Source organism: Biomphalaria glabrata, chromosome 11 (genome assembly GCF_947242115.1).
Source record: "Biomphalaria glabrata chromosome 11, xgBioGlab47.1, whole genome shotgun sequence".
In the NCBI taxonomy this organism is placed as follows: Eukaryota; Metazoa; Mollusca; class Gastropoda; family Planorbidae; genus Biomphalaria; species Biomphalaria glabrata.
In genome coordinates this window covers 36,728,891-36,844,926 of record NC_074721.1, presented here as the reverse complement: position 1 = coordinate 36,844,926, position 116,036 = coordinate 36,728,891, and the positions used below count along the sequence as shown (strand labels likewise).

General features: G+C 36.4%; 7 protein-coding genes across 8 annotated transcripts; 4 read left to right on the top strand and 3 right to left on the bottom strand.

The window, feature by feature from the left end:
• Positions 1 to 3,490: 3,490 nt before the first annotated feature.
• LOC129921825 (perlucin-like) lies at positions 3,491 to 10,182 on the bottom strand. Its single transcript, XM_056004889.1, has 2 exons — positions 9,963 to 10,182; positions 3,491 to 6,568 (listed from the first exon to the last, which is right to left on the bottom strand). Exons 1-2 carry the CDS (start codon positions 10,018 to 10,020, stop codon positions 5,991 to 5,993), a joined length of 636 nt encoding a protein of 211 aa, XP_055860864.1. The 5' UTR covers positions 10,021 to 10,182; the 3' UTR covers positions 3,491 to 5,990.
• Positions 10,183 to 24,157: 13,975 nt separating this feature from the next.
• On the top strand, positions 24,158 to 26,621 carry LOC106064722 (uncharacterized). Its single transcript, XM_013223332.2, has 2 exons — positions 24,158 to 24,259; positions 25,878 to 26,621. Exons 1-2 carry the CDS (start codon positions 24,205 to 24,207, stop codon positions 26,444 to 26,446), a joined length of 624 nt encoding a protein of 207 aa, XP_013078786.2. The 5' UTR covers positions 24,158 to 24,204; the 3' UTR covers positions 26,447 to 26,621.
• Positions 26,622 to 30,403: 3,782 nt separating this feature from the next.
• On the bottom strand, positions 30,404 to 36,184 carry LOC106064721 (perlucin-like protein). The gene is made up of 2 exons (XM_056004374.1): positions 36,106 to 36,184; positions 30,404 to 31,090 (listed from the first exon to the last, which is right to left on the bottom strand). The coding sequence occupies exons 1-2, from the start codon at positions 36,167 to 36,169 to the stop codon at positions 30,522 to 30,524; spliced, it is 633 nt and encodes a 210-aa protein (XP_055860349.1). The 5' UTR covers positions 36,170 to 36,184; the 3' UTR covers positions 30,404 to 30,521.
• Positions 36,185 to 42,849: 6,665 nt separating this feature from the next.
• Positions 42,850 to 93,440, top strand: LOC106054916 (transient receptor potential cation channel subfamily M member 8-like). 2 transcript variants are annotated; one of them, XM_056004890.1, is made up of 33 exons: positions 42,850 to 43,126; positions 43,547 to 43,634; positions 43,730 to 43,760; positions 48,702 to 48,806; positions 50,183 to 50,269; positions 52,129 to 52,234; positions 56,788 to 56,942; positions 58,166 to 58,271; positions 59,058 to 59,227; positions 59,926 to 59,984; positions 60,786 to 60,857; positions 63,423 to 63,562; positions 64,765 to 64,883; positions 65,487 to 65,624; positions 67,153 to 67,309; positions 68,451 to 68,533; positions 68,664 to 68,764; positions 69,750 to 69,993; positions 72,426 to 72,463; positions 72,823 to 72,898; positions 74,491 to 74,622; positions 77,035 to 77,292; positions 77,706 to 77,880; positions 78,876 to 79,032; positions 81,149 to 81,312; positions 81,899 to 81,992; positions 83,069 to 83,109; positions 83,239 to 83,295; positions 85,057 to 85,125; positions 87,962 to 88,016; positions 89,509 to 89,570; positions 89,880 to 89,917; positions 92,203 to 93,440. In XM_056004890.1, the coding sequence occupies exons 2-33, from the start codon at positions 43,603 to 43,605 to the stop codon at positions 92,224 to 92,226; spliced, it is 3,345 nt and encodes a 1,114-aa protein (XP_055860865.1). In that variant the 5' UTR covers positions 42,850 to 43,126; positions 43,547 to 43,602; the 3' UTR covers positions 92,227 to 93,440. The 2 variants fall into 2 exon arrangements, with proteins under 2 accessions (XP_055860865.1, XP_055860866.1); XM_056004891.1 differs by lacking the exon at positions 85,057 to 85,125.
• Positions 93,441 to 95,908: 2,468 nt separating this feature from the next.
• LOC129921696 (perlucin-like protein) lies at positions 95,909 to 98,692 on the top strand. The gene is made up of 2 exons (XM_056004155.1): positions 95,909 to 96,108; positions 98,173 to 98,692. The coding sequence occupies exons 1-2, from the start codon at positions 96,048 to 96,050 to the stop codon at positions 98,592 to 98,594; spliced, it is 483 nt and encodes a 160-aa protein (XP_055860130.1). The 5' UTR covers positions 95,909 to 96,047; the 3' UTR covers positions 98,595 to 98,692.
• A 3,521-nt stretch (positions 98,693 to 102,213) lies between these two features.
• Positions 102,214 to 105,309, top strand: LOC106054915 (perlucin-like protein). Its single transcript, XM_013211003.2, has 2 exons — positions 102,214 to 102,389; positions 103,992 to 105,309. Exons 1-2 carry the CDS (start codon positions 102,329 to 102,331, stop codon positions 104,411 to 104,413), a joined length of 483 nt encoding a protein of 160 aa, XP_013066457.1. The 5' UTR covers positions 102,214 to 102,328; the 3' UTR covers positions 104,414 to 105,309.
• A 2,332-nt stretch (positions 105,310 to 107,641) lies between these two features.
• LOC106064172 (uncharacterized) lies at positions 107,642 to 112,736 on the bottom strand. The gene is made up of 2 exons (XM_056045730.1): positions 112,307 to 112,736; positions 107,642 to 108,675 (listed from the first exon to the last, which is right to left on the bottom strand). The coding sequence occupies exons 1-2, from the start codon at positions 112,697 to 112,699 to the stop codon at positions 107,896 to 107,898; spliced, it is 1,173 nt and encodes a 390-aa protein (XP_055901705.1). The 5' UTR covers positions 112,700 to 112,736; the 3' UTR covers positions 107,642 to 107,895.
• Positions 112,737 to 116,036: the final 3,300 nt, after the last annotated feature.

The window sequence follows — 116,036 nt, the reverse complement described above, 5'->3', positions numbered from 1 at the left end:
TTTTTGGTCTTCTTCTACGCCTTGTTCCCTGGGGATTCAACTTTAAAGCCTGTTTAGCTCTGTTGTTGGTATCTTTTCTAAGGGTGTGACCAATCCATCTCCACTTCCTCCTTAAGATCTGCACCGCTATATCTCATTTTCTGCCTCATTGATGCTCACATTAAACAACAGCAGACGTTCCTTTTTATTCTAGGCGACTCACGTTAGATTTTTAACACTAAAACACGTGTGGTGGTTTAGCGTCTTAACATCAGAATTTTAATTCCATTTGTACGCACTCATTGTAAAACAGCTCAGCACTTTAAGGGTTAAGAGTAAATTTAATAGTAAAATATCAAACCAAAACATTGAAAGCTTTCCAGTAAACATTTGTATTTAGTTTCCACAAAATGGCCGCAGTAAATTTTTTATTATAAAAAATAATATACACTACACTATAACCACTATATATGAGTGTGACCCACACGTTTGAACCCTTCTTCTACTTTGATATCCAACTGCTGTGACAGAATTGATTTTTTGATTTGTAACATATGGACATCTTAATTAAAAATCTCTATTGCGACAAACACGTAATTACACAATGAAAGGGTGAATCTCTTTTTAGAAGCCCCAGGAAAGAGGAAACGCCGGTAATCTTTTTTTTTTTTTTGTGGTCTCTATCCGTCTGACAGTCCGTCCGTCGGGCTCGTTTAGATGCCAAAAACTAGAAAAGATATTAAAAATCCGACATCATTGAATATCATTAAACCTCATAAAATATGATGCAAATTTGACTAATGATACTATGTCTGAATTAGATTAATATTTTTGTTTTGACATTGAAACTTTGGCATAGGAATTCTCAAAAAGTTTATTTTGAAGAGAGAAAAAAATGTGTACTTCAACGTAAAGGAGCAATGAATGAAAGTTCTCAGCAGTTCTTCATGGATTTCAATAAGTCACTTAACCAATACCCCATTGTTGCTTACATTAGGTAAAGGTTCGTGTGAAACAGTTTTATAAGCTTCTTCAAAATCTAACCCTAACCAAATCAAAACTGTTATCTGTAATCGTAGGCCAGTAGACAATAACAAACCGTTTCTTGTCTATTTTAATGCTGGTTTATTCATGTTAGATCGTCTCTAAATATAGGCATAACAGGAATTCAATTATCCCCGACCTCTATCTGTTAATTAGCACATTCTTTTGACATGTCAGCAATGAGGGTTAGTGGCTTACAATAACGAGACGGGCTTGACAAAACAATAACATTTACAATCACATTATCTTCTTCTTCCTTGTTCTTATTATTATGTTGGAGCGCTCATTAAGCTAGACCAATATATGAGATGAACTGTTGGAGCGTTCAGATGACTAGACCAAGCTACGAGATGAACTGTTTCAGCGTTCAGATGACTAGACCAAGCTACGAGATGAACTGTTTCAGTGTTCAGATGACTAGACCAAGCTACGAGATGAACTGTTTCAGCGTTCAGATGACTAGACCAAGCTACGAGATTAACTGTTTCAGCGTTCAGATGACTAGACCAAGCTACGAGATGAACTGTTTCAGCGTTCAGATGATTAGAACAAGCTACGAGATGAACAGTTTCAGTGTTCAGATGACTAGACCAAGCTACGAGATGAACTGTTGGAGCGTTCAGATGACTAGACCAAGCTACGAGATGAACTGTTGGAGCGTTCAGATTACTAGACCAATAAAAGATGAACTGTTTTTGCGTTCAGATGACTAGACCAAGCTACGAGATGAACAGTTTCAGTGTTCAGAGGACTAGACCAATATAAAAGATGAACTGTTTCAGTGTTCAGAGGACTAGACCAAGCTACAAGATGAACTGTTTCAGTGTTCAGAGGACTAGACCAAGCTACGAGATGAACAGTTTCAGTGTTCAGAGGACTAGACCAAGCTACGAGATGAACTGTTTCAGTGTTCAGATGACTAGACCAAGCTACGAGATGAACTGTTTCAGCGTTCAGAGGACTAGACCAAGCTACGAGATAAACTGTTTCAGTGTTTACATGACTAGACCAAGCTACGAGATGAACTGTTTCAGCGTTCAAATGACAAGACCAATATAAAAGATGAACTGTTTCAGTGTTCAGATGACTAGACCAAGCTACGAGATGAACTGTTTCAGTGTTCAGATGACTAGACCAAGCTACGAGATGAACTGTTTCAGTGTTCAGAGGACTAGACCAAGCTACGAGATGAACAGTTTCAGTGTTCAGAAGACTAGACCAAGCTACGAGATGAACTGTTGGAGCGTTCAGATGATTAGACCAAGCTACGAGATGAACTGTTGGAGCGTTCAGATGACTAGACCAATATAAAAGATGAACTGTTTTAGCGTTCAGATGACTAGACCAAGCTACGAGATGAACTGTTGGAGCGTTCAGATGACTAGACCAAGCTACGAGATGAACTGTTGGAGCGTTCAGATGACTAGACCATTATAAAAGATGAACTGTTTTAGCGTTAAGATGATTAGACCAATATATAAGATGAACTGCTGGAGCGTTCAGATGATTAGACCAATATATAAGATGAACTGCTGGAGCGTTCAGATGACTAGACCAATATAAAAGATGAACTGTTTCAGCGTTCAGATGACTAGACCAAGCTATGAGATGAACTGTTTTTGTGTTCAGATGACTAGACCAAGCTACGAGATGAACTGTTTCAGCGTTAAGATGACTAGACCAAGGTATGAGATGAACTGTTGGAGCTTTCAGATGACTAGACCAATATATGAGATGAACTGTTGTAGCGTTAAGATGACTAGACCAAGCTACGAGATGAACTGTTTCAGCATTAAGATGACTAGACCAAGCTACGAGATGAACTGTTGGAGCGTTCAGATGACTAGACCAATACTTGAGCTGTACTGTTGGAGTGTTCAGATGACTAGACCATGCTACGAGATGAACTGGGTTTTTTAGCGTTCAGATGACTGGACCAAAATATGAGATGAACTGTTGTAGCGTTCAGCTTACTAGACCAATATATAAGATGAAGAGATTTTGCGTTCAGATGACTAGACTAAGCTACGAGATGAACTGCGCAGTGGTTTTCCAATCAAGCAGAGTTCGATAACAAGAGATAATATACGACGTTCACTGATCATTCGTCTCTCTTTGTGATGTCCAAGTGGGTATAAGTTTACGTGACTAGAAACGCTAAATCAGGTTTCTCTAATATTTTAAAATATGCAGAAAAAAATGCAGATTACAAATATGTAATTTGATTTCCTCGGAGATAAATAGTTTTTAAAATATATATTTTTAAGATGTATTTCTTATTACCATATATTGTCATTGGAAATACGCCATTTTGGTTTTAAGGCTTAATACTAGACTATCTCCCTTGAATTACTTGCCAACATTTTTCTGTTGCTGTTTTGTCTTTCCTTCTAGCAGCTATTAGATCTAATATTAAAATTCATTTAAAATGATAGCATAAGAACAAAAAAATTCTTTTAGAAAAAAGTTATTGAAAAAAAGAAGAAACAACTTCATCAATTTATTATTAACATTTTTTTAGACCTTCATTTCAGTAAATACACTTAAAAATTCATAAGTTGACAGCATAAGAACAAAAATCTCTTTTAAAAAAGTTTAATATAGATAAGGGAGATAAATAAGCTTAAAAACAACATGGTGGTCAGTAAAGGTATCTGGGTATCTAAACTATTACCATCAATTATAATCGTTGACCACTGTGAGTCTATTTTGAACTTTATCTTTAAGAGTTTGAAACTATTTCAAATCTTTATCTATTTTATCGGTGGCATTGTTTCAATTGATATTCCTTCTTAGATGGTTTCATTGCGCCAGTGCTTAAATCTTTGTTGCATAAAAGGAACATGGGCAATAGCATGTTTCTTAAGGAACATGGGCAATAGCATGTTTCTTAAGGAACATGGGCAATAGCTTGCACGATAAGGAACATGTTCAATAAGTTGTGTCATAATGACTATGGGCATTAGCTTGTTCTTTAAGGGACATGGGCAATTGCTTGTTCCATAAGAACATGGGCAATAGCTTGTTCCATAATGAACATGGGAAACACATTGTTCTATAAGGAATATGGGCGATAGCTTGTTCCATAAGGGATATGGGCGATAGCTTTATCCATAAGGGATATGGGCAATAGCTTGTTCCATAAGAAACATGGGCAATAGCTTGTTCCATAAGGGATATGGGCGATAGCTTTATCCATAAGGGATATGGGCAATAGCTTATTCCATAATTAACATGGGCAATAGCTTGTTCCATAAGGGATATGGGCGATAGCTTTATCCATAAGGGATATGGGCAATAGCTTGTTCCATAAGAAACATGGGCAATAGCTTGTTCCATAAGGGATATGGGCGATAGCTTTATCCATAAGGGATATGGGCAATAGCTTATTCCATAATTAACATGGGCAATAGCTTGTTCCATAAGGGATATGGGCAATAGCTTGTTCCATAAGAAACATGAACAATAGCTAGTTCCATAAGAAACATGTACAAAAACAAGTACAAAATGGCACGCTTGTATGATTGTTATGGAGTGTGTGTGTGTGTGTGTGTGTGTGTGTTTATATGGTGATGGTGGGAAGAGGTTAGCAATTGGTTTTGAATGATGCAACAGAGGAGGTATTGTCGTCACTTGGTCTTAGTTAGGACGACTACAGAACGACAGATTGAAAGGTTGTGTTATTGTTGTGAGTTAGATTTTGTTAAAGACTAATACTACTTAAGTCTACTACATTTATTGGATGACAGATCTCATATTAACCTAATTTTGTCTACACTGTAAATAAAATGTTATTTAGTGTTGTCACAAAGTTAATTAAAGTTATTTGAAGTTTTTACAGTCAAGATACATTAGACCTACAACGGTTTAGTTGTCTACCAGCAGTTTGGTGCTACAAGTTGACGACCTGTAATGAGTTAATTTATTAAAGAACCTTTGAGGGAAATATAATTTAAGGTTTTAACCTGTTTAGATGAGTTCCATTTTTATTAAACTCCATTTACGTCCCAGAATTTCTGAAGCAATAAGGTAGATCACCCATTTTGCCTATTTTTTTTTTTTAACCAGATATTTAAACATTCTATCTCCTAGACTACTTCACTCTAAAGTCAATGTAAGCCAACAATCACTAAGAGAAGTTTCCCAATCAATGAGCATCAGGAAACACAGGCAGAGCTAAGTACAAAGAAATGACCAGGCCAACCGAACTGGACAATATTAATTTCCTGCCTCGCAAAGAGCAAGCTACAATCTTCCAAGAACAGGACATGTCACTATAAATTACCACCGTAACAAAATAAATGCTACACACATAACCCTTGAAGACACAGTTCTCACTCTTATGAAACTTGAACCACACCTTCCTTAAATGCCCCATGTTAATCCACCTTAGGCAGACCCTAGTACCACTGCAGCCCAACATAACTACAACACAACATGGTGGGGCTGAACAATTGAAAACAACACTATTTTTTTCTCTAAACAGTCAGCAAAAGAGCTTACAGCTCAGAAGCAAAAAGCTGGCTAGATGAAGACTAAGCATATCCCAGGTGCTGTCCTTGCACCCTATCTAAGGCTGGCACTAAAGTATCAGTGCGCCGAAGTTTCCAAGTTCCTTCTTGCATAGCGTGAGATCTATCAATCGCACAATGTCAACATCGGAGATATTAGAAACATACGGTATATGGACTCAATTATGGAAACTCGGTTATAATATACTTTTTATAGGTAGACAAAAGATCTATAATTAATTGCATATAAAATTCATACATAATTGTAAGAATTGTAAATACTTTTGCTATGAATACTTTATTTATCATATAGCTTATAAAAACTTTAAAGTTTTAAATCACATTTTGATGCTACAATTATTTTAAGCGTTTGTACTTCCATAAGTACGTTACGTTATAATTTTTAACAAAAAGTAAACAAATGAAAAGAAACATTTTGGTGTCAGGAATGATCAGTTAGTACAATTTAGGTAGCTCACACATAAACCTGTCATCAGAACTCCTGAAACCACACGGCAGGTCATTCATTTTACCGCCATATCTTTTCCACAAATTCAAGCAATCTTCATCTCCCAAATTATCTGGCTGTCCTGGGCACCAATCTAAAATTGGTACTAGTTCACCAGTTCTCTGAAACCTCCAGGTTCCTTCTGTTATGGCGTCAGACCCAGCGATGAGCACAATGTCTACTGCTGGTGTATTTAGAACAAAATTTTGCAAGGCCGTGTACTCGTTATTGTCATTGACTTCTGCCAAGTATCCGCCAAAAGCTGTGCAGTATGTCATGGCTTCTTCAGAACTTTGGTAAGGAAACTTGGAGATGACGTACTTCCTGTTGTCGTAGATCAGTGGAGCGTGGAACAGAAGAGGGAGGATGGCTTCAATTTGAGCTTTTAGTGCCTCAAGCAGATCGTCAGATCCATTAGTTAGACATCGATATCTGCAGAGTTCTCTCTGTTGCTGTAGGAGTGTGTCCACGATGTACTTCAGGTCAAACACTGGACAGCTGCTTGCACTCTGATCAGCTTCATTGTCTGAAACAAATGGACCAACAAGAAAATTTAATTTAAGTGCTATCTAAGCTATGTTTATATATATTCGCTGCATGCCATTCATTTATTCATCTATACATCTAAAACAGCCTTAATGATTATCGTGAAATTTTACAAACATGTTATTTATATATCTTTGTGCTCGCTAAGAAGCTGTCTGGATCAATTCGCAATATGAGCGCAAGCTTTCTTTTAAAACTTTGTATTTTATTTTCGGTATTTTCCCAAAATAGTCTCAGTTTACATAAAAAGCTTTAATACAAACATTCCGTCTTTTTTTAAGCCAATTTTTTTCTGTTTTCCCCAATAACATTAAACTTAGGTTTACCTCAAGGAACAGTGTTAAGCCCGCGACTCTTTCGGATATACACCAAATGACTTACCATATTTCATTAGCTCAGGAACAAAAGATAATGTTGTAGATAAAATTATTAACTTTATATACCCTTTAGGTACATTGGTGCATTTAGTGAATACAGAGCGTAAAAGTGTAACTAGGGAACACAAGCTAGGCATGACCGAAAGTAAAGTCATATGAGAGATGGAGAGATTATTTAACTAAGTTTCTAGTCAGTTGATATATTAAGTTATTTTCTGGTCAATGTTGACAATAAGTTAGTCACGTGACAAATTAAGTCTTTTAATGAGTAGTAAGTAAGTATATATAGTTGTTAATAAGAATTATCTGTGTGCATTATATTCATTAATTATCTTCATGGAAGTTGGATTTATTTAATATAAATACACAACATTCTATATCGTGTTCGCTAATATCTTATCTTATCTTATATAATACAGACGTTACTTCAAAAAAGAAGATGATTACGTCCTACGCGTCATGCATTTAGTCATGCATATTAACCAATGACTTAAATTCTGCTAAGTCACTGGTTTTCCTGGCTAGCTCAGGCAACCCATTCCATGCTCTAATAGCACTAGGGAAGAAGGAGTATTTGTACAAATTTGTCCTAGCATATGGGACGAGGAATGTGCCTTTATCTTTGTGTCTTTCAGAGTATTTTATTAAATTTTGTTTTTGTATTTGAAGATTATGGTTCAGTGTTTTATGTATGATTGCTACTTTACTTTTGAGCCTTCTGTCCTGAAGGCTTTCTAAATTTAGTGATTTTACTAAAGGTGTTACTCTAGTCAAATGTGAATATTCGTTTGTTATGAATCTCACTGCTCTATTTTGTGTCTGTTCCAGTTTCTTAATGTTTTCTTGAGTTGAGGGGTCCCAAACGGAGGATGCATATTCTATTATTGGCCTAACCAAGGTTAAGTAACATTTTAGTTTTATGTTCTTATTTGATTTATAGAAATTTCTTTTAATAAATCCTAATGCTTTGTTTGATTTTTTTGTAGTTTCATCAATATGTGGATTCCATGATAGTTTTTCATTTATTATAACACCTAGGTATTTTGCGTTTTTAGTCTGTGATACTGGTTTGCCATGAATAAGATAAGTGGAATTAATTTGTTTTAGTTTTTTTGTTACTCTTAACAACTGACATTTTTCTGGGTGGAAAGACATGCTCCAATTTGATTCCCATTTCTGTAATTCATCTAATTCTCTTTGTAAAATATCTGTGTCTTGGGTTGTTTTTATTGTTCTATATATTATGCAATCGTCTGCAAATAATCTGACTTTTGTTCCTGAACTAATGCAATTTGGTAAATCATTTATGTAAATTAAAAATAGTAGTGGACCCAAGACTGTACCTTGAGGTACACCTGAGTTTACTGTTATCGGTGTTGATTTAGAGCCATTTATTATTACAGTTTGTTCTCTCCCTATCAGAAAGTCTTTAATCCACTGATGCAGTGGACCATTAATGCCGAAATATTTTAATTTTTTTAAGCAAACTATGGTGGTGAACTTTGTCAAAAGCCTTAGAAAAATCTAGTAAGATAGCATCTATTTGTTCACTATTATCTAAACCTTTTGAAAAATCATCAATTAGTCCTATTAGTTGTGTTTCACATGATCTATATTTCCTAAAGCCATGTTGGTATGGTGTGAGGACATTATGTTTGTCTAAGTGGTTTATTATGTTGCTACATATTATGTGTTCTAGGATTTTACATGTGATGCTGGTAAGTGATACTGGTCTGTAGTTCCCTTGGTCAGATTTTTCTCCTTTTTTAAATAGGGGGGTGACATTAGCTTCTTTCCAGTCCTTTGGTACTCTGCCCTGGTTAAGTGAAGCCTGAAAGAGTATTTTGAACACTGGGGCTAGCTCATTACTTTGTTCCTGTCCAGTCTCTGGACTTTAAAGCTGCCTACAAAAGTTATGTCTGCAAGCATCCAACAAATTAATAAATTATATCATTGACAAATTATTTGCAAAAAAATATAAAGTAATGTAATTTTCCCCTTTTGGACCATCGGTTTTTGGGTTAACAGTAAATGTGCAGGGTTTTATGTGGCCAGCACAACGACCAAATGCCTTTACGTTTCCCAACTAAAGTCATGTACCCATTAGAGTTGGATGGTTTGAGGGCGCCCTTAAAATCCCGAACTTCAAATTCCCAGTCTTCTCCGAGATTCGATCCCAGGACTCCAGGTTCGGAAGCCAAACGCTTAACCACCTCGTCCCTATATTTGCAGATGATTACTTAATTTAGTCGTGTTGCCAACGAGATTTTCCTAATTGTTGGCCAGACGTCATAACTTTTAAATTGTTAACAATCATAAGTAATCCAGAAACTGAAATGGTTCACTGTGATCCTGGCCTAATATTAACTTGCTGTGGATTGCCCTACCTACAACAGGTCTTTAAGTGGACAGTTTCTCAATCATTGCATCTGGATGAAGTTTTTCCTTTCCGATAAGTGGTCCTTAACACTCGATGTAGGTCGAATGACCACAGATAGACGGGAAGACACAGTAATCTACACTTCTAATGAAGTTTGGCGTATGAAAAAAATAATGCGTTCAGACATTCTGTCTTTTCTTAAAACAGACAAAATAATCGTATTGTGCAGAACTTTGCGTATATGAAACATGATACGATTTAGAATTTATAAAAATATCTTTAATAACAGTATTAAGGGAAGTATTAATTGTGTGCATAAATGTTTTAAAAATATACAAATTAAAAAAAATCTCCCTTATACAATATATCTCTTTCTCTCTATTTTTTTTTAGATTAGTAGAAACTAGTTTTTATTAATTGATTTTAAGTAAGAAATGTTAACATTTCAACAAATCCAACAAGCTGCAGAATATCCTGAAATGGGAATTTCAAAATATGAGATCTTAATTTGACTGACAGATGTGGGACGGACGGACAGACCGCCAGAAAGCACTAAATAACTATCTACTTTTCCCTATTCGGGCACTTTTTACAATAAAAGAATCGACGAAGCTTACCATAACTGCAGCTTGCAAGTTGCAGGGCGTAGACAATAATTATCAACGTTGAGAGCATTTTCTTTCGTCTGCTGCCAGAGCGTGCAGACGTCAGCGCGTTAAAAACGTTTTGAGATTTGTGAGTTTACGAGTTGAAGCTTTTTATAGTTTTATCTCTAGTAAATCGTGGTTTACCCAATTAGCTAGCAGGTGGCGGGAATAGGATGAGTTAGGGACTCATACCTTCATCTTTATCACACTGTGTAATGAGGAGACTAACACAAGTACATACGTGCGTGTATCCGTGATGAGTTAGCCAACAACAAGGCTTTAAGGGGAGGGCGGGGGTTGGGGAATTTAAAACCTAGAAAACTACCAAACGATAAACAACATATGTGGTTGCAATGTCAGAGAGACTTTGGTATAAAAGTCATTGCTTACACGTGGACATGAAACAGAATAGCGGGATAAATAATGTTCTACAATTTTTATTTAACAGAGAAAAAATAATCGCTAATTAAAAGAGGGATTGTGGAAGTGAGGAAGATGGTAAAATTGTTGTGATATGAATAGGTGTGCGTTATCTGCATGAAATGGGTCTGGCCTTTTGTTGCTGTACCTTTTGGCGTGGAGATTATTTGTCTAGTTTAAGGATTGAAAAAGTTGTACACAAAATGAGAGCGCCGCTTTCTCCTACGCAGATGTTAAAAAAGCGCGCCGCTTACTTCTAGGTGCTATCTCGTAACTTGTTCTGACGTCGTCGGGGTTTGTTGTTAGTTGTATAATTTTTTTTCATTGTTGCTGCGTTATGATTGCTTGTGAAGTCGACGTATCTATTCGCCGTATTGAGCTTATTACAAGAAGCCTTGTTTGGGGTCCGGAAAAATGGGTTTATAAGCTAGAAGGACAGCCATAGCCTTATACGCTGGACCTATTCTTTGGTATAACTCAGTGTTGCCCAAATACGGCCCGCGGGCCAGATCCGGCCCTCGACGTGGTTCCATCCGGCCTCCAGAAACGTCAGCACAAAGTATAGAAACTTCCCACCTCAAGAAAATATTTGAAAAATGTATTTACTTATGTTAAGGACCTCACGTTTTCTCTGATGGATAGGTACCATGACCCAGGGCCGGTCTTAGGCCACTGCAACCTATGCGGTCGCAGTGGGCCCCGCGCTTTCATAGGCCCGCGCTAAATCTATGTTTAATTATTAAATAGCAGAATATTTACGAAAATGTCATGGAAATCTCCAGAATTTATTAAAATTTCCTGAAAACTCTTAAAAATCTCCTGAAAAATAGTCAAAATTGTCATTTGTGGGTGTCATTGCGGAAAACGCCAATCCTACGCGCGATAAAAGAAAAAAGGCATTGTCAGCTTTCATGTAATAAAATGTAATAATCGTGATAATTTTCACCTTAATCGGAAGTTACAATTCTTTATTTACTTTTATAGTCACTGGCATATAAATATGCCATAAGTTGCAAGGTTCGTAAATTAAAGTTAATTTTATCGCAATTTTGTTCTTAGTAAAGAATAAATAAAATTCAAAGTCGAATTTTTTTTCTAATACAAAATCTTAATTTTCATTTATTACCCTTATTCCCACCCAGACTAGGCCCCGCGCAATCAGTTTCGCATAGGGCCACGCAACTGTTAGGACCGGCCCTGCCATGACTTTTGTGTGTTTGTGATCTGGGACTATAGAATCTACTAGGAAAAGTGAACGGATCTTTATTTTTGTGTAGAACATAAGCCACTATGTTTGTTTTATAAAGAAAGTGTGGTTATTTTGAAAAAAAAAAGGAAAATATAAACGGTATTATATAAACGGTATTATATAAACGGTATTATATAAACGGTATTATATAAACGGTATTATATAAACGGTATTATATAAACGGTATTATATAAACGGTATTATATAAAAGGTATTATATAAAGGGTATTATATAAACGGTATTATATAAACGGTATTATATAAACGGTATTATATAAACGGTATTATATAAACGGTATTATATAAACGGTATTATATAAACGGTATTATATAAACGGTATTATATAAACGGTATTATATAAACGGTATTATATAAACGGTATTATATAAAGGGTATTATATAAAGGGTATTATATAAACGGTATTATATAAAGGGTATTATATAAACGGTATTATATAAACGGTATTATATAAACGGTATTATATAAACGGTATTATATAAACGGTATTATCAAACAAATCTGTCGGCATTATTGATTTGAGTGGAGAAACAAAACATTAAACTACACCTAGAGATTTGAGGATCGCTGGAAATATTTGTTAAAAAAGAGACAAGAAAATAAGTTGGTGTAAAGCTAACTACAATGCTGCTCACATTTTAAGCCAGGGGTTCTCAGCCTGTGGGCCGCGACCCCCTTGGGGGTCGATTGACGATTTGCCAGGGGTCGCCAATGACCATCGAAAAAATGGATTGTTTTGTCTATTCTTCTATTGCTGTGTATGTGAGCAGGAGGGGGGGGGGGGTCGCGGCAGAGTGGGGGATTGTAAAAAGAGGTCGCCGAGCTTAAAAGATTGAGAACCGCTGTTTAAGCAGATAAATGAAGCCATTTTCAACGCTTAAAAAAAAGATAAACCTAAATATCCCATTAATTAATGTAAATACTGGATGCATGGGTATCCAATAAAATAGTTTGAGGTAAAAATAAAATTTCGTTTTTGTTCCTTTTTGGTGGTATGGTCCGCGACACGAGTGTGGAAAATTAAACTGGCCCGCAGACCGAATTAGTTTGGGCATCACTGGTAGAACTCCTTGACCTCTGTTTAGGGTTTTCAGTGTTGGGTAACTCCTGTTTGTTAGTGTTAGTAAACCTTGTGGTGTTGATGCTCTCATTATCAGTAGTGGTGTCGCATTACTGATTCGGGACTATCGGTCACTAACATTGCCAGCGTCAGCTTTCAGAAGTGTAAACGTCAGTCCTGGGTTGCTATTATCAGTTTTGATATTTAATTGCCGATGTTACTTTAGTGTAATGACAAAAATTGTCCTTGCCCATCAAAGAAGCATGTGTCTTTGTTGACAAGTTTTTAATATTAAAAAGATATCCTTATAGTTTAGGCTATTTTATTTAGAACTATTTTTAAATTTTTAGATTCTTTCCGAATTAATTAATTTAATTATTAATTAGCTCTTATATCTGGATATATATTGTTACTTCGTAACAGCTGGGGATGCGCAGCCACGGGAAACACTGCATTCCTCACTAATCTTCGGACTCGAAGATAAGCCTTATATATATATTGTTACTTCAGTGTTATTACTCATTATTCTTACCTTTAGTATTGTCTTTATTTCCTAATATTGAACTTATTATTTTTTATGTTAAATCATTATCTGCATAGTTTATTACTTTGTGTATGTCTGTGCTTGCATGATGCGTCTGTCAGATTAAACCTAGACTAGATTTAAACTACAACATATACATATTTGTAATAATTCTCTTTTAAGAAATGCAATATAATTATTAAAATGTAATTGATACTCAAAACATATACATATTACTATGTAACCGTATCGTACCATTTTAAACCATGACATCTAACAATGTTCCTTGTCAATCTGCAATGTATTTTTTTACCTGTCTCTTCAAACACATTTGAGACAGTGAGTATCTAGCTTCTGGCTTTTATTTTTTAAGTTGTCTTATTTTGCGAATGTGTATTTTTCCCTCGGTGTCACTCACTTTTGCGGCCTGCACCCCCTAGTGACGCCTCTGACTTGGCATTCATGTAGAAAATAATATTATATATGGAAAGAACGAAATCATAAAAATGCCATAATTAAAATCGAATCTCATATCTATATATCTCATATATATATATATATATATATATATATATATATATATATATATATATATGTATAATTCTCTTCATGGCTCAACAGTTTGGACACCAAGAAGTAATGGAAAGATCACTCTTTTATTTATGCTAGTCGGACTAGAGTTACCCCACATAATTTTAGAGGCGAAAAAAAAAAGAGGGGGGGGGGGTAACAAGTAGTATTCACCCGTCACTAAATTGCAGGGCCAGACTTAACCATTGTGAAACGGATTTCGCGGGGCTTAATTTGGGTAGGGATACGGGTAATAAGGTAAAAAAGACATGTTCTCTTCCTGTGCAGTGTGTTACGAACACCAGAAGTCCCAGCAAAAGGAGCCATTGTTACCACATGATACTCCTGTACTTCCTTGGGATAAAATTGGAGCTGATATTTTTGAGTATCTTGGTAAGAACTATTTACTTCTTGTAGATTACTTTAGTAAATTCTTTGAGATAAATCTAATCACAACACTAAAAGCTTCAGAAGTGATCATACATATGAAATCACAATTTGTTCGATTTGTTTCTCAAGGGAAGTAACTAGTAACAATGGACTCTCGTTTGCTTGTGAAAAAATTCTCAAATTCTCTAAAAGCTGGGGATTTTAGCACATTACGTCTAGCCCCAGATTTCCACAATCTACCTCAAATCCCAGACAAAAAAGAAAATGCTTGGAAAACAAGAAAAAGTAATCAAGCAAAATATTACAACAAAACAGTGAGACGCACCGAGCGACCACACATTCAGCCTGGGAGCAAAGTGTGGATGCAAAAGAAACCTGGCGATTTATGGGAACCAGCAGTGGTCATCTCAGAAGCGGAGACCCCGAGATCCTACTGGGTAAAAGAATCGAATAGGGTAATATACCGAAGTAATAGAAGAATGTTAAGAGACACATGTACAAGATCAAGGGTCATGTCTGATATTTTTGAAATGGAGACCACAGAGACAGTCATTAATAGTTTACCTACACAGCCAGAGAAAGTAAGCGGTACAAACATGCAACAGGAACAGACTACTACTACCAATCCGGCGCCAGTGATAACTCGATATGGAAGGATAGTTCGGCCACCTAAACGTAATCTTGACGCAGTTAATTAGATAAATTCATGTCTTTTTATTGTTGTGCAGCTTTGATATAATTAATGTTTCTATTTGTAAACCTAAACTCACGTTTTTTTTAGTAAAAAAATGTATGGTTTATGCTGTTGCTATTGATAATATTATCAATTAAACGTTCTGTTGTGTTTAACATGTAAACTAACTTATGTTTATAGAGAAACAGAGAATGTCTGAATGCTTTCAAGGAGAGAGATGTGATAAAAAGTGTATGTGTTTTGAGGGGCTAGTAGAGCACTGTGTGTGTGCCTGTGTATGAAATGACCAGTTGACCTTCATTGTACATGGCTGGACGAACAGCAAAGAAAGTGTGTAAGTCAGGACTGTGTGTAAAAGTGGGTCAGATTCATAACAAGAGGCTGGAGTAAAGAAAAAAGAATAGAAAACTAATAACATCAATGTGTTAGTTGAGACTCTTGTTCTTTTAGTATGTCTATAACAGAAGCCAAGCGCTTTATCACTCAGCCACCAACTTGATCAAATAACTCTGGAATCCATGAAACAACACAATATATCTCCACCCTGGGATCAAAGCTATCGTCCTACTATAAGAGACCTTAAAAATTGAAAATATATCCAAAAGTCAAATTCGTTACCCTAACAATCAGTGGATCATATTTTACACGGATGGTTTATCTTATAAAGCCATCACAAATGCAAGAGCTGTTATACTCATCAAATGGCCAGATGGAGAAAAACTAGAAAAATCCATTGCAACTGGAGGGCTCTCTGACAGCCACAAAGCAGAAGCCACAAAGCAGAAAGGGAGAACTAGAACTAGCAGCTGCCATGCTAGCAAATCATGCAAGTACCCCACATAGTCAGATTGTCTTTCTAATCGATGCGAAAACAGCCCTCCAAATCTTGGAAAACTCTGAATCCTCCTATATGAAACGACTTAGGACAGCACTTATAAAGCTCACCAACAACAGCAAAGAATCAATGGATGCCAGCACATATTGAACTAGAAAAAAATGAGAAGTCTGACACACTGGCCAAGAGTGGGAGAACAAACACACAATAAAACATTGCACTCCATCCAGAAGAAATGAAGAAACTAATAGTAAATAAAATAAATGAGAAATGGACAGGCTCTCATCTGAATCACAAGAAAGACGACGCCTATTATAGGCTATCCCGACACGATCAACGTCTATTCTTTCGCCTCAGAATCGGACACAACAGAATGAGACAACATATGTTCCGGGAGCTCAAAATTGGAACCAGTGTATCTGCCCATGTGGAGTGTCACGAGAGAATTCTATCCATGTCCTTCAAAACTGCATTCTTACCAAGAGGCCCGAACAAGACACTTGCCCAGAAACATCCCAATAGAAAGTAAACTATATGGAGAGCTCCCTGATTTGGAAACCACTGCGCAGTTCATCTCAAATATTGATAAAGTTATCTGAACGCTTCAACATAATAATGAGAACGAGGAAGAAGAAGAAGAAGACCGTGCCAAAAACAAAATGTTCAAATCCCTATGTATCATCATCAAATTCCTTTGTACCATCTCCAAATTTTTTTCTACCATCTCTACATCCCTATGAAACATTTCTTAATACTATGCATAATACTCGAATTCACTATGTACCATCTTCATAATACGCTGAAGCAGAAAATTTGCTAAACTCTAAATAGATGGGTATCTTTGTCAATTCATTGTGTGTTTTCTTTTTAAATGTTATCTAGCTTGGAACTCAATATAATTTTACCTTTTAATTGATCACAATGAGACACTCATAATATTATTAAAGAAATGACAAGATATACGGCTTAAAATTACAAGCTATTGTTAACTACACCATGTACACAAATGTATTACAAGCTATTGTTAACTTCACCATGTACACAAATGTATTACAAGCTATTGTTAACTACACCATGTACACAAATGTATTACAAGCTATTGTTAACTACACCATGTACACAAATGTATTACAAGCTATTGTTAACTACACCATGTACACAAATGTATTACAAGCTATTGTTAACTACACCATGTACACAAATGTATTACAAGCTATTGTTAACTACACCATGTACACAAATGTATTACAAGCTATTGTTAACTTCACCATGTACACAAATGTATTACAAGCTATTGTTAACTACACCATGTACACAAATGTATTACAAGCTATTGTTAACTACACCATGTACACAAATGTATTACAAGCTATTGTTAACTACACCATGTACACAAATGTATTACAAGCTATTGTTAACTTCACCATGTACACAAATGTATTACAAGCTATTGTTAACTACACCATGTACACAAATGTATTACAAGCTATTGTTAACTACACCATGTACACAAATGTATTACAAGCTATTGTTAACTACACCATGTACACAAATGTATTACAAGCTATTGTTAACTACACCATGTACACAAATGTATTACAAGCTATTGTTAACTACACCATGTACACAAATGTATTACAAGCTATTGTTAACTACACCATGTACACAAATGTATTACAAGCTATTGTTAACTTCACCATGTACACAAATGTATTACAAGCTATTGTTAACTTCACCATGTACACAAATGTATTACAAGCTATTGTTAACTACACCATGTACACAAATGTATTACAAGCTATTGTTAACTACACCATGTACACAAATGTATTACAAGCTATTGTTAACTACACCATGTACACAAATGTATTACAAGCTATTGTTAACTACACCATGTACACAAATGTATTACAAGCTATTGTTAACTACACCATGTACACAAATGTATTACAAGCTATTGTTAACTACACCATGTACACAAATGTATTACAAGCTATTGTTAACTACACCATGTACACAAATGTATTACAAGCTATTGTTAACTTCACCATGTACACAAATGTATTACAAGCTATTGTTAACTACACCATGTACACAAATGTATTACAAGCTATTGTTAACTACACCATGTACACAAATGTATTACAAGCTATTGTTAACTACACCATGTACACAAATGTATTACAAGCTATTGTTAACTACACCATGTACACAAATGTATTACAAGCTATTGTTAACTACACCATGTACACAAATGTATGAGAATGTTGTATTTAACCACTAAAAGCACAACGCGGAACCCATGTATTTGCTTCGCGTTTAATAGTACTTCAATTAGTATAAGCCAGTGATGCCCAAAATGCGGCCCGAGGGCCAGATCCGGCCCGTGACGTGGTTCTATCCGGCCCGCCGAAACGTCGGCACAAAATGTAAAAAATCCCCATTCCAACAGAAAAAAAAAAAAGAAGAAAAAAAAAAGGTTAAAGATGTATTTTTACTTACGTTAAGGCCCTCACTATTTCTCTGATGGATTGGTATCACGATCTTTAACATTAGTGCGTTTATGACATTGGTTCTCTGAATGTAGAACCTACCAGAAAAAGTGAGCGTAAGTTACTTATTTTTGTGGAACATGATAATAAACCAACTCATTTGTTTTAGAAATAAACTGTGGTTGTTTAATAAAACAACAACATATAAACGTTATTATACAATAAATATGGCGGCACTCTTGGTTTGAGCCGCGAATAAAAGATTGTCGATGGCTAGCTAGCTACACTGATGCTCACATAAACTCACATTTTAAGTAGAAAAATGAAGTTATTTTTGACGTTTAAAAAAAAATATAATCGTCAAATATCCCCATTAATAAATGTAGTACTAAATCCACGGGTTTCTAATAAAATAGTTTCAGAACAATTTCTTTTCGTTTTTTTTTATAAATTTTCGGTCACGTGGCCCGCTAGAAGAGTATGAGAAATTAAAATGACCCGCAGGTTGAATTAGGTTGGGCATTACTGGTATAAGTTAATGTAGAACGAATATTGCAATGCAAGTTAGAGGAAATAGATGCAGAGTACACATGGCAGGGCAGACAGGAAAACCAGCAGACGTGAGATCCAAACTGAATTCATGTTCGTGATCTGGGTGAGAAAGAAACTAACAGCTCAACAGACTATGTGATCAAGTGTCTCCAATAGTTGAACATTTTATAGCATTTATAGAATTTCACTTGGGTCTCACTAATTGTTTTTAAATTGCATTAAATTTTAGATTCTATTAATGTACTTGTTACAAACAGTTACAGAAGTGCATGTCCTAACATGGAGTAAATATTTTAAATTAGCTTGTGCACACAGGGTCATACTTTCTAACAATAGCCTCACTGAGGAGGGGGGGGGTATTAAACCGGTTGGAACATAATTTAAAAAAAAAATCTTTTTGCTAAAGAAGACATTTAACAAAATAAGCAGGTGACTATGGCTAAATATTCCAGCATGTTTAATCACGTGTAATATATGTGTGTTGTTGTTGTATGTACTCTGCATTTTATGATATGTCGCGTAAGGGATTAGAATTCGGTTGTAATTAAACTTAATCCATATTTGAATAGCATATTAATAAATAATAATAAAAATAAAGGATGCTGAATGATGTGAATAGCCAAACATTAGAAAAAGATGGCACATTTAGGGTCAAACATTACATGAAATTTTCACCAGTCAGACAGACAAACATACAGATAGAGTGAGTTAATACGATAATTCAAATATATCAGACAACTATTGTTAAACTGTTACAATGAACAATGATGTAGAATATAATCTACGCTATTTTACAGTTGTGTAACAATCAATGTCAGTTACTAGCTTATTGTTTAAAAAATAACAAAACATTTTTGGAGTTAACTGGACCGCGGACACAGAAACTAATGACAGGACTGCGTTTTAATGTTCGCACTTCAACATCTGCAATGTCTTAATTGTCGGGATGAGGTCAAGGCTATACCAAAAAAAAAATTAGCATAGTCAATACTGCGCCTTTTGAAGTGTAGAAAATAATTGCATAAGGAAAATATGATGTAACACATGTTTTTGTTCTATATGAGCGAACAGAATTAAGGGGTCGTAACTGGATATAAAACTAACCACCAGAGTGTGATCAGGATATTCTCCCTTTCATATCTACCAGACGACTGTAATCGAAGCGATCCATTTCGTCTCTCCCACTAGTTTTGGTGCTGCTATGGCCTGTTATATAATCAAGTAGTTTTAAGAAATTAGTTTAGGTCTTGCTTTTTTGTGGCCTTCATAATGGTCACAATCACTATTATCTTTGTGCAGTTTGTTTGTGCCCTGTACCATTTGGATCTCGAAAAGTTTGAAATGCTATTGTAAATATTGTTCCAGTATACATTGTCACTTGTTGTATTAGGGGCGAATTTATTATGCAAGCTTTTTTTTAAATAACTATATTCAGGTCACTATTTTGTGGTACCTGTGTGGGTGAACAGCTGATCTTAAAAACGGCTCTAACGATTTTCCTAGAAATTTAACAGTTGATGTATATCGCCGAGAAAAGAATTACTAGCTCGTTGGCCACACGGGGAAAATTCTAGTTCACCGTTATAACTTTTCAATTTAGAAAATAAATAAATAAAAATGTGGCTGGAGATTATACCTTTGCCTAAAGCCAACATCGCGTAATCAGCCATATTACCGTAAACGTGATAACTATAGGCCTAATCTTGAAATAAAAAAAAATATATATATATAAAACCTAATAAAATACTCAGAAAGATACAAGGATAAAGGTACATTCCTTGTTCCATATGCTTTTAGAGCATAGAATGGATTGCTTGAATCAGCCAGAAAAATCAATGACTTGGCAGAGCTGACATTGATTAACAAAATTAACTAGATTGACCAAGAGACACGCATAGATCGTTATCATCTTCGTCTTTAAAGTAACGTCTGTATTTGATAAGATAAGATAAGAATGCCCACATAACGTCATAAGCCATATAGTGTTGATTCGCCACTGTGTATGTTCAACAATTGAAATTACGAAAATATTTGCCTATTACTTTCATGCAAAATAATATCTATGAGCGACGTGCATTAATAATGACATGGGAGGATTATGGAAAATATATTCACGAGCTCGCCATAAACGATCGCCTTTTAGCACCAACTGTTACAGGCTTACTGCGCAGCTGTCAAACAATACATTTTGCTTCTAGTGGAGATTTTCCCGATCAACTAGCGTCACGGACGCTCAATTTCAGCTTAAATGCTGCCAACTGAAAGTTTTAAAAATTGTCTACAAGCGAGATTAGAAAATTTGATTCTTTAATGTTAAAAAGTGTACATATATTAACATTTAATTACGTTATATCTTTAATTTAAAAAAGCATGTATCAATATTTTCTTTGTTCTGTAAACCGAATACACCAAAAATCAAGCTATTTATATATTTTCCCGCCATTAATGGACATCTCTTATACATTGGTATAAAAGAGAACAATTTATTTAAAGTCAAGTTTTGCTTACCGTGACCACGTTACGAAATCGCTTGCCAGAAACTTGAAGAACCAGTTCGAGATTTATTATGCAATCTTCTGGGGTCCTCAAATTATGGCATAGTGCAATACTGAATATTTATAGAAGACTGTTGTAGATTTGCCCCAGTATATGTTAAGCAATTAAAATGACAAAACAATTGCCCATTACTTTTGATGCAAATTTCTTTCTTTCGAGCCATTTGCGCTTGTAATGGTATTAGAGATTTTGAACTCAAAACTAATGTATTCACAAGCTTCCTGAATAATGCTTTTCTTACCAAACGGTTTAAATAGAATTACAGCGCCCTGTTACAAGTGCTTCAAAAACTGTGATATCTTATCTTATCTTATAAAATACAGACGTTACTCAGAAAAAAAGATGATTTACGTCCTACGCGTCATGCATTCAGTCATGCATGTCAACCGATGACTTACATTTTTCCAAGTCACTGGTTTTCCTGGCTGGCTCAGGCAACCCATTCCATTCTCTAAAACTGTTGTCTAAAATAACAATATACCCTGTTGTTATATCAACCGAGGGGACTCACAAATATCTTCAAGTCCCTTAACAATCCTAAAAAGATTATCGTTGCCTGTCAGAGGGTGGTACTGCTACAGACCTGCCACATCACCAGAAAATTCCACAGTGGACACTGATAAAGAGTCTACATTGAATTTTGGTTTTCTTTAACGAAAGTCGACACTGGCAGCGCCAGACAATGAATACTCATTCGTTTCTAACATAATTATAATAACTGACCTCACAGACACCTTCAGGAATAATAATAATAATACAACACAAAACGTTATAAAAATGTTCGACTCATACAGTGGGAAATGTACTTATCAGATGTGTTCCTATGGTTAATATCTATAAACGTTCACTGAATAAGAAAATGTTTTCCTTTCTGGTAGTTCTGGTGTCTGCTCTGCAGGTTGTGATTTGCATTGGTAAGTATGACTTTTTAAATATTCATTGTAAAGTATACATCAATTGAATCATCGTTAATATACTTAAAAATGTGTCTTTTTATTTGTGCATTAAAATAATGTGTCTTATTTGTTCAATAATTTAAAAAATGTTTCTAATTATTTGTGCATTACACCAAACAAAACATATTTACTATAGAAAGTGAAAACCCTCACATTGGATACACGTATGCATTCCATGAATATATCTATAGATCGTCCATCGTGGTTCTATGATGACCACTTTGTCATCCAGGGGGCTGAGGGCTTTGCACTGGGGTTCAATGCCTCCTCATGTGGCAGGTCGATTCATTATCAATCGTTCCGTTTCTGGAGAGTGTGCTGCCAAGATATATGAATCTGCCCACTGCGTTTATATCATGTCCATCCATTGATGCTTGGATCCGAGTAGGCTTTCCCAGGAGCAGGTAAAGACTTCAGTCTTGTTTGTGTTAATGGTAAGGCCCAAGTCTGAGCATGCTCTTGAGAAGTCACTGACGAAGCTCTGCAGATCACTTTCAGAGCAGGCATTTAGGGCACAGTCATCAGTAAATAGCAAGTCCCTAATTACTGCTGAATAATAAGGTTAAATTTAACATCCAGATTTGATGGTGGCCTATTCAACTCGAGACATTTCATGTAAAATGTAGGTATCAGATGAAGGAATTGTTTTTAAAGATTTGGTTTTGCAATTTTATACATTTCTAATATGTTTTTACCTTTTTTTTTGTTTAAACAATAAAGAAATAACTCGAACCTAAAAAAAGACAAGAAAAATATAAATACATATTTATTTAAAAAAAAAAAATCAAAGAGACAATGCGGAAAGTATACCGAACTTATTAAATTTGAGAAACACTGTCTCTCTGCTATTTACATATTAGCATGAACAAAAATGTACAAACTTTTGGTACGAAGAACGGCATAAGAAAGAGACCGCCTCAAACTTGAAAGACAACTATGAGTCTTTATTTTCTAGTCTTTTTTTGGTGAGCCAATAGGTGGCCGACGTAACAGAGGCGTCCCACGGAAACGCTTCAAAGACCAGCTTAGGCGCCAACTTGCCTTATCTGACATAGAAGAGTACACCTGGTTGCATGCGGCGTCAGAACGAGACATCTGAATGTCTATGGCTGAGCGGTAAAGCGCGTGGCTTTCGAAACGGGGTAATGGGGTTCAAAACCTGGTGAAGACTGGGATTTTTAATTTCGGGATCCTCTGGCGCCTCTGAGTCCACCCAACTCTAATGGGTACCGGATATAAGTTGGGGAAAAGTAAAGGCGGTTGGTCGTTGTGCTGGCCACATGACACCCTTGTAAACCATAGGCCACAGAAACAGATAACCTTTACATCATCTGCCCTATAGACTACAAGGTCTGAAAGGGGAACTTTTTTTTACTTACAGATGGGGCTGCGCAACCACGAGAAATACTGCATTCCTCACTAATCTTCGGACTCAAAGACAAGCCTTATTAGTATTTATTTTACATGCACCATTCAATTGCAAAGCTAACAGCTTAACACACTTACGATGTAATTAACTTAAAAAAAAAAAGCCTGTAATTCATAAAATAGTATAAGAATATAAGAAGATATGACTCCATTAAACTAAAACAGACACAACCACCTTTGTCCGGGGGAAGGAATAAACGGGGACATTCTCACTGACTAGCTTGAAAACAAAATTTTGCTACAAAACAAATTTATGTAAATTTCAAATCCTTTCATACAGAATTATCATTGTAATCAAAGCAAGCGTTAAAAACTGGTTTTGCATTTTCCCATTTGAAAACTTTTTTAACGTTCTCTTAAGAAAAACAACCCGAAACATTATAAAAGCTCGATATATAGAGTGGGAGATGTAATTATCAGATGTATTCCTATAGCTGATATCTATAAGCCTTTCACTGAATAAGAAAATGTTTTCCTTTCTTGTAGTTCTGATGTCTGCTCTGCAGGTTGTGATTTGTATTGGTAAGTATGGCTTTTTAAATGTTCATTGTAACCTATACATAAATTTTTCTGAGACCTATGAACATTGTTTGAAACAGTGGCGTAGCTAGGGTAGGGGGAGTGGGATAAAAATCCCCTTGGGCCCCCACTTGAGCGGGGCCTCAAATGAGTGATTTTTACATTAAAAATTAAATATTACGCAAAATGCAGCGGCCCCCAAAAGCTCAAACCCCCGGCCACCAAACGATGGAAAATTCCATTAATAAGTTAATTTATTAGTACTAATTGATGAATTAATTGGTTAATTTATTAGTGTATTGTCATGGACTGTGAATAATAATGCAAAAATGGTAGAGAAAATATGTTCAAACTTTTAAGCAGACAGACAGACAGACAGAGTAAGTTGATATAAGCATTGTAAACAAAGATAATTACGTTCTAGTCGCGTTCCTAGGTCTTGTAATGAATGTTAATCAATGACTTAAATTCTGCCAAGTCACTGGTTTTTCTGGCTGACTCAGGCAACCCATTCCATGCTCTAAAAGCGCTAGGGAAGAAAGAGCATTTGTACAAATTAGTCCTTGCATATGGAACGAGGAATGTGCTATTATCTTTGTGTTTTTCTGAGTATTTTATTAAATTTTGATTTTGTATTTGAAGATTATGGTTCAGTGTTTTATATATAATGGCCAATTGTAAAAAAGAGGAAGCCGGGAGGAGACTGACAGGATGAGAGATGAAAGGTTCATGTTTACGTAACTTGTTATAATATTAAAGTATATCTAGAGTAAAACCTGAGAGTGTCTTATGATTTTGAAGGGTCTTGTGTCGTAAAAGTAGGCTTTAGCCTCAAGTTTGACTTGAAGTCGTAGGCCTAGAACTTTTCTTAAGAATGCATTAAAAAAGCGATCACGGCACCATTCACATCGATAGCCCCTCTATCCCAAACTCATTTTCCCTACTGGTCCAGACAAGTGATAAGATCATAGCGCATAAGAAACCTAAGAGCTAGAAATTGCGCTAAATAAAAACACATGCTAAAAATATTTATAATATCTAATTTATTATTTTAGTAGAGATCTATTACAAATTTAATTACATGACTGATCCAAACTAACTGATACAGTTACACTACGTAGGAGGTTTTTACATTTTTGTTTTTTTTTCTGTTTATTTCAAATATTTGTCTTGAGCTCTTTACATCGCTTTCTCTTTCTTACTGAATTGTATTGCTTTCAAAGTGTAGGCCTACACGGGATGTTGAAGTCAAAGCATGACGAAAGAGTACAATACTGTGATTCAGTTTTAGTGTGGACATCCACAATGGGCCTCATTTACCAATCGTAAACAAACAATATTTAGTCACGTGATCTTATTGCTAAAACAATGGAAAAAACTGTCACGTGACAACCATCATGAATTAAACGTGAGATCGTAAATTATATAGAAGAGATAAAGCACCGCCTGGCTAAATGTTGTTTGTTTACGATTTGTGAGATCCATTATCACTTTTATATGTAGCTTTTTAGTTGTTTTTTTTTACATAAGAGTTAAAATCGTTTCAGCTGTATGGAGTTGTGCTGTTTCTTGTTTGTTAATCTCCTGGCACATTCAATGTTTCCTTGTTTTTTTCCCCCAGATGACTCACTTCTACAGTGTAACAGCAGCTGTGCGGTGTATGACTTCAAATATTTCGTTGACAAACTCCTGCAGCAAGAAAGAGAGCTCAGCACCTATCAGAGTTTAACCAATTGCTCTGCTGTGGCACTACAAGCTCAAATAGAAGCCATCAGGGCGGAATTATTTTACCCCCCTTTGAACTACGGCGGAATGAAGTACATTATATCTAAAGTTCCTTTTTACAATGCTGATCATGCCATAACTCGTTGCGGGGCTTTTGGTGGCTACCTGGCGGAAATTGACGACACGGATGAGTACACCGCGCTGAAGAACTATCTAGACATCACACCAAACGTAAACATTGTAATGATCGCTGGATCTGATGCTGTAACAAGAGGAACCTGGTTGTTTCAGCGTACTGGTCAACCTGTGCCTGTTTTAGCTTGGGCTCCTAAGCAACCTACCCTCAAGGGCCAGGAAAATTGCTTAAATTTAAGGAAAGATTTCGGCGGTCTAATGATGGACGTGGAATGTGATTATGTAAACTTCGATTCCAGTTTCATGTGTGAGCTGCCCAGTGTGTCCTGATGCACTGGACTTTGACGCGGGGGCAAAATATTTCCGTATTTTTCTCTTAAACTTTTTCTCTTGTTATGAATTCTTAGAACATCTTGACGAAAAATTGTTAGGAATTTTTTTTTTAATTAAAACTTATTTTCATATTTGAACATGTAAAAAAATAAAATACATATATTTGTATTAAACTGTTATAAGTTAAACCTATCGCTACAGTTTTGTTTTTAAATTCGTCCAGAATTATTTACCAGTAATTAATATTTTGATATGTGGGGATATTTTTTAAAAATATAAATAAAAGTTTATGCAGTTAAAATTTAAAAAAATGAATCTTAAGTGTAGAAGTTCAACAAGCAAAATTAAAAAAAAATGAATCATAAGTGTAGAAGTTCAACAAGCAAAATTAAAAAAAAAAATGAATCATAAGTGTAGAAGTTCAACAAGCAAAATTTAAAAAAAAATCTTTAAAAAAAACAAAACAAAGCTTAACTAAAGGGAAAGAACTTCGTCCTTTATATCTAACAATAATGTGCAAGTTATTTCCCTTATTCGATATCAAACAAAAGAATTAATTGCCAATAATTATTTGATGTCAAAGTTCTTGTCTTCTTAATGTACGTATGTATATTTCAATGCTGACACCAAATGTAACCAAGTCATCAAGATAAATGTGAAGACAAATATAAAGACAGAATGTAGTTTCAGAATTCGGATTCACGGACATATAATTTGTTTATTTGAAATTTAAACAAAATACAAACACAGTTATTATTATAGCTTTTATATAGCGCTACTTTCATGCTTATAGCATGCTCAGAGCGCCTTGGTCCAATCTCATTTGTGGACCAGTGGGGGGATGGGGTATCTAGGAGTTGGTTTTCCGTGCTGCCTTTAGGCGCTCAGTAAACACAACTCTGCCCGAGTCAGTCGGGTGTCGTACCTCGAGCCCCCTTATAGGTAGCCAAGACAAGCCAAGTTCAAGCGCACTTAGCCTCTCGACCACGCTTCCCACAGTTCTGGCAAATGAAATATCCAGTATCAATTAATATATAAAAGTTCAATATTCCATAAACTTACTAACAACTACATAGAGTCTCTACTTCAATTTTATAAATGAATTCCAACTGTCCTGGATTTGGAAAAATAACCACACTGTTTTACTATAAGTTACATTCCATTCAAAAAAAAATCTCATAAAGTAAAACCAACCAAAACTAAAACAATCTTGAAGTCAACAACCTGAATGCCCCCCAGGCTGACCATCCATGACAATTGACTTAATTAAGTTATTTTGTTTTTTTTTACTTCGTGTTATGTCTGGAACAATACACAATGTTTTAAAGTATCAACTTGATCGGAGAATGCGTAAGGGAGAAATAGCGCTAACAATCAATTAAGGGGACTAAACCCAACAAGTTTAGCCATATCTCTGAATACTGAAGCATTAGCTTCCCTTGTTACAGTGCTACACCCTGGCAGGGTACTATATCAGCACCTGCAGTTCCCATGGATACATCAGCTGCGTGGAAAATAGAAAACCGATGTGTGGGTGACATCGTTTTGACCATAGTTAATGACTATGCGTTTATCTCATCTCCATGTGATAATCCATAGTCGCTTTGTAACTGAAGAAGGCTACTTTTCTTTTATTTCATTCATATCCTATCTATGTCAAAAATGAATAATTGTGCGAAGTTAGAGATTCTAGAAATAAGGGCGCAATAGAGGTAGAGAATTATGTATACAGATATACATCCGTCATATGGCCTTACCTTTTTACCGGAATAGCCTCCCTATCTGTAAACATATATATATATATATATATATATATATATATATATATATATATATATATATATATATATATATATATATATATATATATATATATATATATATATATCTGTATCTATCTGTTCGCGCTATTTTGACGGGTCATCTATAACAATACATCATTAGTAGACGCCTTGGCTGACTAGGACATACTCTAACAATGCAAGAGATCTACAGGTCGCCAATTTTTAAGATACATTAATGTATGTAAGCACGACATGAAGGTCTTCAAAATCAACACCATGTTATAATGTGTGTGTGTGTGTATGTGTGTGTCTTTCCTAATTGACGGCGAGATGTTTAGTGATTCCTTGGTTACTACGCAGTGTAAAGTGATGAAATATGAGCTGATCTGTTTTAATGCATGTTAAGAACAGGAGACTATCTAGAGGCATGAAAGAGTAAAGACGCGTTTTTGTTGTGAGTTAGATTTTGTTTAAATATTTTATTTCATTACTACTAAATCTATATTTCATTTCAAGCTAAATCTGAAAATCTATACTATAAAGTAGAATGTGAGGTGTATGTATGTTACTTATAGACATCAAAACCGCTTGACCAATCTTGATAAAACTTGGCAGGAATGTTTCTTGGGTACCAACTTAGACCTTTGTGTATGTATCGTAGCCCTAAAACAAACTTAAGACCCTAAAAAAAAATAAAGTTGTCCGACTCTATTACAGCTATAGTATTTTATGGATCTAGGACATGTCTACAATGTTGACATAAGAAAAGATCGAAAGGATTTAGACCTAGATCTAATTTTAAGAAATACACTTTGCGCAGATAATTTTTTACTTTGACACATGAAAATACAAAAGAAGATCCTTTGATTTCATTATATAATAAAATTAACCTTCAATTTTGTATTTCAAAAGCATTTTTTTACATAAATTAGTTCCTGATATCTGTGACTACAGATTTCCTGGCGAACATTCTTTCATTAGACAATACCGTAATGAATCGCTTACTAAAAATTAATTCGTTTAATTGTTTACTTTATAATCCCATCCCTAGATCTAAAACTCTAATTCAACTCTAAGATGATAAAACTTCTCTTCGCACAGATAGTTTTATACTTTAACACATGAACATTTTAATTATAGTCCATTCATTTCATATTTTGATCAAATAAACATTCAAATTTGGTTTTCTAAGAGACTACATTCGTTTACGAAAGCTGCGAAGCCGGGTTGAGATAGGGCTAGATCTATAGTCATTCATGAATCGCGTACTAAAAATTATTTCGTTTAATTGTTCACTTTATAATCCCATTCAATTAACAAAGCTATCTCTCTTTTCGTTTTTAATAGATATGAATGTCTCGGCTTCGGGAAAACCCATTTTCGCAAACCTAATTTTATTTTCGTAGCGAAAGAGAAAATAACTTGAAAGGATCATTAGCTAAGTTTAACATACATCTAAATCCAATCCACTAGATTAGTAAGCACAAACTTAGACCCGCAGGCCGCGGGTAATGTCAGGCTAGTATTGTAATAAAATTTATATTGAGTTTTTATTCAGAAAAGAAGTTTGTGCGTCACAGTTAAGTTATTAAAAATATATTAAGCCTACATCGGTTAAATTGTAATAGCTGTTTTGAGCTTCAAGACAACGACCGCCCAACAACACATAAACAGTCAAAAGAAGCACAGGATAGATCCACAAGGCGGGAAAGCATTTAGAAAGGGTCACGGATCGCAGATCCCCAGAAGCAGGAAAAGGCTGAAAACGCTTCAGTGTCTTGTGACTTCAAATGCATACCCTGTGACCGTATATGTGTATCAGTGATTGGCCTCGTTAGTTTTTAGGAGAGGTTGCAGAGGGAGGTAACTACCCACAACACGATAATAGCTCTTAAGATTCACAAAATTTGAAGTAAAAATACAATCGTAACAAAAAACAACTACAATTTTAAAGCTATACTTAAAAAAAAGACTATATTTGTGTCAATTTCACATCATAGCCAACACATTACCTCACCTAATTAAAATTAATAACAAAAAAAAAACCACCAACAACAACAACAACGAAAAAACAAAAATAAACTTTGTAATTACATTTTGTTTTGTTTTATTAACCATGACCATAGGAAACTATATAATATTGTAATGGTACACACAGAAACTATTGAATTGAATAGTATTTGATGCTACTCGAATTTATAACTTTATTTATTTATACATTTTAAATATAGATTATAAAATATAACAAGGATATAAAATGGATATTTCAGTATCCGTGCAGTGATAAGCTAAAAATCATTCGGCAGCTCACACATGAATCTGTCCTGGTCACTTCTGAAGCCACAAGGAAGGTCCCCCATCTTGCCTCCTTTACTCTTCCAGATGTCCAAACAATCTTCATTTCCCAGATCATCAGGCTGTCCAGGCGCCCAGTCTAAGACCGGCACTAAAGTCCCAGTGCGTGGAAATTTCCAGGTTCCCTCTTGTGCAGCGTCGGTTCCACCTATGAGTACTATGTCCGCACCTGGTGTAATGGAAAGGTAATGCTGGGCCGCCTGGTACTCGTTGTTATCGTTGATCTCGGCCAGGTAGCCGCCAAGAGCTATGCAGTAATTGTTCGCGTCGAAGGAATCTTTGTAAGGGAACTTGGAGATGAGGTACTTCTTGTTGTTGTAGATCAGGGGAGGGTTGAAGAGCTGAGCGGTGATTGCATTCAAATAGTTCTTCAGTGTCGTCGCCTTATTGCTGTCCGTCAAGCATTGAACCAGCTCAGTCTGTTTCTGTAACAGCGATTGCACAATGTTTGGGACATCAAAGAGAAACGGAAGGCCACGTCTACGACGTACGTTCGTTGTCTCTGCAACGAACAAAAAATCAGAAGTCAATCAAAATGATAAAAAGTTGTGACATAAATTTAAAGTATCCAATCAAATACATGTTATAGTAAAAAAAAAAAGTAGTAAAGTTCCCCTTTCAGACCTTGTAATCTTTAGGGCAGATGATGTAAAGGTCATCTGTTTCTGTGGCCTACGGTTAACAAGGGTGTCATGTGTCCAGCACAACAACCAACCGCCTTTACTTGTCCCTAACTAATGTCAGGTACCCATTAGAGCTGGGTGGACTCAGAGGCTCCCGAAGATCCCGAAATTAAAATTCCCAGTTTTAACCACGATTCGAACCTCGGACCGCTCTGTTTGGAAACCAAGTGATTTACCACTCGGCCACCGCGTCACCGTCTTAGAAAATGTAGGCTGTCAATGAAAGAGATCATATTCAAGGCAAAAGACAAAAGACAGAGGAATGGAGAAAGATTGTTGACAGATCATGTGTGGGGCCCTAACGCTACATGTAATAGGCTTTGGTCTTATAGTTGTATGATGACTTTCTGGTTTTCGACAGATTACTCAGAGATGTTTGATTTTCTTGTACGGGCGTTTTGGATGTTGTAAAAAGTTCCAAACTAAAAAGCCTGTATATTGAGACATTGAAAGGACCAAAGTTCAGACCGTTGAATGAAGTGTAATACGTAAAGGTGACAGTCGAGTCTCTGTCCGTAATACGATGTTGTCAGCTAGATGACGACCTAACACCACATATTAATACGTACACAAGCTTAACCCCACTATCCGTGACGTCAGTGGCGTCGTTAGGGAGGAGCGGGGGGATGTGGGCCTCACCGGGTGACACCCAACACAAGAAAAATAATGCGTTTTAGACGCCAGGAGAAAAAGGTTTCTGAAGCTGAAAAATATATGACATGTTTGACGCCCGGTGCTTCGCCCCTGACAACTCTCAGTGAGGCGCCCCCCTTGACATTTGATCTGACCAGCTGAGCGGCGAACGTAACATTTTTGTATTGTGAACTGTTGAGAAACACCTAAATTTATGCCCTTCGCGCACTATTTGATGTATAGGGCTGCAAGCTCTCTCCACAGAAATCAGTCTAAGGCGATTTTCACTGCAACGTCCCCAGTTATTTCCCACGAAATTCAGGACTTCTAAAAAGGCGTGACTTCATGTTAGACGTAGACGGCCTTGCTTTTGCGTTCCTCTTTTCGGATTCTTGTTAAGACTGACTTTGGTAAACGTGTTTCGTCTTGTCTAATTAAACGACTCACAAATGTCAATCGACTTTCAATCGCCACTTCCCTCAGGCGGCGAATGCGCTGCGTGAAAATATTTCTCTGTTGGTAACATTATATCGGTATGTTATTCATAGCCATCACTGCTCTGCTTTTTTGCAGCCTTCCACGTATGGAAGTTGAGGTGGTCGTTGGGACAATGATTCCATTGAGTTGGTTGATTTTAATCTCCTGGCTGATTGATTTATTTGTTCAGATAGGGTTTACTTTTTGAAAGTCGGCTCCTGCATTCCAATCACACATGTTACACCATGATATGCGTCTCAGCATAACACTGCCTAAAATAACTTTAAGGGCGTCTTTATCCGTCATCGAGAAACTAGCGTAGGCAATACATTTAACTGTATTTCAAAGTAATGCTATGTCGTCTACAAAATCCAACTCGGTTTGGTTTACGCCATGGGAACCCGTGTGCAGCCAAATTTTTTTTTTTTAATTTTTATTTCCATGACATGGCTACTAGAAAGAGAAATGGGGGATAAGATACACCTTAATCTCGTATCCGTCTCGATGTTGAAGAATTCCAGCGTCTGTTGTGACAACAGTTTTGATTTGCTTTTGACATGTCGCTGAGTCTGGACCAATTTTTCCGAGATGCATTATTCTCTTGCTATTTTCCAGAGTGATTCCGATGAACACTTTCAAAATTTTTGTTTTTAACTGATCAACATTCTTTGCTGGTACTCCAGGCTTTGCTCGATGATGTTTCGCAGGACTTAAACATGTTCAGTGCTTGATTAGCCTTTTCGGAAGCAGCTGAGAAACACTAGTATCGACTAGTATAATGTAAAAACTTTTCCATAAGGAGCTCTTAAATCTCTAATAAAAAATATGTTCAACTTGATGTTTCTCAATTCAATAATTGTACATTTTTAAAAAAATTTTGATACAATTACAGAAGCAACGACATTTTAAAATAGAATCGAAAACCATTTTCGTGTGTGCCAAATCAATTAATTAGCTTTCTTTTGTATTGTTTATCATAAAGAAACAAAATAAATAAACAATAGTTTGTTGTTTTTCTTTTAAGGGGGAGATTGACACCCAAGCTTCCCGCACCGGGTGACACCGACCCTAGTCACGCTAATGCGTGACGTCACTAAATGTTGCGTTCAAAGTCCGTCATCTATTGTGCGTCTCTAAACTTGCTGAATGCCTAACACACAGTAGACCAGTTAAGTAACCGAACAAACCCTTGGGTTCAAAGATATTATTGAGTCTTTTGTTCAGATCAAAGTATAACGCTTAAAGACTTAAAGATTAGTAGATCTAGACTAACAATAATAAATCTGTGCGATTAGAAATATTTTTACCAATTGTTTTGTTTATCGCAATTTCATACTTTTAGCTTTCTCAATAGGCTATTATCCTATCACTTGTCTGGGGGGTGGGGGATAGAGGAAGAAATAAAGGATACCTGGGTGGATTTTACCGTCAAAATCATTCGAAAAAAAAAGGAAAGACATGATGTCTAACTCGAGAGTCACGTTGGGCTGACATACAAACGACTCTGCTAGTGAGATACTTATGACTGGTGATGATTGTATAGTTATGCCCCCAAATCTGAGAACGCTACACTAGTGCCAAAGGAAAAGTCCAGCGGAAACGGAGACTCATGAAGGAGTCATGGTATAACAAAAAAAAAAACAGAAGAAATTCAGTCCTATGCTGACAGTAAAAATGCATTAAATGTTTTTCAACTCAATGAAAGCTTTTTATGGCCCTCAGCAAAATGGCTCATCCCCCATATTCAGTGCTGATGGAAACAAACTTCTCACAGACAAGGAGGATATAAACTTGTTCGCTGGGCTGAACACTTCAGTACAGTCATTAACTGTCCATCAAGCATTACCGGCGAAGCCATCGACCGCTTGGAACGAGTCCCAATAAACCATTCACTCGCTGACCTCCCCGGCTCATTGAAGTAATGACTGCAATATCCAACCTCTCAACTGGCAAGGCACCGGGACTAGACTCCATCCCCGCTGAAATATACTCAATTGGCAGTTCAGAGCTGACAGCTAAACTAACAGAAATCTACCAGATAATATGGGAACAAAAGCTTTTAGGTTTTTTTTATATAAACATGACGGATAGACAGACTGACAGACAAAACGCACTCAAAATGCGGCTTTAATCCACTTTAAATAAAGTCTATTAGAACTCAGTCAGTGCACCAATATCGTTAAATATCTCATGTTAATGAAAAACAGTTTTTTTGGTACTAGCACATTGTGACGTAATGGATTTTTTTCCCTTTGACACCATATGAATGGATTATTTAAATGTAATACTAAAAACCTCGTTGCACCCTCGAAAAATTGCTTTTATTGATGAAGGCATTTTTTAGTCTAACTAGGCCGCGTGACGTAGTGGATTTTTTTTCCTTTGACGTCATATGGAATTAATTCTTCAAATGAAATGCTATATCAACTTGGTATAGTAATGTTTATTAAACCTCGTTATCTAACCCGTATTTTAAAAAAAGACATAATAGCTAGATTAAGATCTTGTCTAGATTTTTTAAACTAGATCTATATTTATATTCTAATTAAAATCATTCTGGTCTAGTTTAAAATGATATAGACTAAACCAAGATATAGAATTTCCATTTCTAGACTTAAAGTGTAGATTTTGATTTGCAAACGACTAGATCAATATCTCAATGCTATAGCCTAATATACTAAAACTAATCTACTATTTTTAAATTTAATGTCGCATTCAGTCTATTGATAGATTATCTAGGCTTTTTATTTCAGAAATCTAATTACATCTAAATTATTCCAAATTTATACTTTAGATCTTGATCTAGTAGATATAGATCTTAAGAGTGCTAAATCAGAAGTTTAGTTTAGATCTACATCCTCATTCTAGTTCCATTTAAATAAAAATGCCAATAGCTCTGTTGGTAACTGTGCTGAGACATCGGACTACAAGCACGATATCTGTTTTTTCTTCTTTTTTTCAATTACAAATCAATGCTGAAAGATTATCTAAAATCGCTCGTCTGACATAATGTACATATCCGGTAGATGCCAAATATTAATGTGTAATATATCTCTTTATCAATAATAGGCTATTAGTTTGTAACCAGTATGTTATTAAATGAACAGCAATGCCAGGTCGTGCGGTTATCGTGCTGGACTGATTGTCTCGACGTTCACGGGTTCAAACCCTGCCCGCTCCCATCCCCCGTCCTCCAGCGGGAGGTTGTTTGTTGTTTTACATGTTTCGGATGTTCTATCAGAGTTGAAGATAATTACTTCCTAGTCCAAACCTCCCGCAGGACGACGGGGGATGGGAGCGGGCAGGGTTTGAACCCGGGACCATCGATAAATCTGAACGACAGTCCAGCGTTAAAACCGCACGACCAGGCAGCCATCCAAGTTAATTATCTTTAATTTTGAAAGAACTTCCGAAACATGTAAGACAGAATTTTTTTTTTACAACGGCAAATAAATCTTTGAAACATTATTACTTTTGACAATCAAAACAAAATCACGTCTTCAATATTCCTTGCGAATAGACGGATCCGACAGGGATCCGACGTGGGCCGCCTCTGAGTTTGTGAGATAACACAAACACTCTTTGTAATCTTGTTATAAATCATACTGCTCTATTTTGCTTTTGTTCTAGTTTCTTTGTGTTTTCTATTAGTACTGGAATAATTTATGATTTAGTTAATGATTTTAAAACAGAGAGTCTGTTAAATTTCTGGTACAATACCTACCGCAACGTATAAGCTGCAATGCTAAGAAAAACACCAGCAGACGTGGAATATATGTATAGTACATTCTCTCTTTCTGGGTAAAGGTGGGAAAACATATGACAATATTTTAGGAGAAGCTTTTATAGCATTGATCTTTGGGTGGTAAGACTTGTTTTGTTTTTTAATGTCTTTTTTCGCTTTCGGGCAAAAGTATAGAATATATATATATTTTCGCACATTTAAAACGGTCACATATTTTGAACACGATTAAATCTCTGCGTTGCAAGCGACGTGAAAGCTTAATAGACAAGTTAGTATTGTAGTTAGTGATAGGATCAACAGTCAAAGTTGGTAATGTTTGGTTTTGTTTGTTGCTTTTCAACAAAAAAAAAGTTTGAAACATTTGCCTATGTATAGTCCAATCATCGATATAGTTCTATTAGAACAAATATAGATAGAAAGATAGAAAGATAGAAAGATAGATAGACAGATAGACAGACAGTCAGTCAGACAGACTGACTGACTGACTGATAAACAGACATATAGATAGATAGATAGATAGATAGATAGATAGATAGATAGATAGATAGATAGAGAGAGAGAGAGCGAGAGAGAAAGAGAGGCAGACAGACAGACAGACAGAATGACTGACTGACTGATAAACCGACATATAGATAGATAGATAGATAGATAGATAGATAGATAGATAGAGAGAGAGAGAGAGAGAGCGAGAGAGAGACAGACAGACAGACAGACAGACAGAATGACTGACTGACTGATAAACCGACATATAGATAGATAGATAGGTAGATAGATAGATAGATAGATAGATAGATAGATAGATAGATAGATAGATAGATAGATAGATAGATAGATAGATAGATAGAGAGAGAGCGAGAGAGAGACAGACAGACAGACAGACAGACAGAATGACTGACTGACTGATAAACCGACATATAGATAGATAGATAGGTAGATAGATAGATAGATAGATAGATAGACAGACAGATGGACAGACATACAGACAGATAGAATGACTTATTGACTGACTGATAAAAAGACAGACTGACAGACAGGTAAATAGATAGATAGATAGATAGATAGATAGATAGATAGATAGATAGATAGATAGATAGATAGATAGATAGATAGATAGATAGATAGATAGACAGACAGAATGACTTATTGACTGACTGATAAAAAGACAGACTGACAGACAGGTAAATAGATAGATAGATAGATAGATAGATAGATAGATAGATAGATAGATAGATAGATAGATAGATAGATAGATAGATAGATAGATAGATAGATAGATATGCAAACAGATGCAGATAGAAAGACGTATTTATTATTATATATTCTTTGAACCATTCTATTAATTATTCAGTATGTAAACCGAGTGTTGCCGTGTTTCAAAGGGTCTCCACCCAATCTCTCATGAAGACTGGACGTTTATGTCTACATCATGACATTTAGGGGAAAAGTTAGAATACCAAGGGGAAAGTTCATGACAATGTTCAATCCGAACTAGATCTAGATCTAGAACTAGATCTTCGCAGTCTCCAGTCTAGAAAACAGTTAGAACAGTAAAGATGTAGAGCTATTGCACACATCTCAAGGGATGTAGCAGCTCTATCCATATTCTTTCAGGGCTTATTGTTTTTACGTGTACTGCTTGTTAACTCTTTCTCTCCTAACTGACGATACCAGCGTTGATTCCACCAGAATGTTGTAAATAATTACGGAGAGAAAGAGTTAATTAAAAAAAAGGTTGGGGGCACTACGCTCCCGAATTTATTTTCACTCCAGCTTTCTCCGCCAATCAACCAAGACAGCACACGAACTGACACAGTGATTATAAACTGTGTTTAATATTGACCAAGAACAAACCTATGAAGAGCCCGTAAGACAGGGGCGGCTAAATCAAAGATTTTACCTGCTTCAAATTCTAAAAACTATTCAAGCGTACTCTCCCCTTTATATGCTCATTACAACAGTGGTTCTCCAGCTTTTTCCTTAAGGGAACACTTCGTACATTCTGAGTATTTAGCAGAACACTTTGCTTATTTTTTAGAGAGATTAAATCACGGTTTCGCCAGCTAGTTAATTATTCTACTAGCTCGTGGAACACCTATTCAGGCTTTGCGGAACACTAGGGCTCCGCGGAACACAGTTTGGGAAACACTGCATTACAACAAAGCAGGCATACTCCTTTTTGAAGCATTACGCCCCTTGATATATTATACTATCGTTATTGATTGGAATTGGAATCTACACGGATGTTAAATATTTGAAATTCTGTGTAAGTGGATCATTCGATTCTCAAGCTGTTGTAAATCATTACAAAGTTATTTTATGCTGTCATAAGAACTGAAATAAAGTTTAATATAGTGCCTATTCTACGCTTTCAACCATCTGTTGGACCGTTGAGGCAGGGCCGGCCCTATAGATTGCGTGGCCCTATGCGAAACGGATTGCGAGGGGAACAGTATTGGTAGGGATAAGGATAATACGTGAAAATTAAGATTTTGTATTAGAAAATAAATTTGTCTTTGCAGTTTATTCGTTCTTTATTAAGTACAAATCACGATCACATTAACTTTACGAGCCATCTACAGAAGATGGTAGTTTTCCAACAAAAAGCCGATAACATTCTGCCTTTTAGATTTAGGCTACAAACGACTTACAAAATATACTCATTATTTGTTTTTATAAGATCGAGATAGATTTAGATCTATATTTATATGTCAGTGACTATTAAAGTAAAATAAAAGTACTGGAACTGGCTGTCTTGGTGAAAATTCGCCCTATTATTGCATTTTTATTAAATGACAACCAACTATGCCAATTTTTTTTTAATTGTGAGTAGGATTTAATATTAAATGACACCCTAAAATGACAATTTTGTCTATTTTTCAGGAGAAATTTATGAGATTTAAGGAGATTTTCATGACTTTTTTGTGTATTTTGAAATTTCAGAAGATTTCCAGGAGCTCCAGGAAAATCAGAGACCGTGGATAACCTGTAATAATAAGTTAAAATGGATTACTTTAATAATTTACTCGAAGAATTAGCGCGAGCCTTTAAAAGTGCGGGGCGTATGAAAGTGCGGGGCACTATGCGGCCGCATAGGTTTGCAGTGGCTTAAGGCTGGACTTGCGTTTGGGCACCACGCATGAACTGTTGACCATCTTTTTCCATTTCTCTCTATTATTTGCCTTTGATAGAATATCATTCAACACACACACTCTCGTCCATTATTTAATGTTGTCTTCCCATGGCTTTTTCTGTCTTAATTTATTCTTTTCCTGGTTCTGTTCCCTGAAGGAAGGTTTTTGTTAGCCCTGGCGACCTTGTGATATGACCATAGAGTTACAGATTGCGTTGTTTTTGTTTTTTTTTTTATTTTTACAGTAGTTCGCATGTCATCGCTAGTGATCTCTGTACTCCTATATGTTTGTGGAATTTTAACACTAACTCCTGAGGATGAAAGAAGAATCGAAGCCTTTCAGTACAAAAGCTACAGAAACATTGCAGGGTATCAAATTCAAAGGAAAAGAAGACCAATGAGTTTGTACTTTTACAAGTCAACACTCTGGCTGGCAAAAAAGGAGAAACATATTAATACAGTGAAGACAGAAAGAAGCACAAAGAAAGGGTCGTCCAAAGAAAAGCTGGCTGGATAACATAAAAGAATTGTTCGGTCTCTCTCTTTGTATCCTGATAAGAAAAAGCTGCTTACCGGTAAAATGTAAGCGATTTTTTAATGTGAATTATCACAGAGCTCCTAGGACGAAAGTCAAGGGACACAGGATGATTATTGTTTGTCATAATAGACTTTCTGTATCTTTCTGTGACAACCTGAATTATAAAATTTGTGATGTTTGTTATGGAGTTTGTGTGTATATATCTATGGGGACGATGAGAAGTTATTGGCTGGTTGTTTGTTATGGAGTTTGTGTGTATATATATCTATGGGGACGATGAGAAGTTATTGGCTGGTTGTTTGTTATGCAGTGTAAATGCTGCGAGATATGCGGCATTGTCGTTAGCTGTCTCGGATAGGCCAGACTACTCCAGGATGCTACAGTATAAAGACGTTGTTTTTTTTTAGTACGTTAATTTTTATTGTAAATACTATTTTATATTATTATTAAAGTCTATTACATTTATTTCATTTCATCTCAAGTTAAATGTGTCTATATTGTAATAAAAGTTACCTTTAGGTTTGTTTACAGCTTACTTGTTTAAAGTTATTTTAAGTTTGATGAGTTAAGATATAATTCGACTACAGCTGTCAACTAGAAGAGTGGCTCTACACATCAACGACCGTCAACAACTCTGTGGTAATAGGATAAAAACACTCCAAGCAAACACCTACATTGACATTCACTGATAAATTCTGAATGTAATAAAAGTTTCGATTTTCCAAAGGAAGAAAGTACAACTAACCTTCATCAGTCCTTATAGTGTCTTATATAATTTCAGGGAGACATGGTGGCTGAGCGGTAACGCGATTGGATTCTGACCCGGGTTCAAATCCTGGTGAAGAGATCTCTGAGTCCACCCAGCTGTGATGAATACCCGACATTAGTTGGGGCAAAAATAAAGGCGGTTGGTCGTTCTGCTGGGCACATGACAACCTCGTTGAGCGTAGGCCACAGAAACAGATGACCTTTACATCACCTGCCCTACAGATCACAAGGTTTAAAGGGGAACTTTATAATTTTAGCAAAATCGGTATAATTTATACGCAACGTGAGCCTATTAGGATCAAAAACCTAATTGCTAGGTCAACGATATATTGCTCTATTGCTTAATGTTTAGTACAAATCCAATGCAAAGAATAAAGATATTGTCTGTTTTTATCTTCCTACATAACAGTATAGACACTGACATGATAGATAGGTGGCGTAACGTTATCTCAACCAAACATAGTTTTGCTCCTTTGGAAGGAAGTTTAGGAAATTATCTACAAGGCTTTGATAAAGAAAGATTAATTATCCCTGGGATATATATTTAAAAAATCTTTACCAGAATTATACCGCTGAGAATAATCTGTGAAATTGGTTTTGGCGAATTTGAATCACATCCTGGTATATCATGATATTATCCGGCATTGGTAACACATTTACCAGAATTATACCGCTGTGAATAATCTGTGAGATTGGTTTAGAAGAATTTGAATCACATCCTGGTATATCATGATATTGTCCGGCTTTGGTAACATTCAGATTTGGACTTGAAGACCACTTGAATCTACAGTTTTATGTTTTGTCATGAGGCGCGGTGGCCGAGTGTAAAGCGCTTAGTTCCGAACTTGAGGTCCCGGGTTCGAATCCAGGTAAAGACTGGGATTTATCATTTCGGGATCTTTGTCCAACAGGCTCTGATGGCTTTGTGGAAAGCGCAGATTTCTTTAGAGAGTTGAAATATTTCGTATTAATTTCATGTTGTTTCTCAAAGTAGCGTAGACACACTGAAGGAATACCGCGTCTTATATACACTGTTTTGAGTTTTGCGCTTTCAAAGTTAATCACAAGAAATGATTCTACATACAATAATGAAATTAATGACATCAAATAAAATCGCATGTGTATGTAGGGCATTTACGGTAACAACTAATAACACAAACAGTTTTAGTTTTTTTTTTAATCAATTCCTCGTTTATGAAGCTGATGGAACTGCTGTGCGTATCAAGGGGGGAGAGGCCCCAAATGAGTGTCCGAAATGTGTTTTTACACTAAATATTATACCATTATCTCATGTCGATTGTCAAAATGCAGGGGTCCCTAAGGAGGCCGGGCCTCCAGGGCCCCCTACATCCTTAGCTGCGCCCTGGATGGTAATTGAACACAAACATGAAAAAGTAGATAATCTTCCCTGTTTTTAAGCTATTCAATAGCAGAGTGGTTACCGTGTTAGCTTGAGAAGCCTGGGAAGGCTTTAGCCTACGAGTTTAAATTGTCGCTCATTTTTTTTAAAACAAAAATTCATTTAAAAAGCGATCACCCAGACACCCCTTTCTTTCTCCCCCCCAACCATTTCCATCTGGGGATATCTGGATGAGCTTTTACTGTGATCGTTTTTAAAAGCATCTAGTCTCGTCCTATTTTATGTTTGTGTTCATTAAGCCTCAAACGTGAACTAATTTAGCTTATACCACCACGTCAAGCACAATTTCTTTACCTTGTTCCAGATACAAAACAAAATAATTAATTACCAATATTGAATTAATTAATTTTTTTTAAAATTGATTCTTTAGTTGCCATGTAAAAGAAATAATTGGACGAAATTTCAGTTTGACCCGAGATTGGGTGTGGGAGAAATAACGTTTACAAACTTTTCTGCAGACAGACAGACAGAAAAACAGAGTTGAAATAAAGTTTTATAAAACAACATGGACATTTTTGCTGTCATTAGCGTTTCCCTATTAAAAAGTTAGTGTTACGGTTTGAATCCATTACTATAACGCTCAGTGTCATAGTTCAGTAGGGTCTTGGATTAAATGATGAATAATACAAGCCTTATCTCTCTATGTTTGAACCTATGGCCAACTTTACAATGTGAATATATTCCAGTGGCACCATCCCCATTTTTGACATATTGTTTTCATGAAGATTTTACTTCCCTATTTTTTTTAGAATAGCTTTTATATAGCCCACTTTTCATGCATATGGCATGCTCAGAGCCCTATAATCCAATATCTTTTATAGACCAAATGAGGAAGGGGGGTATTTCTGAGAAGGTTCTCCGTGCTGTCTTTAGTCTCCGAAAAAAACAACTAGAGCCGTGTATCGAGCTTCGAGTCCCCTTGATAGGAAGCTAAGCCATGCTCATGCAGCCTTATTCTCTTGGTAGTGGCTTATAAATGTCTACAGCTATATAACAGCATTTCTTGATTCTGAAAGTTGTTGTTGTTTTTTTTGCTTCGTGAAATATACATTCACTTCCAGGAGAGTTACAGCTATTTAAGGTTATCACCTGAATAAGATTTGTGTCTATGAGTCAAAGGATAGAACGCTAGACGCATTAAAAGGTTGGTTAGATAGATAGATAGATAGATAGATAGATAGATAGATAGATAGATAGATAGATAGATAGATAGATAGATAGATAGATAGATAGATAGATAGATAGATAGATAGATAGATAGATAGATAGATAGATAGATAGATAGATAGATAGATAGATAGATAGATAGATAGATAGATAGATAGATAGATAGATAGATAGATAGATAGATAGATAGATAGATAGACAGACAGACAGACAGACAGATAGATAGATAGATAGATAGATAGATAGATAGATAGATAGATAGATAGATAGATAGATAGATAGATAGATAGATAGATAGATAGATAGATAGATAGATAGATAGATAGATAGATAGATTGAATGAGAAATAGGTTTGCAAAAGCTACTAAAAGTTTCGTTTGATCATATTTCTGAGCAGAATAAATAACACTACACAGTATTAGACATTATTTGGTCAGATGTCTCCGATTTCAAATGGCATTCTCGTGTTTTAAAACAAGAAGCAAGTAAGATGCTTATACATTGTCTATTTATAGTATTAATATAAACTAACATTTAAAATGTTAATTTTAGTTTAAAAATATGAATTATTTCTTTGTAGATCACCATCGAAGAATCAAGTAAGCCCAGAGGTAATTGTTACTTCAAAATAACTCCTAAGTGGATTGTATACAAAATTAAATACCTTTTTACAAAGCTTATATCAACTCACTATGCCTGTCAGTCTGGTAAAAAAGTTATGTTCGCATTATTTCTCCCACACCCAATCTCGGATTAAGCTGAAATTTTGTAAAATTATTTCTTTTACCTGACAACACAAGAATTTTTTTGTTTTGTTTTGGTATCTTGAACAAGGGAAAGAGATAGTTCTTGACAGATGTGGTGATACAGATTGTATTAGTCCCCTTGAGGACTCTTCAGCCCTTGAATGAACATTTTTCAAATGTATTTAGTATGTGCATGTATTTTTGTTTGACTGGTTAATAGAGAACGAGACTAGAAAATATATAAAATACTTTTTAAAAATACAACACAAGACAGCTTATATTAGGTGTAGTTGTATCAATTAGTTTGGATCAGTCATGTCATTAAATTTGTAATAGATCAAGACTAACAATAATAAATTTGTGCAATAAAAATATTTGTACTAATTGTTTTTGTTTAGCGCTATTTCATGCTTTTAGCTTTCTAAGTACTGTATGATCCTTTCATGTATCTGGACCAGTTAGGAAAATGGGAGGGGTAAAGGGGAGAGAAAGGTAGCCCTATATAGGGGTGAAGGGGAGAGAAAGGTAGCCCTTTATATGGGTAAAGGGTAGAGAAAGGTAGCCCTATATATGGGTGTAGGGTAGAGAAAGGTAGCCCTATATATGGGTGAAGGGGAGAGAAAGGTAGCCCTATATATGGGTGAAGGGGAGAGAAAGGTAGCCCTATATATGGGTGAAGGGGAGAGAAAGGTAGCCCTATATATGGGTGAAATTTTTACGTATTTGCTTTTAAAAAAAAAAAAAAAAAAAAAAAAAGGGGGGGATGGGGGAACGAACTCATTGCTAAAGCCGACATCCTAACCCCTCTGCTAGTGAGGCGTCTATGAAAATATAAGATTGTATGTCTATCTATTTGTTTGTATGAAGTTTCTTTAAATCGGCGACCTATAAAGTGGACGAATTCATTGATTACAAATAGTTAAATTTAATTAAATGACTGATTAATTTTTTAAAAAAAATTGATTCTTGTGTTGTCACGTAAAAGAAATAAGTGTACAAAATGTCAGCTTGGTCCGAGATTGGTGTGTGAGAAATAGCGTGTACAAACTTTTGAACAGACAGACAGCTTTGTAAAAAGGTGGAATTCTAGCTCCAACTAATGGCACCAACATTTTCCAGCTATCTGACACCAATATCACTTCAAAAAAAATTTCGAGACTTATAGACCTGAGTCCATGTGGCTTCATATATAAGTATTTGCAATTTAGCTTCTAAGCCGGAAGACATAATGCCACGGGTCAAACTATCCCATAATTCTCTACTTCCCCGCATTTCTTATGCAAGTGAGATCCGCCGGAATGCTTAAATGTGGTATTTGTGTGTTATTGGTTTTTAATATTTCACAAACTTTAAAGCTCTGTGGCAAAGCTAAACAGAGGCTCTCGTCTTGGTTAGATACGAAAAGCTCTTAACTAGGTGTAAACAAGTTTATATAAGCCTGTAATATCTATTCTATTGTTGAACAATTCTAAATTTGTCTTTTGACGGGTTCAAAAAAAAACCGGTAAAGACCCCAGTATGTTTAACCTACACTGTCGCACATGTCAGACCAAGATTTGTGGATTCAGCACTTGACCTTTGTAACTATTGGTTAAATAGCTACAACCTTGAAGTTCTTATCTTTCTTGGAAAAAAAATCCCTTTAACAAGGGATCACCTCAGAAAAAAATCTAGCGCTACATTCTTACTACAGGTGATCGATTTATCGAGACGTATTGTTTGACATAACAAAGCAGAGAGGTGGCCAGGGCCTTAGATAAAATGTAAATGTAATATCAATTGTTATTTAATACACTGATCGTTATGAAGATACGGTTTAGAGTGAGGTTGCCCTAATGGCTGTGATTTAATAATCAGATAATAAATAGTGATCTGCAGACAAGGGTATTGCTGAATGGCTAGTCTGTCCTTCCGTTTCGACAGAATACGGTGTTATATTCCAATGTATAGGAGGTCTCTAATACAAAATGCTTATGAATTTATGTTTTTAAATATTTACAATATCTTATGAATAATTATTTCATTTTTTAATTAAAATAAACATAATTGTTAAGTTTAGTTATAAGAAGCCCATGGAACAGCGAAAAACTATTATATTGTTATAAACTTGGTGGTGGCACAGATGGGGGGTAGTGGTGTGTGTGTAGTCAGCCGACGCAAATCGCCCCAGGCCAGCGCTAGACGAGCGGTCAAGCGTGACGAGTTACGACTGTCAGCCGAGTCGAGCGTCAACAGGACAGTTCGGGAAGGATCGCCGACGTGAACAGAGCTCAGGAGCGTCACGAGAGTTATAGTCATCTGACCACCTAGAAACGTCGAGGGGCGTTCTGTCCGGTTCGAGAAAGCCAGTAGGGACCCTATATAAGAGCGGAGGTGTCGCAGTCAAGACGGTCGAGAAAAGGGGCTCAATACAGCAAGGTTCAGAAAGGAGGTTCACGACAAGAGTTCAGAACCTCGGTCGACTACAGCACAGTTCAACGGTGTGGTTCTGTACGGAGCATTACGACGGTTCAGTGCGGAGTACTATCAAGTACAGTTGAGACGAACGGCGTCTTGATCTTGGTCTGTGATCGAGTCCGACACAACGAGCCCAAGTGTGTGAAGTCAGTCCTGAACTGTTGAACCCAGTGCAAGCCCGGAACGAGACGGAGAGGCCAGTGCAAGAGTTGATACGGCGGAACGGTGTTATCGGAGAGATATTTGTACAGTGTACGTGTTGCCAATTGTACAGTATTGGCTGTTATTTATTCAAATATTAAAGTGTTACGTTACTTTGGAGCCCTGAGTTGTCAAGTTCTTTAAGTTGGTGGTGTATGGTGCAGTTTGCAGAGAGCCTGGATAGTGAGATTCGTAACAATATATTATATATATATATTATATATATATTGTTGTAACCCTACTTGCGACGCAATAGGGTTAACTGTGTGTGATCAGCTGACTTATGTGACACAGGCCACTAATACAGTTTAGCGTGCTATATCGAAGGGCAGGGGACATGAACTTTGCACGTGAATAGGACCCGGGTTATGGTCATCTGATCATAAGCCTGCGTGGACCAGAGACACAGTGTGTGTAAGGCAGTGCAGTTTAAGACAGGACAGCGAGTAGACCGGGACTGTTAGTCTGCCGTGAAGTCAGTGTTGGTGGAGTCCTGAAGTGAATGTACGAGTCCAGGAAGAGATAGAGACAGTAGACTTGTAGTGTTTAGTAGGTAGTTCTATTGTGTTAAAGCATTTGAATTTGATGTAGCCAATTATGTTTTATTGGCTTTTCATGTATTTGTCATTAAACTGCCACATTGTTACTTGAAACTATTGTTGTCACGTTCTTGTATTAGATGTTTTGTGTTGTTTAGCAGTGTTTACAGAAGGCCTGATAGAGAAGATCGTAACAATTTATATATATCATTCATTCATTCAATAGAAAAGATTAGAAATGTCATGTATGCGTATACATATTCCCCCCCCCCCAAACCCCAAGGAATAAGTATACGCATACATGACATTTCTAATCTTTTCTAATGAATGAATGAAACGATGAATGGAACATAAAGTACGTCAGGATGTCTAAATTCGCAGATATAAATAACGAATTTATGTTATTCTTTATTCTTTTGAAACAAAATTTAGAAGGTTAATTTTATTAAATAATGAAATGTTTGGACTATATTTTGTATTTTCATGTCTCAAAGTAAAAAAAAACAACTATGCAAAGTGTAGTTCTTAAAATTAGATCTAGATACTTTCGGTCTTGTCTCATGTAAACATGGCATAGATCCATGATATAGTAATATTTTAATAGAGCTAAGCAACATTTTTTTTGAGGGTCTTAAGTTTTTTTTAGGGCTACTATACATAGTTACGAGTCCAGTTAGTACCCAAGGGACATTAATGCAAAGTTTTATCAAGATACGTCAAACGGTTTTGATTTCTATTAGGGACACACACACACACACACACACACACACACACACACACATATACCTACATACATACATACATACATGCGCCTTACTTTCTGCTTTATAGTATAGATTTGTTTTGTAACTTTATTGTAAGAAATATCAATATCTATTCCATATAAAAAAAACACCTCCATTGTTCCTTTTGTTTAGTATGAATATTAAATGATAGTATTTTTTTTTATTAATTAAAAGGTGTTACATATTAGCTTTTAAAAATTTAACGATTTATTTTCAGTACAATACAACGTGTCGGTGGCAAATAAAATATGAAACATCCAAAATCCAAAATATCATGAAATAAGGCGTTCAATATCTTTTTCTAGTTTTTACGAGCTAATTGTGACAGAATAACGGACCACGCAAAGCTAATATCAGATTGTCCCATTACGGGAGTCGCTAATAAATACTTAATGCTGCATGATAAATTTGATTTAACAGTGCAAAAATATTACGTACGCTAGAACCAATCCGTACAAATGCTCTTTCTTCAATAGTGCTATTAGAGCATGTAATGGGTTGCCTGAGCCAGCCAGAAAAACCAGTGATTTGGCAGAGTGTAAATCATTGATTAACTTGCACGACTAGATTGACACATGAAATGCGTAGGACGTAATTATCTCCTTTTTGAAGTAACGTGTGTAAGATATAAGAAGAAAAGGTATACCTTTTAAGTTACATAGCTTGAGAACTCTTCGTATATTCGCGACACCAGACGCACCAAAAAATATCGGATTATAGTTATTTGCCATACATGAAAATGCCCAAAATGGTTATAAAGCTGGTATCTTTGTAAGTAGGCCTATATGAAGCTGTGCACTTAATAATTTATGCTCTTTCAACAGCCGATAGGAAAGAATAGGCCTATCATTAATACAGGCGATGGTAAGAAGTTGGACACATTTTGTCTCAACTATCCAGGGTTTGGTTATAAGATCACGACACACAAGGTATGTATCAACATTAGTTTCTTAACGATAATCTAGATCTTATTTAACCCTTAAAGTGCTGAGCTGTTTTATAGCGATTGCATACAAAATAAAATTACAATTCTGATTTTTAGCGGCTAAACTACGACGCGCGTTTTAGGGTTAATGTATTATTATTATTATAGCTTTTATATAGCGCTACTTTCATGCTTTGGTCCAATCTTATTTGTGGAACAGTGTGGGGGGGGGGGGGGTATCTAGGAGTTGGTTTTCCGTGCTGCCTTTAGGCGCTCAGTAAACGAATCGGGTGTCGAACCTCGAGCCCCCTTCTAGGTAGCCAAGACAAGCCAAGTTCAAGCGCACTTAGCCTCTCGACCACGCTTCCCACCATGTTTGAAGGTTTGAACTCAGGAACATCGGGACGATATCCCGAATAGCATACCACGACAAGGTTGTTAATTCCTTATGTACTCTCACATCGCAAACGGTTCTTACAAAGCTTTTATCAACTCTGTCTGTCTGGTACAGTTTTTGTACATATTATCTCTCTCTCACCCGTTAGCGGATCAAGTTGAAGCTTTACATAATTATTTCTTGTACTTAACTAACTTTTCATCAATGAAATTAAATTAATTGAATTGATTTTTAGGAATTAATTATTTTGTTTGATATAAATTAAATGCTACTGAGAGATCTGGCTGTATATGTAAAGTTTCTTCCCCTATTAAGTTTCGTACACGTTTTTTCTCCCACTTCCAATTCTCGGACCAACTTGAAATTTTGCATAGTTATTCATAGTCAGTCTGGGTAGATTGAATTAATAAAAAAAAGGTTACCAATTTGTAAATCTATTAGTAGTAATTCCTTAATAAGATAAGAGATAAAATAACTTGTATTGATCCAATCAAATGGAAATTCGGTTTGACTACTATTGACAACCTCAGCGTAACAACTGTACAATAGCAATATAGATGCACATACGAACGAAATTCACACACGAAAAACACATACACACTCATAAGCAGCGCTTTATAAATAGACTTCTATGAACTTCTCGATGACGACAGAATGATAATTTTGAATGTTGGTCATCCAGGGTCTATTATTAATGAATGTTTTAATATTCTTCATTGGTACAATCATGTTTTCACAGAACTGGATGTACGAATTAACAGTTGTGGTAAGTTCATCTGTCTGGGCAGTTGTCTACAAACATGTCCCAATCTGTTTGCTCCAGACAACTTTGAAGCTGTAAAACAGCGTAATAGTGTTTCATTTGGACTAAACGAGCTTATTTCTAAAGTATTGAGACATATGGCAGTGATTTCGCGGTTCTTCGTCTTAGATAAGCTTTATTTTTATATTTAAAAAAAATCCTTTCGTTTACATAACAACAGGGATACTTCCTGGAGAGAGATGGCTCGGAACAAGTGATTGATACAGAAAAACTAGCCTCGTTATGGAATCTTCCATCCAATTCAAAGGTATGGTGGTTTTATTTTTATAGTTCGTTAGCTTGCATGGTATTGGCTTAACCAGGGCCGGCATTAGATAATTGGACGACCTGGGCCACGTGAATTTTGAGGCCCCAAATGAAATAAAAATAATAAAATAATAAACAGCGAAAAAAATAAAATTACGCAATTTATTTAAAACCTAGTGACTCCACAAGCATAAAGAAAAGAAAAAAAAGGTAAAGTTCCCTTTCAGACCTTGAGGTCTATAGGGCATATGATGTTTCTGGAGCCTACGGTTAACGAGGGTGTCATGTGGCCGGCACAAGTCCAACTACCTTATATTTTCCCAAACTAATGTCAAGTACCCATTAGACTCAGAGGCCCCCAAAGATCCCGAAATTAAAAATCCCAGTCTTTACCTCTCAGCCACCACTCCACAAGCATACGTTTCATTATTTCTTCTCTAGAAAATTGTTTAGAGCCCTATGCTAGCCCCCCTAATCGGGGGTTATGCCAAAAGCCGGCCTTGTTTAAGATCCAAGTTAACCAAACATAGTTAAATCTTTTTTTAGCTCATGTTTACCAATCGATGTAGGTACGTACCGGTACGTATTTTGCTAGGTCTAAGTTTTACCATCACGCTGAATCGCTTGTCATGTGACCTTCATGTACAAGCCTGACCCATATTTCACGTCTAATCTTTAATGGTCGAACAAATGGCAAAATATCGCGTTAAGCTGATCCCACTTTTAACTTAAAGAAGAGTATACGTCGTAGCCTTGAGCAACAGATTGTTAGGGTTTGGATTTTATCTGAAAGTCATATCAGAATTCAAGTCAAGCGAGCCCATTGACTTAAAAAATGTTTTCTAAAAAATTGTTATGGTCTGAATGTCTTGATTCGCTGCATACAATATGCTGTATCGTAACAGATCTTGAGCTTCATTCTCCTAACTACGAAAGAAAATTACGTTTTTTTTTTAAACTTATGCTTAATTGCCTATGTATAAATCATGTTCCGTTGAAGAAACGTGTGGTGGCTGAGTTGTAAACAAACGCTTCTCTTCCGAAACGTCCCCGGTTGGAATCCTGAATCTTTAGGGCGCCTCTGAGTCTACCCAACTCTGATGGGTACCTGGCGTTAGTTAAAAAAAAGTAAAGGCGGTTGGTCGTTAGGTTGACCTTATTACACCTTCGTTAACCTATAGATTTCATGGTCTGAAAGATGGAACTCTAATGGGTATCTGACATTAGTTTGCGAAAAGTAAAGGCGGTTTGTAGTTGTGCTGGCCACATGACAGCCTTGTTACCGTGGGCCACTTAAATGTATGATCTTGTATCATCAGCCTTATAGACTGCAGGGTGTGCGTGAGATATTTTATTACTTTTACTTCCATATATAAAAGCAGAGTTTCATTATGACTGTTGTGGATTCTTTAGTGAGAATAGCACTTGTTAGGACACGTTCACACCAAGCGGTGTGTCTGAAGCGGATTCACATAAGACTTTCACTGTTAAGCTAAAAACAAAATGAATGTAATATTTGGAGTGTTAGTTCTATTTTTTTTTTCTCTGAAGGTACTTTCCCTTTGGAACTCTAGTGCTAAGCAAGGTCCACTAGATGATTTATTTAAATTCATTTTTAAGTAGCACATCTACTTTTTTTTCTCTAGATTGTCTTCCGTACTTTCTTTTTTTACAACAGGTCACTTTGAACAAAAGTAATTATATTTCTCCATATGAGGTAGCCACAATTTTCTCGATATGGGTGGTTTATAATTTTCTCCAAGAGTCAATCAATCTAAGAAACAAATTTTTAAAGTGTTTTTGTTCTTTTCAAAAAATGCATAAAAAGTAAATAATTAAAGCATGCTTATTAATCTCCAGCTGATGGCCTATCTGATTGGATCCATAGAGAAGGACGTCCACCACAAGACTTCCTATGACATCCGGGAATTTATCGCCCATTTAGCCAAGTTTTTAGTTCGAAACAGTGAGTTGTCTGCCTTAGTTTTCAGTAAAAAGTACACATTACATACGACATATTGTTATTAAGTGTAGTTTGCGTACTGCCAGGGCCCAATTTAAACTTGATAAGCCCCTAAGCCTTTTGAGATATGGGGCCCCTTGTAACCAATGTAAGGCAATTTCTTCATAGCCTGTTTCTCCAAAGTGATTGGAAATATCACTGGAGCCGTCTTTTTTTTTTTTTTTTTTGGGGGGGGGGGCATAAAGGTAAATCCTGCACCGTATTGTATGTTAGCGGAATAGATTCTAATGTAATCGCGTAGACCATTATTTTATAAAAAGGGGTGACCTGAGATGAACTGCGGTTGGGGGTAAGGCAGGTTGTCTAGGCACAGAGTCTGGGAGACAGGAGGGATGGGGGCGGATGTTCCTTCAGAGTTAAAGATAATCTTCTTCCTAGTCCTAATCTCCCGCAGGACGACGGGGGACGGCAGCAGGCAGGGTATGAACCATGGAACATCGAGATAACCGAACGACAGTCCATCACGCGTACCGCACGGCCATGTCTAGTTGAAGTAGCTGGTCTGAAGCTACGAGGCGCGGCGTTCCTCATCGTGGTCGCCCCGTGAACACCCCGCTCTCTTAGGGTGGCCAAGTGTACTGGTTGCTCGCTACTGATGAATGAGTAGTCACTGAGTGTAAAATGACGTCAAAGGGGTTATGTTCAGTCAGCCCCCCCCCCATGGGGCCCCGGGGCAACGGTGAGTAAGAGACCTAAAGGGTTCTCCGAAAAGCGGATAGCACTGGACACCAACTCGAGGGTTGGTCGGGATCTCCTGAGTCCCGGCTGATTTGCGGGTCTCACTTTGGGCAAAGACTGGGACTGACTGGCGCGGTTTTCGCGGGCTGTGTCGGGCGGACCGGTTGTCGTCCAAGAGCTAGGCTCTAAATAGCCGTTCCCTGGTGCGCTAGTGGAGGAATACGCCGAGAAAAATGGTAATTTCAATAATGGCAATATCAACAAACGCGCACCAACCCACTCCTGCCCTGCAGGAAACTATTCTCAGGAGCTAAGGAGGATTCAGCCCCCGTTGCCTCACCGTGGCGCCTCCTTGGAAATGTCTAGTGGTGGAACTAGATAACCCAAGAACTGTAAGCGAACAATACAGGCTACCCAGAATGGAACAAAACCCACTCAAAAAGTCCGCCACACCGTTTCACAAAGGGGTATATCTTAGTTGATAATTTATAATAACTTACATATAAATCTCTAGAAAAATGTTTTAAATGCAATATTGTTCATTTCAGATAAGTCTAAGATATATCTTATCTTATCTTATCTTATATAATACAGACGTTACTTCAAAAAAGAAGATGATTACGTCCTACGCGTCATGCATTTAGTCATGCGTATTAACCAATGACTTAAATTCTGCCAAGTCACTGGTTTTCCTGGCTAGCTCAGGCAACCCATTCCATGCTCTAATAGCACTAGGGAAGAAGGAGTATTTGTACAAATTTGTCCTAGCATATGGGACGAGGAATGTGCCTTTATCTTTGTGTCTTTCAGAGTATTTTATTAAATTTTGTTTTTGTATTTGAAGATTATGGTTCAGTGTTTTATGTATGATTGCTACTTTACTTTTGAGCCTTCTGTCCTGAAGGCTTTCTAAATTTAGTGATTTTACTAAAGGTGTTACTCTAGTCAAATGTGAATATTCGTTTGTTATGAATCTCACTGCTCTATTTTGTGTCTGTTCCAGTTTCTTAATGTTTTCTTGAGTTGAGGGGTCCCAAACGGAGGATGCATATTCTATTATTGGCCTAACCAAGGTTAAGTAACATTTTAGTTTTATGTTCTTATTTGATTTATAGAAATTTCTTTTAATAAATCCTAATGCTTTGTTTGATTTTTTTGTAGTTTCATCAATATGTGGATTCCATGATAGTTTTTCATTTATTATAACACCTAGGTATTTTGCGTTTTTAGTCTGTGATACTGGTTTGCCATGAATAAGATAAGTGGAATTAATTTGTTTTAGTTTTTTTGTTACTCTTAACAACTGACATTTTTCTGGGTGGAAAGACATGCTCCAATTTGATTCCCATTTCTGTAATTCATCTAATTCTCTTTGTAAAATATCTGTGTCTTGTGTTGTTTTTATTGTTCTATATATTATGCAATCGTCTGCAAATAATCTGACTTTTGTTCCTGAACTAATGCAATTTGGTAAATCATTTATGTAAATTAAAAATAGTAGTGGACCCAAGACTGTACCTTGAGGTACACCTGAGTTTACTGTTATCGGTGTTGATTTAGAGCCATTTATTATTACAGTTTGTTCTCTCCCTATCAGAAAGTCTTTAATCCACTGATGCAGTGGACCATTAATGCCGAAATATTTTAATTTTTTAAGCAAACTATGGTGGTGAACTTTGTCAAAAGCCTTAGAAAAATCTAGTAAGATAGCATCTATTTGTTCACTATTATCTAAACCTTTTGAAAAATCATCAATTAGTCCTATTAGTTGTGTTTCACATGATCTATATTTCCTAAAGCCATGTTGGTATGGTGTGAGGACATTATGTTTGTCTAAGTGGTTTATGATGTTGCTACATATTATGTGTTCTAGGATTTTACATGTGATGCTGGTAAGTGATACTGGTCTGTAGTTCCCTGGGTCAGATTTTTCTCCTTTTTTAAATAGGGGGGTGACATTAGCTTCTTTCCAGTCCTTTGGTACTCTGCCCTGGTTAAGTGAAGCCTGAAAGAGTATTTTGAACACTGGGGCTAGCTCATTACTTAGTTCTTTGAGTAATCTAGCTGGAATACCATCAGGTCCAGAAGCTTTATTTGGTTTGGTGTTGGCTAATAGTTTTTGAATTCCATTTTCTTGTACTACTATATCTTCTATGTTGTCTACTTGGTTCAAATTCAGTAATATGTCTTTGTCTCCTGGGGCTGAGAATGCTGATGCAAAGTATTTGTTTAGAATGTTTGCTTTAGTTTCATTATCATTATGTATTATGTTATGTTCATCTTTTAATGGCGCTACGCCTGTTGTTTCCATTTTCTTAGACTTAATGTATGACCATAGGTTTTTGTTGTTATCTTTAGATATTACATTGTTTATGTATTCACTCTGCAGCTGTCTGCTTACTTTTTGTGTTAAGTGTTTAATTTTTATATACTTTTTGTAAACTCTTTCTGCATTAGTTTCTTTAAATTTTCTATATAGGTTTTCCTTCTGTTTACAAAGCTTCTTTAGTCTATTATTAAACCAGCATTTATTTATTTTGTTTGATGTAGTAATATAAATGGAAATTAGAGCTATTATATGTAGCAGAGGAAGCCCTAGGCATAGACAAACTAGGCAGTCTCATAGGGCATCAGATGGTGAGGGTCTTGCACAGGACTCTAAAATATTTTTAGAGAAGAAATTACAAAACCTGTCTTCAATGTTATTGTTAGAGTACACTAAGGTTTTAATAAACTGCTTGATTGTTTTGTTTTTGCTGTTTTTTTTTATTATTCTGTTTCATTTGGGTCACGAAATTTACTTCTCCTAGGGCCTCCAATTATCTAATGCAGGCCCTGTATGTAGCTAAACAACATCAATTGTTGACGCCTTTGTGTGTATGTGTGTGTAAATAATAGAGAAGATCTAATTAGTCTAGATCGTAACATAAGGAAGATAGAAAAAAAAGAAACGAGAGAGAAAGATAGAGAAAGAAAAAAGATAAAAGGAGAAAAGACTAAGACTAAGACTGCTTTATTGATCCTTACGGAAATTTGTTGTGATTACAAGGACTCGTTTCTCATGTAAAGACAACACAACAGAAACATACACATAAATACAACAGACACAACATAAAGAGCTCATTCAGCGACTACACACAGGTATCTTGGTGCTTTTCATGTTCCCTGATCAATGAGTGGCGGTGATAGAGTCTGACCGAGTGAGGTACGAACGAGTTTTGGTATCGCTCTGTTCTTGTTTTGATTGACAGCAGTCGCCCACTTCGCGACTACCTGACGTAGTTCTGATGGAGCGGGTGGCCGTTGTCTTCCAAGATTTTTTCGATTTTCCTTAGACACTTTTGTTCAAAAAGTTCCTTTAAGTGTGGTAATGTGAGTGTAATTTTTGATGCCCTTTTTATGATGGTTTCTAGACGTCGCAACAGTTTAGATGAAGCGTTGCCTTGCCAACAAGTTATTCCGTATGTTAGCAGATTTTGTATAGTCGCGCCGTAAAATAGTATCTAGGATCTTCTTCTTTAGTTTAAAGCTATTGAGTATGTATCGAAAAAAGAGACACTGGGCTGTTTTCTTTGTCAGAGTTCCAAGGTGGTCTTCCCATGAAAGTTTGTTGTTAATGATAACGCCTAGATATTTATATGCCTTCACTTGTTCTATAGATGTTGTGTTTGGGAATGGAAGAATAAAAAGTAAAGAAAAAGAGAGAAACCAACTGAATCAGATATACGCATGTAATCACAGAAATGCGTCTGTAGTAATAGACGACTAAACTGTTATTTAGTAGTTACACTACAATTAAGATTGCTTGTATTTCTCAGATTCTTGGCTGTTAGCTGTGGGAGAAAATGCTTCATTCTTCAAATGTTTGGGTCATATCTTGAAAAACACAATGTTTGAGACATCAGACACCAAGCCAGCCATCGTCGGTGTGTCTCAAAAACCAGATTTAAGTAGATCACTCAGAACGAAAAACGTAAGTAATTGTGTTTTTACAGAGCGTATATCAACTCTGTCTGTCTGTTTGTCTGTCTGGTAAAATGTTTAGACACGTTATTTCTCCCACCCAATCTCGGAACAAATTGAAATTTGGAACAATTATTTATTTTACCTGAAAACTCAAGAATCGATAAACAAAAATAACCAATTAATTCATTAACTATATTGGTAATTAATTAATTTTTTGTGTATCTCGAAAAAGGGAAAGAAAATGTACTTGACTGAAGTGGTGGTATAAGCTGAATTAGTCCCCCTTATAAGTCGTCTTCCGAGGCTTAGTGAACACAAACATAAAATACGACGAGAGTATAGAGGCAATAAATAAATATACAATCTTCCTTCACTGGCAAAGTGGTTACCGTTTTGGTTTAAGAAGCCTGATTGGCCTTTAGCCCACGAGTTCGAATTCAGGTCATTCATCTTTATATATATATATATATACATTTAAAAAGCTATTACCCAGACATTCCTATCTTTCTAAAATGCTAAAAGCTTAAAATCGCTCTAAGAAAATCCATTGGTAAAAATATTTCTTTTTGTTATTCAAGACATATTACAAATTTAATTACTTCACTGATCCAAACTAAATGATATAACTACATTTCATAAAAGCCTTTTTTATAGTTTTTATACACTAATAATAAATTATCGATCTTTTTACAAAGCTTGTATTAACTCTGTCTGTCTGTCTGGTATCAATCTCGAACAGTAAAAGAAAAAATTTGCCTTTTAAACCTTGTGGTCTATAGGGCAGATGATGTAAAGGTCATCTGTTGATTACGGTTAATTTTAAGTATTTTTTTTGTACTTTTTTATTTCGTGTTCCAGGCCATGCTGGTGGTCGTCTGAGAGTTAAGTGGTGGTAGAAAATCTGAAGCGAAAAGAAGGGAAGAACTTCGCACTTACTACTTTATCTCTCAAATAAGTAGAATTTATTTCCCTTTTTTTCAAAATCTTGCGAAATAATTCATAACTATTAATAAATTAACTAACTTAGGCAAAATAAATAAATGTGCTAAATTTCAAGTTGATCCTTGAAGTGGGGGTTGGAGAAAATAAAGTGTTTTAAGTATGTATCAAACAGATAGACAGGCCGGAGTGAGTTAATATGAGCTTCGTAATTCTAGACCAACTTCAGCCTCATAAAGGTTTAAGCTCTTTTTTTAAAAATCTTTTTTTAAATGTGACTTGTTTCTCCAGAGCCTGAGATGGTACAATGTAAGCAAAGAGGAAATGGAAGATTTAGACCAGAATATCAACCATTACATTTTCACTTCTGATATGAACGTTAGTGTTCAACAGTCTGGTATGGAGAAAAAAAAAACAACGAATTAAAATAATTGAATAAAATTAAATTAAAATATTTTGGAATATTAAAAGGTGTAGTAGATCCGGTGGGCCTGGGGGGCTTGACCTCTTTATGGGCCCTTGCATTTCGACATTCGACATCGTGACATGAGATAATGGCATACTATTTAATATTTAATGTAAACAAATTCAAACACTCATTAGCGGGCCTCCCTCAAGTGGTGGCCTGGGGGGGGATTGTAAAATTCTCCGCCCCACCCCCCAACCGTAGCTACGCCACTGACTAGATCTATATATTCGCTTAACCAGGATATTTTTACTCGCGGAGAAGGGTGAAGGGGTTGGCGTTGTTAAAACATGTTTTAAATCTGACATTCGTTAATCTTTAAGAGAAAACAATTGCTCTATAAGTTGTATAAAGGAGGCAGTCCCCCTTTCAGTCCTGTGGTCTATAGGGCAGATGATGTAAAGGTCATCTGTTTCTGTGGCCAACGGTTGACTAGGGTGGTCATGTGGCCAGTATAACAACCAACCGCCTTTACCTTTCCCCAACTAATGTCAGGTACAAATTAGCGCTGGGAGCCTAGAGATCCCGAAATTAAAAATACAAGTCTTCACCTGGATTTGAACCCGGGACCCCCGGTTCGAAATCCAAGCGCTTTACCGCACCTCCCATAAAGAAGTATTGTCTTTTTTAATTTTTTAAAAAAGTTATTTAAAATATTTGCCTTGTTTTCTGTTCTATTGATTGCACTACGGACTAATACATACACTTTTCGTCTAGAGACAAACACTACGACAGATAACCAGAACCAGAAAAACAACGAAAAGGAAAAGAAGAACGAAAAGGCTAAAAATACTTTTGAATGTATTTTTCTTTGCAACGGAACTTCAGATTCTATGCTGGACATTGAGTTCAGTTTGAAAAAACAAAGGGCTATCATAATACTTAAGGTTAGATTTTTTTTTATAGCTAGGCTAATAATGAAATGTTTTGTACTATATACAAATTAATGTGATAATGTAATAGACAAAAAGACATCCATCCATTATGCATTTTAACTGGACCTGTTCGATTTCAAGTAAAATATTTACTAATACCCACTACAAGTGTACACATTTTAATGGACTACATACTCTGTCCTTAGATTGGCAATCACACTTTGGTCTCTGTCCGTCTGTCTGTCTGTCTGTCTGATAAGACGGGTATAACAAAAAGAATGACTTAAAACTTTACACAATTATTCATTAAACCTGACAAGACACGAATCAATCAAAACAATTAAACAATGTTGTTACAATTCGAATGAGGGGAAGGGATTCTATTTAATGACATATGTGGATATATATGGATTTAGTCCCCTTGTTACGTTTTGACACTTTTTTTTTCTTCCACTTCCCTATATCGAATCAAGTTGAAATTTCGCATATTTATTCATAGACTAAAACAATACACGAATCAAACCAAAAAAAAAACAACCCAATTTTTTGATCATTTAGAACTAATTATTTAAAATGTTATATATACCTAAAAGTAACATAAACCCCGTAACTTTCAGATAAATGACAATACTTATCATTTCCTCCCATTAGATAAGCTTTGTTTTTAAAAGGTGTTTTTTTTTCTTTGCTTGTTTTCGTTATTGGAACAGCGATCTGGAGGCGTAGCTGACATTCTATCAGACATCATTGAAATACAGCAAAGAGAAGGGTAATACATGGTTTATTTGGGTTCATAGGATAAGTAGGATTTGAATAAATCCTTTTCATTACCCCTACTTATGGCCTCCTTCAATCGCGAAGCGACTGTGGATCATCTCATAGAAATGATCTGAATGCATCGGCAAAAGGTGTGGTTGGAACGGTGTCACTCTCAAAGCAGCCCTCCCCCTACCCTTCTCTCTTCAGACAGCTGATATATCTAAAGGAACGGCTATTGCCGATACAGTTTGGTATCAGCGGCGTCGACGGCTTTGCCATGGTGTAGCACTAAGAGATGCAAACTGCCAAAGGCCCACCGGCTCCTTATTTTTTCCCCAGGGGTGTTTCCCAGAGCCTTTCCTATGTTTGGACAAAACTCCGAGGCAGAAATTTCAATTCAGAGTTTTCTTTCTCTTAAGTGGGTAGTTAGGAAAGGCAAACGACCCTTCTTGCCGGAAGTTTATTACTTGAGACGCCAGTTACTCGTTGTCCCTTCTGTTAGTGAAAACAGATCCGACGGACATAAAAATCTGAGCCTCATGTGAAGACCAGAAGTTGGGCTGTTTCAGACGCATGCCATCGAAAACATTTTATATGTATTAGAATGACCATAAACTTTTTCAGAAAGAACCTTAGTAATGTAATGTATACGGTAAGATAAGATTTAGAATTAATAATGTGGTTTGATAGTAATTCAAATAAAAATACAATTTTAAAATTAATAATGTGGGTTGATAGTAATTCAAATAAAAACACAATTTTAGAATTAATAATGTGGTTTTCTAAAAATCTACAACTTTTATCGATATAGGGAGTCCAACATGGAGCACACTAAAAATGTGGCTGCAAACAAGATTTTGGAACTAAAACGATTAAGTTCAAGGTTAGTATCATACGCTTTTGAGAAAATAAAAATGTTTACAAATAAAAAAAAACAAATGAACAAAAATGTCAATAAATATGTCTAAATAGTTTCCATCCTAAAAAAGTAAAAATGTGAACTGGAATTTTCAAAATATTTTCTACATTTTTACATGCTTTTAAAAAAATATTTCAACTGCAGGATAGCAGACAGCGAGAAATGTTGTCAGACAATGCTAGACCCCGTCACGCAACTAGGCGGTCATCCACATTGCCAGGCAATATTCCGATCAACCAAATCATTTGTCGGAAGGTTTTCAGCATGACCTAGTAATTTTCTACATGTCCAAGCAGCCTTGGTCAATCAGTTATCCATCTGTAAAGTGGTCTATAGGGCAAATGATGTAAAAGGTCATCTATTTCTGTAGCAAGTTGACAAGGGTGTCATGAGGCCAGCACAACGACCAATCGCCTTTACTTTTCCCCAACTAATGTCAGGTACCCATTAGAGCTGGGTGGAATCAGAGGCGACCGAAGATCCCGATATTACAAATCCCAGTCTTCACCAGGATTCGAACCCCATTCCCCGGTTCGGAAGCCAAGCACTTTAACGCTCAAACACCGCGCCTCAACCTGGCAAAGTATTAATTCACAAGGCCATGCAGACAGTTGCATTTATTTTTTTTTGACCAGGCTTGACCAGGAAGTTATTCACAAGCATAAATTCTAATTCACAAAGACAGACAATCAATGGATAATAAAACTTTGTTGATATATTCAAATCACTTGATCGCTTCATTTCAAATATACAAAAGCGAAAAGAAAAAGCGAAAAATGAAATGAATGAACTCCCTACAAAACCAATGACAGTATATTTTTGTTTCTAGACATCCAGGCTTGTATTTCACAATGTTTATTAGCAAGGAGAAAGCTGTCGAAACTTTAAGGAAATGGTTTGAAAATTTCGCTAACTGCAGATTTACAGTTTTCAGCAGTTTAAAATGGTTATAAAATACAGGTAAAATAAGGTCATGAAAACAGCTACGGGAAAGCTCCAGACCTTCATAAAGAGTTGCCTACGCCAGAGATCGGAAATTAGGTGACCCTAAAACATATCTACTGTCAACTTGTGCAAATAAACCAAGCAAGAACTCATAGCCCAGAATATTAAAATAGCGAACGTGGAGCTGGGTAGGACACACCCCGCGAAAACCAACCACTAATATTTTAAGACAGATTCTTGATTACAATCCGCAAGGAAAGAGGAAAGTGGGCAGGATAAGCTGGAAGAGGTCAGTCATCAGTGAAGCTGAGGATACTGGAATGACATGGGAGCAGATGAGGAAAGCTGCTCAGAAACGAAAATGGTAGAGAGGTGTGGTTCCGATTCCCTTTATTCCCTCCCCTCCTACACGGAGTTCACATGAATAATAGAAATATAGAATACATAGGATTTAATGGAGATTAAAAAAAGGTCAAAATCAGGTATAAAGTAATATGGTAAATCAGGTGTGACATAGTGACCACATAACAAAGCACAGCTGGGAGACAACTAAAACTATTTTTGAAGAGTGATCATTAATAAATGACTGGAATGTCTAATTGTCAGAAAGAAGAATTAAAGAAATAAATTCCTTATGAAAATCTATATTTTGTTTGCGTTGTCGGCAAGCCGTTGAAAAACAGCCACAGGGGGTTTGTTTTACATGTTTCGGATGTTCCTTCAGAGTTGAAGATAATTACTTCCTAGTCCAAACCTCCCGCAGGACAACGGGAGGATGGGAGCGGGCAGGGTTTGAACCCTGGACCATCGATAAATCTGAATGACAGTCCAGCACGCAAACCTCACGACCAGGCAGCCATCCTGGTAAATGGTGTCCGTAGGTGGGTACAACTAATCGAGAAAATTCAATCCGGCATATACAGTCGTTAGGGTGACATGAACATTTAACTGCATTCACAATTTTTTTTTAGGTTGAACCATTTTAAAAATACAAAATAAAAAACGGGCAAATAAGTGTTACCAGAAATCTTCAATAAACTTTAAATAGTTTGTACAATTCTTACAGCAACATAGTAGTATCCCTGTATTTATTGTGTTTGAATGCTAATAAGTTTGAACAATTAGTTAATTAATTGTTGGTGATTAATTATTTTGTTATATTTCTTAAAAGGGGAATAAATGATAAGTGCTACTTAATGAGAGATGATGATATATATATATATATATATATATATATATATATATATATATATATATATATATATATATATCATACTGTATGTCCCATTAATTTCCCATAATACGTTTTGACAAGATATGTCTTCCTCTTCCCATTCTCGGATCAAGTTGAAAATTTGCATAATTATTCACAGTCGATAGCAATAAACAAATAAATCCAAAAATAAACCAATTAGTTAACCATTTAGTACTAATTGATTTAAAATTGTTCTATAAAGGAGGTAAGCCCTGTTAATTTCAGATAGATGGTAGTAATTAGCAGTTATTTCCCCTTAGATAAGTTTTAGTATTTTTTTTTTTCAATTGCTTGTTGTTGTTTTTTGTTTTTTTTTTGTTCGATTACAGCAGTGATTTGGATCAAGGCAAAATAGTTGAAATCATTACAATTATTCTGAAACAAATTGGCAAACAGGTACAAATATTGGACATCAGTAAGAAACTAGAGGAAAAAAACATAACAGAAGTTATATTCAAGGCTGTTGACGGTATGGATTTGTTTCCAAAGTTTAATATTAATGTGTACACATTTGCTTTTTAAATCCATTTCACAATCTTGTACACACTTTCAAAATGTACGTTTTTGTACCTCAGAAAAACAAGTACTAGTTATTTAACACAAAAAATATTATTCCTATTTTATCTTCAAATAACATTGGATAGGATTGGATGTGATCAAATAAGATTGCATTATATCTGAGAGTGTTGGATTGGACTGGATAACACACACACATATATATATATAGTTCGTCCATCGTGGTTCGGTGATGACCATTTTGTCATCCAGGGGGCTGAGGGCCTTGCACTGGGGTTTTTATGCCTCTTCGTGTGGCTGGTGAGACCTATGTGAGCCCGGAATGTTCGGCTGCACACTGGGCAGGTTATTCCAGCTGGAGCTAGTGTCGTTTGCCTTGCTTTTCTTCTCTGGCGTTTTTTCTTCTGCCAGCGTGGTTCTCTTTTCCTCAGATACCTGTGCGCCAGTTTTCACATCGCGACGCCATGATGCTCTGTCATGTGCCTCTGTCTCCCAGCTGTCTGAGTCTAGCGAGCGTTTTCCTTCGCTTAGTTGGCCATACAAGAGTTGTTTAGGGATACTGGATAACATCAGATATAATGGACGATGAAATAAGAATGGCTAGAAAATCACGTTTATTAATTAGTCTATATGACAGATTTCTTGGTATACCATCTAATTATCATTACCATATTGAAAGAAAATATGTATTCTGATCTTGACCATTTCCTTAAACATTAGGCAAACTGGCTGACCGGAGCGTGAAATGAACAGCCATTTCGCGCACTGCCTTGTCAATGTGAAACTATCTATCTATCTATCTATCTATCTATCTATCTATCTATCTATCTATCTATCTATCTATCTATCTATCTATCTATCTATCTATCTATCTATCTATCTATCTATCTATCTATCTGTCTCTCTCTGTCTCTATCTATCTATCTATCTATCTATCTGTCTCTATCTATCTATCTATCTATCTATCTATCTATCTATCTATCTATCTATCTATCTATCTGTCTCTCTCTGTCTCTAGATAGATAGATAGATAGAGATAGATAACCTGGATATTCATATACATAGATAGATAGATAACCTGGATATTCATGTACATACACAATAATTTAAGTCACTTGTATATTTTAATCTCTGGCTTACTCAATCGTTTTTCAGGGGCTGAAAGAGAGGCTAAACGCTTGAATACAGACAGCTACATAATGCTGTGTTTACATCTAGACCAACTTGAGATCGCTGCTGAGATTGGTGGTCTGTGGCAGGTGGTCGAGAACAATGTAAGAGAATACAGTTAGAGATTTTACGTTCACATCTTAAGCCAACGCGACGGGTTCCCCCGCCCGTGCGAGGTCGGAGGCTGAGCCAACGTGGGGGGCCCTTCGTATACCTATAATGTCCAACCGCACCCGTGCGAGGACTATCACAGCTCATATGGCCCCGTTAGCGAACGAAGCGGGTGGGGGTTGGACTAATTCGCGAGCCTTTGTTACATCCCTACCACGTGCAATGTTAATTCGATAGAGCCAACGAGTGGTAGCCCACTGAGAGCTATGTGTGCTACCTTTCTTCTCCTATCCGACTCCCTTGGCGGACGTTTCCACGGAGGCGCCACGCTGAGGCGACGGTAGCTCAAATTTCACCCGCCCGACACTGTTTAGAATCCTGTAACACCCACCTCCCCGCAGTCAACAACAATGTCAACTTTATATGTAGCAGAATATTTGGGTCACTCTTAGGTCTTCCATTTCAAAGACTGAAAGACAATATCCTGACATTGAATAATAATCACATTTACATACAAGTAATATTTTAAACGTTAATTTCATGACTATTGTTATCTACATGAATATTAAGTCTGGTTTCTTCTTTTGCTTCATCAGAATAAAGCATTGTGTAAAGAGATACTACAGACTGCTCTGTCATTAAGACGTTACTCCTTTGTTCGCTACCTGCTAGAGCAGGGCCTTAATCCAAACGATTACATTGATGCAACAGATGTCTCGCCTACATTACAATTGGTAAATATGTTCACGCATAATGATCTGGTGGAGATTTAATTATTGAAGTCTTATGCAAAAGAAGGGAGGCTACATGTCAAGGGATCTCGAGTTCAAAAACCTAGCCAGCAGAGTTGTCTTTGCTGAGCGCATAAAGGCAGCAGGGAAAACCTTCTCCAAGATTAAGATACCTCGTCCCCAACTTGACCACAAAACAGATTGGACCACAGACCACAGCGCACTGAGCATGCTATAAGCAAAAAATATGCACTATATACAAGCAACTCATCTCTGCCTGTGAGTCTGGGGCTTTTGTTTGTTTGTTTTGGCATATTTCGGATGTCCCCTTAGAGTTGAAGACTATTACATTATAGCCCAAACATTTCACAGGGCAGCGTGGAATTACATCAGACAGGGCTGAAACCCGGAATCATGACATGACAAGGCCAGTGGCGTAGCTATGGTAGGGGTAGGAAAATCTGACCCGTGGCCCAACAGGAGGTGGAGGCCAACAAAAGAACTTTTCGAATTTTTCTTTTACATTAAATTTTAAATATTACGCCATTATCTCATATCATGATGTCGATTAACAAAATGCTTTCCTCATAAAACTAAAAAAAAAAGGGGGGGGGCATGGTGGCCGAGTGGTAAAGTGCTTGGCTTCTTAACTGAGGGGTCCTGGGTTCTAAACTCGGTTAAGAATGGGGATTTTTTATTTCGGGGTTTTAAAGGCGTCCCTGGGTCAAATAGGTGGGTACCTGACATTGGAGAAAGTAAAGTGGTTGTTCATGTCCTGGCCACATGAAACCCTCGTTAACTGTCAATCATAGAAACAAATGACCTTTACATCCACTGCCCTATAGATTGCAAGACCTTTATATCCTCTGCCCTATAGATGGCAAGACCCTTACATCCTCTGCCCTATAGATGGCAATATCTTTACATCCTCTGCCCTAAAGATGGCAAGATCTTTACATCCTCTGCCCTATAGATGACAAGATTTTTACATCCTCTGCCCTATATATGGCAAGACCTTTACATCCTTTGCCCTATAGATAACAATATCTTTACATCCTCTGCCCTAAAGATGGCAAGATCTTTACATCCTCTGCCCTATAGATGACAAGATTTTTACATCCTCTGCCCTATATATGGCAAGACCTTTACATCCTTTGCCCTATAGATGGCAAGGTCTGAGAGGGGGGTGCTTTGCTTTTACTTTTTTCGCATGAAATCTCCATATTTTTCTGCCAAGGATTTATAAACAATTTTCGATACATGCCATAGGTCCCATCAACTCAAAAAAAAAAAAAAAAAAGACCTCAAAAGGAGTCGATAACCTGCAGCTAGAGAATGAACTATGAATTGATGTTTCGAGGAGCAAGATTTGGTCCAAGGGCCGTAGTTTTGGAAACACTGCTTATTGATACCGACAAGTTAATGTTAGCAATATCAATATTATCACTATTTTTTTTTTTTGCGAACTTATTTGAGAAATATTTTAAAGTTTGAGGTCATTAGTGGTTTTTTTTTTTATTTTTAAAAAAAGATGATAAATCAAGAAATGTCCAGAAATGACAATGAGATTAGAGACGTCAAGATGACACCGAAACAGAAAAGAACCGCGCTGCTAATTAAAGAATTTTGTGCCGAGGCTACGGATAGGAAGAAAATAGTAGCTGATGACGTCATGGGCGAAACTGAAGGTATTTCTAATCTGTGAGAAATTAATTAGTTCAATCAATTGTTTACCCAATTGTTTACTTTAATGTAATCCAAAAATTCAATCTACTAAATTTAAATCCATATTAGTTTTAGTGCATAAAGAAAACTGAAATAGACCCCCAGGTGGACAACGGCTTTGTCTGCATCAGAGTAGAGAAATATGCAGATCGTAAAAGGGTGTACGTATTCACGTGAAACACTGCCACCAATCCTTAGTCTTCGGAATCAGCCTTGACTTGTTCACCGAAGTATTTACACACCTGCTCGTCAGTCATCAATACTGTTACAAATACTGTTTCATGTTTATATAGATAATAGATCTTAGCACAATATTAAAAATCCTTTAAAAAAACAACAAAGCTTGTCTAAGGGGGAAGAACTCCGTCCTTAAAACTATATCTACCAATAATGTAAAGGTTATTTCCTTTATTCGATATCAAAAAAATATTTAATTACCAATAATTAATTGACTAATTGAGAATTTTTTATTATTGATTGGTGTTTTGTTAAAGTATCAACTTGATCGGAGAATGCGTAAGGGAGAAAAATCGTTAGCATTTAATTAAGGGGACTAAACCCACCAAATTTAGCCATATTTGTGAATACTGAAGGATTAGTTTCCCTTGTTGCTATTAAACAAAATAATGAATTACCAGTAATTAATTGTCTAAACGGTTACTTTTTATCTATTCATGTCTTGTCTATGAAAATGGATAATCGAGCGAAGTATCAACCTGAGCCGAGAATGGGTGTGGGAGAAATAACATGTACACACTTTTTACCAGACAGACAGACAGAGTGCGTTGATATAAGCTTTGTAATAAACAAAAATGACGCCAACAGCCTGACACTAATAGTAATAACGATTGAAATGTCTTTGATTCCGTAGAGAATGGTCAATGCAATGTTTCACAGGACTACGCAAAAAGAAATTACGACATTCATATATTTCCTTACGCAAAGTCGTTGTCCACTGGGAAGGGGGGGGGTCTATTTAAGTTTTCTTTACGTCGTCTGCGCCTCTGTGTGTTTGTGTGTGTGTGTTTAGACTTTATTAGAGCAGTCAGGCAGAAATAAAGTAAATTGTCTCATTGTGAATTTTGTTTACCTTCTTTGGTTAAGCTGCCAAAACAGCCACTTTGTTCAAACTTTCTATAGTGGAAGAAAGAATGGAGTTGGCAAATATCATCTGGCAAAAATTGGATGTGAGTTAAAAACTTTCTTTAAACAAATAAATCATCTTATAATCTTATATTACTTCAATGCTTCTATAAGAAATACATGTTTTCTTACTGATCTTTCGTTTAATAACTGTATGACTATGCCACATTGAAGTCTCCTACAGGAGCTGCCCTCTATGGCTACAAAATACTAAAGGAGCTTCATGATTTGGAGCCACACATTGAACAGCAGTTACAAATCAAAGAATGGATGAAGTAACGTATTAGTTTTTCATTCATTGAGTATCTCTTTAGAATTTAAATATAGCTCTACATAATTTACAACACACAAGACTACATAAAATGTGTATGTTTTTATTATTACATTGCTTTAGAATAAAAACATGAAAACTGTATATTTTTTAAAGTTGACGATACGGGTAATAAGAAAAAATATTTATGCACGTACTTTGAATTGTGAACACATTAAGTACATTAGTACTATCTGTACTTCACTCAACAGAAACATCTGACTTTAAATTAGTTTAAATGATATCCATCAGGTGACGAATTGATAAATGCATAATTAAATATTGTTTTTCTTTAAATTTAAGCCTGATTATTCCCGCTCTGTTTCGTACAAATTCAATGATGATTCTACCCGCTCTGTTTCATATAAATTTAATTATGATTATACTTGCTATGTTTCGTATAAATTTAATTATAATTCTACCCGCTATGTTTCGTATAAATTTAATTATAATTCTACCCGCTATGTTTCGTATAAATTTAATTATAATTCTACCCGCTATGTTTCGTATAAATTTAATTATAATTCTACCCGCTATGTTTCGTATAAATTTAATTATAATTATAACCGCTATGTTTTGTATAAATTTAATTATAATTCTAACCACTATGTTTCGTATAAATTTAATTATAATTCTACCCGCTATGTTTCGTATAAATTTAATTATAATTCTACCCGCTATGTTTCGTATAAATTTAATTATAATTATACCCGCCATGTTTCGTATAAATTTAATTATAATTATACCCGCTATGTTTCGTATAAATTTAATTATAATTATACCCGCTATGTTTCGTATAAATTTAATTATAATTATACCCGCTATGTTTCGTATAAATTTAATTATAATTATACCCGCTATGTTTCGTATAAATTTAATTATAATTATACCCGCTATGTTTCGTATAAATTTAATTATAATTATACCCGCTATGTTTCGTACTTTAACAGACACTTTCAAAACTACGCCATAGAAACCATAAACAGAACCTACAATAAGCAGCCTGGCGAGGCAATCAAATTGCTGGGGCAGAAGATGGAGAACTGGGGTAACACCACTTGCCTCATGTTGGCGCTGACTGGGGGCAACAAGACGTTTTTGTCACAGCTAGCCTGCCGAGAGTTTAACAGCAGGATCTGGTACTTTGGAAGTCTTGTGGGAACTAAAGAAGTCAGTCTGAACCATGAAAGTGAGGTTAGTAGAGTTAATAGTGTGTATACAGTTGACCCAAGTCAGCCATAACGTTGAAGCCGAAAATAGAAAATGTAAACAAAGCCGTCTACCTTGTTAGAAGACCTAACATCTGTGGGCACCAGCTGGAAAGAGGCTGTGGAAGTTGACTATGCCCTATCTAGTAGAGTAGCCATGGAGAACCTAAGTTAATAGAATACTATCAATACTATGTAGGAGGTTCCGTAGAGATAAGTTGTATTTTCGTTAAACAGTTTGTCTACGAGAGATAAAAAAAAAGTACTTATAATAATTTTATACACATTTTTAAACATAATTTTTTTTTAGTCCAATGTGTGCTTAAAACAAAAATCCCAATCATGGCTGCAGTGGCGTAGCTTGGATGGAGAATTTGAAAATCCCCCCCCGCGGGTCCCAACTTCAGGGGGGCCCCCAAATGAGTGTTATTTACATTAAATATTAAATGTTATGCAAATAAGTCAAGCCCCCCGTGCCTCATAATGATGGAAAATTCCTGCCTACGCCCCTCCATGGCTGACAAGGATACTAGAAGTCTTTAAATGAACATAAGACCTTCGTTAATATTTGTTACGTACATACGTCTAGGCCCTCTGATTTGATCAATATGTCCATGAATCTATTTAGTTCATTGACTTTATGTGTCCATGAATCTATTTAGTTCATTGACTTTATGTGTCCATGAATCTATTTAGTTCATTGACTTTATGTGTCCATGAATCTATTTAGTTCATTGACTTTATGTGTCCATGAATCTATTTAGTTCATTGACTTTATGTGTCCATGAATCTATTTAGTTCATTGACTTTATGTGTCCATGAATCTATTTAGTTCATTGACTTTATGTGTCCATGAATCTATTTAGTTCATTGACTTTATGTGTCCATGAATCTATTTAGTTCATTGACTTTATGTGTCCATGAATCTATTTAGTTCATTGACTTTATGTGTCCATGAATCTATTTAGTTCATTGACTTTATGTGTCCATGAATCTATTTAGTTCATTGACTTTATGTGTCCATGAATCTATTTAGTTCATTGACTTTATGTGTCCATGAATCTATTTAGTTCATTGACTTTATGTGTCCATGAATCTATTTAGTTCATTGACTTTATGTGTCCATGAATCTATTTAGTTCATTGACTTTATGTGTCCATGAATCTATTTAGTTCATTGACTTTATGTGTCCATGAATCTATTTAGTTCATTGACTTTATGTGTCCATGAATCTTTTTAGTTCATTTGCGAATATGTCCATGCATCTATTTAATTAATTGGCGAATATGTCCATAAATCTATTTAGTTAATTTGCTAAATGACCTTAAATTTATTTAATTAATTAGCCCATATGTCTATAAATCTATTTAGATAATTGGCCAATATGTCCATGAATCTATTTAGCTAATTGACCAAATGTTCATAAATCTATTTAGTTAATTGGTCAATATATCAATGAATCTACTTAGTTCATTGGCCAATATGTCCATGAATCTATTTAGTTCACTGGTCCTCATATTTATGAATCTATTTAGTTCACTGGTCCTCATATTTATGAATCTATTTGATTCATTGATACATATTTCCATGAATCTATTTAGTACGTTGGCCTATATATACATGTCTTTAGTCCATCGGCTAATAAATATTTCCATACATCTATTTAATTTATTGGTCATTTATTCATGAATCCGTTTAGTTCTTTGGCCCCTATTTCAATTTATTACATGGATTGATTTAGTTTATGGGTCCATTTACTACATGGATATGTGTAGTTTATTAGTGCATTAACTTGATGATGTATTTAGTTTAAAAACTTTTTAGGCCATGGTCTATTTATTTTATGGATATGTGTAGTTTATGGGTCCATTTAATTTATGAGTCGTTTTACTGCATATATTTATTAAGTTCATGGATATATTAAATGTATGGATATATTTAGTGTATGGATATATTTAGTTGTTACAGTTTTCTACTACATCTATATTTCAATATCTCTCTAGAAACTTGCTTTTAGTTTCTCTCCAAGTCTAGGTGTCCCTGGGTTCAGCTGTAGTTACAAAAAAACACACAACAACTCGGTCAAAACACAACCTTTTTTATACTTCATGGCACATATCACAGTCTCTCTCTCTTCTGTCTAAACTAACACAGTTCCGGTCATTCGCGCATACGTTCCAACTGACATATATCTGTACAAATAGATTATACACACATTCACCCGTGACAATAGTGTATGGATATATTTAGTTTTTGGATATATTTAGTGTATGGATATATTTTGTGTATGTATATATATTTAGTGTATGGATATATTAAGCGTATGGATATATTTAGTGTATGGATAACATAACTAGACCATTTAGGCCTAGATAGTTTTTGAACTCTATAAATGCTTTCAAACATTTTTTTTTTCAGACGGACAATATTTCTGAAGGTTTCTCTGAATCTAAATGGTAAATATACTGAATGTTGTCTTTTTTTTTTTAAATTCAGTTTTGTTAAAAACATTTTATAAGTAATTTTTAAGTTATTCATGACTTGATTGACCTGGGGACAAGCGTTGGGCGCAATCATCTTCATTTGTTTAAAGCATCGTCTGTATTTTAGAAGCTAATATAAGTTAATTACAATATTATAAGCTAAGCACAGATCAAAATTTGAGATTAATAAATTTTTTAAGGCATTGATTCCTTACAGACAGGCAGACAGACTGAGTGAGTTAAAATAGGCCTGTAACAATACAGATTATATTAGTATTCTCAATATCTTAATATCTTTATTATAAACGAAACTTTTTTTAAAATTCCTATAGCTGTACTTTGAGGGAAGACATCAAAGATTCTATGCGATATTTCTTTGCGCCATCAGTGTTATGCTATTTTCGATTCGTAAGTATTTATTTAGCAAAAAAAATGATTTCTTAAAAATTTAGAGAGGTCTAAGGCAGTGGTGTTGATATGGCAAATCGAGGGTTTTGACCAGGGCCGGCTTTAAATAATTGGAGGCCCAGTGGGAGGTTAATTTGGTAGCCCCAAATAAAAAAAAAACAAATTAAAAAAACACAGAGAAATAAACCTATTAAAACCTAGCGTACTCCAACAAGAACTTGTCAAATATTTGACATGTTTCGGATGTTCCTTCAGAGTTGAAGATAGTTTACTTTGTAGTCCAAACCTCCCGCAGAACGACGGGGGATGGGAGCGGGCAGGGTTTGAGCCCGAGACCATCGATAAATACGAACAACAGTCCACCACGCACACCGCATGACCAGGCAGCTATCCAAAATTCGCTCATTCTTCTCTAAAAAAAAAAAAAAAAAAATTGTTCCGAGTTCTATGCGAGGACCCCCCCCCCACACACACACACACACACGCAGCAATCAGAGGCGCTAGGCAGCTGCCTAGTTTGCATATGCCTAAGGCCGGCCTTGCTGCAACCCACATTGGATGACTCCTATTAGGATGTAACAACGTTAAGGGAAACAAAGTTTTTTTCTTTCTTTCAAGTGTAGACTTATTTATTATTCTTATAAGAATTGACAATAGCGTCTTAATGTTTAATACGGATTAAATTTATTCTGATTAACACATGGATACGTGCAAACGTAATGATTTTATCTTGTAAAGGAACATCTTTAATACATACGATAACTTATAACATAAGATTTCAAAAAATAAAAATTGACAAGGTATGATTGGGGGTGGTGGTATTAAAAGGTATCCGCACTTGATGATAGCAACCCTTGCAACGCCACTGGCATATGGTGTGAAAAGTAATGCCCTATTGAATCGGTACCTCCGACATAGTCACGGAGGTCACGATTGAATCCCAATTGTAAATTATGCTTTAGAGTCAACTACGCTGCCTTTTCTGGCATGTTCTTTTATCTGGTACTTTCGCTGACTACCAGATCTGCCACTTTATTAGCGCAAGTTAACACCTTCTTGGTTAGACAGTTCTAATTGGCTCAATGTGGATTTATATTTTTATTTATTTTAGTGGAGAATATTTTTTTTTTAACCTTAAAGGGCCAAAATTTAATATAAAAAATTAAAGATATTGAAATAAAATAATTTTTAAACCAAAGCAACAATTTGCGGAAATATTTCGAGTTTGGACTTAACAAGTATATTTTAGAAAAAAAGGTTTTTAAAGATGAACAAATCAAAGATGGCTGAGTGGTTAAATTGCTTGGCTGCCAGTTAAGTTCTAAAGGCAGCACGGAATCCTGCTCCCAGGTACCCCCTCTTCTAGAGATCCTCTAAAAAGATTGGATCCTAGCACACCAAGCATTCATTGGTTTCAATAATCTGCTAAAAAAAATCAACAGCAGAATTATAGACCCCAAAAAATTAATAGCTTAATAAACCGTGACATAATGTTACAGTAAGCAGCCTTGAGATTACACAATTGTTTCGTTAAATTTGTTCATGTTTTTGTTTTGAGAAGAAAGCTTTTTCCAATTTTGTTTAACTTTCAGTTGAGTCACGTGGCATTTTTAATTCTTTTCGCCATCATCCTGATATCTATACTGCGCGTGGAATCATTTCATTGGCTAGAATGGTTGCTATGGGCCTGGGTCGGAACCTATCTCTTCGAACAAATCAACCAGGTACGCTACATTTTATTTTTTTTGGAAAACTCATTCTCTGAAATATTAATACAATTGTTACATCGCTCTGAAATTAACTCATTTGTGGCTGCAGATTTTTAAGTTAACTTTCTTTTCTCTAGAGCAGTATTTTTCAAAATTGTATTAATGGCGCCCTACTAAACCAGTAAAATAATGTGCATGGTCCCCTCTTTTTTTAACCAGATAAAGGGTCTGGGGCAGGGCAGGGGTGTGAGGCCCTTAACAAAGTACGGGGTGTAATTCATGCTTCAAGTGTTTTCTGCATGCCGAGTTTCTCCTTTGGTCTATAGCACAAGTCCAATACAAATTAAAGTTAGGGTGGAAGGGGTTAATAACGAAATTGTGGCAGACATTGGTGGCAGTAGAGCAGGAACGTTTAAAATGGGCTTTGTCTTCTTAGGATCATCTTTATCTTTAGGAGGACATATAGTTGTAGATCTGTCTTCATAAGATCATCTTTATCTTTAGGAGGACATATAGTTGTGGATCTGTCTTCATAAGATCATCTTTATCTTTAGGAGGACATATAGTTGTGGATCTGTCTTCATAAGATCATCTTTATCTTTAGGAGGACATATAGTTGTAGATCTGTCTTCATAAGATCATCTTTATCTTTAGGAGGACATATAGTTGTGGATCTGTCTTCATAAGATCATCTTTATCTTTAGGAGGACATATAGTTGTGGATCTGTCTTCATAAGATCATCTTTATCTTTAGGAGGACATATAGTTGTGGATCTGTCTTCATAAGATCATCTTTATCTTTAGGAGGACATATAGTTGTGGATCTGTCTTCATAAGATCATCTTTATCTTTAGGAGGACATATAGTTGTGGATCTGTCTTCATAAGATCATCTTTATCTTTAGGAGGACATATAGTTGTGGATCTGTCTTCATAAGATCATCTTTATCTTTAGGAGGACATATAGTTGTGGATCTGTCTTCATAAGATCATCTTTATCTTTAGGAGGACATATAGTTGTGGATCTGTCTTCATAAGATCATCTTTATCTTTAGGAGGACATATAGTTGTGGATCTGTCTTCATAAGATCATCTTTATCTTTAGGAGGACATATAGTTGTGGATCTGTCTTCATAAGATCATCTTTATCTTTAGGAGGACATATAGTTGTGGATCTGTCTTCATAAGATCATCTTTATCTTTAGGAGGACATATAGTTGCGGATCTGTCTTCATAAGATCGTCTTTATCTTTAGGAGGACGTATAGTTGTGGATCTGTCTTCATAAGATCATCTTTATCTTTAGGAGGACGTATAGTTGCGGATCTGTCTTCATAAGATCATCTTTATCTTTAGGAGGACGTACAGTTGCGGATCTGTCTTCATAAGATCATCTTTATCTTTAGGAGGACATATAGTTGCTGATCTGTCTTCATAAGATCATCTTTATCTTTAGGAGGACGTATAGTGCGGATCTGTCTTCATAAGATCATCTTTATCTTTAGGAGGACGTATAGTTGCGGATCTGTCTTCATAAGATCATCTTTATCTTTAGGGCGACATAGTTGTGGATCAGTCTTGATAAGATCATCTTTATCTTTAAGGAGGGCATATAGTTGGGGATCTGTCAAAATTATATGTAGGACACCAACAGATGGAAGGTACGACAATCGGTTCAAATTTGACCGTTCTGGTGTAAACAAGACGGTCAAAGTAAAGTAAAGTTACCCTTTCAGACCATGCGGTATATTGGACGATGTTTCTGTGGCCCACTGTTAACGAGGGTGTCATGCGACCAGCATAGCGACCAATCGCCTTTACTTTTCCCCAACTAATGTCAGGTACCCATTAGATCTGGAGCTGAGAGGCTCCCAAAGATCCCAAAATTAAAAACCCTAATCTTCACCAGAATTTGAACCCAGGACTCTTGATTCGAGAGCCAAATGCTTTACCCCTCAGCCACCATGCCCTGCAAGAGAACATAGTATACATTTATATACATGTATGTGGTTAGGGCACCATGAAGATTCCAAAATTAAAAAAAAAAATAGTCTCCAGGATTCGAACCCATGACCCTCAGGCGCGGAATACAAACGCTTTACCACTCGGCCACCAAACGAGACGGTAGGCGATACAATGACATCGGTAAAGAGGTATTCAAATTTCTACTACTTAGAAGATGAAACAGTCAATGTTACGTAATGCTGAAATATATAAGCTTTGGTAACAAAGTTATATTTACATTATTATAACTCAAATATGGATTTAGGTAGTACCCTACAGTTTGAGAAACACTGACCTACAGATCTACAGACTATGTTATTGTAGTTCGTTTTCTGTTTTTCCATTTAACAGAAAACAAATGTTCAGGTATAAATTGCAAATAAAAAAAAATAATTTGCTTAACAATCTTTTTTTCTACCTTTTAGATTGCAAGGAATCCAATCAAGTTATTCCCCTTGTACCCACTGAGTCAATTTTTCCTACTGGAATTTGGTTCAATTCTTCTGTTTGCCGTTGCCTGGGGTCTACGACTGGTAGCCTATTTTTTTCCCGAGAATCCAGACTACATGACCTGGGCTCGAGTCTTGCTGAGTATCGACTTCATCACATTCTCAGTTTCTACTCTAGAGGTCTGCTGTATACACAGTTTCTTTGGACCTATACTCCTCATGATTATGAAGATGGTAGAGTAGAGTCTAAATTATTTGCATAGCACATATTTTAAGATAATGTTGAATCAGATAAATTAAAATCTCTAGTTCAATCGTGGTAATCTGTTCATATTAGATTAACATTCCTAGCTTAATCATTAACATTTGTTCGTATTAAATTAGCTTTCCTAGCTTAATCATTAATTTTTGTTCACATTAGATTACTATTCCTACCTTAATAATTTACTTTTTTTTCCTATTTGATTACCATTGCTAGCTAGATCGTTAACTTTTTTCTTATAAGATTAACACTCCTAGCTAAATCATTAACTTTTATATCAATTTGACATTCCTAGCCTTATTTTCAACTTTCCTCAATAGAAGTCATGTTGTATGTTAGAGTACAGTGTATATTGTAAACACATTTTTTTTTCATTCTTCACTAGTTCAAAACCCTTGCGGCATTTCTTCTCATTGTGGCGATATTTTTTATCGCTTACGCCATTGCCTCTGAGTCAGTTCTTTATCCAGAGTCTCGTATCAGCCCACTGTTGGTATTCCATCTGTTGAAGAAAGCTTTCTGGGTTTTATTTGGAGAGTTCTTCTTGAGCGAATTAGAAAGTAAGTACTATAGGAGTGGGGGGCGATGGTGGGTTTGAGTTTGTGTGACGATTTAGTGTGACAGGGGAATGTGACAAGGGTTATGTAGCTGACGGTCAGCGGACCATGGAGATCTAACAGGACAACAGAAGTATCATATGATATAGGCAGCAGGTCATGAAGATGTAACAGAACAACAGGTGATCAATCATGTGATATAGTTAGCAGACGATGTGGATCTATCTGGACAACAGGCGATGTATCTGAATGTAACATATATGTGCAGCAGACCATGTAGATGTAACAGAACAGGTGATCAATAGTGTGAAATGTTTAACAGACGCTGGACAACAGGCGGTATATCACATGATAAAGCTAGCTGGCCATGTATTCTAACAGAAATAATAATTTATACACTAGATAGTAACAGATAGACCTACTCTAATAACGCAAGGATTGTTATTAAACGAAGTCCTTACATTTATTTCAATCATAGGCTATATTTCAACCTTAAGCATGGAAATATAAAAATACTACATAGAAAGGTTTAAAAGAGTAGGTAGCAGTTAGTGTGGGCTGTATAAGGATCAGTGGCATAGAAAGGGGGGAAGGAGGGGATTAAAATTTGAAAATCCCTTCGAGCCCCCAAAATGAGTGTCCGAAATTTGTTTTTACATTAAATATTACGCCATTATCTCATGTCATGATGTCGAATGTGTCAAAACGCATGGGCCTCTGAAGAGGTCAAGCTTCCGGTCCCAAAATCCGTAGCTACGCCACTGATAAAGATTGTTAGTTAAAACAAGTAATATAACAAGAATAACATTTTAAAAGTAGTTTTTTATTTTTAAAAAAAATTCCTTCTTTATGAAGCTATAAACACAAGCCCTCGCATTTTACTGACATCATACATCAATATATTGTGATTCATTTCTACCTCGTTACAGTTATATTTTGGTTGTAAAAGCGTAATTTAAATTACAATCTATATGTGTCATGATCTTATGTTCTTACAGATGGTCAAAGTTGTACAAGAGACCCTGCCCTATATAACACCTACAGTGAACTGAGGTGCCCAACTACTGCTGGTTCCTATTATGTGCCTCCCTTGATGGGTGCCTACTATGTCATTGTGAATATAATGTTGTTTAACTTACTGATTGCTCTATTTAGGTAAATATATTTATACGCTTTTATAGTTGGCAACATTGCATTTCATCCTTCTGATTGGTCTAATTCTATAAATAATTATAATCTTGTCAAGTTGACAACATTCTCGTTTAATTAACTCATTGATGCAATTAGATACGTATGTATACCCTTTTGAGATTGGCAACATTCTAATTCAATATAACACGTTAAAGCAATAAGTGTAGTTCTGTTGCTAATCAGCTTTTAATTTTATTTGTAACTGGAAGTCTGGACCCTATCCCACGAGAACTCTCTTGAAGAGCTAACTTAGATTAAAAAAAAGGGAGAGGAAAAGTTGAGTAGTAAAGCGCTTGGTTTCCAAACCGGAGCTTTCGGGTTTGAATCCCTGTGAAGACAAAAGAGATTTTGAATTTCTAAAAAGAAAAGAAAGAAAACTGAATCCACCTATTTCTGATGGGTACCTGACTTTAGTTGGCGAAATTAAAGGCCGTTGGTCGTTGAGCTTGCCTCATGACACCCTCGTGAACCGCCGGCTATATAGACAGATGACATTTACATAATCAGACCTATATAGGTCTGAAAGGGGTGTTTTACTTATTTTGTTTTTATAAATTAAAGAGCACCTCACTGCAGCTCTGGGAAATAAAGTCGTGCTGGTCACATGACCCGTTGTTTGTAGTTCGTAAAAAAGGTTAATTTTACATATAGTGACCTTTGAGCTTTTTTTTTTGGGGGGGGATGGGAGGGGGGGTTATTATGGAAAAGAAAACAGTTGAATGATGTTTCGCTGGGACCGATCAGTTTGTTCGATATAAGTTTGAAATGACCCTACATAGGATGAAACTCAATTCTGCAAATGTTGTAAACAGCAAGTCGTTTCAGACTGTGATCCCCTGTGATCGTTGCGTAGGCTATGATCTTATTGTATATTCTTTATAAGCCTATCATATGAACATAAGTATCTGACAGCTTTTTTTCACAAAGAATTTTTTGTTTTTCGTTATGGAGGGAGACACTAAATTGAACTAACAAGGACTCGCACTAATTGACATACTCTGTATTGTGTTCCTACTTACAGCGATGATATAATTTTAATTATTTTTAATAGACAAATATTTCTTCACATATATAGTTCGTCCATCGAGGTTCGAAGTGAAGTCTTTGCACATGACTTTTGTGTCTCCTCGTGTGGCTGGTGAGACCTATGTGCCCGTAATGTTCGGCTGCGCATTGGACAGGTTAAGGGCAGCTGGAGCTAGAGTAATTGGCCTTGCTTCTTTTCACTGCCAGCGCTGTTCTCTTGTTCTCTGCAAATTTGTGTGTTAGGCGTTAGTTTTAACAGCAGGACGCCATGATGCTTTGTCGTGTGACCCTGTCTCCCAGGTGGCTGGGTCAGTGATAAAGGCTTTTAGAGAAGCTTTGAGCGTGTCCTTGAACCGTTTTCTTTGTCCACCTTGTGAGCGTTTCCTTTCCTTTAGTTGGCCATACAGGAGTTGTGTAGGGGTGCGGATGTCTTCCATTCTGCAGACGTGGCCTTCCGATCGCAGCTGGGACTGCATCAGGATAGTGTGGAGGCTTTGCAGGCACACTCTTCTAAGGACTTCAGTATTAGGTATTTTTTCTAGCACTTTACATTCAGTATTTTTCTGAGACAGATCATTTGGAGAAGTCATTCAGATAAATATTATTTCCCTTCTACTGTCCTTTGACAAACATTATGTTCCTGTGGCCCACTGCTAATTAGGGTGTCGTGGGTCTAGTACAATGACTAGCTGAATTTACAAAACATATTTCAAGTACCCATTAGAGTTGAATGGAGTAAAAGATGTCCTGAAAATCTAGAAGTTCAAAATTCCAGATTCAGAATTGTATTTTATATTCCGACCAAAGTTTGACATTAACGCTATCTCGTGAACACTTTATTCAAGCCACTACACTGCTTAAAAAGATATTTGTAGCTTTTAAAGAACTTTTACGAATATGTTTTCCTTTAAATGCATGACTAAATGCAAGACGTAATCATCTTCTTTTTTGAAGTAACGTCTCTATTATATAAGATAAGATAAGAAATGTTTACTTTACTTTAAGATAGTTTAAGATACCTATCTTAATCTTTAATGTTCTGCACACTTGAAAGTTCGACAATTGAGAAAGTCAGTCAACAGGCTCTGGAGGTCTGGCACCATCAGTCTCTGCAGATGACACTCAAGTACGCTAAAGTTATTGTACTACCACCACCATTTACGATCTTTACACCGTTCTTGTGGATATGTAGGTCTAGCGATGTAGACCAGCCATTTAGTAAGTAAAAGATTTGTTAAGATCTAATTGTAATGAAATAAACTGATATTTAAACAAAATCTAACTCACAACGAAAACACGTCATTACTTTACCACGTCTCTGGAACGTCTTTGGTTCTTCACATAAATTATGACAGACACTGTCGTGATTTCATCATTGCCCAAGACTAAAATTGAAAACTCCCTCATCATAGCCTTATCATTAATTGTATACCATCTAATATGAAAAAAACTGTAAATGTAAATACATAAAGTATATGCCATCTGATATGAAAAACTGTAAATATAAAGCGTGGGAAGCGTGGTCGAGAGTCTAAGTACGCTTGAACTTGGCTTGGGTTGGCTACCTATGATGGGGGCTCGAGGTTCGAAACCCGACTCGAGCAGAGTTGTGTTTACTGAGCGCCGAAAAGCAGCACGGAAACCCTTCTCCCATATAACCCTCCACCCACTGGCCCACAAACGAGATTGCATGAAAGTAGCGCTATATAAAAACCATAATTTATTTTATAATTGAAGTATATGTCATCTGATATGAAAAAAAAAATTGTCAATGTAAATGTAAAAGTATGTTTATTTGAAACAGGCAAAGAGATAACGAAACAAAACTTAGTCAACTTAAAGAAAATAGAAGTGGACGAACAACGAAATTTCATTCAGTATATGGACGTGAAGGGAAGGTAAAACGTAGACCTAGTTGTTTTTACAAAGTTTATATCAACTCTGTCTGTCTGTCTGGGAATTATTTTTATCACGTTATTTCTCGCTCACCCGTTCTCAGATCAACTCGAAACTTTACAAAATCAGTCAGGGTTGACTCCAGCACACTTTTCTATGTTTGGGTATAGCTGCAAGGTAGCAGAGGTTTCCTTCTTCTAGGTGGGTAGCCAGTCATGGCTAACGAGCCCCTCCTATCAGAAATGTACTGGTTTAGGCGCGACTTAATAATATCTGAGCCAGACTTCAAGGCCAGGAGTTGGACTGATTTTCAGAGGCTATTTTAGATGCCTGCCATTGGGAATCTTTTTATAGGTAGTGGAGAGCTTATATTCATTAACACTTTCGGCAATGACAACCTAGCGAAACCGATTACCTCATTAAAGTAAATTATATAGGTGTAATATTAATTGATTCTTAAATTCTTCAATTCTTAAATATTACAACTAAGAACAATTATACTTCAATACACAACTCCAACTCCAGATCTCCAAGAATATAACAATATATTTTAATATTCAATATAGCTCAAATAATGCACAATAAATATTAATATTAATAAACAAACAGCAGTCCATCGACTTTCATGTTATATACATATACAAACACCAGTCCATGAAGCAATTATCTAAGACCTTACTAACTTAACACACTCTCTCGCACATTCAACTCAGTTCACAACACTTGCAACACTTTGCATTCATAACAAGGGGATATAACAACCTCGCCATACCTCACTCTGACAGACATTTGCCCAAACTCCTTAACCCTTAAGGTGCTGAGCTGTTTAACAATGAGTGCAATCAAAATGGAATTACTACTCTGATGTTTAGAGGCTTAACTACCGCACGCGTTTTAAGGGTTAATTAATAGCGCTGTTCATAAGGATCAAGCAATCCTTCAATCAGACATAGCGTCAACAATGTATAGACGTAATTATAGTTTTATTTCTTGTATTAATTTATTAATAATTAACTCTAAATCCTAAAACTTGACAATGTCATTATGTCTAAAAGTGAACCAATGTTTTGTGCCACAGTTTACCGGTCTGCAAGTGCAATTTCATCTGCCAGCATAAAGGTAAACGTGAAGTAACGTTTGATTTCTTTCATTACAAATTTATTAGCGCTAAGATTGATCAATAATTAAACGAGGAAATGAAGAATTATGTGTATTTTTTATTTTAATGCCAATGTTTCATTTTTTTAGATTCTGATAAAAAGGATCAAACAAAAATCTACATTAAAGACATGGCTAGTCAGACAGGTAGGTATAGGTAACAGATTTGAGAAAAAAAATCACAATAGATATATATATATATATATATATAGAGAGAGAGATAGTACTAAATGACCGAGCCTCGCTGGGTTAAATAATTTCATACGGAAGGATATAAACCCGAAGTCATTTTGGAGATAATTTTAGTAATAAAGAAAATGAACTATTGGGTAAAGACTACTAATCTGAAGAGTGGCTTTTGTGTTCTGTTCTAAATGTAATTGTACATAGCTATTGAACAGAAAGTTTCTTAAGTCCTCAACAGTGTAGAAAAACCACAGCTCACGTCGTGTCGTTTTACATAGCATCTTTGGCTTATATTGGACTATTCTTGGCTTGGAAGAAAGTCTTTGTAGTGTAACTGCTCAAATGGTTACGTTCAGACATTTAATAATGTAATTAATATATTGATTAGCGTCAGTACGAAACATCAGGTTGTGCAAAATATCTATTCTATAGGATAATAAAAAATGCACTTTGTAACAAAGTAAAATGGCGCAATGTTTCCTAAGACACTTGAAAACATTGCGTTAGTAAGCTAAAGAAACGTTTTCAAGAGGCATTCATGTTATGTCGACAATATTTCAGTTCAAAAAAAGATGTTCTTTCTCCACACGGGATGCGTGCCTGCCCAGCATGACTGTCGGACTATAAAAAGTTCATACCAGCATTTGTAGTGCAATCTTGCCACCGTATGTCCATGTTGGTGTGCAAACATCTTGGATGAAAGTGTTCAAGAAGTCTTAGTTGCTTTCTTTACAGTACCCATGTCTCAGGTCCACATAGAGGAGTTGAGAGAACCATTGCTTGGTAGACACTGATTTTTGTAAGCAGGCGGGTGATTTAACTCTTTCTCTCGTAACTGACGATACCAGCGTTGATTCCACCAGAATGTGCTAAATAATTACGGAGAGAAAGAGTTATTTCACTACTCTCTTGCTTGGCAGCGTCTAAAAGCACTTCTGGCCCTTATCAGACGCTTATCAATCTCCTTTAAAAGCAATGCTTCATACAATGCTTACCAGATTTGTGAAGTTGTCTGCCACGATAAAGGGTTGTCTCTCCATGATTATGTTTGGAGCTGAGTAGATTTTATGGGTGACTTTTGGGATATGACTTTTGTTTTTCCGAGGTTTTATAGTTAAACCAAATGAAGCGTATGTGTAGGCAAATTCCTTGATCCTTGATGTGTTTCATCCGGTGCGGTCCACACTCCCTGCACCTCCCAAGTGACGCCACTGGTTAGACAATGTAAGAAAAGGTGTTATTATTATTTTCTAATTAGCCTAAATAGCCATACGAACAACGTAGAAGGCAAAAACTGGTAAGGTGGCTTGTCGGTAAAGGAACCTATTTGCAGCATGGGTACATAAAATCGCAACTTTCTTTTAACTAATATGAACTAGAGCAGTGTTTCTCAAAACGTTTACATTCGATCTATCAAGTGGTCATCATGGGGTCGAAAGGAGCGCTGTGACGTAAGCTCCAATTCAAACCTAAGCTCCGATAACAGCTATTTTTTTTTTTTACAAAACTTATATCTACGTGTGTCTCTAAAAAGTTTGTACACGTTATTTCTCCAACACCCAATCTCGGATCAAGCTGAAATTGTGAACAATTATTATTACGTGTTCAACCTTTTTACCAGACAGACAGACAGACAGACAATTCACAGAGTGAGTTGATATAAGCCTGGTAAAAAAAATAGTGTATACATTTGAAGAAGCATACACACTACACTTATTTCAGACTCTTATGAATATGAATGGAAGCGTATGTATGGCGATGTACTGGTCTCAGAGGTCCCCAAACGAGCAGGTAATTAGGAACGATTAGTGTTACTGCTTTTTATGATAATCTTTGTATCGCTTATTGTTTCTAAATATTCTTGGATAAACCGCAAAACACACTGACCTAATGATCAGATCACAGATCTATACTTCATATAGATTGCTATGTACTTAACTGTTTTTCAAACTGCAAATCTAGGAATATCGATATTTTGTGTCTTAGAAAAGTAATGATCTTTAGTTCTCAAAGTTTAGAAATAATGCAATATCATTTTGCGGTTATAAATAGAATTGGCTATTAATCACATAATCAGGCTATATATTCAGGCAAATCTACGAAAGAAAGCCATTTCCTATTAGTTTCTATTGTGGTAATGTTTCGAAAATCTCTAGATCGAAATAAGTCATGTCTGTTGATTTTAATCATCTTATGTACATTGAAATAGATATATTACCTAGATCTTTCTGGATGATGTCTATAAAAATTGCAAAATAATATTTATTAGACGAGAGTGCTCTTTTTGTCCATGCTCTGTTACTAGATCTAGATCTAAAGATTAAATTATATTACATAGGTTAGGGTTCAAAAAGACTTAATTATTATAACTACTTTACAAAACAACGCATTGTTTCAACTTTTCTGAAGTTTTTCACTGCCACAGACCTATATATATCTAGATTGGACTTGGAGATCTTTTATCACTACAAAACTGTCGTGAAAAACTTTTTAAAAGTCTGAAACAAGGCGTTAACTCTTTCTCTCCTAACTGACGATGACAGCGTTGATTCCACCAGAATGTGGTAAATAATTACGGAGAGAAAGAGTTAAAATAAGAACGTTGGAGTAGATAAAACAAGATATTTGAACACAGCCTACAACAACCGGCACACCGTTCCACAGAAGAACTGTCATCAGAATTCCGTCTGATGAAGTGGCGGTCTCTTCACGGAATGTGGCAGTCACATAATAGAAATAGGAAGGAATCCCTGGTGTTTCTCGGTTGACACCGAGCAATATGGCCTGACCCATACCAGTGTGGTCTTTACCACCGAGGGACCTTCAGAAAAAAAACATGACACGAAGAGACGCTCATTTTCGCCTGTCAGTGTAAAAATACATACTTCTCAGGAATCAAAAGTTTCCGGATAAACCGCTCCTACCCAAAACCTTTTTCAAAGAACCAGATAAAACCACGATAGAAAACTATATCCAGTGAGGTGCAGATCGGAGTCTCTTGGCTATTACGTTTATACATTTTTCCTTAAGTTGTTTGTTTTGTTTCACATGGTTCGAATGTTTCTTCAGATTGAGGCATATTATGTCCCTGCCCAGCCCAGGGCGTAGGGAGGGGGGCAGGAGAGCCATCATACGTCAGACCAGAACGCATACCACGTGACAATCATTTACATAAAGGCATAAAGATGGACAAACATTAAGTAATATAGGTTTGTTAGTTCACTTGGCGACTTTTTTTTTACATTCTAGACAATGTGAAATACATCTATTTTACCCTAGTTTTAAATATATTTAGACTTATATTACAATAGCTGTAAACGTCTGTTGAATCCTTTTTTTTTTCATTAAAAGCAATACTAAAACTGTTAACATTTGTTTGTCTACAGTATGATAGTCTTGTAATGAGATTAGCGAGTTTACTAAAACTGTAATTTTTTTCAAAGTCTACAGTATGTTAGTTTTATAGTGAGATTAATGAGTTTCTCTTGTTCTTTAAGCAACTACATTATCCCGTTCTTTTGACTTGTATCATCTGCAAACACTCTCAGATAATAAACTATCAAATGTTTTCACTACAATATCACCACCTCTAAATAATATGTTAAACTCTATTGTTCTTTTGAGTGTTATAGTCTGTTATCATATGTTATTATGTGTTATCGTATGTTCTAACGTTTTATAGTTAATTCCAATAGTTTAAGGCAGCGTTTGTCAAACTGTGGGACGACCTTCCTCCAAGAAAGAGGAAAGTCGTCTCATCATTCTATCAAAAAGGGAAGAGGGGCAAAGCCAGTCAATTTATTTTTCAAAGTGTAAAAAATGTATCTACATGTTTATTGTACTTATGAATCCATGTTTAAATATTAAACAATTAAAATATTTTAAGTAACTAACTTTATTTCATATTCTGATAAGGATCTATTAAAAATGAGTCGTCTGCAACAGCTGGGTTGTCAATTGTTGTCAAACTGAATTTCCATTTGATTGGATCAATAATAAATATCTTATCTCTTATCTTATCTTATTTAGTCAAAACTCTTTGAAGAATTCATTGTATAACGTCTCCACTAACGTGATTCTTCGCGACTTTCTTGTGTTAGAACGTGGACATTCTGCTGATTACTGTACATTGTTATGTTGTCGACATTTGTGTGACTGACAGACCAGACACTCACATAACAACAAGATAATCTTACAACGATCACGACCACCTAGACGTACGTGCGCTGTATTATCTCGACTGTCCGTCTCATAATGATGTTGGTCAGTGCTGCATCCTAATTAGACTTACTAAGACCTGTGACAAATTTACAAATTTTCTTCTTTTATTTTTTTATTTTTTTTGTAAAACAAGATTTGTTACATTTTTAAAAAATCCTTCCAGACCCTACTAATGGGAGCCTACAGAGCTCCTGACAGTCGCGAACTTGTCAAGTTGGGCACGAGCGAAATTGTATTTATTTTGGGGGGGGGGGGCCCATCGGTGAAAGTTTAAGAAACACTGTCTTATAGTTAAAACTTAAAAAGTATTTACATTTCTTGATAATTATTAGAGTTTCTAGACCTATTGCCACTCATTACAGTTATTACTAGTCTATCCTAACAAAACAAAAAATTTTTTTTCTAGAAAGCATCTTGAGAGCTAAAGAAAAGTCGAAGGAAGACAAAAAATATTTTGCTATGTAAGTAAAAACTATAAAGTAAACAATGTCAAGGTCTCTAAATTAAACTTCACTGTTACCTACTAACTATAACAGAATTGACCTATAGTTTTAACTCTTTCCCTCCTAACTGACGATATCAACGTTGATTAGACCCCTTTTAACCATACGGAGAGCTGCCTGATCTGGAAACCACTGCGCGGATTACTGATCTGAACCCTCCGACATGTAAAATGAGAACGAAGAAGAAGATGACCCCTTTTAAATTAAGTTACTTATTGTGGAACTTTAATTTGTTTCATATAAAAATAGCATGCATTCTGCTATAATTATATGCCTTACATAACATTTCCTAGTTACATACATAAAAAGTTATTGAAGTTTTATCATAACACGGTAGTGAAACACAAATGAGCAAAATGAATAATTCCATCGGAAAGTGAAAAACTATTACGGAGAAAAAGAGTTAACACTATCCCAGCCAGTAGCAATAACTTATCTCTATTACCGTTTTCTAGTTAGTTGCCAATTTTTTTTTTTTTTGAAATATGTCACAAGGGCAGTAGGTCATAGATTGAAAGTCTTATCCTGCCTCCATATCAAAATTATTTTATGCTATAAACCGAGGATTTTAGAAAGTTGCATTTCGCAGTGTTAAATAGCGCACACAAAATGAGCCTATATATCTATTTATAGAAAACATAGCTTATCGACTTCCTTTATTCTGTTCACCGGATACACCGAAAAGCGAGCTATTTATAGTTTTTCTTCTGCCATGTATGAACATATCTAACGTCAGTAATACCAGATTCACCATTGGATCATCTTTTAAGCTCCCAAGTTTGAAATCGCTTGTTAAAAAAGTGAAAAACAAAAGAGCACAAAAAGTTTTAGAATTAAATTTTGTAATGATATTTTTAAAGATAAACTCAACAATGTCAAGGATACTAAACTATACAATGTCAAGGACAAACTATTGAATTTTAAACGTTGCCAAATAAATTAAAAATAAAAAAAATGATGCAAATTAAAGAGCTTAGAAAAGTTGATTTTACTGTACTAGAAAGTAGGCCAACAACAGAATTATCAAACAGCTTTCAGAAAAGAAGGGGCTCAGTGGCTAACTGGTAAAGCGCTTGGCATCTGAACTGAGGGTCCCGGGTTCGAATCCTTGTTAAGACTGGGTTTTTAGTTTTAGTATATTTGGGCGCCTCTGAGTTCACCCAGCCCTAATGGGTACCTGACATAGGTTGGGGAAAAGTAAAGTGTCGTTGTGCTGGCCACATGACACCCTCGTTAACCCTTGGCCACAGAAACAGATGACCTTTACATCGTCTGCCCTATAGACCACAAGGTCTGAGAGGGGAACTTTTCAGAACGTTTCAGAAAACAAAGCTTTTAACGTATCAATACTTTATTCTGTACACGGACGCCTCAAAAAGCTATTTGAAAATCGCAAATATTTTGATGTTCTAAATGAATTCAATTATTATTCATGCGTTCTAATTTTCAGGCGTTCTAGAAACAGGAGCGGCATTCAGTGGAAGCTGGTTGGCATCAAGAAAGTGAAAAAGAGTAAGTTAGTCGAATTCATTAACTCTTTCACTTCTAACTGACAATACCTAATTGTGTTTCACCCAATTAAATTTTTTTTTTCTTTTTATAAACTTTAATTTGTGTCCTATAAAAGATTATACATTCTTCTATACTTAAATACCTTATTTAACAGTTCCTGATTACATACAAAAAGATTATTGAAGTTTAACCATAACAGGGTAGTAAAACAGAAATTAGCATTATGAATAATTCCATCGGAACCTAAAAAATAATTACGGAGAGAAAGAGTTAACAAGTAATAAATGTGTTTCATTTTATTTTTTTTAGCTCGAAAGGGAGGTAATACAGTTCCATCCGCTGTTCTCGTAAGTGTTGTATACCTTTTACACAAGGGGTTCTCAACCTGTGGTTCGCGACCCCCTTGGGGTCGCATGACAAATGTACAGGGGTCGCCTAAGACCCCCGGAAATTTGGATTCTGTCTTTTCATCAATGTAAATTTTTTGGGTCCACTCTACTGTGCTGTAACAAGCAAAAGTGAATGTTATTATACTTGGTATTCTAAACAGTTCATATCCTGTCTTTGTTTGAGATTGTGTTGCGCATTCTTTTTCCATTTCTAACAAAAAATCTTTGTGAAACAAGGCTGGTTAGTTTAAGTTCAAATTCAGAAGCTGACTTGATTCAGAAGATGACATTCATTGTGCTACTGATTTCCTGATCTGATGGAACAGAAGCAAGCTCAAACTTCGCACTATCATTGGAGTGTTTGTAACTACTGTCGAAACACCATTTCTGTAACAATGTAGTTAACTGTATCAAAGATTGTTCTCCATACTTCGACATATTTGTCAAATTTATACTTAAGTATGCAACATGTATATTTGTGAATACGCAATAGAAAAGTAAATACATGCAAGTCTGAATAATAATCTTTTTAAATTTAATTATGATCAAAAATTTATTTATCTGTAAACGAAAAAAAGGTTACGGTTGGGGGTCACCGCCAAGTGGAAAATTATATTAAGGGGTCGCGGAACCAGAAAGGTTGAGAACCGCTGTTTTACACGTTAAAAATGAATTATCTTTGAACTGTCGATGATCAGCTGCGTCACTTCTTCTACCTGTCAGGCAATGTTTCTCAGACTCAGCGTAGTGCTCGAGTGGAAACGGTCGTTAGAGGAGAAGATTACGCACCTAGGGAAGCAAAAAGAACCCCCGTTGGTGTGCCTAAGGACCTAGTTAACTACACAAGCGGGGATGGAAGAAAGCCTTAACAAACATATCCACAAAACTGTTTCTTAAGGAGTCGTTTCAAAGCACACACCTACATGGCTAATGAGAAGCGTTGGAAACCTGGTCGAGAGGCCAAGTGCGGTTGAACTTGGCTTGGCTACCTAGAAGGGGGCTCGAGGCTCGACACCCGACTCGGGCAGAGTTGTGTTTACTGAGCGCCCAAAGGCAGCCCAAAGGCAGCACGGAAAACCAACTCCTAGATACCCCCCCCCCCCCCCCACTGGTCCACAGATGAGATTGGACCAAAAGCGCTAAGAGCATGCTATAGGCATGAAAGTAGCGCTATATAAAAGCTATAATAATAATAATAATAATACACAGATGGTATTTGGGGAAGTTCACGGTGTGCTCGCATTTGGCCTCTCTTTTAACCTAAGCGTCTTGGGATACGAGCCATCGCTTATAGGAATGTAAAATTTACATCTGCTTGGATCTTTTCCAGACTAAAGTTTGTTTTCAGATTTGCCGATGGGAGATGGGAGACGGGCTTCCCAAGGACCTTGCGTTTCAAGTGTCTCAACACTTTGGACAACTACGAAGGTTCTGCCATGGAAGCAAATGGTTGGGAGACGAAAAAGTCATCTTCTTTCTGTGTGAAGATATTTTTTTAGTTGTTACAAGACCTGCAAATGTCTCATTGGAAAAAAAAAGTGTAACAACGAAAAATAATAGGGATATTAATTTTGTTTTTAATATCCAAATATTACCCGCTGCTTGCGGACCTTAGTTGGGTTATTTCTGATATAGTGGATTGGATTTAGACCTATCTCATATATGGCGAATGTTTCCTTCGAACTTTTATTTTGCCACTAAAATAAAAGCAGAGTATGAATATAGATCTACAAGTTTAGCAAATATCCAATATAAACACCCATGAAAACGGGTTTACCTGAGTTGCTGACAATGTTCAGTCTTTAATAGAGATAGATTTAGATATTTTGTTGTATTTGTAGGGCCCACCCCCCACCCACCCCTGTCGTGGTGGTACTTTAAGCGTACACTAAAGGTCTCTGCTATGATCTAAGGAACATTTACGCCAAGTTTTATCAAGATAGGTCTAACGGTTTCGATATCTAAGCGGGACATACATAGATACATAGGTACAGAGCTACATACGCCTTACATTCTGCTTTATATATTAGGCATAGATACATAGGTACACGCTTACTTACGCCTTACATTCTGCTTTATATATTAGGCATAGATACATAGGTACACGCTTACATACGCCTTACATTCTGCTTTATATATTAGACATAGATACATAGGTACACGCTTACATACGCCTTACATTCTTCTTTATATATTAGACATAGATACATTTGTATCAAAACGGATCTATTTTTTTTTCACAGCCTGAGATCGAGTATCTGGACTAGACTAGACACAATGATCTTCAACAATGCTGGGAAATATTCAAACTAGTAAAAAACTGTACTTTTATTTAACGAAAACAAAGAATGCAACCAGAACTATAATAGACTTTAGTTATTCCATAAGTTTATAGCGTGACAACGTAATCTGTTGTTGAGGAGGAGATAAATATAACCAATCATTTTATTTTTTTAATTTCATGAGTTATTTCCCTTACAATATGTTATGGGAGTTAAAACATCTTAGATAACGTTTTAACAGATTGCATATTAAATAATACTGCCTTATATGCATGGCCGAATTGAAGAAAGTCTTAATCTTATCTCTTGCTAGAACTAACGTAAATGAAGCTGACTCAGTTAATGTACGCTACTTGGTATTTGATATCACATTTAATTGAGTATTGTGTACTGAATGTTGTATTATCCATTAAAAACTAACCCGCTTCTACGAAGTGCCATTGTTCTATGTATAATGAAAGTTGATTGTGAAGTGTTCTGCTATTTCTAGTTATGTTGATGCTAGTATATTGCATCGCGTAAATTGGATTTTAGACAAATATCGAGCTGCGAAACATATTGGAGTGAGACCTTTTTTTAAATCAAATAACTAATACATAAATTACACTGAATGGAAGAAGTTCGAGGTCACTTCCATCCTCCGTAATTTAAAAACACTAAATGGACACAGTGCGATGTCGTCTAAGTCCTGTCAAATATTTACATATCACTGAATGGAAAGAGTTCGGTTTTGCCTAAGTCCTGTACTTAAAAAACACTGCATGGAAACAATCTGATGTGGCCTAAGTCCTGTCAAATATTTACATATCACTAAATGGAAACACTTTTAACATTCCGATGTAGCCTAAGTCTTATACTTAAAAAAACACTGAATGGAAACTGTCCGAGGTCTTCTAAGTCCTGCCAGATATGTAAATAACACTGAATGGAAACAGTCTGATGTAGCCAAAGTCCTATCCAACCTATTGAATCACTACACAAAATACAACAATGTTTCCATATAGTGAATACTGTTACTGACCATGACATTGACATGTAATTGAATTTACAAAATTATTTTTATATGCATTAAACTTCGTATTCTGACCATTTCACAACCCGTTTTCTTAATTAATTTAATTATCAAATGTAGTTATTGTTGCATCTTGCTAAAAATGATTTTTATTCTATTTTGTAGTTAATAAATTTGTATTTATTTGATATGTACCTTTTTTTCTCATATTGATATGTGTTAGTTTGTGTGTGTGTGTGTGTGTGTTGTTATACGAGGGTACGTTGTCTATTATCCTCAGTGTGGTAATATTTAATGTTAGCCCTGCTGTCTTGAAGCCTAGTTGATGAATACGTGGTAAAATGGTTGCTATGTCTGCAATGGTTAGTTCCTGCTGGGTTATACTATCGCTGTCGTTAACACAACTGCTCCGCTCTCTGTTAGTTTCAAAAAAGAACAACGTACAGTTATCCGGGTCCGAAAGTATATCAGGGGCCGAAATTGTTAGAAGACATTCGGTACATTACAGGAACTGTGTGTCTTCTTAATAGTCTTCCGTTTGTGTTGTCTACTCCAAGAGGCATGAAGGGGTCTGTAGATTTACCTCGATTGGAGCAGTGAAAGAAACGGTACACTCTTGACTATAAAGCTCAACCAAAAAAAAAGCATTATTTTAAGAGGGTTCAGAGTGCTGTATATTTTCTCCTCGGATCCTGGACCTGATGGAAGTGAAGCAAAAGTGGGTGTCGTATTAAACACGGGCAGTAATGGACAATGTTTCCCAGCCGTGAATGACAATATAACACTTCTTGTGGAGGTTCTGAAGGGGGTCTTTGTAACGCGTGGATTACCCCACTCTCCATTATTGCGCTTTCCTGCACACAGCTTTTCATAAAGAGTTCGTTTTGCAAAGCGATTTTCTGGCATATGAACTAAGTGAGTTCTTCTGTAGTCGCGGTGGCTGAGAGGTTTTAAGGTTTAAACCTATATATATATAAGTGTAAAGTGTGTCCCACCCATCAAAATTATGACTTTTAGCTGTGTCTTGCATACTGTTCATATGTGACAACGGCATGATTTCAATGTCTGATATGTGGTCAAACCGGTTTCTCAGGTAAACTTTTCAACCTGGCTTACATGTAATGGGGTGAAATGAAGAAACACAAAAAGACAGACTGTTTCAGAATAAAATAGATGCTTTGTATTAGGCTTCTGAAGTAGGCTGTTTCATAAATAAGATATATGTTTTCATACTAAGGAGGCACAGTGGCTGAGCGGTAAAGCGCTCGGCTACCGAACCGGGGGTTCAAGGTTCGAATCCTGGTGAAGATTGGGATTTTCAATTTCGTGATCTTAGGGCGCCTTTTAGTCCACACAGTTCTAATGGATACCTGACATTAGTTGGGGAAAAGTAATGGCGGTTGGTTGTTGTGTTTGTGTTTGTCACATGACACCCTCGTTAACCGTAGGCAACAGAAACATGACCTTTACAACATCTGCCCTATAGATCACAAGGTCTAAAAGGGGAACTTTCAGAAAACAGCTATTCACGTATCAACACTTTTTTTTTTTACTTTTTCATATTATGCCATGGACATAGCTTGTATTCTTTTTTTTTTTTTGCCCTAGCTGAAAAGGACAATGAAACATAAATACATTATAAAACGATGCAACACCAATGTGGATGAACAGTACGCTGGTCATTGTTTTGTGAATGGTAGTATCTACTCACGTGATCTAGCTTATTCGATATGTAGATCACAGACCCATAACTAAACGCGCCACTCCACGTATTCCGCAAGAATAATATCCCTAATTAAAAATACCATACTATGCTCTGAGTCTATTTCTGCTGACTAAGACATTAACTGAGATAACAGCTGGTAAAAGCTTAAGAATGTTTTATTAAATCTTTATCTTCTTACAGACGCCCTGTACTAGAAGAACTCACTGAAAAGTTCTCCTTTCAAACCTAGTGATCTATGGGGCTGATGATGTAAAGGGGTAATTTGTTTCCGCTAACGAGGTTTTCATGTGGCCAGCAAAACGACCAACCGCCATTACTTTTCCCAAACTAATGTCAAGTACCCATTAGAGCTGGGTGGACTCAAAGGGCTCTAAAGATCCCGAAAGTAAAAATTACAGTTTTAACCAGGATTTGAACCCGGGACTACCAGTTCGGAAGCCAAGCGCTTTACGACTCAGCCACAGCGCCATCAATACACTTTATACACACAAAAAAATGTAGGTTTAAACCTCAAAACCTCTCAGCCACCGCGCCTACAGAAGAATTCACTTAGTTTATGCATACTACATGTTCAAATAAATCTTAGTCTTCTACTAGCCGCCTTGTACTAGAAGAACTCTATTTAGGTTAGTCAGTTTATGTTACTCAATTTATGTTACTCAGTTTATGTTACTCAGTTTATGTTAGTCAGTTTAGGTTAGTCAGTTTAATGTCAGGTACAATTACGTTCACTAAAACTAAGTATTGACCAATGTCTTGCAAGCGAGAGGGTGTGCTTGTAATGTGTTTGTGTGTGTGTTTGTGCGAATGTATGTAAGCGTATGTACTAAAGACCCGTAGTTAAAAACTACAAACCAATTATCGATGAGTGTCTCCTTTTACCTTGCCTCAAATTTAAATTGATCAGCAAAAATTAAGTGAAATGTGTATCTTGCTCAAGTTTGTCTCCCTTTGTACTTTTTTTTCAATACCATTTCATAGGACGGGCAGCCAACTTTAAATAGTTTTTAAAAAAAGCTCAGATCCTGTTTATACATCACTGTCTGTTAGTGAAATTTTAAACTTAAAATGATGGAGTACACATTGATATTTCTACTAATACTGACATATTTAACATCACAGACGCAAGGTAATGTATTCAAATCTTTCTAGACTTAGTTTCATAGCATTTGGGAGCCAACATCAGACATAATTTATGTACAAGGAAAAATAATGGGAATATTTCTCGTGACCACGCAGATAAAGTACCAACCAGCATATTTTGTTTACATGTAACGCAGACCAGGTCGTTGTCAAAAAGGGTCTATGTAAACTTACGATTTAAAGCATTCAGACATCAAAATGAAAAGCATTCAGACAATGATCAAGTGCGCATCTCTGCTGTAGCTGTTTAATTTTATAGATAAGGATTTGCTACTGAGAATAACGTATTGAATTAAAAGTCGTCTTTGAAAAAAGGAGATCAACGCATTCTATTAATTAACCAATATTTGAGAACCTATTACTACTACACCTCACGTAACCATTAATGGCCAACCACTAGAAATTGTTGACATTTTTTTCTATCTTGGCTCCATCATATCAAATGATGATCTACTAGATAAAAACATTAACAACAGGATAGCCAAAGCAAAAGAAAAGAATGTGGGACAACATATTGCTGACTAACAATTCTAACGCCTTAGTCTACCGGACCTGTGTGGTGAGCACTTTGCTATACGGAAGTGAAACATGGTCAACCTACTCACGGCAAGAAAACAAAACAGAATGTCTTCCACCTCCAATGCCTAAGGCGGTTCTTGGTAAGATAAAATAACAAATAAAGAAGTGCTACTAAGAGCAGACTGCCAGAACATCCGCTCTGTTATCAGCAGCAGACGCCTTGGCTGGTTTGGCCACATTCGAGGAGGAGCACGTCGACCTCCACAAGACATTCTTCATGGCGATCTAACAGAAGGCAGGAGAACCGCTGGTGGCCCACTTTTACGTTAAACGGATGTATGCCAATGCGACATGAAGCTCTTCAAAATCGATACTAGCAGCTTGAAAATTTGGCACTGGATTGATCCACATGGAGAGAGAGCATAAAGGAAGGGTCCCGGTTTGCAGATGCCATACACAACAGTAGTAGCAAGAAGGGTGAAAATGCAACGGCACCTGGTGATTAAATATGCCCAACCTGTGACCGCAGCTGTGTATCAAGGATTGGCCTCTTTAGTTACACATGAAAAGATGCTACCGACAGATTACCGAATACACATTGCTAAAGAAAAGTAATAGCAACTTGTCAGCTACTAATTTTTTTCAAATTGTATTATTAGGTTGAGGTTATATTACCTAGTTAAAATGAAACAAAAAATACAATAAAAAACATTTACAGATATTTCTCTCAAAACTGTAAAATGTATCTCCCTTTTTTCGATATCAAACTAAATAAATAGATGCAACTTTTAATTAATTAATTATTTAATTTTTTGATTGATTCATAATTTGTCAGGAACAATGAATAATTAGGCAAAGGCTTAACTTGATCAGAGAATAAGTGTGGGAAAAATAAAGTGTTCAAACTTTTTACCAGACACAAAACAGACAGAAAGAAAGAGAAAGTTTAAGCTTTGTAATGAAGGATAGTAATGCTGGAATGGAGAAACTGAAAGAAAGCCGTGACAAGTGCATTTTTATATTCATAGCTTCACCAAAGAAAAATCAAACAATTGGCAGGCTAGGTGCAATACCTTTTACTCGGCTGAATTTGGCAGTTTTACCATAAGCAATGAAATCTATGGAGGCGCGGTGGTTGAGTGGTTAAGCGCTTGGCTTCAGAACCTAGAGTCGTGGGTTTGAATTTCGGTGAAGACCTGACATTTTTAATTTTGAATTTTAAGGCGTCCATGATGGGACTACTCTAATTGGTACCTGACGTTTGATGGGGAATGTAAAATCGGTTGCTCGTGATAATGTTGGCCAAAGAAATTGAGGGCATTAACATCATCTGCCCTACAGATCGCATGACATTAAAGGGAAATTTTAATTAATGAAATCTTTATATAATCTTCTAATGTGTTATCTTGATTAAGACAGGCTTTATTTGTTTTAAGCACTAGACATTAATGGAGACATGATTTGTTTGCTTCCAGCGTAAAGCCTTGATTTAGTCTAGCTTCAAGCTTCTTTATTTGTTTGTTATTTTCAGGTGCCGTTTGCAACAGTGCAGGCTCTCAATTTTCTTCTCCTCGACCCTACAAAGGAAAATGCTACTACCTATCAACATTCTCTCCTAGGAACTACGAGGAAGCGAACTCGTACTGCGAAAAGCTGGGGGGCTACTTAGCTGAACTTGATGACTGGGATGAGCTCCGCTTTGCCCAGAGCGTTGTCATGTCGTCAGACCGCGACATCGTCTACATCGCCGGCTCAGACCGCGCGCAGGAGGGCAAATGGATCTTCCCGAGAACTGGGAAAGCAATGTGGGTCTTCGACTGGAAGGTGAATGAGCCCAACAATCTGGATAATGTTGAGAACTGCGTCCACCTCTGGAAGTCCTACAACGCCAAAATGAATGATTACATCTGTGAGTTCACTAAACAAAAGAGTTACTTCCTTTGCGAAGTGTAGATTGATCTACTGTCTCCCCTCGAAGTATTTTTGTTTTCAAATGATACTTGAAAAGGAATCTATTCACTTTCATGAAAAAGAAAGTTACACAATACTTATTCTCTGTATTTCAATTGTTTGACGTAATATTTATTGTGTTTATTTTCATTGTTTTTTTTTGTGTTGTATATATATATATATCAAAATATCAAATGATTGTGTTCAGGTGAATTACAGAACTTCTCCTGTGTTTCTACAAACTCCTACATAAAAGTTGAAAGCTGTGCGTTAATAAAAGTTCACAGCGCTGCTCGCAAATCTCAAAACAATATGGAAAGACAAAGGCGTAGCCATCGACACCAAAGTTAGAATGATGCGCTCCCTGGTAATGGCCACATTCTTATATGCTAGTGAGTCTTGGACGCTGACTGCTGAAGTAGAGAAGAGAATGCTAGCTTTGGAACTAAGATACAACAGAAAGTACCTAGGTATCACATTTAAAGACCGCATCGCAAACAAAGAGACAGGATTAGTACTGCGATTGGACCCCACGACAATCTGCTAACTTCTGTCAAAAAGCGCGAACTAAAACTCTATGGCCATATTACAAGGCTCTCAGGGCTCGCAAAGACAGTTCCAGGAAAAAAACAGAACGCGATGAGAAGACTACATACAAGAGTTGACTGACTTGTAATTGAAAGAAATTCCATCTAAGGCAAAAGACAGAGAGAGGGATATATAAAAATGGTAAACACATCATGTGTTGTGCCCCAACGGTCCAACAAAATAAGGAATAGGTGAAGGATTAATAAAAGTTATACTCAGGTTTGTTTCAAAAGACATGTCCTTCCACCTTATTTCAAGCTCTACATCAAGAACATGACACGCCTACACAAGTTTGGTTGTGCTAGATGTTTGGAGCTGCACACCAACGACTGAGTAACAACACTTCTCATGTAGCCTACAAATTTTGTTTCGTCTAACTTTTGAATGACACTTTTTAGTTACATCGATTCGTAATAGTTCACAGTAAACGTAAAGAGAGGTGGTTTTAATGGGAAAGATAAGGGGGGGGGGGGGAGAAACAACGCTCAGTAAGCCTTACAGAATTATTACAGATAGACAGGTTCTCAATACAGACATGTTACTCATGTCTTCACACGGCCTACTATCGGTAGAGTTACTCATTATCCACTTTGAGACTCATATATTTCTGTTGTTTTTTTTGTAAAATGTTTAAGGTGGATCTAAGGTTAGAAAACCGAAATCTAGGAAAAGCTACTTTTAAACATTTTTTTTTTGGCTTTAAGAAGATTTATTATGTGTCTAGTAAGGCAAAAACAAAAATTTAAAAAAAATGAAATATGTAAATTAGGCATCCAATATGGCCGCCGAAGGGCTAAAATATAGTACTTGCAAAAATGTTCATAACTTTTTAAAAATAAATTATTTGGCAGTCTGTTAGAAGTATTGTTGCTGCATGGAATGAAGTAAAATAAACTATGTGTGACTTTTTTAATGATTTGGTGATGATATGAAAAGCTCCTTAAAATTTCACTTTTTTTTTCACCGAAGGCTCCAAACATACTCCCAATTAAATAATAAGTAAATATTGAATGATGTTAAAGTCTCTAGTTGAGCCAATAGAAGACATAACAAAGTTTCATAGAGTTTGAACTAAAACTTTTTGAATTATTCACTTTTTCGTGAAATAAAAAAATGTAAATATCAAGTTTTGAGAAAATTGAAAAATAAGCAAAAACATGCTTACCAATAGTGAATAATAAATCCTATTGACCTCCAGGGGTATAAATATCACTGTGAAGAAACAAATCCTTTTACGTTTAAAGTGCCTTTTAATTGTGAAGCATTTCAACATAACATATATACACGGCAACGTTATATACAGATACCCAACTTTACTAGCTGACTTACTCTCTTCTTGTTTACACACTCGTCGTTTCCCCCTAGTCCCCTAACTCTCGATACCCAACACTTGACCGTGTGTCACGGTTGACCACACACAGTAACCGTGTCACAAGTCACTAGCCTGATCAGCGAAGCCTTTTTTCTGTGCTCTGAGGGTCTTTCATCTCTTTTAGGATGTTTCAGTTGCATTGGACCTTTCTTTACTTTTTTGTTTTAAATATTTATTTGTGCCCATTTGTCTTTAAAAGTATCCTTTGCCTAGTCCCAGTTTTGTATGAAGTTCTAATACTGGTTCTGCCCCATCATTAAAGTACGCAATAGCAAAATGTTTAGGATGTTCCTTCAGAGTTGAAGATGATGAGCTTTCTAGTCCAAACCTCCTGCAGGACAAAGGAGGATTGGAGAGGGCAGGGTTTGAACCCGGGACCTTCGATAAGTCCGAACAACCGTCCAGAGCGCAAACCGCACTACCAGGTAGCCATTCAATGTGATGTTATATTTTCAAAAGGTAGCACAACACATAAACCAGAAAACACTTGTTGTTATTGCCTGAAATGTTGGCTTTAACCCTTTAGACGCGTGTGTTAAAGTCTGAACACTAGAATTGTAATTCCATTTTGTATGCACTCTTGTAAAAAATAAAAACTCAGCACTTTAAGGGTTAACCAGCTTAAAACATGTATGTATCAATCACTAGAGACTTGTTTTGCCTGAAGGTACACTGATTGTAGTGCACTGGCCTAATCGTTGTTGTGCCCCTGAAACTGCTTGTAGTACCCTGGACAATGTATACAAAGTCCTGGATACTGTTTGTAGTGCCAGGGACACTGTGATGCTTTTCCCACTGTTTGTAGTTCCTTAAATACTGTTTGTAATGCCCTGAACACTGTTTGTAGTGCCAGAGACACCGTAATGCTTTTTCTACTGTTTTTAGTTCCTTGAATACTGTTTTTGACGCCTTGGACACTGTTTGTGGTACCCTTGAAAATGTTTTTTTTCCCTAATCAAAGTGGTGCCCTGGAAACTGCTTTTAGAGCCCTAGAAACTGTATGTGGTGCCCTATATACTATTTGCAGTGCCCTGAACACTGTGATGCCATGTACACAGTTTAAGTGCCTTGAACAATGTGGTGCTCTGTACACCGTTTGTGGTGCCCTGAACTATGTGGTGCGCTGGAAACTGTTTGTGGGCCCTGGGATGCACTTTTTTAAATCTTAGATGATGAAAAGACGTTACTAGAGGTGTATAAGTCTTGCACTAAAAAGAGCTAGCACTGTACATTAACTCTTTCTCTCCTAACTGACGATACCAAAATTGGTTCCACCAGATTTTGGTAAATAATTACGGAGAGAAAGAGTTAAACTGCCCTAGATAAGAATCTAAACACTTTTACGAAGTCCATTTAGTAAGGGTATCGGAGAAACCAAGACCATGGACTCTTTCACTAACAAGGATTTCTCTCAACGTGAATACATATTTGTAAAATCCGAGCATTTTCTTTTCGACACTGTGTTTTGTGTGTGTGTGTGTGTGTGTGTGTGTGTGTGTGTGTGTGTGTGAGTTATGATAAAGATCAGAGAGTCATGTTCGAACTACAAAACCACTCATCGATAAAGTATGTCCACCAACGTCGTCTCAAACTTGAACTGATCGACAATAATCAAGTGACATTTATGTCTTGCTCATGTCTGTCTGTCTCTCTCTCTCGTTATTTGTTTTTCACCATCAGTTCATTGGACGGCCTTAACAAGTTTATATATACTAAGAAATACCTCAGGTCCTGTTTATACATTCTTATGCATTGAGGAAACGTGCCACTTACAACGATGGATGACTACAGGTTGATATTGCTAGTAGTACTGACTTTTTTGACATCACAGACGCAAGGTAATTTATTCAAGTCTTTGTGGACTTTGTTTAATAACATGTTTAAGTCACAGTCAGACATAATTTTATGCACAAAGAACAATGATATGATCTCATGTAGCTATGCAGACCCAGTTTCAACCTAGATATTTTATTTACATCTAACTCTGAGCAAGTCATTGTTCGCTAAATTTTTTAAAGTCCTCTTTTCGCCAAAATATAGTTAAGTAAGGTAAAGTTCCCCTTTCAGACCTTGCGATCTATTGGGAACATGAGGTAAAGGTTATACGTTTCTGTGGCCCACGGTTGGCGAGGTTGTCATGTGACCAGCATAAACACCAATCACCTTAACTTTTCCCCTACTAACGTCAAGTACCCATTAGAGCTGGGTGGATTCAGAGGCGCACTAAAGATTCCGAAATAAAAAAAAAATGTCTTCACCAGAATTCGAACCCACGACCCTTATGTTCGAAAGACAAGCGCTTTACCACTCAGCCACCGTGCCTGTCATTTAAATATACTTAATGAATATATACAAACTGGTTGGTCAGAAGGAAGCTAAGAAGTGGTCAAGTCTATTTTTCATATCTACCAATTGTGAGCGGCGTTTAACGTGGCGGAGTGGACAACTTTGGTTGCGCATTCAAACACTCGTACTACTCGTGGCATTTCAAGCAATAAACATGGACGATACGACCGTCCATTCATTTGGTTCTAGCCTGCTTCAGAATATCCTTTCACTCAGCATCTCTCTTGAGCTTGTTATCTCCATGCCTGGATTAAAATTGTAGATCTGCCTCTATATCATCAATAGATCGTGATCGTAGTCTGCCGTATGATTTCATTTTAATTTCATCTAGGAAATTATCAAGCATGAGGCCTTAATAAATACTAGCTTTATAGTCTTTAAGTATGAGAAATAAATAAATACTAGCTTTATAGCCTTTAATTATGAGAAATAAATAAATATTAGCTTTATAGTCTTTAAGTATGAGAAATAAATAAATACTAGCTTTATAGCCTTTAATTATGAGAAATAAATAAATATTAGCTTTATAGTCTTTAAGTATGAGAAATAAATAAATACTAGCTTTATAGTCTTTAAGCATGAGGAATAAATAAATGCTAGCTTTATAGTCTTTAAGTATGAGGCCTTAATAAATACTAGCTTTATAGTCTTTAAGTATGAGACCTTAATAAATACTAGCTTTATAGTTTTTAAGCATGAGGCCTTAATAAATACTAGCTTTATAGTCTCAAAGTATGGGGCCTTAATAAATACTAGCTTTATAGTCTTCAAGAAGTCTCAGTGGCTGAGCAGTAAATCGCTTGGCTTCCGAACCGGGGGTACCGGGTTCGAATCCTGGTGCAGACTGAACTTTTAATTTCGGATCTTTAGGGTGCTTCTGATTCCACCCAGCTCTAATGGGGACCTGACGTTAGTTGGGGAAATGTAAAGCTGGTTGGTCGTTCTGTTGGCCACATGACACCCTCGTTAACGGTAGGTCACAAAAACGGATCTTCTGCCCTGTACACCACAAGGTCAGAAAGGGGAACTATTCTTCAAGCGTGATGCCATGAATTTTGACTAGCTCTAAATCTATTTCATGTGTTTATTTGCAGGATCAATCTGTAATAGTGCAGGCTCTAAATTCTTCTCTCCTCGAGTTTACAAAGAGAAGTGCTACTATCTATCAACATTCTCTCCTAGGAACTACGACGAAGCGAACACCTACTGCGACAAACTTGGGGGCTACTTAGCTGAACTTGACGACTGGGATGAGCTCCGCTTCGCCCAGAACGTCGTACTGACGTCAGACTGCGACATCGTCTACATCGCCGGCTCAGACCGCGCACAGGAAGGCAGATGGATCTTCCCGAGAACGGGGCAACCAATTCGAGTGTTTGACTGGAAGACCAGAGAGCCCAACAATCTCGGAAATGTTGAGAACTGTCTCCACCTCTGGAAGTCCTACGACGCTAAAATGAATGATTACGTCTGTGAGTTCACTAAACAAAAGAGTTACTTCCTTTGCGAAGTGTAAATTTATAGACGTGTCTCGAATTATCTGATTGGTTGTTTAGATATTTCTTTCTGCATTGAAATTGGTGGTATATCAAAATAAATTGATTTACTTTCATTAAAAAGTTTGTAATTATCGACGTAGTCCAAAAAAGTCATTTGAATTTTAAATAGTGTTTATTATTAATATTGTTTATGTACAATAGATGCTTATCTACAGTTGGAAAACAAAATTTATATTATTATAATTACCTATATACACAAAACGGCAACAATTTGGAAAAACTTATATTAAGTGTTATTGTATCAATTAGTAGGTATCAGTAATATGATTAAATTTGTAAAAAAAAAATTGTAAATAATAAATAATAATAAATCTGTGCGATTAGAAATATTTTACCAATTGTTTAGTTTAGTTTTTAGATTTCTCAGTGCGCTACGAGCACACCATTAGTCTGGAAAGGGGGTGGGGGGACAGAGGGTATTTGGATAAATGTTAACGTGATCGCTTTAAAAAAAAAGTTTTACGATTTGAATTCGATCTCAGGGCTCATGCCTCCTCAGGGAGACTAATTCATCTTATACCGCAATATCTGTAAAATACTAGTTCATTCTCTTGTTCGATACAAACAAAATAATTACTAATTGTTAATTAACTAACTGGTTATATTTTTTTATTGATTCTTGTGTTGTAAATATACACGAATTAACTGTGCAAAATTTCTGTTTAATCCAAGAATGGGTGTGGGAGAAATAACATGTACAAACTTTTTACCAGACAGAAAGAGTGAATATAAGCTACCTAATAAAAAAATTCTAATCGCACTGATTTTTTTTATTTATAATGTAGATCTATTTCCACGTTCACTTCAAGAGTTGATTGATACAATTACTCTTAATAAAAGCTTTTTTTTAAAAGTATTTTATGTATTTTACTTGTCCATTCTTTGCCGTCTCTTATTTTAAATGAGCTAACATATTGTTATCCTTCTTAACCCTTTCTCCCTAAATGACGATGCCAACGTTGATTTGAATCCCATTTAACTAATGGGATTTTTGTATTTTAAAACTTTAATAATAATAATAAAGCGTGTCTTCGAGTCCAAGTAGTAGTGAGGAATGCAGTAATTCCCGTGGCTGCGCAGCCTGTAACCTACACATTTTGCCACATCCAGGGCAAGCATAACCATTGTCCTCAGATGGTCGAATTAGATTTTCTTTTCGCCGTCTACGTTTGTCCTCGGCAGCGGATTTTCTTTTGGTCTAACATGTGTACCCCGCGGCCGTCGTGAGTGACCTCCAGCCGTCTCGTTTTGAGGCCGCATGCAACCAGGTGCACTCTTCTATGTCAGCTAAGGAAAAGTGACGCCTAAGCTGGTCTTCGAAGCATTTCCGTGGGGCGCCTCTGTTACGTCGACCACCTTTCAGCTCATTAAAAAAGACTGCCTTTGGCATACGTTCGTCTCCCATACGTGCGATGCGCAGCGTAACTTCAATATGTGCTGTGTAAAAAGAGCATGCATTTTCCAATAATTCTATACAAAATATAACATTTTCTGATAACAGACGAAAAAGTTCTTGAAGTTTTATCATAGCAGGATCGTGCAATTACAAATGAGAAAAATGAATAATACTATCGGAATGAGAAAAATAGTTACGAAGAGAAAGAATTAAACCTCTCGGTACAGGTGCTTACCTGTAGGAACTGGCATATATCAATGATCTTAATAAATATGAATATATATATATATATATATATATATATATATATATATATATATATATATATATATATATATATATATATATATATATATATATATATATATATATATATCATGGGCGTAGCCGGGGGGGGTGGAGTTCAAATTACTCCCACTAAAATCTATGAGCGTAGCCAAACGGTTTAAACCCCCCGCAAGGGGGTATGAAGCTAAAAAATACATCTTCAGTGTAAGAAAAAAAGCAAATTACGCACTCAAAATGCTATGAGAGTTGCCAAAATGGGTTTTGAGTTTAAAACCCCTCTTCAGGGTGGTTTAATGCTAAAATACCTCTTCAATATAAAAAAAGCAAATTACACACTAAAATTATTTGAGCGTAGCCAATCCAATCGGGGGTTTTGAGTTTAAAGCCCTCTCCTACAAATAGCTTTTTTAAAAAGTTTAAAACCCCTCCAGATGGTTTTGAGTTTAAGATCCCCCTACAGAGCATTTTGAGGTGGAAAACCCCCAACAGATGATTTTGACGATAAAACTTTCCTTTTCGATATAAAATCTAAACCAATCTACAGTCACTTAGTTCCAAGGGCGTATTCAAGAGGGTTACACATTTTTACCAGTGGCGGGGCTCCATTAATAAAGTGCAGTGAAGAGTCATCTGCCGAAATTGAAAAACACTAAATGTGGCTCAACAAAGATGGCTAAGACAGATTTTAGGAGTCAGTTATAGAGATCATGCCTCAATCAAAGAAATCCTTTGCCGAACTGGGAGTCGACCCCTTAGTAAGATTGTGAGACAGCGTCGCATGTGGTTTGCGGGACTTGTCCTCCGACAAAAAGAATTACGCATAAGAAGAGTTGCAATGATATCCTAGTACAACTTGACGCCACACATTCATGGAGGTCCTCATGGCAGGTGGGAAGAGGCTTCAGACATTACTAGTGACAGATTTTTATGGAAACAGCTTGACGGCTAATGCTCCGAACGGCTCGGGAGGTGTAAAATAAAGTAAGAATAGCACATTAGGTTTTTGAAATAAAACTTTTTAATAGCAGGAAAATGCACTGTAGGTACTTCACAATATGCATTTTGTTGGCTTTCAATATCAGAAATAGTGCGTGGCGGCGGGGCTTCGCCCCGCGATGGGGGAGCTCCTAGCGCTCCCCCAGACCCCCTTACTAGTAATGGTGGGGAATATGCAATTTTTCCACTAACTCATGGAAGAACCTATTCTAGGGCACAAAAAACGTCATCCGAAAGAACGAAGCGTCAGAATGTAATAAAGATTATGTACACACACACACATAAATACATATACATTTTTTTTCGCGTGGGGGAGGGTCGGGTTGAGAAAAAAATTCCCCCTTCAACCCCCCCCCCCAAAAAAATGCTGGCTACGCCCATGATATATATATATATATATATATATATATATATATATATATATATATATATATATATATATACATATATATATATATATATATATATATATATATATATATATTTATTTATTTATTTATTTATTTGAAGGTATTTTAGCAGTGGCACTTATATTTTGCTCGTATGATTCTGTCTCGAGATGTGTTAGCAATTAGGATCTGTTTGTAAAATGTTGTACATGTTTCGGGTGTTTCTTCAGAGTTGAAGATAATGTACTTCCTAGTCCAAACCTCCCGCAGGACGACGGGGGTTGGCAGCGTAAATCATAAATGGATCAATATCCTCTCACTACTTCGAACGATCTGTTTAGAAGTGTCAACAGCGTTATAGTAATCTAATTTAAATTTGGCCTATGTAAAGCGGCCTATAGTAACATAGATAAAAAATGACATCATTGATTTTCACATCATTAAAGCTCCCACTATATTCGTCATCATTCATATCATTTTCGGAATCAATCAGAACGAAGTCTTCCTCAACAGACATGCCAACTACTTGCTGGCATTTACCTCCCTTTCTATTTAAGTAAAAGGGAGATTTGTTTGGTAGACTAATTGGTGTGTCTGGCCTGGAGTCATTTCGGCAACAGAACGAATGCTTACTGCTTGAATTGTCATCCGGAACTGTGCCTTTGACGAGTCCTTTGTTGCCATAAGAATCTTCTTCATCAATGTAGACTTTACCCTCCTGAAAGCCCAAAGGACAGCTGAGCTTCTTGTTGATACAATACGATCCACTTGGCCAAGACACCTGGTTCACCAAGGTTGATGTAGTTTTGACGCAGTAACGTAAAATAACATAATTGACTTGGTCTACTGTTTTAAATAACGGTCTTGACAGATGAGACTTCTCAGAGTTCTTCAAAGAGTGGATGTCAGAAGTGGATTCACTCTGAATCATTTTGTCACCTGTGGACCAGTTCTCGCTGTCCCCTCTGGGGCAGCCAGAGACAGGCTTTAAAAGGGCGTAGCTGCCATCAGGCCACTTCTCAGTATTGTTTGACCACTGAATCAAGGCGTCCAAGTAGTATTGGTCATCATCTATTTGATTCTTAAAGAAACTTGACTGTGTTGCACTATCATTAGTAGCCAGTATGACATCACGGGCGCAAAAAGTTTCCTGTATGTAAAGAAGAAAAATAAATTATAGGGGGAAAAAAAACTTGGCTCTAAAAGAAAATTGGAAAAAAAATAATTTTAAAAGCCTATCAATTGGGAAAAACTCAAAATTTTCAGCCACATCTCTCAATACTGTAATTTTTATTTCCTTTTTTTTGGTAATCAAATACCACAAATTCATTAACTAAGTGTTTTGTTTTTATTATTATTGATTTATGTTTTGTTAGGAACAATGAATAATTGTGCAACTTGATCCGATAAAGGAAAGTGGGAGAAATAACGTGTTCAAAATTTGTACCAGACAGACAGACAGAACGAATAGATGTAAGCATTGAAACAAGTGAGTTTTTCATTTCTGTCTATAAACCCAAAATACGATCCTTCAAAGGTTTATGGCTGCGTGGGGCCCTTTTTGTTGTTAGATGATATACTATAACCACTGGAGGATAGAGACCTTAGCTTCTGAATCTCATTTCATAAATGTGAAGGAAAACTTGGTCTTGCAGAAGAGCTAATGCAACTTATACCAAGCCATATAATATGAATTTATAAGGATATAATTGAGAAAAACATTAAAATATTAAAACTAAACTAGTTTTCAGGTGGTAATAATATTATGTTTAAAATTTTAAGAATTGAATTTATTCAAACTTTTAAGCTCATTTTATATGTAATAAATATATTATGTTAGGAAATATCTTTTTTAAAAATTAAGAAATATGAAACATGAATATCTTGACAGTGTTTTTAAAAACATTAATGGCTTTTTTTTTTCTTTAATAAAAATAAAGGTATTACCCATACCCAGGATGCTATCGACGATTACAGAGTTACTTTGAATCTTAATCTTTGGGAAAAAAAAATTCTTTTTTTTTTTTTGGTAAGGACTGGTTTTTGACATAGACAAATTAGACAGCCGCCTAGTGCCTACGATTGGTGGACTGGCCTTTGACATAGGCAAATTAGACAGCCGCCTAGTGCCTACGATTGGTGGACTTTGACATAGGCAAATTAGACAGCCGCCTAGTGCCTACGATTGGTGGACTGGCCTTTGACATAGGCAAATTAGACAGCCGCCTAGTGCCTACGATTGGTGGACTTTGACATAGGCAAATTAGACAGCTGCCTAGTGCCTACGATTGGTGGACTGGCCTTTGACATAGGCAAATTAGACAGCCGCCTAGTGCCTACGATTGGTGGACTGGCCTTTGACATAGGCAAATTAGACAGCTGCCTAGTGCCTACGATTGGTGGACTGGCCTTTGACATAGGCAAATTAGACAGCCGCCTAGTGCCTATGATTGGTGGACTGGCCTTTGACATAGGCAAATTAGACAGCAGTCTAGTGCCTACGATTGGTGGACTGGCCTTTGACATAGACAAATTAGACAGCCGCCTAGTGCCTACGATTGGTGGACTGGCCTTTGACATAGGCAAATTAGACAGCGCCTAGTGCCTATGATTGGTGGACTGGCCTTTGACATAGGCAAATTAGACAGCAGTCTAGTGCCTACGATTGGTGGACTGGCCTTTGACATATGCAAATTAGACAGCCGCCTAGTGCCTACGATTGGTGGACTGGCCTTTGACATAGGCAAATTAGACAGCCGCCTAGTTCCTACGATTGATGGACTAAAATGAACACGACTCAAAAAAAAAAAACCGTTTTAGAGAAAAAAAAAATCAAAACTTGGATCAAATCTCCAAACAAAGCAGAGCTGTATGACTCGTCTACTAGCCCAGCTCTAAGTCTCTACTAGGATTCTTCTTCTTCAACTGTCTGGTAGAGTTGAGCCCTCGGCTCTTGGAACTCTAGGCCAGCAAAAGTGTACAAGAGCTCCATCTCACCGGCCTGAATGAGAACAGTGTACACTATTCTGTCTGACGGGTGGGTCAGACTCGCGACAAGAGACCGCATACACTAAGACCCCTGCCACTTTCCTTTTCTATTCCAGGCTAACTGTGTGGGACACGCCATTTATGTAACGGCCCCTTGAGGAACAGCGCCTGGATTGTGACAAGGTTGTGGGAGCTTTTTTACAACTCCGCACAGTGCTATGAGGATGCTGTCGCACCCCCTTAGGTACCACCATGGGAGTCTTGTTTTGCTACCCTTTAGCCTAATCGTTTTCTCTTACGATCGTTTCCACCCGGGCGCCGCTATGAGGCAGGGTAGCATGCCCGGGCTACTAGGATTCAAGATCGCTAAGATCGCTAAAATAATTGCGTTACATAAATTTATTTAATTTGTTGATTTAGATATAGAGTAAAGTGCGAAGTTGGAGCGCATTAAGCCCGCTGGCAGCAATTTTAAAGTTTGGATTTTTATAGCACCGTAACGGTCTGACCTATGAAAAACTGATGGTATCTCTGAATTTCTCGTTTTTTTTTCTATAAAAATAGATTAGATTTAAAGTATCACTAGGCTTAGTTAAAATTAAATACGAAGTCAAAGAGGTGTAGGGGAAGTATCGCCAAGCGTACTTTTCTTCGAGCGGATTTTTCCCCAGTTAGTAAGCTCGATCGGGTTGATGGAAGGTTCGAACAGATCAAAGAAAATATATCTAAAAACTTGTTTTAATATTTAATTTTCACTATAAAGTGATTTTCTTTTTACTCTAGCGCAAGAACACCATCCATTGCACCATTTTCCACCCTCCAAAACCTTAAAATAGTCTCTTTAAGCTGATGAGCAATCAGACTTAAAAAAAGCCTTAAGCCCATTACCCATTTCCTTCACTACCGGGTAGTAAAAAAGAATAATTCCACACCTCCCGAGTTTGACCTCACCATGAACTTAGCCTTTACAAGGAAAAGGAAATAGTATGTGTCGGAAGTAAAGAAAAAAGGTGCATGCGCAGTAGCAATACAGTAGTAATTTGGTAAACATTAAAATAAAAAAAGTTTTAACAATAAAAAGTGAACTGTTCGAACCTCTTGACAAATCGGGGCTGCTCGAACTTCGCACTTTACCTCTAGATGCAGAACATTTTTTATTCATTGCGTACTTTTTTTTTTCGGTCTTTCTATTTTTCTATTTCATTTGGGGCCACCTGATTCACTTTACCTAGGGTCTCAATTACCTAAGAGCGGCCCTGTTTTGGTCATATGGTTTCAAAGAGGCCTAATTTTGTATGTAAATTAAAAAAGCTAAATAGAGGGATTAAAGTCAGGCACCATAATAATGGGTCTCAAATTAGCAACCATGTTACCCATAATCCGAATTCTTAAAGTGCTCTACTCCCTCCCTATCGTTGTTCAAACTTTTCCATAACTTCACACATTGGAAGCATTTAGCAGTGAAGCTGTGAGTCTCGGAGTCTCAAGATTTGAAGCAAGAAGAGTGGCCAGGGTGAAAGAGCGCGAATCAAAAAAAAAAAAAAAAGCTGAGAGAAGAAGCAGGCCTATCTGCAACTGACCTAACCCACCGATGCCACTAATGCGTCCGGGTTTTCAAAGCGAGGATTGGACTTTACAGCCATCTTCGAGTCCATAGAAAATGAGAAATGTGCTCATCTTCGACCACGAAGGAGGAGCTATATAATTATTCCAGTAGTTTGTGGAACACCTATTCAGGCCTCACGGAGCACAGTTAGGGAAACCCTAAAATACACCTTTAAAAAAAAGAGTACCATTTCTCCTGGTAGGATCGTCCCTGGGAAATCAAATCGAACTAAATTGTTTGTGTAGTTTTGTTGGGCACGCCACTGCATCTTTGTTAATAAATGGGAACCTTGGCCTGACTCAAAGGTGACCCCTTTGATGGAGTATCCCTCAGTGCAAATGACACAAGACCGGTTGACCGAGCTGTAAACATACGAAGGACATCTGCGGGAGTCCAGGCAGAGCCTTGCACAACCAAGATGGTTTATGTCCGGGTAGATTCGAGTCAGACATCCCATATACTGAAACTCTTGATACAATGTAAATGTGTATGTCCAAAAGCTACAGTCTGCTTGCCAGATGCACATTGGTGTGTGGAGGATAGTTAAAACAATGTAGGTGGTTAATAGATCAACTTCCATCTCTCAACGGTTTAGATTTGCTGGATGATGAGTTTATGTGGCTGGAAAAAAAAAACGATGAAAAAAAAAAATAAAAACAAGAAATAAAACAAAACAAAATATACAAAATAGAGTATCTAAAGCTAAAAAAAACCCCGCAATTACATCTATATTTTTCAAAAAATGTAGAAACTATTTACGTATATAACCACTAAGCAAAATAATTAATTACCAATAATTAATTAATCAATACTTAATAAATAATTTTAAATTTCATTCATGTTTCGTTGGGCACAATAAATATTTTTTTTTTTATTTTAACTTAATCCGATGATGCGTCTTGGAGAACTAATGCGGTCAATCATAGAAGGGGATCAAACCAGACATATGTAGTCCTATATGTGAATACTGAAGGATTAATATCCCTTGTCAATATCATATAAAAAAAATCAATTACCAGTAGTTAATTAACTAGTTGTTTTTTTTATTATTGGTTCTTTTTTTTTTGTCAATGCCAATGAATATTTGTGCAAAGTTTCAACTTGATCCGAAAATGGGCATAGGAGAAATAATTTGTACTAGTCGACCGGCGGCGTAGCATACGCCGCTATTTAGAAGGGCCAAGCTTAGGCCACTGCAACCCATGCGACCGCAGTGAGCTCGGCATTGTAGTAGGGCCCGCGCTAATTTTAGGTGTATACATTATAATATTAAACCATTTTATATCTTATAACAGCTTTTCCCGAAACCTCCTGTCGATTTAACAGGAGGTCCTAGAAATCACCTGAAATTGAAAAATATACGAAATAGTCATGGAAATATCCGGAAATTCATTCATGCTATCATATCATTTAAGTCATATCTAATAACATTTCCCGTAATGCACGTTAAAAAGGTTTATCACATTCTTGGGCGCCCGCAGGGGGGTGCAATGTGGTGCACTTGTACTTCCCTGGATTTTGAGTAACTACATTTTAGCCATTTTTTTTGTGCACGGTCAAATCAATTAAAATCTCAATAGCGACTAAAAAAGTAGTGCCTCCACCGATGACAGAAGTACGGATGCAAAGATAATTTAATATGGACTTATTTGTAGACTAGCGGGTGGCCGACCATGTACGTTCACACCTCTGAATTATGAGTAGCCACATTTTAGCCATTTTTTACACCTTCAAATCTATTCACTTCTTCTAAGTAGCCACTTAACCAGTCCCACTGAAGCACAGTTGTAGAAAGATGCTATTATTGAAAGAAATTAGAATAGGCAAATCTATCCGACCATGTACGATGTATTATATATCATATGTTTGCAATTCCTTGCGCTATTAAGGGAGTGAAATACTCTATGGCACGTTAGTCGTCTCCATTTGTTTTCATTTGCACATAATTATCTATATATATATATAATTCTCTTCTTCCCTCAACAGTTTAAACGAGAAGAAGTAAAGGAAAGATCACTCTCTTATTTCTGTCCATGAGAAAACAAGAGGGGGGGGGGAAGCACACGTAGTCACAAAATAGCAGGGCCGGACAGTGGTAACCAAGGATTATCACTCTTGTTTTATTTCTATCTCACGTTAAAAAAAAAGGGGGGGGGGGAAGTAATCTACTGTGTAGTAACTATCGGGGCGACAGAGCACGCTCAAGAGATTGGACACCATGGAAAGATCACTCTTTTATTTTTGCAACTCAGACGGAGGGAGTTATCCTAAGTAATTTAAGAGGCGAAAAAAAAAAGAGGGACAGGGAGGGAGTACTATTCATCCGTCACCAAATAGCAGAACCGGACTTAACCATTGTATTGCCCTATGCGAAACGGATTTCGCGGAGCCCAGCACGTTTTCCGTATTGAATGACACCCCAAAATGACAATTGTTGTCTATATATTTCAGGAGATTTGTATGAGTTTTCAAAGAAATTTAATAATTTCGGCATATTTCCGGGACTTTTTCGTATATTTTGCAATTTCAGATTTCCAGGACCTCCTATTTAATCGACAGAAGGCCTCGGGATATCTGTTATAAGTTATAAAATGGTTTAATTTAATAATTTACACCAAGAATTATTTCAGGTCCTATGAAAGTGCGGGGCACACTGCCGACGCATAGGTTGCAGTGGCCTAATGCCGGCCCTGCAAAGTAGCGGCGTATGCTACGCCGCCGGTCGACTAGTAGTTATTATTATATTTAGTTAAGCCCTAGAATAGGATAAATGTTGTTGTTGTTTTTTTGTGTGTGTGCCTTGGAGGAGAAATCTTTTCCATTTATCTTTCAATGCGATAAATGTTCTAGTTTTTTTTTTTCAACAATAGTAAAGAGTGTAAATTATTAACATCTTGCGGAGTTGCGGTCGGTTTTAGCGATCGATAAAATAGCAGAATTAACACTCGATAGAAGACATAGACAAGAAATTCTTAACGTGCTATTGTCCAAGTCAAAACGTTGATTTGTATCAACGGAGCACTGTCAGCAGCAAAATTCGAGCAGCAGCATCATGAATTAACTGCATTAACTGGATATTTTAGTGATAAAACTGCAGATATTTCAGTCACTGAGAAAATGTCTTTAAGCATTCAGTTTGTTGATGGCGATTCTATTCGAGAAGACTTCCTTGGTTTTGTTTATGTTCATTGCATATGTCTGACATCATTGACAGCGAATACATTATGTACAATCGAGACATGATCAAACTACTTGGCCAAGGCTGCCCGTAAAGGCTAGCAATCTTCTTCGTAATTTACCTCTTTTGTGTGAATCCATTCCCAACTTTGTAATCTTTTTTGACGAATCTTAAAATAACGACAAACTGCACAGGTTTGCCTCCTCCTCCTCATTTGTTTCTGATTGGTCTTTTCATTGTTCTCAACTATTCATCTGTTCTTGAACCAGTTTTCTAAATGTTGCAGTTTATTCAGTCTATTAGCAATCTCATTAATAGCAAAATAAAAAAAATAACTTGACCATACTGAGGAACACGTCAGAGATGGCATTTTGAGGAAGACGAGACTGCTAGCAGAATAATTTAATACCGGATATGGATTTGGTGCTGCCAAGAATTCGCAGTAGACAGACACACCAAGAAGAAACCAATTTTTGGATTTTAGGAGCTATTGCAGTACATAATTTACATTCCGTATCTTGATTCGTTAGTTTCTTCATTACGTCTCGCTTTTCAAGCAACAATATTGGTCAGTTCAACCTGCTTTGTCTACATCCTAAAACGATGCAAGAGCTGCTATGTAAAGAAGAATATCAGAACTGGTCGATAAGATTTCATCGCCAGCTTGTCCGTCGCAACGAAAGGAAATCCCATAGTAAAGTTAGTGAAATTTCGGCAGCCACAGTCAAGGTTTACAGTT

Coding starts and splice junctions, on each gene's coding strand:
- LOC106054915 (XM_013211003.2), top strand. CDS start 102,329: ATGGATGACTACAGGTTGATATTGCTAGTAGTACTGACTTTTTTGACA. Junction 102,390..103,991: donor TTTGACATCACAGACGCAAG/GTAATTTATTCA, acceptor GTTTATTTGCAG/GATCAATCTGTAATAGTGCA.
- LOC106064172 (XM_056045730.1), bottom strand. CDS start 112,699: ATGGAAGTTGATCTATTAACCACCTACATTGTTTTAACTATCCTCCAC. Junction 108,676..112,306: donor CGATCCTACCAGGAGAAATG/GTACTCTTTTTT, acceptor CTTTACATACAG/GAAACTTTTTGCGCCCGTGA.
- LOC106064721 (XM_056004374.1), bottom strand. CDS start 36,169: ATGTACTATACATATATTCCACGTCTGCTGGTGTTTTTCTTAGCATTG. Junction 31,091..36,105: donor ATTGCAGCTTATACGTTGCG/GTAGGTATTGTA, acceptor TGTTCGTTGCAG/AGACAACGAACGTACGTCGT.
- LOC106054916 (XM_056004890.1), top strand. CDS start 43,603: ATGGCATTCTCGTGTTTTAAAACAAGAAGCAA. Junction 48,807..50,182: donor ATAAGATCACGACACACAAG/GTATGTATCAAC, acceptor ACATAACAACAG/GGATACTTCCTGGAGAGAGA. Junction 69,994..72,425: donor GTCTGAACCATGAAAGTGAG/GTTAGTAGAGTT, acceptor TTTTTTTTTCAG/ACGGACAATATTTCTGAAGG.
- LOC129921696 (XM_056004155.1), top strand. CDS start 96,048: ATGATGGAGTACACATTGATATTTCTACTAATACTGACATATTTAACA. Junction 96,109..98,172: donor TTTAACATCACAGACGCAAG/GTAATGTATTCA, acceptor TGTTATTTTCAG/GTGCCGTTTGCAACAGTGCA.
- LOC129921825 (XM_056004889.1), bottom strand. CDS start 10,020: ATGCTCTCAACGTTGATAATTATTGTCTACGCCCTGCAACTTGCAAGC. Junction 6,569..9,962: donor ACTTGCAAGCTGCAGTTATG/GTAAGCTTCGTC, acceptor CATTTGTTTCAG/ACAATGAAGCTGATCAGAGT.
- LOC106064722 (XM_013223332.2), top strand. CDS start 24,205: ATGTTTTCCTTTCTTGTAGTTCTGATGTCTGCTCTGCAGGTTGTGATT. Junction 24,260..25,877: donor GCAGGTTGTGATTTGTATTG/GTAAGTATGGCT, acceptor TTTTTCCCCCAG/ATGACTCACTTCTACAGTGT.